The sequence below is a fragment of the Mixophyes fleayi genome, chromosome 3, assembly GCF_038048845.1.
Source record: "Mixophyes fleayi isolate aMixFle1 chromosome 3, aMixFle1.hap1, whole genome shotgun sequence".
NCBI lineage: Eukaryota > Metazoa > Chordata > Amphibia > Anura > Limnodynastidae > Mixophyes > Mixophyes fleayi.
The window spans coordinates 275,256,292-275,400,470 of NC_134404.1; the positions used below are offsets into that span (position 1 = coordinate 275,256,292).

Consider the following 144,179-nt stretch of genomic DNA (forward strand, 5'->3'; position numbering starts at 1 on the left):
TCATATATAATGTCTGTTCAGCAAATTTGAAATGATTAGAGGTTTCTCATTAAAGAAAAGAACAAATTGAATATATTTGCCCAAGCATTAAACGACTTCCAAGAGCAGTTAATCTATTTTTGACTGTCTACTATAACAATGGTTGCCATTAAGAGAAATACTGCCATCCAGCATTTTTTGCTATAGCACTTGTGCTGGTTACTTATTTTAGAGGCGAGGGGAGCATGTCTTTGTTTAGAATTTATTTAATCTATTTATTTATTGACATTTATTTATATAGCACCAGCAACTATTTGAAATTGGCAGTAAACACAGTAATAACAAGAGCTGGAGAGCGGTACAATAAAGAGTGTCTGCAGGCAACAGTGAAGCATGGTGGAGGTTCCTTGCAAGTTTGGGGCTGCATTTCAACCACTGGAGTTGGGGATTTGGTTAGGATTCCTCAATGCTGAGAAACACAGGCAGGTACTTATCCATCATGCAATACCGTCAGGTAGGCGTCTGATTGGCTCCAACTTTATTCTACAGCAGAACAACGACCCTAAACATACAGCCAATGCGATTACGAACTATCTTCATCATAAAGAAGAACAAGGAGTCCTGGCAGTGATGATATGGCCCCTACAGAGCCCTGATCTCAACATCATTAAGTCTGTCTGGGATTACATGAAGAGACAGAAGGATTTGAGCAAGCCTACATACACAGAAGATCTGTGGTTAGTTCTCCAAGATGAACTTTCCAGCCGAGTTTCTTCAAAAACTGTGTGCAAGTGTACCTAGAAGAATTGATGCATTGATGCTGTTTTGAAGGCTAAGAGTGGTCACACCAAATATTGATTTGAATTAACTTTTTCTTCTTTTCATTCACTTTGCATTTTGTCAATTAATAAAATTAAACTATTAGCACTTTTATTTTTGAAAGCATTCTTACTTTGCAGCATTTTTTCTACGCCTGCCTAAAACCTTTGCACAGTATTGTATGTCTGTGCATTTAACACCTAGATAGGAATGTAAACATTGTATATTAACCTATTTACTGATTATAACACTTGTGTTCCTGTCTTGCAATGAAGAACTCCCAAGACCAAATATGTATTTTATTAATATTTTGTAAGACATATAATACATATAAAAATAGGTTTGGAAATACATTTCCGTTTGTGAACGTATAGTCTGCAACAAAATAAATAATGCTGTACCAGGACATATAACGCATGTCGCACAGGACACCCATTGTTCAGAAAGTTAGTCCAAATTACATGAATGTTCATACACACCCTTATGATGGCCCTGTAGATGTATTACACAGTCCATTGGAGGAAGCAAAGTGCATTTTCCAAAAGAAGTCCACAGAAAATAGCGATCAGTGATAGGGCCCGGCTCACATTCAAGGTTACTAATGAAAATAAAAACAAAATCTATTTAAAATAACAAGGTTTTGATATTGTGTATGAATTCCAAAACAATAAGTGATACCTAGCTATGGAAAGAGAATTTGCTATCCATTATACCATTAAAATGAACAATAGAACCGTGAAGTGTGATATTATGTAGCAGAGGCAATATACTAATTTCCATTGTTAGAATTTGCAAGTTACAGGCTACATACCTAGTAACCAGAGCTGGTGGAAGGTCCATGAACACTTCTTACTTTGGCAGGCGGGAGGGAAAGACTGGGGTGGCATTATAGCCCAGAGCCACCCTCCCAGACCATCACAGTCAATGAAGAGCAGCCCCCACAGTAAGTGTTTTAAGTTTCCTCCTTAACCATGGCATCATAGGGGACGGATTAGATTTGCCTAATGGGTGTAACTGCTATAGATGAGAATACACTTTAATAAAAGATATTTCTATTTTTCAGGATAGAAGCTGTTTTGGAGAGCGCAATCATAGACCTTAAACCAATTCAGATTTTTTTTTTTTTTTAAAGCAACGATGAAAAATCAACTGAAATACAATTGTCCTGAAACACTTTCATTGTCTCACAATTGTTTAATCAGAAAAAGGTTGGGACATCCAGAGGAGTAATTTTTCCAGCTGACAAATCCCTTGGCACAGAGATCCACTGATCTCTATACCATGCCGTTGATGCTGTCCATGCAATCAGCAGTTATATTCGCAGCCAGGAGGAGTCTGACAAAAAATTATGCTGGCAACATATTCTCAAATTAACCTCCGATTTGCTGTACTATCTCCCTGGATTTTTTCAAGAAAGCTCTCATGTAGCTGTGGTCTAAGATGAACGTTACAATCTTTTTAAAGCTGACCTATTAGCACATAGGAAAACTCTGCACTCCTACAGATCTGCCCAATGAGATTAGCCATATTGTATCTCCTACCAACATCAATATTAAAGAGATTTTTATTGGCTTTAATTGAGAATACTATTCTCTTATTCTCTACGTAGACTCACAATGCCAGGCCAGGGACAAATTGATGACTGGCTTAGAGTCTACAAGTCATTTTATTATGGGATTGTGAAAATTCTAATTTTAGTCAGTTTGAATTAAATTATTGTTGTTTTTTGTGCTTTGTAAGGTCCACGTTAGGTGTAGATCACTGTAAAGTAATTCATTACCTCGGATTGCTTGGGTGTTTGAAGTAAGGACGAAAAGTGTGATGAGTTTGAAACACAGGGGCGTGTAATCATGTTCCCAAATGACGGCAGGAATCAGCAGGAGTTTCCCGTAACTGGACAGCAAAAGAGCTTTCAGAAGAAAGGAAAACTCGGACTTCAAAGTCTTGGGTCTTGCCAGAAATAGAACAATGAAGATTCCCATGAGGTATGTTGCTTGTTCTATGGAGAAAACAAATTTGAAGTCTGTCACACCTTGCTCATATGCACACATTGTGTTGTATATACACAATTTAGACTTTTCCTAACACTTCTTAGGTGAAGATCAGTAAAAGGTTGTAATGGTAAAGGGTCCAATGGAGCTGATGATATAATGAAGAGACTTGAGAGAGAAAATATATACATATTTCTTTAACAATGAAAGCTATGACAATCATCATTATCAACATCTTCACCGGGCCATTCAAACAGCTTGGCCTGTGGAAGAAGTCGATGATCAATCTTTCCTTCGGATGCAGCTACATGGCAGACATAAATTGATAATGATGACTGACGTATCTGAGATACTTGCTACTCAAAATACAGATTTAGAAGTATGCCGACACATTTATTCTAGTATGTTCTCAGACGATATTTACGTGCAACTATAATTGAGGCCCAAAGTCTTATCTATAGAGCCAGTAAAGGATGACAAGCACAGTAAAAGAAGCCTTTTTTGTGGATGACATGGTCACAAAAGACATGAAGAGCCTTGCAACAGCAATGATATATTTATTAAAACTTCATTAAAGTAATCCTATGGAAATATTTCATAAACATTGTATTAAAACACCATTAAAATAAGTTCGTTTCCACAGTGTTCTTTTCAAGTGATGTAACTTATCGAGAGATCTGACACATGATGGAGATAAGGCTCAAGGTTGCGTACATGTGAGTTGCAATGTATAGTTACCATACCAAGAGCAGCTATCCCAAACAGCCTGTAGAAATCCCATTCCTTTGCATATCTAATGATGTCCCCTGGGTCTGTGTTGTTGCCAGAACCTGGCAGCTGTAACCATCTGGTGTAGGCCTCGCAGAGTAGACAGAATATGCAGAGCTTGCCGTGAATCTAGTAAAACAAACAAAGACCTGATCTTAGGTTTGTGTATTGAACCACTCATTTCATCTTCTGATATGTATTGACATATGTTACGTATAGTATTGCAAAATGCCCATCAGGCCAGCTTTCTGAGACTGTATTATCACTCAAATGGGTGGTCAAGTTGGACAACATACAGCATGTGCGGAACACACTGTGGCCTATAAATAAGTCTCATTTTCCACCCATATTTACGGGTACAATAAAAGATCGAATACAAGAATCTCACTCGTTTGGAAGCCCCACATACTGTAAAATGTGGCCAATTATTCAATATCACAGCATGACGACACCTTTAGAGCACTTAATAATTATGCTCATATTGGAAATGTATCTTATCAACTAAAACTGCTCTTACTAACACAACTGCAATAAGTTATGTAGAGCTCTGTAAAGCTATTCACTAAACACATACCCTACAGTTATTGGATAACACTGTAAGACTGGCACTGATAAGTCAGCAAAAATATATTTTTCCTCTATAATCCATCCATCTTCCAATGACTGATGTTAATACTTGAATATACATCAAAAAGCCTAACCTCTCTCTACCATAACTATGCACACTCAAAGAGATAAATATATCACATGTTTTATTATGTAATTCTTTTATATGTACAAATGTAGATTCAGAGTAAGCATGAGACATTTAATACAAAAGAGAGAATACTTTAGTGATTTTGCAATAAAATATAAACTTTGCAACCTAACAAATAGATATCTTTGTTGTGTACTCAGTTTATCTGGATTATCTGTAATAAGAGCAGGAGATAGGTGTAATTTTTATATGCAACAGCCAGTATCATTGTCTAATGTACAAATGAATGTGCCATTCTTATCACTGCATGTGAAAGACCAACTCGTTCCTGTTTTTATGCAAAACCAGCCTCTTTGTCTGATGTACAAATGGATGTGTCTATCTATTATTGCATAGGAGGTACCAAGCGGTCCTTGTCGTACACAAAAAGGAGAATAAGGCAGAACATTTTCACAAAGTTATGTTTTAACACAACTTGATTTGGGAGTTATATGACACAGTTGGACGGATCTGTTTACTGATCTATATAAAATAACATGCACCCTTGGCAAAACACCTGTAAAATGAACAAGTTAATTTATATTTCATTTAGTGTAGATTTATAAAACGTAAAAAAAATATTAAACATTGTAAAAAATATTGAATATACTCTCAATCGTGTGTCCAGGTCTAGCTTGGAAGAAATGATGTTTGTAAAAATAAATTTTCAGACTTCGGAGAGACTGAAAGTATTACTTTCTGGCTACAGGAAATATGAGAGCAGGGATTTTACAAGATTAGGTCTTAACATACTCTAAACATGTTCCTTGTTTAATTGTGGCTAGAATGAGGGAATGTTATATTAAATATAGTTTCATGCTCTATCTCTGTATAGGCTACGATTAAAGATAAGGTTTTGTGAATCACTGTTTTGCCAGCTCTTTAAATTTGTTGGACCCTTTTGAAATGACCATGCCACCAATGGCACTCAAATAAAACATAGGGTTAGCATGTCAATAAAATATACAAGATTTTGAATGTATAAAGTTTTCTTTTACACAGTGTATAGGGCTGAGAAGCTATATACAACCTACACACAATAAAGACATGTGGCACAGAGGTTAGCATTGTTGCCACACAGCACTGGGATCATGACTTCAATTCCCATTAGGACCCCATCAATGTGGAGTTTGTATTTTTCCTCTCACAGACAATAGTGTGTGTGTGTGTTAGGGATTTATAGACTGTAAACCCCAATGACAAATATTATCTGTATTATATTATATTATTATTGCCACTAGTTGAACAAATGATAATAAACACTGTACATAGTCTTAATAGTATTAGAAGTGTAAAAATATTCACATTTAATTATAATCTGTGAAGTACGGTTAACTAAAAGGTCTGCAGGGATAGGAGGTGGCCCACAGCCCCATCTTCAATTAGAATGTAATCACAATTAAAATGTTGTTTAAATATATAGCTTATTTACCATCTGTGCAGAACATAAGGTTATATACAAACAAATTAATTATTTCAATGTAGGTAATCGTATCAGTAGTTATACTTAATTATTTTATTTTTACTTTCTCCTGCAATTCAGAGAGGTATTTAAAAAACCAAGACTCTGTTATTTAAATCACTTTTTGTCAGTGACCGTAAAGGTAGAGCAGTGATATATGAGGCTTCCATAAAAGGGATATGTCAAAATTTTGTAGAAAAAAAAGACCATATAGGGCATATCACAGAGAGTGTATGCTTGCGGACAGGGCCTTCTTACCTCTGTCTGTCTGTTCCCAATTGTAAAGCACTACGGAACTTGCTGGCACTATATAAATAGTTGATGATATCTTTTAAGCTGTAGCATTACTTGCTCCTCCCACCTTAAATTATCCGAAGCATGCAGTGTGCAAAACATTATTGATGTTAATGCAATAACAATAAATCAAGTACCATTCATAATATTTTTAATCCACATGTTTTTTGTTTACCACACATTATGTATTTTGTGTAATATTTGTTATTATTTTAGTAACAACTGTTTCTCATTAAGTTTGGCTTAGAAAAAAAATGTGTAATTATCAGTAAGATCATGAATTTTCAGTGCACAAAATGTTATAGATGGCACTCTATCTATAATACTTGCATTTGCCTCAATTGTTTTGCACGCTGGAGGCCCAAACCACCTTAATAAAAGCCCCTAAATAATATATACCCGGGATGGATATGTAACTAGTACACAAGTGCATGTAGTATTTTCTGTTGAAATAAAGTGGGCTGCACCTTTTAGTTTATTTCTATTGGGCTGTCTTTCAATGGGTCCAGAATGTACATGCTCTTTCCATAAAAAAGCTTTGCAACTCATACAAATCAATGGAGTAATTAGGCGTAAGTGTATAGTACACCATTCATCACCATTGCTTCAATGACGTGTTTATTTCATGCCTCAAAAACATAAAATAACACTCAGGGGTAAATGTATTAAGCTGAGAGTTTTTTGGCGGATAAGGAAAACCAATCAGATTCTAGCGATCATTTATTTAGTACATTCATCAAAATGATAGCTAGAATGTGATTGGTTGCTATAGGCAACATCTCCACTTTTCAAACCCGCCAGAAAACTCTCAGCTTGATACATTTACCCCTTACACTCTGTTGTAAATTACCCCAGCACATTCAGCCGTGACAGCATTAGCATTCATATCATTAAGTGCATTGGACCTTTTGGGATACTCAAAAACAGTTCAACATCCACCTGTGATGTGTTGCTCAAAGCAATGTTTAACGAGATGTGAAATCAGCTTCTAGACTAGTCAAAATAGAGATCAACTGATCACTATAATAAGCTTTTTCTTTGCTCACAGCAACCGCCATACAGATCGTAGATGCAACCAACTACATCTATTCATGTTAAGTTATCACATAGAGATTGTCTGAATAGAGATTGTGGTGATGCTCTCTTCTTCGCCAGGGAACTCTGAGACAATCAGGTGCTCTGACAATAGATGGAAGCTTCAAATATTAAGGGGGTGTAAAAAGAGGCTGTGTATTCCACCAGCTTGGAATGCTTACTCCACTAGATGGCCTCTACAAGATTTACAAACCTTTTTTTAAAAAAAACAAACAAAAAAAACCCACCAATCTCCCACCAGAAGCTCTAACTAAACTTACAAATACAGTATGAAATTATCAATAAGGAATTTAAAATTAGAAGTGGCATAAAAAGCATGGACATTCTCTTTAAGGCTTGCTAACACATGCTAAACATTCTGTTTTTTGATGAGAATTTGGCCAGTGTGTGGCACTGTTCTACAGCGGTCTATGTTGATATATCTTTTAAAGGACAATCATATGTTAAAATTTGAATGATAAAATACAGCAAGTCTGTGTGTGTCCCTCCTACACCACAAACAGCTGAAAAAAACATGCATTATGCAATGGCTAAATCAGGCTGATAAATGTCTGGAATCGGTCAAATGAAAGATACTTTTCAGAATTCTCAAAGTTTAGAATTATGTAAATACTGTTTATAGCAAAAACGGATTCCTATATTTTTCCATTTGTGATAATGACCAAATTCAAACACTTATTCTTCTGAAGAAAGGTATATTACAAGCATTAAATATTATTTTATTACTATCTGCAATTAAAACCCAAATGATTAGCAATATTTATGGTACATAAGCAATTACTTACATTGATTGCTGTATTAAACAGAATGTGTCTATATGCTTGTATTTTGCATAGAATTGCATTGATGAGAATAATGACTGGATCATACTCTATGTACTTGTCCACAGGTTTTTGGCAGGATTTCTGAAAGTAGAACATAACATGAATATATTAATATAACTAAAATATATTAGTAGCAAAAATGTAACAATATACCAAATAAACTAAAACAAGAAAACAAATACAGATAAACTAGTTTTTCAACCCTTCCGTCAAGAAGTTTCAGAACACAATTAAATAATAAGAGAAACAGGTAAAGTAAACTTACTAAGCAAATAATGATCCTATTTAAAAAAAAAAGCAATCTGTCAAGTTTAAGCTGTAAATGACACAGGAGATGAGGTTAAAGGTTGACATATATGGTTAAAAGTAAGGGTGCATTATAATAAAAAATTATTATAGGAGACATCTATATTCTCTATCGCTCCTCCACACATGTCCGAGAGATGCTTGGTTCAAAAGTTAATGCAGTTAAGCCATTTAAATATACTGGAAATTTGTCTGATAATTGGCCAGTAGAGGAGCGCTGTTCTACTGAATAATAATTTTACCTGAAACAAATGTCTTGTATTTAGAATAATGTAAGTGTATAATACATGTTCCGGTGCATTTGACAAGGATCTGAGCATTTCATGGTCTTCAGTTTTGAAGCAGAACAACAACAATAGTGACTATTGAAGGAGCCGAGTGTGCTGATCTTGTAAGAGGCACATACCAGAACAGTCATAGTGAGGATAGGACTGCATGAGACAGGAGCATCACCAGTTGTGATGATAGGAATGAAGAGCTACAGAGTTAGATAATGGAAAGAGCAGAGTCCCCCAACTGCAGTGAGTAGTGTTGTGTCATATCAAACTGATGCCAGAAGTTCATGCACGATTCAAACTGCTTTATTCAAGTCACACAAAAATGTTAAGGCAAATCTGACCTGCATGGCATGTCACTGAAAATGTGGGTGAGCTCCTAGTTTACAGAATTCACATGTATCTGGTGCTTTCTCTGAATGGTTTGTGTCTCTCCTCCGGGTAAGTTATAATGATGCTGAAGCACGTAGCTTGTGGTCTACAGACTAACGTTTTGCTGAAAAACTCTCAGTCATTGGGCACTGAATTTAGTATATGTGCGTTAAAGTCTTTCCAACTTAGTAAATTATCCCAGTAATAGGATACTATATTTTCGCTACCATTAAAATAACAAAGATAAAAAGTTATATGGGAAAATTACAGAATAAACTTTAGGACTGCTAAAAAATAAAAAGAAATTTTAGACAATAATACTGTTGAACTTGATAAAACTAAGAATTAACGTTTGATTAGTAAGCAAAAGAAATATGAAAAACAATACAGTTTATAACTGGTAAAGGAAAAAACACACCCCAACATCAATAAACAGTGCAAAACAAAAAAGATGTAATCAAATATGCAAGACACGGGTAATCCTGCAAATCAGTGTCACTATCAGCCAATGTTAGGCAGATAAAGACTTCTTTAAGGCTGTGTAAGCAGACCAGGATTTCAGTGAAAGATCATTAATATATAGCCTTACATACGTCAGAAGCCCCTGGCAAGCCATCACCTTACTCCTATCCAACCTGCGCAGTTGCTGGTGGCCGCCATTTTTACTCTACTGCACTGTTCTGCCACTCATGGAATGCAGTGTTGTTCTATGAGAATCCCCGTAAACCTCAGAACACCAATTGGCTGGTTTCAAGGCATCCCTCCCTTTCTGTTGTGGCCACAGGACTGAATACCCTGCGCCACAAGGAAATAGTGGCCTCCATTTTGCCCTCTCTGCCTGAAACACTGTGGTGTTCAGTACAGGACAGTCCCATCCGCATCACACATGGCCCTGAGCCAATTTGACTGCATTATATGTATGAAAAGTAAAATATTTCCATTGTACGGAGTCTTTTGCAAGTGTCATGGGCAGCATTAACACTAAACAAAGCTCTGTCCAAGCTATTAACTTTTAGTTCTTTTGGCACATGATGGATAGAAGTTATTAAAACTATGCTTGGACTATATATAACCCCACAACCACCTCCTTTCCATCACTATCAGATGGCTTGTTGTTTTGAAAACTATCTGGTTTGCTTGCCTCTTTTTTGATTACTAAAAACAATTTTTTTCTGCTATGTACAGATTACAACAAATTGGCTCATAATTGCATCTTATATTTAATGCAATATCACAAACATACCCAGACCCTTTATGGCATTTAAGGCAGAAGTGGGGAACAGGTTGTTCTCCTGGTCACAGTAACTTCCTGCTGTGGTCCTCTTCCTAGTGATAATGATATCACAGATTGAATACTGTACATTCACACAGTCTATGTAGTACATCTGGAAAAGGTCAAATGACTGCTTTAGCTGCGTGAAAACATTTCATGCTTGTTCTTTGATCTCATAATATAATGGGATGTTTTTACTCCAAGGTAAGGTACAGGCTGCTAGTGGAATTGTGGGAAACTTGAGTAGCCCTGGAAAACATCATGGTGCCCACCAATGATATAAACATAGCTACCAAGAGTCCATATTTTAGCAGGACTGCCTGATCATTGGAATCTTAAAGAGGCGCAGCTTGGTGACAATTTGGGCATGGTTTGGTCAAATCGGGTTTACGATTTGGGTGGATCATGGGAGGAGATTTTTGTGTCTTGATTCTGCTTTTTAAAATGCTGGGATGTATAATTTAAAGGTTAACTTAACCCTAAAGTTGAAATTCTGAGATGCCAATCATGGAAGTAAAATTATTATCCAGCGTAATCCGGAGGTTCCAATGCGGCGCTGTTAAAACTTAAAGTATTACCTCCCCATTTTGCTACAGACAGATGAAGGTCTTCCCACATCTTTAGGACATTTTGCTAATGAAATCTCACACAGGTCAAAAAGCTGACTCATCAGGTAGTTCAGCTAAGGTGACATCACTGGCCCTGCACCTATGTATGAATCTAAACACTGCATGTTTGCATATGAAGGGCTAGATTTACTAAACTGCGGGTTTGAAAAAGTAAGGATGTTGCCTATAGCAACCAATCAGATTCTAGCTGTCATTTTGTAGAATGTACTAAATAAATGAAAGCAAGAATCTGATTGGTTGCTATAGGCAACATCTCCACTTTTTCAAACCCGCAGCTTAGTAAATCTAGCCCGAAGTCTGCAAATTTGTCATTCAAATTCCCCTACTTAGTAAGTGAAGCTCCTCCCTAGAAACCTGCTGCAGCTGTGTAAGAGAGAGAATGATGGCCATAAATACTTAAGTATAAACATTCCAGTTATTTTGTGTATATTATTCAGCTCACAAACACACAGTCTTTGCTATATAATAATATCATAAGGTGGCTTTGATTGCTTTTTTTAGAGATATCTAAAATATTGCCTGCTTAGAGCCAAAAAGGATTTTTAGAACCATTGATTGTGGTGCTGCATAAAAAGGAGAATAATAAATAAATAAAATTTCCTTTACATCAATTATCACTTGTTCCAAAATTGTGTTCATTATTATAGCTGTCTTAATACACGCATTAACTACTCACACAGATGGTGATCTTCAACACGCCACGCCTGTAGTCTCTGTAAAGCTCCCTAGATTCCTCATTGCATTCAATGCACCTGTAGACGGGCATCTTATTTATTTCCATTCTTCACATACAAGATTGTGCTATACAATGAGAGAAATGCCAATAATCAGTTGAAAAACTTCAATTTGAAAAATCTACTTAATATAGATACATTCTTAAATAAGAACAAATAGATTAAATGCACGGAGAGGCATGATGATCCTTACGCAGGTTCACCTACGGAAACCTTGTTACGACTTTTACTTTCTCTAGATAGTCAAGTTTGATCGTCTTCTCAATGAGTCATTGTATCTCTAAAAAATATAAACTTAGGAAATCTACTGGTTGAACATGGATAGAGCAAGTGCCATCGAAGTGTAGTGATACTATGTGAATGGGCAATTCTAGACATGAAGACATTTTCAAGAACAGAAAAATAGGAATAAAACATTAAAACCTGGCACTGTGCCTGGAAATTATAAATAATTGGCAGCATGGGCTAGGGGGCAGGAGGGCATATGCCCCCCAGGCTGGTCCCATAGTGGCTTACCTTGGGCTGGGTCACTAGACCACCTGCATTTTTTTCCTTTACAATGTTCCTAACAGGCTGCTGAGTCAAGTCTTGCCCCTCCAAGCTAAAATTTGTCAGCTCTCTGCTTCTTGGCAGTTATGATTAACATATGTTTTTCTAATTAATCTGTAAACATTTTGACAGTTGAATCACTTAATAAAGTTGACAAATAAACAATATCTATAAGTTCTGTTCGTGCAGGATTTGGACCCTAGGTATTCTGACCTGAAATACTTGGTATACACTGGTCTCTGTGGATATTTCAGCATTTATTGGGCCACAGCTTACAAGTACACAAGCCCCGTGTACATGAGACATTGTTAAACAGTTGTCTGAAAGATGCTGTAGATCAATACAGACCTATGGTGCAATTCGCTTTTCCCAAAGATGAATCAGGCTTGTACTGATGTCTGATGGCTACTAGATTCTCCTTGGTCCTTTCAGTAGAACTTGATTTACTTACTTACATGTGAAAACTTATGAGTATTTCTACAGATTGATGAGTTGCACTGAAAAAAGTATTTGATTGGATTTAATTTACTGGTAATCTGTTTGCTTGTTATGTTAACAATATATTGTCGTCTAAGCTTTCACCGTGCCACAGTATGTCTCAATAAACTTGTTTAGTTAAAAAAATAAAATTATAACTTGTCATGAAATAATTCTGCTCAACAGTGAGTTATATCAAGGTAACAGCTATTTGATTATTTTTTTTTTTTTACCATGCATTCACTTGAACAAACATTTGGCTCTTATAAATGGAATAGGTGGCACAATAAACCTAGGAATAGAAAGAAACAATTCTTAAAAATAAATGCAGTTTAAATACAGAAAATGTTCTTTTTAAAATATATAGTAAAATAAAACACTCAGTCTTCTCCTATGTAAATTACCAACCATCTGTCCATCACAATAATTGCACAGATCGAATTACATTGATCAACTCGTATGTACATTACTGTGTATTATCCTTAAGAGCAGCAACGCCATTAAACATGAATATCCAGTAATATGATATTTATGTCCACACTCGATTTTAAAATGTGAAAGTAGTCTTCTAAAACAGTTTTACTAAAGATTATTGTGTCGGAGACAAGACGCACCCACCTCTATGGCCAACCTGACACAGGAGCAACAACCTCTCATGTTTTGACAGCAAGCATCCCGTCGTCCACTTCCTGCTTTGTGAATGAAGCGCAGAGACTCACGGGAATTGTAGTTTTCTCATGGCTCTGCTGAACGCTCTCAGGCCGGTTGAGGACTCCATCTCCCAGGAAAGCAGCGGGGCAGTAGAACAGTGGGTGTGACACGCAGGCTGTGTGTACACACATACACACATACACTTAGGGACGATGATGGCACCTGGCCTGGGCACACTGTGCGTCCTGGTGCTTCTAGCTGCCGTGGGAACCGGGAGAGGAGTAACTGGAAGCGGTGGAGGGAGCATTCACCCACCGCCGAGCCCTGAGATAGGTAGACATGCCGGAGCTGGGGGCTGCAGTCACAGGGACCCAGAGACTGACTCCGCCTGGGACCTGGAGGAGTGCGGTGAGTCCACCTACAGCTTGAGGACGGTGGGGAGATGTGCTATGGGACATCTCCACCGCTACACCTATACATGTTTAGAAAAATGCGTGAACATGTCATTGTCATTATATTACAGTGACTTTCTAATGAATGACACGTGTGTGTGTATATATTATATATATATATATATATATATATATATATACACACACACATTATACATATATATATATTATACATATACACACACACTTTTTATAGACAGCTTTCATGCTCTTTTACTTTGCAACATTAGTGAAGCTTAGAGCACATAGAATATTAGAACAATATTACTATGTACTACGTGGAACTTAATATTATTGTTTTATTAATAATAATAATCATCATTTAATTATATAGCGCCACTAATTCCGCAGCGCTGTACAGAGAACTCATTCACATCAGTCCATGCCCCATTGGAGCTTACAGTCTAAATTCCCTAATATAGACACACACTCACACACATAGATAGAGAGATTAGGGTCAATTTTGATGATAATAATACTATTATGTAATATACACTTGCTGAAATTGGGCAAATGTAGGGCATGTCACTAAAGTTATAGTAAAATAAACTTCTACATCACTGGTTCATATTTGTTGTGTATTAACAACAGCATAGTGTCACTTCTCTTCTGTTTTCTGGGATATATGATATATTTACAGTTCCTATTTTATATGTTAATGTAAAACTTTGAATATTTTCTACATACTCATTATGCTATCACCCTCAATTAGGCCATATTTAAACTATTTATTTGCAGATTTATTCTCACCATTGTGACTGGTATAGCTCTGGAATTTATTTTTAGGATTATACCACTAATATTCATTTTAATTTTTAGTGCATTTCTGCTAACAAGCTAAAGACTAATTACAACTTTTTACAGAACATTTTAAAACGTGGCACCCATTTCATAAATTATGGGAGCCCTTGCCCCTGTGGGATCTCATCCTCGGTACCGTTGCTGTCTGTGTTTAGATAGGGCCCTTAAAATGGAGGGCTGACATGCAAGAAGGCAGGATGCTGAATGTTAAATAAGCCTTGCCCTCATTCCGGTAAATTATTTTTGATGTCACAGAGTCTGATCCTTTGACTTTGCTCAATCAGAGTAGACAGTTCTGTGCAATTTAGCTACATACATGGAGACGAAAATGAACAGATGCAGACATTGATGCATCAAATTTAGTGGATATATCACAATCTAGTTCTGGCTGCTCTGCATCTCTAGCCACCCTCAAGTGACTTGTGATCTTGCATGCATGATGAAGTGGCACAATCGGCTACAAGAAGTCATTAGTAGCTGTAAGTGACCTGACAAAAAAAATATTTTTACTTGCTGTGGGCTGATTACAGCTAACAGATTGCTCCTCTGATGAAATTACCTAATGGTAATGAAACGCGTCAGTTTTGTATTCATTTTGATCACTTTGTCACTTACAGCACTTATGCCCCTCGGAGTGACACACAATCAGCTACAAGAATTCATATTTATTAATAAATGCATTTTGAACACAATCCATTTCAATCCTTATCACAAAGATAAGAGTTAAAATATTGTGAGTATTTATTAAAAATGTTCACTGGGAACAGCAGTCATGAAAAACTGCTGTTCCTGCGCAGACCTGTCGCCTATTTCCTCTATGGTGACTATGTCAAAGTAGTCACCTTTGCAATAGTGACCAGAGGGGATAGCAGTAAGAAGTGGTGAGGGATCCGAAGATCCCTCTACCGCAATGCTCTTCCCATAGGCTTCAGTGGCTAATGCCAGCTGAAGCTGGCATTAGTCATCAGGCACGAGTTGGAACTTGTTAATTAGTGCAAAATAGCAAATTAAGGGAATACTTTAATATGAGGTTATCCCCCAAAAACTGCTGTTTTTGGGACATTTCAAAGAAAAATGTCTTCGTTAAATATGCTTCCAAATTACGTTGGATCAGCGCGTCCTTTAAATACTGCACTTCATCTACCTATATACATGTGGGAAGTTTCACCTGTCCCATCTATAATTACCGGGGGGTATCTTATCGAAGCCTCTGTTCCCCTGCAGGGAGGTCTGTTTGTTGGGCATAGCTCTTGCTTGCAGCTGGCCAGGTGAGTGGTCTGCACTCAACACTTGAGATACCGTATTTCCCCATGTATAGGACGCTCCATTGTATAAGACGCACCTTCATTTTTTCTCCGAAATGTAAAAAAAAAATATATTTGCTCTTAAAAAATTTTGTTCCGTTCAACTGAAGTGTGCTGAGATTGTGCAGCAGCCTGCCAGCACACTCTCCCTGCAGGTCCATTCGGCAGAGAGACAGGGAGAGTGTGCTGGCCAGCTGCTCTGACTGCAATCAGTTGGCACAAGTTGCCGGAGGGAAGGGACAGAGGTTGTGTTGCTTGCTCTGCGCTATGGATCAGAGCAGCCGGCCAGTACACTCTCCCTGCCTGTGTCTGCCGGCCAGTACACTCTCACCTGCCTGTGTCTGCCGGCCAGTACACTCTCACCTGCCTGTGTCTGCCGGCCAGTACACTCTCACCTGCCTGTGTCTGCCGGCCAGTACACTCTCCCTGCCTGTGTCTGCTGCAAGCCCCTCAGCACACTATAGCGGAACAGACCTGCCAATCGCACCCCCCTTCCCCCTCTGGATCACCCGCTTCCGCTGTATAAGACGCACCCCGTTTTTAGACCCTACATTTTTTGAAAAAAGGTGCATCTTATACATGGGGAAATACGGTAGTTCTAGTGGACCCCTCTTTGTTGACCGCTTATTCAGTTTACCGTTTGGGAGAGTAGTTGAGGCAATTTACGGTCAAAGGTTTGAACGTATTCTTCCCGTATTATAATAGTGTTTATTGAAATCTGCATGTGCTCCTCGCATTAATCATACCCAACAGCTGGCCAGTGCAATAACATTTGCCTAAAAGGTTTTTGTCTCTACACAGTGACATTTTGTGTGACACACTAATAGACAATTTCCATCTATTCAAAGGGCTCGTTATTCCTATGCTTGTGCTTTCTATAAGTATGATGAGCTGTTTGTGACACAGTGTAAGTTTATTATATTCTTTACATTTGTTAATAGGGAATCATTCATTTCTATGCAATTTTCTTATGTTATTTGCAGCACAGCACTGATGTTAGATTTGTGTGTTTTTATTTTATGTATGAAATTATATATTTCTACATATTTTGCAACTGTCGGTGTTGGTGTTCTAATCAATCTTGGGGTCTAGATCGCTCCCGGTACTGTACTTTTTTTATTGTTTCCTTTGCCTCCAACCCTGTAGCATGCTTTTACAAAGGTGAAAATTTGCATCTTCTACCTGAATTATCTCCTAATTAAATGAGGCCCTAAGTCAAAGGTGCCCAAACCCTGTCCTCAAGAGCTACCAACAGTTCATGTTTTCAGAATTTCTTTAATCATGCACAGGTGAGTTAATCTTTTTGACTGGGTCTGTAATTATCCCAAGCGTTTCTATAGGCAGAAATTCAGAAAACATGAACTGTTGGTAGCTCTTAAGAACTGGGTTTGATCATCTCTGCCCTAAGTGTTTCACACAGAATAATTTTATCCCTGTGATGTCAGTTTTGCTCCCGATGGAAAGCGCAGAGTGGCATAGTGTTGAAACAAACCTTAACTGTGTTGTCATTATGTTAGTCTTTTTTGGTCTAGATAATCTTGTATTCCTAAACCATAAGAGCAGCAAAATTCCCCATTCAGACCTTTGTTCATAAATACCACTCCATTTTTTTTACTTTTTTGTTTTATTTTAGTTGTTGGTAAAAGCGTTAAAGATGTCACATCGGGAGAAATTCTCTGTAGTGTGTACTTAGCCTTAAGCTGGGTACACACTACACTGTTTTCATCCAATAATCGGCTCAAACAGCCGACATACGACCGCTCGTTTAAAAGTCGGGTCAGTGTGTGCAGTGACACAATGGTCGAAAGTCTGCCCAAATGGACGATTATCGCCTCATTTGGTTGGTCGACCATTTAATATTTTCGTTCCAATCTCGTTTCCGTTGTGTAGTGTGTATAAACTTCCGACCGATCCACAACAGTGAGTACGAAATTACAGTCATTGCTCACGACAACATGGCTGTAAAAAGTCGCTAAAGGGACGTCCGCTCTTCCCTTTATCATCCTAAACAAGGCTAGTGTGTATGCAGTCCATGGACCGAGCGATCGGATCATCGATCGCATGTAAAATCGCTCTGCATAAAAAGTTGGTCGAAATTTCTGTAGTGTGTACCCAGCTTTAGGCAGCAAGGTCTTGTAGCCTTAACAAGTAATCAAACATTCAGTGGCTTGTAAAATCAATGTGAATTCTGTCAGACAATGTAGGTGACTCACAGGCATTTCTCATATATATTCTCCTCCCTGCGGGTAAATAAAATCACAAAATCATTCATCAGCTTTAAGACACTCGTTAACAAATGTATCAAACTTTGGAATAATAAGCAATGTCCTCTATAGTTCAAAAACGATTACAAATTGCTATGTTCAAAGTCCACCTTCACAGAAATAAATGATTGTCATTTTGAACAGTGATACTGTAACTGATTAAAAGATAGCATTAAATAAACATGCCCAATTAATATCTGATGTGTGTAAGTACACATAAGTGAAATATCTGCATGGCTTATTTTATTGGCTATTATTTTGCATGTGTGCATATATATTTTACAGACCATCTGCTTGTGTGTGGGTCCTGGTAGAATCCACTACAATTTATCTATGTTTTAATCCTCTACAGACAACCAGTTTTGCAACTGCAATATTCTGCAGTGACAAGGGTCAATGGGAACCTGAATAGGCTTTTTCATTAGATCATGAGAAGAGGGGGAAGGGTGACTGTTTATATATAGTTTACTATGTGGTGTGTATTTATTGTAAAGTATTTCAAATGGGGAAGTAGGGCAGGTGTTGTAGAATTGCGGAACCATGGACTCCAAACTTGGTTGTATTTATGGGTGTTATTGTGTAGTTCGGTGGAAATGCCTGCCATTGTCACTATACGTCATAATGGGGACAGGGTTCACCTGAGTGTCTGAGTTTCCAAGATAAGGCTACTTCACAGCTAGCCCATACTTGCCAACTCTCCCGGAACGTCCGGGAGACCCCCGCATTTTGCTTGAGTCTCCCGGACTCCCGAGAGAGTGTGGCAATCTCCCTGATCTGCCCAGAAGTGGGCAGAATACGGTTCAAACGCCGCGATTCACCGGGAATCTGGCGATTTGCGTCATTACATCACGGGGGCGGGGCTAAAAAACCCCGTGAATTTCGGGGCCCCGCCCCCTACACGCCCACGTCCTACTGGCAGCGTCCGGAAAAAAAATATGAAATGTTGGCAAGTATGAGCTAGCCACATTCAAAATATGGCAGGCCAAACTTTCTTTTTAAGCCAGGTAGTGGATGCCCAAGTAGGAAGTTACAGGGACCTATTTCAAAAGTTTTAATTTTATGCCAACATTCACTAATTTTGAGGTACTTGCACCACCTGTATAAATAAGATACAATTACACCTGCAAACATGGGTGTAATTGGAGGAATATATTGTTTATCCTGGTGGGCACCGAATACTATCTAATATATTTTGTGGGAATTTTCCTTAATCCTGGAGGAAATGGAGCTTCTTTCATTTTTAGGGGTATATTTACTAAACTGCAGGTTTGAAAAAGTGGAGATGTTGCCTATAGCAACCAATCGGATTCTAGCTATCATTTTGTAGAATGTACTAAAGAAATAACTAGAATCTGATTGGTTGCTATAGGCAACATCTCCACTTTTTCAATCCCGCCATTTAGAAATATACCCCTTTAATGTCTGTACATGAGTCCCCCACGGGGGCATGGGCCAGTATCCTTTTTCCAGTCCGTTTCATTGTTTTAAATGAGATGAATTGACTAAATCCATCAAAATAGTATAAACAAATTGAAATTAGCCCTCCTCGTGTTGGAAAGTAGATACAGATTCTCTCCATGTGTGTGAGGGAAGTGTGTACTTAAAACGTTTTCTACAATCTCTACCTTCGACTTTAATTTGAGTTTGAAATCTCTGAATTACATCTGGGAGAGAACACCAAACCCTCGTGCTCTGTAAACCGCTGCAAAGTGAGTAGCCAATTTGCGGGATTTATGGGTCTTCAAAATAATTTTTCAGGAATATCTGGTATGTTGTTTAAGGAATATTTAGTAAGCATAATATCGTCTAGATTTAAAACTACTGGGGCATGATCCAACCATGCAGTTGGAAGCATATCACCCTTGTGACTGCATCACTCATAAATAGCTTATGGTATGAATTTATTTAAAGGAAATAGCGCAAGGCGCTCATTTATATAATTGTACAAGCACTTATGTTTGATATTGTGTATATGTTAAGATAGGAAATCGTTATTTCTGAGACCAGGGTAGAAAATTTGTTTATTCTGTTTAATCTTTCTAAAGCAAATGTCTCATTTCTGATGTATATATCTGTTACAATAAGCCTTTGTTTACAGTCTTTTGTGTATTGTGATGTGGGGAAATGACTAATTTGAGGGTTGTACTTTTTCTTTGGGAATGTGTATTCTGCGACTGTCTGAAGTATTCGTGACAGTTAGACTTTTTGACTTGCTAGTAGGTCTTCTGCATCTGAAATAAGATGCAGAATATCACAGCAAGGTTTTTAAGAATTTCATAGATAAGTGTAAATATGATTGGCTTTGCAATGCATGTAAATCTGTGTTTGTGTAATCAGGTTACATCCTGATTCTAAAAATAGCCTGTGTCTGAGCTGTATAAAATGCACTGGCTTGTATTGAAAACTTGTTATTCTGACCTGCTCACTGGTACCTTTAACCAGCGAAGAGCAAATAAACATCTTGCTTCAAAGACCTGCTTGAAAACATCTTCAATATTGCTGTATTCCTGTGACCTGCAGATTAGACCTTAAATCTAATCCGTTCTCCGGCTGTCTCTGAGGTTTGGACCCAAGCTTTTCCAGTACCACCACTCTGCCTGCTACCCATGCAGCCCTGGTCAGTGTGATAGGCTAGGGAGCTCCATCCATAGCTTCCCTGATCCATAGTAAGAGGTCAGGAGTACCAGCCCAGGTACACCAGTAACGGGGTACACTCGCAGTGTCAGTTACCTAGAAGAAACCCGGTACTGGATGCCGGTAAGGAGTCCAGTAGTGGCAGCACGTGTAAGCCTCTCCTACTGCAGCAAGAGGGCGCATTGGGAGAACGTAAGGGAACGGTGGCAAAGTGAGCCCAGACGGTTCCCAGCAGCAAGGTGCGACATGGTGGCATAGGCAGTCCATCCTGTCACAAACCTATTTGAACTTCTGGGTCAAATGATGGCTCTGTATGATCATATCAATCCAGGAATAGAACCCATGTGATGGGAAAAATAATCAAAATCTCTGTACATAGGTTCTTTGACTCTCAAGGAGTCGCATAGGAGGTGGGTTGGTAGAAGCTCCCCACCCCTCCAAACCCTCCCAGCACACTACCCCATACACATTCGGGGTATGATTAGAGGATGAGGAAGATCTGTCTGGTTTGGGGTAGGATGGCCATTAGAAATACTTTTGTGGTTCATACAAACTCAGCTGTGGCAATGCCATGTCATGGTCAAAGGGAGCAGCAGTTGTAGGGGACAGCAGCCTGATCAGGAGGCATAGCTGCATCTGCTGTCTTGTCCCACTCATTATTACCAGAATCAATGACATCGGTAGTAGTCCTATCTTTTAGTAAGGAGCTGATAGCTAAAAGAGATTTGTCTTTAGAGGAAATTTTGGTGTTGTCGTGGTCAATGATTGTTAACAGGTACAAAGCTAAGCTGGCAAACAAATCTGGGTTGGCCTAAAGCTTCCATACCATAATGGATTTAAGGAACCGTGGGAAGGAGAGGAGGAGATGGATAGCTTTTAATGAGGACAAATATATAAAATGTGTGAAACGGGTATATGAGGAGAAGGTTGGTTAGGATTGAGAAGCTGCTCCACATAATGTCTGAGTCTAATTGGTTTTGTGTAGGCAAGGGTAATAGGATCATAAGAAACCTATTGAGAAATATCTTTTACATAAACCAATATATCAAATATATTAAATCTTTCAGTAAGTTTGACATCCATTCAGATAGCCAACCAAAGTTCCTTCAAAATGCTTAACTTAGAGTAATAACTCTTATACCAAAATAAAAATGCCCTTTAAATAGACATAGGGACTCATGTAGAGTTTGACGCATTTGTGTATTGAACATATGCAGGAAAAGATGCATGCAAGAAAAAGCATACTTGTATCTCAAGATGCAAATGACTCAAAAGCAGTAGTATATGCGTAATGCGTACAAATATCTATACTTATGCCCCACTATAGCACAGAAGCTTGACCATGTTAGTAGTGTGGAAAAACTGTAGGTGCAGGAGGACTCTGTTTTTTTTCGGGTCTGGTTGGGGGGACGGACTTTTTATCTTGTAATCTGGGCTTAAGGGATCTCCGGGTATGGTCAACTAGTAGATGCCACATCCAGGACCAATTTCTGGAAGAGCATTATGAGTCTTTTGCTTTATGCTCTTTCAGATTTCGTTTAAGTGAGGATTATTTCTTCTAATCCTATTTTTTAAGTCTGATTTCTGTTCCCACATAATTGAGATATCATTCTGAACAGTGAGTGCATTCACACCTTAAAAAGCACTATTTTTAAAATCAAATGTATTTATATTTCAATGCATAAGAAAAAAAAGACAATTAATAGCAAAGCACTCCTGAGCTGAGTGACGTTTTCAAACGATGGAAAAAAGTTAGTATAGAGCACCAAGGCATTCTCCTGTTGAAGCGGCTCCTTTTTTGATAAAGTCGCACAATAGCATGTTGGAAACTTCAGAGCCAGAATATGGAATAGACACTGAACAGCATAGAAATAGTAACAGCGAGCAGGTGCAAATTGCACATACGCACTTTCAGTGGGCACTTTATTAGGTACACTATTCTAGCGCCAAGTACCTTTGCTCCTAGATCAGCCTGAATTCTTTGTGGCATGGATTCAACAAGTACAGGAAACATTATTTAGAGATTCTGGTCCATGTTAACATGATAGTATCATGCACTTGCTGTAAGTCTTCTTTCCACCACATCTCAAAGGTGCTATATTGGACTACGATCTGGTGATTGTGGAGGCCATTGGAGTACACTGAAATCATTGTCATGTTTGTGGAACTAGCTTGAGGTAACCTGTGCTTTGTGACATGTCCATGGTCAGCAACAATGCTCAGATAGGCTGTGGCATTTAAATGATACTCAATTTGTATAGAGGCCTAATGTGTGGCAAGAAAACATTCCTTACACCACCACCAGCCTGCACCATTGACACAAGGCAGGTTGGATCTTTGGATTTATGTTGTTTACGCTAAATTCTGACCCTACCATCTGCAGTAGAAATCGAGATTTTTCAGACCAGGGAACATATCTCCACTGTAGCCTCAGTTTCCTGTTATTAGCTGACAGAAATGGAAGCCGGTGTGGTCTTCAGCTGTTGTAGCCCATCTAACTTAAGCTTCTACGCGCTGTGTGTTCAGAGACGCTCTTCTACATACCACTGTTGTAACGCATGGTTGAAAAATCTCGATTTCTACAGCAAAAATGCATTGTTAATGAGAGCGGTCAGAGGAGAATGGTCAGACTAGTTACTGTCACCTTCCTGTCAGCTTAAACCAGTGTGACCATTCTCCTCTGACCTCTCTCATTAACAAAGCATTTTTGCCCTCAGAACTGTCTCACTGGATGTTTTATGTTTTGCGCACCATTCTCTGTATACCCTAGAGACTGTTGTGGGTGAAAATCCCAGGAGATCAGCAGTTTCTGAGATACTCAAACCAATCTGTCTGGCACCAACAGTCTTTCCACGGTCAAAGTCACTTGGATCATATTTCTCCCCCGTTCTGGTGTTTGGTCTGCATGCTTTTATGCAGTGAGTTGAAGCCATATGATTGTCTGATTTAGATATTTGCATTAACAGCACGTGTACCTAATAAAGTGGCCACAGAGTTTAGAATATTTTGTTCTAAATAAATAAATGTGCAGTAAGTGAAGCCATCTGCTCATATAAATACTTTTAAAGTGGAACTTAAATAATATACAGTAATTATGAAGTAGCTGTTAATAGATATGAAAAGGATGTTCTGTAGACTTACATCAGTTTTCTAATGCAGCCTTTGCTGACAGAGAGATTTCATAATAATCCACTTGAAAGTGGATAATTCTGTAATGTATGCAACGAGAGAAGACGTAGTAATGGATATTGTCCTGCTGTTACTGTAGTGTGGGGAATTTCGTTATATTTTTGTGTCTGCTGGAGTGGATATGTCATGTATGCAGTCTGCATTTACAACTTTGAAGAAATTGTACTTGATGTGTACAGAGGCGGAACTAGTGGGCTGTGGGCCCTGGTGCGGGGAGGAGGGAACCGGGGCCCCTGACCTTCTGCATCTGCCCTGCAGTGGGCCCCATTATCTCCATGGGCCCTGGCGCACCGCACCTGCCGTACCAATGGTAGTTCCGCCACTGGGTGTGTGTTTGTATAATTCTAGTGCAGAACTTGTCTAAAATAAAATCTATTTAATGCCAATTACCCTATAAATCACCAGTCTAGACGTTAGACTTCCTGGGCTGGTTTCCATACTAACAGGGAGAGCACAAGCTTGGTGTCCCCCTCTTACAGTGAAAACCAGCCCTACACTGCTCAATACATGGTAGGTGCTTCTGCTTAGCTGGAGCTGCATAGAACAGCATGCCTTCCGCCTCCCAGAGGCTACCAACTCAGGCTGTGATCTTTGAGTAATGGACAAGACTGGAATCCCTACAGTGGCAACCTCAGTGGGACCACTTAACAAAGTGGTGAACCTCAAAGTAGTGAACACTTTTTAAACATAAAAAAAATATTGTGACTGTATCTGATGCAGTTCAAATGGGAACTAAACAATTTTCTTTTTTCTTGACCCATCATAGTCTAAATGGGCGAAGAAAAAAAAACCAAAAAAACCCACTGACTGCTATTTAGTGCCGACTGTCACTCAGAAAAAGCCTGGAGTAACCCTTGCCCCCTCTCACCGCCAGTTAAGTTGCCAGTGTGGGTAGATGCATCCGATTTACTGCTAGTGGAAGGGAATCTCAAGGATTCTTGACTTAGGTCATTGAAAAGCGATCAGTGCTTGTGAGTACATGGGTCACTTTTTTTTTTGCTCAAACCCCCTAATGGCACTAGCCTTGTGCTCCAAATCTCCCTGTTATGGTGGAAACCAAATGGGGGAACAGGCACACCGCCCATTTTATTTAATATTCTAAATGCAGCCACCATAATGGTTTTCACATTCATTTCAATGGGTCCACTCATTTCAAAGGATACCTCAAGCGCATGCGATGGAAATATCTTTGAAATGTATATGCCATTGAACTGAATGAATAAATTGATCGAAATCATTACAAATTGCATGCATTTGTAAGAAATGTCACTGTTTAATAAATTAGAGTGGAGACAATTAATTCCCAGTTTTGGCGACATGTGATTTTTATCTATTTAAAAGAAAGGTTAGAAATCGAAATGTAGTAGATTTTCCTATATAAAAAAAACACCATAATCAGTCTTCTTCAGCTAATGTACGTCCAAAATGTTTCTGTTTCACTTCTGCTAATCTCTGCTGCTTGTCCCAATACTACTGGATGATACATACTGTTCATAATTGCTGCAATAATTGGACCCAAAACCCCACCCCTGTCTGCAAGTTATAGGATCACAGGGCAAGCAATTAAAAGAGGTGACATAGATGAAGGAAATCTGATCACATCTTATTTTTTATTATATTAAGCAGAAAGCAATATTGCAAAATTAGAACTGAAATCTTTTGGATTGCATTTGAGGTATTAAAGCATACACATGTAGTTATAGTTATACTGCAGATGAATGTAGGCAGTTTGTGCTTAAGGGTTAAACGTACCTGAAAGAGAAGGAAAGTGTTTTTTGGAAATCTTGTAGGATACAAGTAGTCTGTATTTTGTGAGTGAATATGTAATAATATCCTCTCTGTAAAACACTGCTTGTTCCCATACTTGTAACTATTACATATTGAGAGATGTTAGAACCCTTGCACCATGCAGTAACCCATAACAACCACCTGGCTGTAAGCCAGCGATGTACAACAGGCAGCCTTCTGAGCCTACACCTGCAGCCCTCAGCTCCTTCCTGCCTTATAGATTGTAACACTTATATAAATTGCCTGCTGATAAGAGAGATGTCCTTTCTTTGATTAAATATATTATTGTAAATTATTACTGAGATTAGGGGTGATGTGCGGCCCTTTTGAGAAGTTAGAGGACCATAGATGCATACCCTGAAGTGTATAGAAATGCCCATAACTAAGTAGAGTTAATAACCTTCATGGTGTTCACACCTGTACACTTTTTCAGGCTAACTCCTGAAATGTGCACTTAAAAAAACAGGAAATGATGTGTTTTTTTTTATCTTGTTCTCACCATAGTATTTAAAACTTTAGAACGCAGCTCAACATATTTCTCATGCATTAATGCACTACCAGTACTATAAGTTGCATTAATAAAAGCCCATATAAAATGCATTGCAAATGCGTAACTAAAACGCACTTGAAGCGCATGTTGGTTTTCTTGTGGTTTTTACTGGTTTCCCCCAGCGCTTATATGTGAGCGACCCTCATACTTTATTTAACATTATTATCAAGCCTTAAGAGTGCACCTGTTTTTATTGCACTAACCCTAGTACTGTAAGTTAATTTGTTTCTGCAGTGGACAGGCAGGTTGTTGCTGTATATAGCTTCGTTAATCAGGTTCGCTCTGTTTGCATGTAATAAGAGGGAGAAACAGAGGAGAGCAATATAAAAGTATTTAATTTATTTTAATAACCTTTTTTAAGTTTTTTTTGTTTTAATAACTAATGGATAAATTAATAAAAAAAGTTTTGGTTTTTTTTTTGGGGGGGGGGGGGGGGGGTTGTGACTTTGTAAAGATTTCTCTGTAGCTTTTAGATGTGACTCCTGCACATTATATAGTAGTGACTACACTACCGTATTTAGAAGAATCCTGCTACAGCAAACAAGGCCACTTAATATTTATTGTCTTTCTCCTGTAATTTATCTCGACACCGTTATAACATGCTCTGTTGATATGTTGGCTCTGTATTTTATCACAGGTATTACTGGCTAGCAGGAATAGTTTCTAATACTCCACAGTCCATTTCTGTGTGCTCAATTTAATTTGTAGTGGAATATTTTTATCCCTTTGACTATCTTGAATGAGAGTAAAGTTTTATTTTCCAGGATGAAATGCAAAAAAATTAAACCTAATAGAATTTTGTAGTATTAAAGGCTGAAAAAAAACCCATGAAATCCATTATATTTTTAAATTTTAGTATGCAGCGCAACCCATTTCTCATGTGTTAATACATGCTACCAGAACAAGAGATTGTATTGGTAAAAGTGCAACATTTTGAAAACGTGTAAAAACCGCATTTTAAGTGCACGTAAGATTGTATGCATTTTTACCCATTTTCCCAGTGCATATTTTGAATGTGCCCTCTGTGACAGGTGACTTCTATATATAGCAGTCCCACTGTTCTAGTGACAATCAGCCCCAGAGTAGATAGACTGTACCTGTTCCCACTGTAACAGGGCGACCCCTTATAATAGCAGATCTGGAGCACAAAAACAACAATAAAAAACAGTATCCCCCCTGATCACAGACACTGTACCATCTGGTGCTCTTCCTGGCCTTCCTGGGCAGTTTGCACCAGGGTAATGAGGAAAATGGAACCCCTGGAGAGGCATCTTTGTAGCTTTGTTGTAAAGATGGAGCAGACCTGACCACATCACCTTCAGAGGTAAGAGAGGGTTTAGTCCTATGGTGGAGGCCCTAGTTCTGCCCAACTCCTCCTCAGGGAATGCCCTAATTGGACCACCATGGTGGTTATCAAAGATGAGACAAGGCGCAGGTCAGAGGTATATCTAAGAGGCGGGAGGGAGAGTATTTTGATATGAGATTTAAGATGTATGCAGGGGTGTTGTTGTTGAGGGCTTTGTAGGTAAGGGTGAGTAATTTGATTCTGGAGGACACAGGGAGCCAGTTTAGGGATTTGCAAAGTGGTGCAACAGATTTGGAGCGGTGAGAGGAGGATCAGTCTTGCAGCAGCATTTAGGATGGATTAAAGTATGGATATATGGGTGTCAGGAATGCCAGATAGCAGGAGGTTGCAATAGTCAAGATGGGAGATGATGAGAGAATGGATAAGAGTTTTGGTAGCATGTTGTGTAAGAAAAGGGCGTATTCTAGCAATGTTTTTAAGGTGGAGTCGACATGACTGGGAGAGAGTCTGGATGTGAGGAATAAAGCAGAGGGCGGAGTCAAGTGTGACACCAAGGCAGCGTGCTTGGGGGACTGAGGAAATTGTGGTGTTATTGACAGTGAGGTAGATTTGAGAGCAGGTGGTGACTCTGGCAGGAGGGAAGATAATAAGTTCTGTTTTGGGCATGTTGAGCTTTAGGTAGCGTTGGGACATCCATGTGGAGATAGCAGAAAAACAGTTGTTTACACAAGATAGTATAGAAGGAGAGAGTTCAGTAGAAGATATATATATTTGGGTGTCATCAGCGTAGAGGTGGAATTGGAGGCCGAATGAGCGAATTATTGCCCCAAGAGAAAGAGGTGTACAATGAATATTGAAAGGGCCAAGTACAGAGCCTTGTGGGAACCCAACAGATAGTGGGAGTAGAAACACTAAAGGAGCTGTTCAATAGGTAGGAAGTGAACTTGGAAAGGACTGTGTCACGAAGGCCAATGGAGTGAAGTATGTGTAGGAGAATAGGGTGATCAACAATATCAAAAGCAGCAGAGAGGTCCAAGAGAATGAGTATGGAGAAATTACCATTAGATTTTGCAGTAAGTAGATCATTGGTCACTTTTGGTGGAGGACTATATGACCCATAAGCCCTAGCCACTCTCTCATATGCTCCCCCTACCATTCTCCCCTTGTCCTCTCTTATTGTCACATAAGGTAATGTGACACATGATCCATGGAGAGGTGTGTGCCTTAGGACTATGGAAATCTCTAATACATGCTAAATGTACGTTATGTGGAGCATTGCGCACTAGCTATGAGTTGTGTGCCACATAATGTATGTTTGACATGTAGTCGAGACTTGTTTCTGTGGTGGTGTCCATAGTGCATGTAGAACCCAGACCATAAATCATCTTAGTCCACACCTGTGTAGCCTATGTTATAATGAAGATGAAGGGTAAATGTATCAAATAAATAAAATAGCTGCAAATTTTTACACCAAATACACTGGCATAACACAAACTCATAAGATGGCATATAAATATATAAATGCATGCTTATAGTACAATATACTGTATGTTACAGATGGACCATGAATACTGGCTTTAGAGAGAGAACAGGGAAAACTAAAACATAATCCACTTTCAGTTTGGTTGTCCTGAAAAATGTTTTTGGGTCTGCTTACTATAAATCTTCTATAGGACCAAGAAGAATTTGTCTTTGTCTGTTTATGGGGTGGTCTCTTTCTCTTATGTAGGGTCAACAGAAAATATAAGTATATAGATCGCATCTTCTATTAAAATATTTACATTAGAGTCCTAGACCGTTTTAAAGAAAAAAATATTTATCAAGAACCGCTAGTGGAACAGTAAGGCAGAATAAACCAACATTTGCTGACTATGACGTTCCTCAAATAAGGCTTGCCATATAATTGTTGTTGTTTTCTTTTCTTCTCTCTTACTTTAACTGTATTATTCTTATAATACTAATGCACATAAATTATTTGCAGATTCAGCATTCTTTACCTTCCATGAAATGGACTGTGAACCAAGGGGATCTCCAGCATGTGAATCCATAATTTCACGCAATACAGAAAAAATTCTGGTACTATCTTTGTTTTTATGGAAAAACTATACCCTAAAAATATTTGTAATTTATAGTCGCAGATCTTACTTTTGCGGCATGGATTGTATTCCCCCTGCCCCACCTTTCACTCGTTTAAGTTTTTTGGTAGAAGCTTAGTGTTGCATACTGAATTTACTGGTTTATACTATGCTCTTTGCTTATACTGAATGAAGCTTATCCAGACCTCAGAATAGTGATCAAAATATCTGGATGACGAGCTGTGTTGATCACTGGTCGGAGGTCCGATCACTTGTTCACTTTCTAAGGAACATCCCTCAGGGCTACTTGCAGTAGCCAGCTGGGCAACTTCCAGGTGTATGTCCACTTACTGTTCCCTTTCTCCTCCTTTCTGCTTCTCTTTTATGTCATGTGTATTTGTTTCACCATAGTGGTTTCCTACTCTTCCCGATCCAGTTGGTGGATTGGGAAGAGACTCCCGAGTGTTGCACATCACTTGACATGACGTTGGAGAGAATGATCTTGTATAGTCATTAAAGCCTGTAGTAATACTGCCCCAATGATGCTGAGTTGCCACATCGATTGAGGGTCATGTGTGGTTTTCTAATTGGTCTCTGCAAGAGGCCAACCAGAAGACAGCACCATGCACCATATCATGCAATAGTTCTTCAAGAAAAACCTTCTCCATGGAAAATCACTTTGACCGCCCTAAATCATTGGAGGTAGAAATACAGTTACAATATGTGCATTTAAAAGGCAATTGTTTCTGCTGCTCGCACAATCTTAAACATCTCAAGCCCTGGGCTGCAGGTGGAGTAGAGAAGGGCCACCAGTTGGGCTCCAGGGATCTAGATTAATCTGTTAATATCTAATTCAGAGTGATAAATATTAGGGAGGTTGCATTATTTGTGTGTCTGTAGTAATGACTGTTCTCCTTTCAGAGCCAAGCAAAGTCTTTGGCTGAGCAGAAGAAATTGCCATTTGTCACAGAGAATGATGACACAAATGAAGAGCTGGGTAAGTTGGTAGAACATATAGAACTGTTAGACAAGTACAGCATGACTTTATGCACACATTTACTAATGAAACCTAGAAACAGGGATACGTATGAAAAAGCTAGTTTAATGCAGTCGATAATTTGAAGTTCCCCACATTTCATGACCTACCTAATGCCTGCACATGTAAATAATTAGAACAACAAAAATCCGAGATTGCAGGAGTTACAACTTTGAACGTAATGACATGCAGTTACATGTGCAACCAATATCTCTCATTTTGTATAATATTATACATACATCAGCAGCTTACTGCCCCAGTCTGTCTATACATTGAGACATTCAATTGTAACACATCTGTATAGTACTCCTTAATATTTGCAGCACCTGCAGTGCTGTGTCTTGGCATGACGGCAATCTCCATTGTATGCCATACTTATGTAGATCATACTTGCCTACTTTTAGTAGGCGACGTCCGGGAGATTGGCAGGAAGGGGCGGGGCGCCTCGAATTGTGTAATTTTGGCCCCGTCCCCACGAGTAAAATGACATTTTGTTGCGGGGCCAAAATAATGCGATTCTCTGTGAATTGCGTCATTTTGACAAGGGAGATCCGGGATGTGGGAGAAATGCCGGCTCTCGGGAGACTGACCAGAATTTCGGGAGTCTCCCGGACTTTCCGGGAGAGTTGGCAAGTATGGTGTAGATTGCATGAAAATAGCCACTTTAAGTTTTCCTTTAGTACATTTTGTCCCAACTATCTTTTTTTAAGTGGTTTGTAAAGTGTATTTTTATGTTCCTCATATGATGTAAAGTTGAAAAATAAAAATTCACAGATCAAAAACAGATTTATTTTTTTTAGCATCTGATATAACTGTCATAAGGAAAAATAAAGCGTCTGGAGAGTCACACTTTTTCCTCCAGTATTTATTAACTTTAAATTGCTCAAAATGCTGTTTCCAAACTAAGCCAACTAAGGGACTGAATTCACTATGTTTCACTATATCTGCTTACTTGCATTATTGAGGTTAATAACCTTGGTTTTATGAAATGTTTAAATGTGTTTAGACAGGCCAAGTTATTTATAATAATCTTAGCATTCCATCCAGAACTACATACTAATTAAAAGGATTGCAGGTACACAGCCATTTCCTAATTAACAGCTTATTGGTGGCAGATTTAGACTAACATTTGGTGCTAATTATGTGTTCTCTCTTTTTATATGCAAGCTATAGGATATGTGTTAATAGGCAGTGGCCTGCACGATGAAGCAGTAAAGCATTTCTCATCAATGCTTCAGGTAAGTTGAGTGTTTTTTTTTTTATTATTTTATTTCTCTTTTGTGCAAAATTATGTATTGTTACGATATTACCAATGACTTTTATCAAAGCAGGTTGTGCGTCGATACTACTTAATTACTATTCACTGATTTGGTATGGCTGCCATAGTTGCCTGTATTTTTACACCATTTCCAGGTACACTGTGCTGTTGGGCAGGTAAATCAATGCTTATTAGCCACTACAAGATCTAAAATATAAGTGGACAGAATTATCAAACAATTCTACTATTTCTCAAATAGTCACTCAATTAATGTTTGTTTGCACAGCATACATAACAAAAGAAGAGGTACTGAATTTGTCAGCATTGTAAACATGACACTTGGCTACCTATTCAGAAACTGAAACTATTTCTGCACAACATTCAGCTATGGTATGGAAACTCTTTGCTTTTAGAAAAGGCAAACTCCCTGCCCCACACACACCACTTTGGTAGCCTTGTAGTCACATCTACAGTTGGCTTACATCAGATAGCCATACCAATCCGGATTGTGTTGGGAACCTTGTAAAATAACGGTTAAAAAAAAACCAGAGAGCATTATTCCTCCCAGGACATTGGTAAGTAATGTACTTGTGTGAACACAGGGATTTATATAAAGCTCTCCTACTTGTTATGGTGTCTCACCTGCTGCAGACACCTTGTCAAGAGACCAGATACCAGTTTGAATGCTCATATTTTTATTTTTTCAACTTCATTAAATTGACAACCTCCTCATGTTGACTTTAATGGAAGTATAGTTGACAACTGTTGTTCATTGCCAGCGACAGTCCTAGGTTTCAGAAAAAAAAATGTCCTTAAATTTGTCCTAATTTAGTTTCGACATGCATATTTATTTATATAGCGCCAGCATACTCCGCTGTGCTTTACAATTGAGAACAAACACATTCTGGATATTCAAAGAGCTTACACATATATAGGAGTTTGATACATGAGGTTATGTGTCCCATATTGTATATTGGTCCAACCAGCTGCAAAGGGAAAAAGTGCTTTGTGGGGCTATATGATCCAGTCACACAGTGTTAGTCTGGGTGCCTGTAGGTGTACTGTGTAGAGGGGATGGTAGTCTTGTAGAGTAACCTAAGGAGTTTAAGAAGGTACTTCAGGAATTAAGTTTGCCTGAAGAGGTTTCAAGGAAGGTTGGCAGCTAGGGGAAAGTCTTGTTGTAAGAGGGAGGGAATTCTACAGAGTGGAAAGGGGTGCAGGTAATTGGTGTGGATGAGAGAAGCAGGTGTTGGGCAAAGCGGATAGGTAGAGTTGAGATTTTATTTTTTATTTTTTTGTACAAGTGAAGGGATGTACGTTGGCACATTTTATCAATCCCTTGTATATTAGTGAAAATATTTTATATTTGATTCAGTGACATACGGGCAACCAATGTACTGATTGATAGAGCAGCAGAAGAATGTTTTGCAAGGAAAATTAGTCTTGCTGCTGCATTCAAATAGATTGTAGGGGGGGAGGTCATGCAGCATAAGCTTCCTCATATTATGCATTTTGTATCATTTAGCCTTTCCAAGTTAATATTTATTGTGTGTTTTAAAAAGCTACATTACAACAATGCTCATTAAATATGTCTTGATGGAGAGAGTAGTGGATCAGTGTGCACCTAGACTTTGCCATATCTAACATCCTTCATAGCTGAAATTCCAAAGCCATATTTTATTTCTTTAATTAAACCCACACCCCTCTAATATAAATAAACTACAGGGGTAGTGGGGATGGCAAGTCATATTTAGAGCCATTGGGGTTGAATAAAAATTATTTTTGGTTGGTTTACTGGTCTTTTAAACAGACAGCCCTGTACTCCATGGGTGGGCTACATATATGTTAACAAAAAAACATACAAAAGATAAAATAAAGGGGTTGGAAACATATTTTTAAAATGAGGTTGAAAAACATACTTGCAGAGAAGTTTATAGCAGCAGCTTATAGTTTATCACCAGTGAACGCTATACAGAGACCAGTAATTACACTAGTGGAATCGAGCAAGCGTTTACTGGTGATACACTCTCTGCAATGCTGCTTTAAAATTATATTTATGGGAGTCTTTTATTTTACTGTTTTTTTTGTTTTGGGTTTTTTTCCAATACAAAGACAGCTCTGTCCTGTGCCCCCTCTTTTCTTTTGTATGTGTCTAGATCCTTAGGAGGTTGAGGCTATAAAGGGAGCTACAGACATTGTGATATTGACTGAGTTTTCTGCAAGAGAATATTGTATTAAAGAGGAGAAGGGTAGCACAGTGTAGATTTGTTTATCTTCAATATAAAAAAAACATCTATTTTTATTTGTTTTAATAGGAGGATGCAGCACTTGTAAGTGCTATTTACGGTAGAGGAATAGCGTATGGCAAAAAAGGATTACAGGTAAGTGTCAAAACATCAGTGTTGTTCCTGCATCTCAAATACTGAAACCTTTTCACTTCTCTTGGAGAAGTTAATGGAGTTAATTTTAGCATGCACTGATGTAGATTTTAATTAGAGATACTATGAACTGTTGCAGGTCAGGGGGTAAATGTATTAACCTCCGGTTTCTTCAACCCCCGCGAGTTCGGCGTCTTCGGCGCTTAAATTTAAAGCGGCGCTGCCTTGTAAAGGTAAGTTTCCCTTTACAAGGCAGCGCCGCTTTAAATTTAAGCGCCGAAGACGCGGGGGTTGAAGAAACCGGAGGTTAATACATTTACCTCCCAGGTCTACATAACTTGTGAAATTCCATCCAAATTGCCTTTCACAGTGTCTTCAACCATTTCTGCCTGGGCACTGATCAGTTAATATAACGCTATTTAAAAATAAAAAAAAATAAAGGGTTTTTTCACTTTAATTCATATTTTGCCATCATCCTACCCCCTTCCTTGCATTAATAATTTAGAAAAAACACAATTCACTGTATTCAGCAGCTTGCTGGTACCTGCTTAAGTCTCTTCTATTCCTCATCCTCTGAACCAGAAAAGCAGAGATCTCCTTCATGTGGGTTAGAGCACTATTAAATACTTTTTTTGAAATTCTAAATGCAACTATTTTAATTATATACACACTAATATAATCCTGCCCATCCTCTCTTCAATGGGCACAGGTGTTTTATGTAAAAATCTTCTTCTGAAAGAAGATGCTAATACATATACTAATACATATACTAATAGTGTCATGATAACTTCTGCTCTTTCTTTGTCCTCCCTGCTAAGCACTGCTGTTCTCCTCTGTGTACATATGGCAATGCCTGTTCTACATTGTACATAAGTGTTCCTATCTATAACTAGTCTCTGCCACTCTACACCTGTCACTGCTGGATCACCCCCTTATATCATTATACGATGTTCTACTATATCAACTAAATAGATTATAGTGGGGATAGGCTTCACTGTGACAGCATCTGGGGAAACCTTGTTACCCTGGGACAATTGTTTTATATGGACAATTCTACCTATTAAGAAGATGATGGCAGTTAGATGTCTTTAGCTTAGTATATATAATTAAAATATTAAAACAAAAGTGTTTGTCATTTAATGGGATTAACTCTTATGTGATGGTGTTATGTTCACCATACTACTTTTACTGTACTTTTCTTAAGGACCTAAAGAATGCAGAATTAGCATTATTTGAACTGAGTCGTGTTATTAGCTTGGAACCTGATCACCCAGAAGTATATGAACAGAGAGCAGAAGTAAGTACTGTTACAAACATTGTTTACAATGACATTCAGCGTTAAAGACTTTATTCCATATAGGCAAGAAGATTGTGTACCGGTTTTATTGTTCTCTCAGACTTTTGGGTTGGGAATACTCTTATGTAAGACTTTGGATGGCACAAATTCTGTGTGCAAGGATGCAGGATCTTGTGTTCAGTCTGGCTGCAAGCCACACAAAATAGATTTTATAAAAGGTCACAAGAGGATATCCATCGTATTCACTAAAGTAGCGGAAGGAAGGTTTTCCGTTAGAAAATATATTTATTTATTTTTTAGTTGGAATCCTCACTCATATACTCTAAAGTTTGAGATGTTTCTATTTTCGCCCTATAGATTCTGTCGCCCTTGGGCCGGATTAGTGAGGCACTCAGTGACCTGAGTAAAGCTATCCAATTACAGCCATCAGCAAGGCTATATCGGCATCGAGGGACCCTTCACTTTGTATCTGAGGTGAGTTGATGATGGTGTAAGTAATATTTTTTGTTTTGCTAGTACTATTCGTATTATGATTATCATCAGTACTAACATAAAGTTCATTTCTAAAAGGTTTCATATTTTGTAGATTATATGATATAGCTCTATTACACACCCTTCATATGTCCCCTTAAGGCTGGTATTGTGGTGTTACTGCTGAAAATATTCTGTGTTGACCCTTTTTTTTATTATTATTTTATTGATTAAACTAAAAAATTTGGGGGTATTGTGGATTTGGTTATTAATATACTGTAATAACGTTATATTTACCATCCACTATCACATTAATTTGCATTTTAACATATAACGTTGATACCTATTTTAGAGGTTTCTTGTTGCAAAAAACGAATGCTTGTCGATATTACAATACCAATGAAAAAACTATAATTACTTTAAATTCGATTTATACCATACCGAGATAGAGGCATATAAAGTTTCTTTTATGAACAGTATTCTTAGTTATTTGTAATACAGTAACTGGATTAAGTAGGCATTGTCTAACCATCTAAATTGTTGGGAGTATCCTATAACTATATGCAATGCTTTTATTCACTGTATAGGTGAATGCTTTTATTCACTGTAATTCAATTATAGGCAAATGTGTTTAAAGACAAATCTTGCCTTTAAACACATTGACATTTTAAAATTAGCTGTCAAATTCACAGAATATCGTCGAGTTCCAAAAAGCACTGTTTAATACGTTTACCCCTGGACTGTAAACTAGGGACATCAAGCTGTGCCCTCATTCCACTTAATGGGACACTGATATTAGCGAGACAGAGTGAGCTCTGTGTCATTATATTTGTGTTTGGAGTTAAAATTGTGTAACCTTGTGTTATCCCCTGAGGAATATGTATTGCAGTCTTGGGCATTGCCGTTTTCAGGACATATTGTTGGCTAGGCCCTCTTGGTTTGCAATTTGTTAAGTGATAGAATACATACTGTGGCAGGCTAATGATGGTGTGTAATTGCCATGGTAATCTTACTGGCCGACTCCTAACACCGGATAAGACTGACCCCGGGAGCTAGCTTTGTGTACAAATTAACATTTAGGTTATTCAGTTTAAGACTACATTCACCCAGGCGTTACAATTCTGCATCTAAGAGGCGTTTCTGACACAACCGCGATGTCCAAACAAAAATCCTTGTACCAAATATGACTGTACATAGTGTAGTTGCAGTTTTATGTGTGTTTTTACTTGCATTGCACTGAAAAGCCAGGTCCATTTTAGTCTGACGCGTGTCTGTACAATGTGAGCGTAATGAGATGTGGCTGAAAAGCATTTACATATTCATCCCCACCTGTTGTTGGCTTGAAAAGGATACCGTCCCAGTGTTCTCCCTAGAAAATTTTGCCAGCCTGGTGGCATTAAGTAGCTGCGTGGGGGCAGTTGTAATAATAATGAAAAATGTTGGCGGTTATGGCCCACACCTGCCAGGACTGATCGGATTGGTGGTCAGTGGTCTAACACACACTGCTGGCTGTAGTGTTCACATAGTGCCTGTTCTAATAGGAGAAACAGTGGTTTATTCTATTATAATAGGACTCTGTTGGGATCCAGGGCCCGGGTGGCAAGTAATAACAGCCGGGTGGAGCACCCTGGAAATAGGTGCTGGGGGTAATAACACTGATATCATATTTGATCACGGTTGCATGTTTGAAAATAATATGTAGATTGGACGAATTTGTATACGCGTATAAAATAAACATAAATATGCAACGCTATTTATATGCATTACGAAAGTATTAGGTAGTTGGCAAGAGATGGCATTACTAACTACTATTGAATCATGGTGGGGAGGCTGTAGATCTAGTCAAAAGTGGTTGATGTGTTTTAGTGCACTATCCACAGTATATAGTATAGTAACTATAATTGCAAGTAGACCGAGTTTCTTGAATGTCCATCTCATAGACTGATTCAGTATTTGATTAGAGCATGTAACTGCAATTGAAAGCAGGGAGAGATGAGGAGTTGCACAGCATTAAACTGATACTGTATCCATTGTAGGCATGTTTTGATACACATTTGCTATATTCATAATATACATATAATAAAGACTGACAAAGACAACCTTTCAAACTATCATTTTGCTTCACATTTCTTCTTTGATCTCCACAGTGTTTCATTTAAATAAGAAAATAAGTCACATTTTATTATCCTTTTGAATATTTTATTCAGAATCTATACCATTTTTATTTCATTTTAGGGTCCCTATTGGTTTGCATCTTTAAAGGAAAAGGATCGCACTTTCTTGTAGAAAAACTATTTGGTCATGTTAAGATATTAATTGATAAACATTGATTTATTTTTTTATATAGATTTTGTTTTTATTTGTATCTACCCATAACAATTTTTTTCTTTGATTAATTGTGCCTAGTACAGAATGTGTGTGCTACAAATAGCTTAAAACCCTATCACTATAAAGGTCATAAGCAGACCTAGGGGCCGATGTCCGCCTCCCTCCTCTGCCGCTAGGCCGCACCGCACCCTCAATGTGTTGTATTTTCAGAGGATTATTATCCACCAATTACATAAGGGTGTTTTGGGAAGAGACACAATGATTATAGTACAGAGATAAACAATGTTCTGCAAGCATGCTAGAATAGCCAACTTGGTAACACCTATGTAATAGCTAGGGAAGATCCTGAGACATGAATATTATTAAACACATTATTTATTTTTTGTGACAGGATTACGTAGCAGCACATGAGGATTTTCAGCGCTCCCTGGAACTGAACCAAAACCAGCCAATAGCTGTTTTATACAAAGGTTTGACTTTCTTCCACAGAGGGCTGCTCAAGGTATTCAGACCTTTTTTTTTTCATTTGTGAACATTGTGCCATTGCTTGATTTTATTTTTTTTACAGATTAAGGGGGGATTTCAATTAATCAGGGAGGTTCTCACTGCCGTTCTGGAGACACATGGCGGCGGCTGTTTTTACAGAAATATCCGCTCATTTTTCCTCACTCCCCAAACGGTAAAAGTGTGCAGCCGCCATGTTCTAAGGAACATCATGGCAAAATGAATCTACCCCTAAGTATTGTAAAGTTTGGATATTCTCATCTTCCCCACAACAATTCATGTGTAACCTGTGGAATCATGGACAGTTCACATTGGCAAAATGTTTAATACTGTATATGATGTATTTTCACACCTGCTTTAAAAAGTATCGAACTATAAATCCACCTAAGAAAGTTCAGTCGATTTTAGGAGTTGAAATTGTAAATAGGACTGTTGACTATTTATTTTCGCAATGACACGGGAAAGCCCCTGCACGTTACTTTTACTGCAGAAATGTTATATTTAGGCCGCACATACCACAATACAATCAGACAGGTGCTTCCTCCAAACTTTTACATCCGTAAAGCCTGAGTCACTGTGTAGATGTAGTTAATGCTCCAGTAATTTAAGCTGTGCAATCAGGGAAATTTCTGTTTAACAGTTTTTAAATAAAGTGTAAGATGAAGTCAACCAGACCTTGCAAATGTGTGCACCCGTAGCTGTGCAGGGTTTGTTATAGACACTTATATTTGACTTCATGTCCTCATCTTGCATCTTTTATAAAAAAAAACGCTTGCCGTCTTCATATCCTAGACTGTCAGTGACTGCTGGTGTTCTTGTTGAGCTACATCTTCTAGCCTTGAGCTACATCTTCTAGCGTATTCTGCCACAGCTGCCTCAATTGGCTTTATCAAGTTAGCACAGAAAGTCATATTTTTGTTTGTTTCTCCAAAACATACATTTTTTTTAATTGCTTTTGCAGGAAGCTATTGAATCTTTTAAAGAAGCCTTGAAGCAGAAGTCAAACTTTATTGAAGCATATAAGAGTCTTGGTCAGGCCTACAGGTATTTTTTTTTAACCCCTTCCTGCATTATCTGCTATATGTTGTTGTCCTTCTGTTCCCATTGTACATATGATGCAGTGAATCAACATTTTCTAATTCTATGATAACTAGCTACATGTCATGAAGTCATTTGTTTCAATAAGGCTTAGTTTACTTTTCTGCCTATCCACTTATCACTGACAATGTAGACAAATGAAAGGGCACAGGTCAGCGTACATTCCAGTGGCCTATAAATGGCCTCACCATTGTGACATCGGGATTAGTGGCTGATAAAAGACATAGATCTAGTTTAAAATTCACATGACATCTTCATTTTAGTGCCCAGCAATCACTCTAATAATCTCTTGAGTACGATGTGGACATGTGATTTGGAGAGGGATGTTTGTTCTTTTCTTCTTTTTTTTTTTTTTTTGTCTCTGAATTTGTAGCTGATGCTATTGCACAAACAACACCTTTCGTCTTTGTAACTCTGGTTCATGCTGCTCGTTCCCACATTCCCAGCAGCATTCCATTTTGTCTTTTTAATGTGTGTATTTGATTCTAGAGAACTTGGTAATTTTGAAGCTGCCATGGAGAACTTCCAGAAGGCATTGATGCTGAATCAGAATCATGTGCAGACACTTCAGCTAAGGGGAATAATGCTTTACCACCATGGCAGTCTGCGGGAAGCGCTAACAAACTTTAAGGTGTGTCTTCATGAGAGCGACTTGTGTTTCCTGTGGCATTACTTCCTTTTTATAGTGTCATTTAGATGTTTACAACATACTGAACAAGTTGGATACATGAACTCCATATGATTTAATATAGAAGTGTGTTGTGACTTCAAGGTTGTCTTCACCACTTTGATAGAAGTTTCACATTGCTGCAGTGTGCTGTTGGGGACCCTGCTACTTCCACTATCTAACTTTTTGACCTTCTACTTGTCATCCATTCCCCTTCTCACATAACAACACTCCTGTCACATAAAGGCTTGTCCTCACTACTGTATTCAAATGAGTAGAAAGGTCACTTCCTCGCACAAAATCAGTGCACTCATCTCCTGAAATACTCTATGCTGCTCGGAAACAAGCAATTATCTGATTGGTACCTGGGGTAAACGCTCAGAACCAGGTCAACAGTTACTAGAGTACCATTGTTTTGTCTCCACCGCAGATATTTGTGCTAATACTCGAATACAAGAGAGTACAAGACATTTCTTAGCAGCCTTGGTGCGTCTGATGTCACTGGCAGAAACCTGATGGTCCTAGGTTTGCTCATAGACTGTACAGATGGACAGCATTATTAAGGCATATATGCTTTTCACTGTAACAGGCATTATTCAGCATATATATTGTATATTGTTTTAATCTATAAAACTATTCAAATTAGCTAATATTATTGATACACACTTCATTATTTATTTACAATGCTCTAAATCCATCCCAATGTTTGTCCATGCTAAATTTGATGCCTGTATCTGAGAGGAATCACATAGCAAGAAGTGTTCATACAAAGTGAATAGTTATATAGTGTTATCTATAGACTTCATCTATTTATTTTTTTTTTTTTATTTGTAGCGATGTCTCCAACTGGAGCCATATAATGAAGTCTGTCAGTACATGAACGGGCTCAGCCATGTCTCTATGGGGCATTTTTATGAAGGGATTAAAGCTCAGACTAAAGTAATGTTAAATGACCCCCTGCCTGGCCAGAAAGCAAGTCAGGAATATTTAAAAGTGAAGTACTTAAGAGGTAAGTGTCTTCATTTACAGAAAAGTACACAGCATGTGCTAACATTTCACTCCATGCTTGCTGTAAATTTAAAGTGTTCAAAGCTGAAATCCCACAGACTTTTTTCAAACCCGCCTAAAACCCCTGATGTGCACCTCATGCATTTCCAGGTCTTCCGGTATCAAACAAAGTGCTGATTTTTGCTTGCACGTCTGAGGTGCCATCAAAAATCAGCGATGTTTTAGTACCCTACCGTCTCGTGGCATCTCATCACGCGAAGCTCTGACGGGGCTTCGCTCAGAATTGAATTCCCCCCATGTGCCTTCTTACAGGTAACCAATGGTTCATGTTGAATAAAAGCATACTTCTTTTGAGGGATTATAGCTTTACTCTCCATTTAAATGGTATGATCCTCTGAAGAACTTCTAGCTGTTTTTTTTTTCCTTTGTGTCGATCAACCAGCTTTCAGATAGCTCTTGTACAGCCAGGCTCACTGAAAGTGATTATGGGGTATAAATGCTTTACACAAACCATAAGCACTGGTGTTATAATCGGGAGGAATTGGGAGATGTTTAAAACTGCTGGGAGGAAAATATGTTCGAATAAAAAGCTTGGGATAAACCCCTTCCCAACTACATTGGGAGTTGGAACTCAATCTCTCCGTCTCACACCATCAGTGGGAATTTGTCTACACTACCTCGCATTGAATGTCTAAGTGTATTAACCACACTGAGATGCATGTTACACTATTTAATCGGCTTACCTTACCCCAGCCAGGCTCCATGTCATTGGAAGGCACTTGCCCCTCCTACCCTGTTTTGAATCACTTCTAAAATCCAGCACAGCTTCGAAATGGAGACGATGGATATACTTTACTCCACTTCTGCTTCAGCCCCCATCACGGAGTGGTTCAAGTGGCATGTGTACATCGCGGAGCAGGTGCAACTAGAGGATCCTCTCCCCCCACTCCCATTCATTCACCATTAGCTCTGCTTGACTCTCCCCGGGATGACTAGGGGTCCTCCCTACAATGTTTTTTTTTCTAAGGTCTACATTATTACATTGTGTATGGAAATGTACCCTTCTTATTTTCTGTTCCACATATACTTTGCAAAAATTCTCAATAAAATTTATTGATAGGGGGGGAGCTTTGGCATGGTATATGCCATTTGTGCAATAACATTTTAAATGAATAATTTTGAATTCTTGCTTACAGCCTGTATAATGTATTGCAGCAAATTATGTGGGTTCTATTAGGAGCTATAATGATTATAATGCATCAGTTTTATGAACTGCCATTAGAAGCACCCGATGAAGAATCTATGTTGAATGACGTTGTAAAAACACTTTTGGAAGGTGTATGGTCACACTGCATTTTTCTTTTTCACAGAATATTCTCGCTACTTACACTCACATCTTGACACGCCAGTCACAGAATATAATATTGATACCGACCTTCCTGGAAATTTCAAGGATCATTGGGCAAAAAACCTACCTTTTCTGATAGAAGATTATGAGGAGCAACCAGGACTGCAGCCGCATATAAAGTAAATATTACATATTATGTATCAAACTGGAAGATCTGTGCATTGTTTTGAAGATACATCTGTTAAGCAGTGAATATACTGTACTTATTAGAGTTGCACCAAACTGAGGATTTTGTGTAAGATTCAGCAGAATTGTTAGGGTTTTAGTAAGATTACAAATCCTGATTTCCCTGCGATCTGCTGTGTTCAGGAGCTAAAATTACATGCCAAGTTTTAATATGTAAACTAGGATTTATTTAGTTTTCTTTTGTGAAAGATTTTGCCACTTGTGCTATGATCACTGATTATTCAGTGTTTGTCATGTGACAAGCACCCAGGGGCAGACTTTTATTTATTTTTTGGGGGGAGGGATGATTTAGCATAGCCACGCCCTCTTTCATTCTGATTGGTTGGCCCCACCCATCCTCTGTTTTGATGGGCATCTTAGCCGCAATTTAAAGGTATCCTTGTGCTGCTTGGTGGGGCGATTGCCCCGATCGCCTTCCTACCTGGATCCACCACTGCACGCACCCATGGAAACAGTGAATTTTATACTTTTTTGCAATAGGTGGTAATTAGTGCGGCAGAAGAGGTGCATGTGATTATGTATCAAGCAGCAGAGGTCCTGGGTGTCAGACACCCTGGTCCTGATGCTTGATGGGAGAAGGGTTTCTAAGTAAATGTATAATATAGTGCCTGTTAAAGTACTTTAATTTCAATTTCAGTAGATTGCTAACCTTTATCACTGTCTCATTATCCCTTTAGCTCCTCCCAGAGCCTCCTGTCAATCTTTTCTATTTCTAAATATCCCCTCACAATGCAATAGATTCGTTGGCATGGGTGGGTATGTCCTAAATAAGGCTGGTGTGATGTCATTGCTGGCATGATTAGACTTATTTGCCTAAAATTCCAGCAAACACTTTTTTTTTAATACTTACATGTTTTTCCATTACAAATTACCTAGTGTTTTGTAATGTGAACTAGCAGACTAACAGACTAGCATTGTTTTGAGCAGTAACTTTGACAATGCCCATTGCGGTATTGAGCTAATTGGCCTTTATATATCAAAATTGATGAAATTATGATTGCACATTCCTGGATTTCTGGTCAGCAGATTACCACTGTTGACCTCTCTGATAGCATGAGCAAAGAATGTCCAGTTGTGTCCAATGTAATCACCCACTTAGGTGGTCAAATTGGAAGCTGGTCCAGGTGTTCGGTGCTTGTGTCTATTTTTACAGCGCACAGTAACGGAATTTAAAAAAAAAAAAAAAAAAATTGTCACTAACATTGTTTTAATTATCATTTGTACTATGCAAGAGCCAGTGAAGAAACAATTTCACAAGCATACTAGTTTGGTCATCCATTTTCATTATGGTTGTGACCAAATTGACCCTCTGTAGCTTCGTCTTGACAAATGAAAAGGTCATGAAATTGAGTTGGAATTTATCTATCCGATTTGTAATTCGAGACGACAGATTAAATCATGTCCAAAGTCATTGGTCAATCCTGAAATAAAAGGTAGATGTGCAGTGTCGAAACAGATATGGATGTTCACTTTGGCCACTAACAGTCTAAACATCCAGATTGCGCTGTGTACGACCAGCTTAAATCTATTCAGGATTCTGTCTCCTGGCTTCACTTTAGAGTGAAGATATAGGCACATTTACTTAGTATTGCAGTGCTCTTCATATTATTTCATTTGAAAGTTGTTTTTTTTTCCTTTCTCTAATTAATGCATTAAAAGCACATTTTGAGATGCCTTGCATTGCTTCAGTGACACTTTTTCACACCAATACCATTTTAAAATCTTATTGCTGTGTTTTAATACATATCCCAAACTTTACTTAATACACCAACAAGTGTTAAATTTGCAGTAGGAGTTATAGAAACTGCATTGAAAGTGCATTTAAATAAGTCAGTATGCATTATAATTTTGCATGCACTTAAGTTATCAAAAGATGCATGTAAAAATGTTCATATTATTAAGGTTTTGTTTTGAAATACAAGAAAGGGTCGCCAACAATTAAAAATGTGTTTTAAAATGCACAACTAATTCCAAATAAATTTTAACAAATTCTATTAAACATCATCTATATAATGTCTTGCATCACTCCATGATTGTAGAAAGCCAAGGTTGTTTGATTGGTTTTCAGTCTGTTAGATAACAGATGTTTGGTACAGACTGCAAATTGGTTGATTCACAGACAGGAGTAGTGATGTCATAACAAGCATAACTGACATGCTATGTTTTATCATTTTACCTTGTTTTGTGCAGTATTGGAACCACTTTAGACAATATAATAGTTTTATTGTTGCTATAGGTGTTGGAGGGGAGACAATGTAAATACACTTTCATTTTTAACAAAACTGCTGTAAAAAGTTACAGTAAGAATGAACAATGTATTTTACCTTCACATACGGAATCAGCATTGTCGTTCTGTAACTTTGAACACTGTCTTCCCAGGGATGTTTTGCCTCAGAATTTTGAAAACTACAAATTGGAAATACAGGAACTTACTTGTGTAGCTGATCGTTTGGGGGCTCTAATGCAGTATGAAACATCTGGATTTCTACCGAACAAGAGGATTCATAGAGGTACTGTGTGATAACCACTATCAGATTTATGATGAGCAACCTTGTTCTCTGTGTGTTCTACAAAAGAAGTGAGTTAAAATAACATTGGTAAAGAAATGTTGATCCTTTACCAAGCATGGTGTAGGAGTTTTCATAGAGACCACCCTTCTTATATTATGTTTTTTTAACAAGCTGCACTCTTCTCCACAAGTTGTAGATTACACTCAACAGTTTTCCAGGGTTAACAGCCCAGAAAATGTAAATTCTATTAAGCGGAAGGTTGTCGATGAAGTGATTGGACAACTGTCAACTGCAGTGACTGATTTCTATTGTTTACGGTCTACTTTTACCCTAAGCTTTTAGTCCTGGAAAAGCCTCTGGTACAGGCATCGTCTGGGCTTAGTATCTCCTTAACTGAGGGGTATCTTGGGCATTTGAGCCTCTTGCTTGTAATAAATTTTGTTAAGTTTGTCTACAATTGGTCTAACACATGATTTTATTATGAATAATATGTGAAGTCTTTTATACCATTATCATCAACAGCTATTTACTCTGCAACACTGTACAGAGAACTCTCTAACATCAGTCTGTCCCCTTTGAAGCTTACAGTCTAAATTCCCTAACATACACACAGACCTAGGTCAATTTAATAGCAGACAATGAACCTACTAGTTTTGTTTTTGGAGTGTGGGAGGAAACCAGAGCACCCGTAGGAAACACACGCAAACACGAGGAGAACATACAAACATGGTCGGTAATCTAACTCAAGACCCCATTGCTGTGAGACAGCTGGGCTAACCCCTAAGCCACTACGCTGCACCAAGCTAATATGTGCAGAATCTAGTCTTCTACAGGCAAAACAGTGTTACTTTGTTTTGTCAAGATTTTTTATTTTTTTTAATGGAAATATAATTACAAATATTTTACTAGTCATTTATAACAGCCACCATATTGGAATGCATACTCAGTTCAAGGATATTTTCACGGTACAAAAATGTATGGAATGTGGATTCCATTAGAAAAACATATTTTGCAAGTTAGACTGCAGAAGACTGTACCGGTTAAACATATTTTACTGACATTGATGACTGTAAAATCTTTCTGGCAGTCAGCAGACAGAAACATGATTATTTCCAGACATTGAAGAACTGCCACATTTATTAAATGAAATAGAACAGTCTCAGTAAGCATGAGAACGGTGACCTTCGCATTCTCTGTGTCTCTTGACCACAGCATCATTGTGTACATCTCTTGTACTGTCTTGCAGAGGATGTTAGGTTGTGGTTGGAATGAAAAGCTTAACCCACATGTCTGCGATATGTAAGTTCCATCTTTGTCGTCATTGGCAAGTCTTGAAACTGTCTGCTTGTCCTTGCCTTACAGCGATGGGGCTAGCCGCACTTGAAGTCATGCAAGCTGTGCAGAAGACTTGGGCAAACTCTAAAGTGCGAATTAATGGGAAAACCAGACTAATGCAATGGAGAGATATGTTTGACATTGCTGTTAAATGGAGAAGGTAACAACAGCCACATGAATCTTGACATGTACTATTAGCACTCTGTTCCTGAAAATGAATCCAAACAAGTGAAAACTAGTTTTATCATGTAAAAATATGATTTTATTGTATTGCAGAGCTTGAAATTTTGGGACATAAATCTTTCCATATTGAATGTAGTTTTACATTTGACCAACCACGTTCAGTAGGTTCATCTTGATTTCTTTTGAAATAAGAGACAGCTAGAAGATTTCTTTTTATAGTGTTAATTATGCACAAGTATCTGCAAGCATTTCCCATGTGAACTACAGGAGTATGAAACTATGGAAGTTCTGTGTGCAGTTATTTGGATTAATTTCTTTCTAAATTCTGTGGGATTTTTGCAGTATTGTGGTTAGTGCTGCAGACAGGGGAGGCGGAGAGTGACCCCAGCATTGGTCATGATTTCACTAAACCAATGCTCATTAAAGTGAAAAAGAAATCGGCAGCATGAGCAAACTCACTCCCGGCAGCCAGCTATCTCTGGTCACTGTTTACTTGTAAACAGGATTGTCTGACTCTGAAGTTGTTGTTGTTGAATATTCATCAAGTTTGTTATGTATCAGCAAATTCTGAAATTATTACGAGTTGGTTGAATCAATTCTTCCCTCTCTCTCCCTCTATGGATATCACTCGGCAATCTATTGAATGTGAGGAGAATGCAGAATATTTTCCATGTAAAATTATAACCTGCTGAAAGAGTGCCAGGCATCATTTCAAGCCATGAAGATATATTTGCTTTTATTTTAATGCAAATTTGTGGTGTCCAAAACAAAGTTTAATCATTTATTTTTATCAAAACAATTAGAATGAAACTTAAAGACCTCCTACCGTCCTACCTCCCAATAGCCCGAGTTAGGCAGGACTGTCTTTATTTCTGGACTCAAACGGATGTGGCATCATGAGAATGTGGGCATGGTTAGATGTTTTGGTGGATGATGGAAGGGCCTGCTTTTGTCCTAATTTTGCTATTTAAAGAGAGGTATGTACTAGTGATGAAAGGGAGCATAAAGTTATTGCAAGTTTAGTAAGGCCTTGCACCAGGCTGAGCTAAGTCTGTGTATTGCTGGTAGCACTATTCTGCTCTGTCATTTGTGAGTGGCCAATACAAATGATACAGTTCACATATTTCTTATAAATATGATGGTTAGTGTCAGGAGTGAAAATGGCCCTCACCCTTCATGTTGTCCATAATAGAAATTGAATTGTAAAGCACACCCATCCCCTCTGCACAATGACCAAGGCAGACAGCTATGCCCGGACTAAATAGAAGCGTCTACAGGCCCAAGCTTGAAATTGGGTGTTAACAAGCTTTGGGAGAGTGGCCACACTGAACTCCTAACAACAATCTTTCTACCCCTGCGAAAAGGGCAGCCTTATAGATAATCCAAGTGGCAGATTCAATTCACAGAGCTGCGTGTAAATTACAGTACTAACTGTAATAATGCACAGATATTACAGTGGTAACAGTAATGGTGCGCGGGCCACATTGTTCTAAAGAACAACTCAGGGAATTGAATCTGCCCCCAAGTGTCTGTTTCTGTCATAGGGATGACCATGTTTGTGATAAAAGTAAGGCAGAAAAGAGTTGAAGCAGCATTTGCATGAAAAAATGAAGTGTATGTGTTTTTTTGTTTAGAATTGTTTTATGAATACAATGGAGCACTGTGTTAGTGAAAGCCTGCGATAAGTATTCATATCAGCCAGAGATGATGCAAGGAAACGCATTGTAATAGGTTAATAAGTAGTAGTATTGATAAAAATATAGAGCAGAGGAAATTAATAAGATGACTTACTTGCCAATAATGGAATAGCAAATGAGTAATTGAACGGTCTCTTAATAATAATGTGAGAGCCTGCCACATTTGTGCAACAACCGAACATCATATGTGAGAACCCATTACATTTGTTTACATTAGAGGAATATGATATAATGGAATATAGTGCAACCGCTCTGACTCTTTTTGAAAAACTAAAAGTGCAGATTAAACAAGCTATATGATCCACTGGTAATAATGTAAGAATGAGTGAACAGTGAAATATGTGTACATGTGGGTATCTCTTTCAAAGAGAATCTGTGTTCTTGACATAATTGAGAGAGCCTATTGTATTTATATAAGTGGGCCATGTAGTATATAGACAATTACTTAATAGGCTGTACGGACAAATCAAAGAGTATATGGAGTGAATAGAAGGATCTGTCATTTAGTCCCCACAATAAATGAATGAATCACTCGGAGTAAGACATAAGAGTCTCTGCAAAGTACATTTATCAAAGACTACTGAACTACAGTATATTTACCTCTAATAACAAAATGCAGAATTTCTCTTCCCTGCCATTGGGGGACACTGCGAGACATTGGGGTATAGTAGTGGGCTCAGGAGTCTTGTCACTTTAACTGCTAAGTCTTTGGACTCCTCCCTTGCTATGTCCCTCCTCTCCAGAGAGATCCTCAGTTTTTTGGAAGTGCCTTGGAGCTAAGGTCACTAGAGTATAGGCTCCTGCCTATACTCTGTTAGTTTTATAGGTTTACATGTTTTTATTTTCTTCCCTATAGGTGCAGCACAGGGTTCGGTGCAAGAGCCAGTAAAACAGTGAGTAAGACCTAGCTCTGCTCTCTGGGGACCCCAGCGCAGGTATCAGAAGCCTGGTGCTCTGTTACCTTGTACCTACTGCCGGCATTTCCATAGATAGGAGGGGGGCTGTGTGAAAAGAAGCATGTTTTAGCGGAGCTATCCGCGGCCTATGGCAACGAGCAGTTGTAGAATGGGGACATAGCGGCACTCATACTCATTTGGAGGTGAGTTAGTCCGTTTGACGTGGGGCGCACTCCTGGGCACTTTTCATTAAGAGAGCGCGCACCCAGCTTTCCGTGGTGGCCATTTTACTTAATGGGGCCAGGATGCGGAGGCAAGCAGGGCGGGCAGATGCAGCAGGAAGGGGAGAAGATTTACAATATCTTCCTTCCTCCCAGGCAGTTCTTCCCGCGTGTAGGACCCAGTCTGCTCGTGGAGACACTGAAGTGAACAGCACTGTCAGCGCTGCCCATATCCTCTGCTGTGCCTCTCCTCTGCTGATAGACTCTTGATACCTGCTGTGTAACAGGCTTGTATTCTATAAGTCATTTGTGGAGGTTTATTATTGTTTTGTGAGATATTTCATGTGTACATTTTCAGACAGTACTTTACAGGTTTTTTTGCATTAGGAGGGGTGCTGATTGTTTAAGAGACTACAGAACTTAACAGTCTCCCTTTTGTCTGCATTTCTTTTAATAATTATTTTAAGAAGCAGGACAATGGCTGAGAAGGGGACAGCTAAAAGCAAGGGTCACTCTGAGCCTTCTGCAATGTATTATACCTGTGTAAAATGTAATACAAAACTTTCTGTTGGACACACAGACCAAAACGCCCTTTGCACTGCTTGTACTGCGGACGCTCAGAGGCGGGACAGCTCAGTCCAGGAGGTATCTTCAGCAGTGGTAGAACCGCCTTGGCTGCAATCCTTCTCTTCGGCTGTGGAAAAACTGATGACCGTTATGCTGCGGGTAACAGAGGTACGTGAAAACACTACCCCACTTACACTTGCAGGCAGTCAGTCTGACGAAAACGCTTCCACATCACAGGCGGGGTCTACCCACAGGGAAGATAGGTTATTAGTTATTTCCCAAAGGGGTTAGAGAGCCATTACTGATACAGGTTTGGGCCTAGATCAGTACTCTGATCTCTCCTCGGCAGAGGAAGGTGAGGTAGATATAGACCCGGAAGGGGAGGGCCGTTATGATTCTGACTCAGTTTCCACTAGTGTGGATAGTCTAATTCTAGGAATCGGGCATACCTTAGGGTTTGCTGATCCTGAGCCCTCAGCACCCACGGGTGTCTCTCTATTTAAAAGAGCTAAGGCAGTTAGCTACATTCCCTCATTCTCCAGAGATGTTGGAGATTATTTCAGAAGCTTGGCATAAGCCAAGTAAACAATTTATGATGCCGGGAAAATTTAAATCTCTTTATCCTCTGCCATCTGAGGACACAGTAAAATGGGAGTCATTACCTAGGGTTGACACCCCGGTAGCCCGTTTAGCTTCCTCTTCTGCTATTCTTGTTCAAGAACGGATAGCCCTTAAGGATTACACGTATAAAAAGTGTGATTTAGCTCTTTGCTCAGCATACACTGCTGTGGGAAGCTTGTTTAGACCAAATATGGCTGTGGCCTGGGCTAACAAGGCCGTACAATTATGGATGGAAGCTTTGATTACAGGTCTTAGAGATAATACTCCTCGTACAGAACTCTTAAATCTTGCAGAGCATGTGCTAGAGAACTCGGAGTATGTGGCTAACGCAGCCATGGATGCGGTGTCAGTGAATGCTAAGGCCTCCGCTCTTATTGTAGCGGCTCGTCGTAACCTGTGGTTACGGACATGGTCAGTTGATGCAGACTCTAAGAGAGCATTAGAGAATTTACCCTTTGACCGATTAACCCTATTCGGGGCGGAGCTCGAAAGGGTTATTCAGGAGACTACGGGGGGGGAAAAAGCAATTCTCTCCCTACTGTTTCCAGCAGGCCCCATCAGGGCAGGTTTCGTTCCTTTCTGAGTTTTGCCTGTGGGGGAGGCGCCCTTAATAGAGGCCAGTACTCAGCGTCGAGGGGATCTGCTAACAGAAGCAGAGGAGGTAGAGGAGCGGCGAGGAGAGGTTCTACTCGCCCAGCAGATAAGAGCTCCGTCTGACAGAGTTCATCGGGGGGAGCATCAGGTAGGGGCCTGTCTTCTTCAATTCAGGGATCAATGGTGGAAGTCCACAACAGATCTCTGGATTCGGGGGATTGTGTCCAGGGGCTATGTTATAGACCTAGCCCACTCCCCCCATCACAGATTTTTCATCACCCCTCTTGTCCTCTCGGGCGTATTGCGCTTCAGGAAGCTATTCAAAGACTCCTAGCAGCGCAGGTCATAGTTCATGTTCCTCCTCTAGAAAGGGGTCTAGGATTTTACTCAAACCTCTTCTTGGTACCAAAGCCAGATGCGTCCTTCCGGCCCATTCTGAATCTTCGCTCGCTAAACAAACAGCTGAGTATTCCGAAATTTCGCATGGAATCCATACGTTTGGTGATAGCAGGGATAGAGAAAGGGGAGTTCTTGGCGTCCATAGACATCAAGGATGCCTACTTGCATGTTCCGATATGGTAAGGATAACAGAGTCTCCTTCGGTTCGCAGTAGGAGAGGCGCAGTTCCAGTTCAGGGCTCTCCCTTTCGGCCTGGCTGCCGCTTCCAGAGTCTTTACCAAGATTATGGCCATTATGGCCGGTCTTCTGTGCCAGAAGGGTATAACAATTATCCCTTATCTAGACGACCTTCTGTTGAAGGCACCGTCTGCAGTTCTTCTATCCCAACATATTCAGATAGTTATGCATTTTCTTCAGAGTCACGGCTGGGTGTTGAATTTACCCAAGTCATCTCTTGTGCCAACTCAACAAATGCGTTTCTTGGGTCTGCTTTTCAATACTCAGTCCCTGAGAGTTTATCTTCCAAGAGAAAAAGTCCTAGCTCTGCTGAAAAGGACCAGAGCCATTCTAATGAAAAAGAGAGTCTCGGTCCTCAGTTTGTATGAAACGTCTGGGGACAATGGTCTCGGTATTCGAAGCAGTTCCTTTTGCGCAGTTTCATTCCCGTCCACTTCAGGCAGAGATCTTACGTAAGTGGTCAGGGTCTCAGAAGAACTTAGACAAGCAGATTATTCATCTGTCCACGCCCACAAGGCTGTCCCTTGTCTGGTGGATGTCCCAAACCAACTTGGAGAAGGGCCAATCCTTACAAACCTGGTCTTGGACTCTAGTCACAACAGACGCGAGTCTGTTGGGGTGGGGGGTGTAACAGGAACCCTGAGACTTCAGGGTCTCTGGTCCCCTCAGGAAGCCACTCTGCCTATAAATATTCTAGAGCTCAGAGCAGTGTACAATACTCTGATAGGAGCCCAGGAATTTCTAAGAGGAAAACCTCTTCAAATTCAGTCCGACAACGCCACCACGGTACGTACATAAATCACCATGGGGCACTCGCAGCGCTACTGCCATGAGAGAGACCAGACGCATATTATCTTGGGCAGAACATCAGGTTCCCAAGATTTCAGCCATTCACATCCCGGGGGTGAAGAATTGGAAAGCAGACTTCCTCAGCAGACATACCCTTCATCCTGGGGAATGGGCTCTAAACAGTCAGGTATTCTCCCTTCTGGTGGAGCGTTGGGACTGTCCGGACATAGACCTGATGGCGTCCAGACTGAACTATCAGGTTCCGCGCTAGGGCGCAAGAGCACGAGACCCAGGGGTGGAAATAGTAGATGCCATGTCGGCCCCTTGGCCATATCGGATGGTGTACATTTTCCCTCCCATACCAATGATTGCGCAGGTTCTAAAGAAGTTGAAGAGGGAGAGAGTTCCCGCTATTCTAATAGCTCCATTCTGGCCACGCAGAGCATGGTTCTCAGATATGCTATTGATAGCAGGGGCTCCTCCATTCCAGCTTCCAATGCAGGCAGATCTTCTGGTTCAGGGTCCATTCCTTTACCAAGGTTTAGATTAGCTGGCTTTGACGGTCTGGCTATTGAAACCCTAATACTTAAAGCCAGGGGTTTCTCTCAGGATGTTATAGCTACCATGATTAGCGCCAGAAAGCCTTCTTCGTCTTCCATATATTATAGAATGTGGAAGACATATATTTTATGGTGTGAGTCGAAGAGATTCCACTCTTCAAAATTGAAGCTTTCCCGCTTACTGGATTTTCTACAGGATGGGGTTCAGAAGGGTCTTCGTCTGGGTTCCCTAAAGGGCCAGATGTCAGCCCTTTCTGTCTACTTTCAGAAAAAGATTGCTGATTATTCAGACATCGACATTTTTGCAGGGGGTATTACGTATACAACCTCCTTTTTGCCATCCTGTCGAGCCCTGGGACCTCAATCTTGTTCTTTCTAGGCCTCCGTTGGAACCTTTAGAGTCCATTGACTTACGGTATCTTACGTGGAAGACGGTATTATTGTTGGCAATTCAATTCAATTCAGGGATCAATGGTGGAAGTCTACAGCGGATCTCTGGATTCGGGGGATTGTGTCCAGGGGCTATGTTATAGACCTAGCCCACTCCCCCCGTCACAGAGCTTCAGCTCGTAGAGTGTCTGAGCTCGGGGCTCTTCGTTGTGACCCTCCCTTTCTTATTTTTCATGCTGATAGGGCGGTCCTTCGTACCAAGCCATCTTTCGTTCCTAAGGTGGTTTCCAGGTTCCACCTAAATCAGGAAATTGTTGTCCCGGCATTCCGAGCAAAGAAAGACTCTTTAGAAGGGTCTATGCAGTACTTGGATGTGGTACGAGCTCTACAGGGTTATGTAGACCGTACGTCTCGGGTCAGGAAGACCAGAGATCTTTTTGTTTTATATGACGCCAATAAAAGAGGGTGGCCTGCTTCAAAGCAGTCAATTGCTCGGTGGATCACGTCCACGATTCGTGAGGCTTACATTTCAGCCTCTCTAGCCGTTCCGGAAAATTTAAGAGCACATTCTACTAGGGCAGTGGGTGCCTCCTGGGCGGCTAGACACGGGGCGTCGGTGGAACAGTTGTGTAGAGCGGCGACTTGGTTTTCCGTCCACACATTTACTAAATTTTATAGATATCAAGGCTTTGCATCAGCTGATGCAAGCTTTGGTCGCAGGATTATGCGTGCAGCTGGTCCAGAGCATTCCCACCCTTGAAGAAGCTTTGGTATATCCCCAATGTCTCACAGTGTCCCCCAATGGCAGGAAAGAGAAAATAAGATTTTTACTCACCATAAAATCCATTTCTCTGACTCCATTGGGGGACACTGCGGACCCTCCTTTGCTCTGTGTGTAGTTCTGTGTGTGAAAACTTTGGTTATGGTTCTTTATAGTTTAAGATCTTGCTAGGTTATATTACCTACTTTACGTTCACTCTTGGTTATTCAAAACTGAGGATCTCTCTGGAGAGGAGGGGCATAGCAGGGGAGGAGTCCAAAGACTTAGCAGTTAAAGTGACAAGACTCCTGAGCCCACTACTATACCCCAATGTCTCGCAATGTCCCCCAATGGAGTCAGAGAAATGGATTTTACGGTGAGTAAAAATCTTATTCTTCTGAGCGAAGAATAGTAAATTAGATGTTACAAGGAAGTACTACTAATTGGACCGATTTCATTTAATTTTGCGTTGATTCACATGTAATCGCAAAGCACATAAGCACAATTTGTTAACTATTTTGCATAGCTTTAGAACATAATGGTAGTATAATGCCGAAGGTGTTTTAATAAATGAAATAATAAAATTGGAACCCTGAACAGAATACATTTCCTTTTATATCTTGGCCCACACTGTTTGCAGGAGCTGGATTGTGCCGCCAGTTGCTAATTTCTCTGCAATGACCTGAAAGCTCAGTGCTACAATCTGTCTAGTGCTCATCAATGGAACTCTATGGACTTGCGAATGTCTAACTCTGCAGCTTTTATAAAACAGTACCCAATCAATCGTATATTGTGTTTTTAGGTGTTCTGAATTTGTTAAACAAATTTACCTCATATTGTTACCTTATATTTATCTAAAAATTAATTCTGCTTGTGTGGCAAATAAGAATTAAATCAAAGTTTTGTGTGTTCTTGTTTTGGCAGGATTGCTGACCCTGACCAGCCTGTCCTTTGGTTAGATCAAATGCCAACTCAGAGTCTTATTAGGGGATTCAACAATCACATCAATCTAATCCGGTAACTCCTAAATATCATAAAACCTGTTATGTTGACCACAGATGGACAGATCTTGTTCAGCATGATTAGCAAATGATAAGATCTGTGCACTTTTTAGTGCTTATGTTGTAAGTTAAATAAGATTGATCTGATATATTGTCAGTCATGCAAGATGACCAGGTCACAGGAGTGCTGCAATTTACAGCTGGCTAATAACTACATGTACCCGCTGATGTCATTAGAGGATCAGAATGACAGCGTTACAGTATAAAGACACAGTTGTTGCTACTGTATTTTTGATTTTGGATGATACCTGATTTTCAGATATTTTATAGACCATTTTTGGGGAAAAGAAAGTTTGTTTGTTTTTCATGTGTATTTTACAGAGGCCAGGTCATCAACATGAGATATCTGGAATATTTTGAGAAGATCCTGAGTTTTATAAAGGATCGGATTCTTATATATCACAGGTAATTATTATGCAAGACTTGATAATGCTGCTTCTTGATAATATGCAGTGTTGCATCCCCTTGCAGCTGAGGTTTTGGCACTGCTCTATGGCGATCTCCACCTTACATTGTTGTTTACAATTTGCTCCTTACATGTAAAAAAGATGATTTTTGCTACTATAAACAAACTACTGTCAGTTATTTTATTCCAAACAGCCATGTGACCAAACTTCTGAGGCCTGATTCATTAAGGATCTTAACTTAAGAAACTTCTTATTTCAGTCTCTTGGACAAAACAATGTTACAATGCAAGGGGTGCAAACTAGTTTTCTGTTTTGCACAGAAGTTAAATACTGACTGTTTTTTCATGTAGCACACAAATACTTGATAGCTTATTTGTACACTGAAATTTAAAGTTGATATTTGTGTGCTACATGAAAAAACAGTCAGTATTTGACTTATGTGCAAAACAGAATACTAATATGTACCCCTTGCATTATAACATGATTTTATCCAGGAGACTGAAATAAGATACCTCTTCATTTAAGATCCCTAATCAGGCCCCTGGTTATTTTCTTTTCCTGCTAATTACCAGTCACATGTTGCAGGGAGTCTTTCTGTCCAAAGTTCCCTGGCTCGGGGCTTGATTGTCTCCCCTTGGAATTAGGGGATCAGTATCAAGCTAGGTAAATTAACATTGGATGAAATTAATATTAAAACTTCAAGGTGACCCTTTCACTGCAATTTAAATAAATAAATACAAACCTATGACTGTATAAAATGCCACTAAACAGAAAATTGTATGCTGATAATTCTTGTGAGTGCCATTACTTGTAAATATACCACACGCACTATAGCTTCTCAGTATAGCAGCCGGTGCCCTAGCCCCGTTTTGCAGACTGGCAGACGTTTGTGGTTATTGCTTCCATGCTGCCCAACTCACCAGGAAGTATTTTTTCATTGATCTGATATTTCATTGATCTGATATTTGTCCAGCCCTGTTTATAATTGGCAACATAATTAAGTTTTACATAACCTTTGACATAGTCTGCTGTTTTGATACCACCTTACAAATTATCATGTTTCCTTCTAGTGCAAATAATCCCAGAGGTCTTTCAGAAGTTAAAGAAGCATTACAAAATGTTCACAAAGTAGAAGACCTTTTACCGATAATGAAGGTAAGACTTTACCTGTGCGTACAGCTAGCACATCACAAATACTCGCTGCGCATGTCAGAATACACTCTCAAGAAGGATCCCAGCCTTTGCCTTTTATACTTTTTGCTGGCTATAGTTCAGAGGAATGCAGTGTAGGGCTAACCAAAGAGTAACCTATGTACATTCAGAGTTATCCATGAAACCTGATTTATTAGGAGTTCTTGTAAACTGCGGATTCATCCTGTTGGTAAACAGGTTGTGTTTCATAAAACATGACTGTTAAGAATGTGTCAATAATGCAGAGTGACGTTATGTTAAACTCTTAATAATTAAACAGTCATATTACTTTGCAATCCAGGTATCCTATATTGGCCCAAACTATTTTAATTGTTTAATCAGTTAAGATGGCAGACTTTATTGTGCACATAATAAACTTAAAATGCCGGTTTTATTTATAGCTCAGTTGACTGTCTTCATTATTTCCTTTTTTTGTTTTTTTTTAAATCTATTTTCTAGTATTAAATGAAACTAGTCTTATACATCCTCTTGTCCTACAATACAGCAGCCTATACTGGGCAATCACCATTCTGAGGCCTGTGTTATGGCAAATAATGTAACTCCTTATTTTTTAAAGTGTTCTACACAGGGGATCTGTCAGAAAATCGCACACAACTGATTTTTAAAAGAATAAAATAAAAATCATTTTCCTGTTCATCCCATAAATTGATAATACTTATATCTTACTTTTTGAAAGCAGTTAAACAGCAAAACAAGAGATGGGTTCACAGTGAACACAAAAGTTCCCAGCCTCAAAGATCAAGGGAAAGAATATGATGGATTCACAATAACTATAACAGGAGATAAGTAAGAAACACATTTATGTATCTGAACCTCCTTTTTATTACCTTCTGCGAGGCATTCCTTTTATTTTTCAGTAAGCCACTTCAGTCTCCTACGTCTCTTCCGTAAAGATTAAGAAAATAGCTTTTAATGTTTTTGTAATCATGTGCTGTTTTAATAGTGCAGTGATAGGTTAAAGAGGAACCATCTTCAAAATGTATATGTATATGTATACGTGTGTATTGTATATTAGATTATCCAGTGACAATAGGTGCATGCATTTATCTCGTTTAAAAAAGATGATTTTTATTTATTTATCGTTGCCCCTCTTTGCTGAAGTTTAAAGCGCCACAACTGTTTCAAGCTAGAAAAGTGCTCGTGTTAATAGTACTCAATTGCTTGTATACTGAGAGGTTGAAGGGAATGGAGATTTCTTCTCCTTTATCTCACAGGAGCTATTGGCGCTGAAGAAGTTGTATGCAACATTTTCTGAGCTTTAATCCTTCTCAGCGTTCCTACTTTAGTCGCGTCACTGCAAGAGATATCCAGCGTTTATAAATGTTAGTGCTTTTCTAGCAGGTGAAAGTGCTAGCGCTCAAATATCCCGTGTGACACCACTCTTGGTGTATTGTTTAGTATAACCTCTTGGTGTTTATGAAGGGATCTAGTAAATAACCCAAGAACAGCAATAGGAACACTGATGCTTAAAGGCTACATATTCTGATAACCTGTTTACAGCTCTGTATATGACTATTGAATTTGTTTATTTCTTATCCACAAAAATATCGTTCACCTTTAATTTCTTAATATTTAAGTAACATGCTTATCTTGTTCTAATTATAAATTCTCCCTTGCACACAATGGGTTTGCTTTGTATGTGAAGGTTTTATAGTATAATTCTTGTATATTGTGGTTCCAAAGAAAGAGGTCTTAAAGCTACAATACAATTGAACCAGTTTTAATTGTCTAGAAATAGTTCAGCTTGATAATTAAATGTACAGTAAGTCTTGCAGTTTACAAGGAATATAAATTAAAGAGCACCAAGCTGCCTCTCTAAAGCTATTCTGCTTTAGAGAGGCAGCTTGGTGCTCTTTAATTTGGTGATCTTCCTTTATGCTTATGCATACAGGAAGATCGTTATGGTTGATGGTGCAATGTACAATTTGTAATGCTTGGCACTTATTACAGGATAGGCACTTCAAGTAGCTTTCTGAGGATACTGTAAACTAATATATTTTGCCTGGTTTATTTGATAAATCAGTTGTTCCTCTGGGGAAATCTTACATACATGTTTTATTAAAATATGTCTAGTGCTCTATGAAACCACAGAGCTCCACCAATCAGAATTTTGGCATTTATGCATTTTTAAAGTGCACCTGTTGCCTACACGGTGGCTCTCCTTTATAACTGGTGGAAAACCATGGTGATTTGCAGTGTGTATCCTATATAAACTTCCCAGTGCACTTCACTGTACGTCTATTAATGCTTCAGCAATCTAGAAATGTGCCTAAAAGTGTAACACTCATATCAAAGTCCAACTTCCTGCCGCTTTGGCACCACTCAATTCCTGAGATTTAACTTTTTCGTTTTTTTTCTAAATTGCTGCTTGGTTTAACCTCATTTATGGCTCTGATTAATCGTAAGAGTGAGAGGACATCAAGACTGCCTTTTATAGTATGTGGTATTTTTGCTTATTTTTTATTTATTTTTTTTGCCACTCCTACCGATATGCTCCAGACATTGCCGAACAAACTATTCTAATCTCTGCCCTCTGCATGGTCTTCTAACCCCAAGTACCTCTTTAATACCTGAAAATCTCATTTTCAACCGTGACAAACCCTCAGACGGTCATCACTGCCCAAAACATTGATACCTACTTCAAGAACAAGATTGACACCATACTATATGAAATGTTATCCTCTTAATGACAAAAACCTTCTGAATTTCTTTCCCACACTCTGATACTTTCTCGATTTCATTCCACAGATGAAGATGAAGTCTACCCTTATTTTCTCATTACACTCTCTGCTACCTGTCTACGCAACCCTAGCCCTGACAAATAAGTAATTTGATTTCTCCTGTGCTCATCCCAACTTAACATCTATTTGATATCTCTTCCTGATTGGTATCTTTTCAGCATCATGCAAACGTGATTAATACTCATATTCTGCAAAATGATAATTGTGACCCAAATTCTCTAGAATTACTGCCCAATCTCTCACACCCCATGCCTAGCTTTGCCATACAGTGCAAAATTGAGAATTAGTTTTGCGGGGCATAATTGTTTAAATGAGATAAAGAGATGGGGGTTTTTGGGTGGGGGGGGGGGGGTATTATTGCTGTGTTGAAGGGCACACAACTATTTCCTCTCTTCAAATGGACTTGATTTGTGCACCAGCTATGATTTGGTGAAGATCTGGTCTCGTCCTCTACTTTTAATAGGACACCTTAATTCTGACCCAATTCTCTTATTACTGTCCCATTTTTCAACTCCTTGCAGTTGCACTTTGGCAGAGAAGAGCATTTTTAAGCAAACTTTACCCAATGTTAATGAAGAGATTTGGAACACAAAAGTGCCTTTATAATTAGGACAGTCCCAAATGTTGTCTGATATTTAATGTAAGCCATAATGAAGCTAAACAGTATTTTAGGAGAAAGGTTGATTCTAATGAGGAGATTTTATTTGAGTAGGAGTGTGCAGAGTCACCCCATTCAGGCACATTCGTACAAAACTGAGGTGTTTTTATGGTGTGCGCCCATTGCGTTTTGTTAATGAGGTGTGAAGACTCCACTCAGATACATAGCAAATAGTTCATGTCCGTTCACATAATTTCATATGTTTCTTATTGGTGGCAATACAAATTACTCAGATACGTGGGAAATGCTAGCAACGGATTTCAACCATTTCCCATGTATCCGATTGGCTGGTCCAGCAGTCAGGGTGTACCCAGTCTTCTTTTTTTGTCCTACTCACTAGTGGTAAATGATTAAAACCAAAAGTCAATTTGGACCTGTGAACGTCTTTTCTTATAGAGGTTTCTTTGATTGCATTGTACGGCGCTGCGGAACTCTTGTGGCGCCTAACAAATAAAGGACGATAATAATAATAATAATAATACTCTGTTGGCATTAGTGTGACATGAACCATGTATCATTACTCTGGTTGGGAACCCTGTTCCTTCCACTGACTGACTTCCTGATTGCCTCAATTCCTTTCTTGACATCAAGGCACTGTGCCTGTGACATGTCACACAAGTGGTCACCGCTTCACACAAGATCAACAGATCTCTTCTACTGATGACCTGATTGGCTACAGGCTGTTCTTTTCCCACCGACTTAAAAGTGGGTACATAACAGATGAGTAAATCAAGTGTGTTAATAAATAGGTGCTGTGGCTCTAGAAAAACACACCGCATGGTGCAGCGCTCCATACCCCAATGTCCCCCTAAAAATAAAGTATTTTTACCATTCCTACCAGCTGTCTCGATTTTAAGCGAGAAGTAGGCGTGTACTGCAAGTGAGTTTTTAGGAGAGGGACCAGAGGTGGTGATCTAGCTTCATGAGAGTTTGGCACGTCCTCATTCACTGTGGTCACACCCCACATTGTGTCATGCCCCCTTTCATGTGCTTGCCGCTAGTGTCCTGACTTAACTGATCCAAAAGTTGGGAGGTATGATACTCCAGTAATTAATTAAATAATTACAATAGACATTTTAATTAGTAATACTTTTTTTTTATTATCAATATTCAACATGTTTTTAACACTGACAGGATTTTGTGCTTCAAATTGTTCCCTTCTCACCCCTGCAGGGATATATAATTACATAAAATAAGAAGTAAGGTAACAAACGACAAAATTAATTGCAAACTGTTGGAGGGAACTTTAAAAAAAAAACAATTGAGAAGTAAAAAAAAAAAAAACAACAAACCCTAATAAACCAAAGTGTAGTATGTCTAAAGCTGTGGGGTTTAATCCATGCCTTATTTACCAGTACCTTGGTCATCAGAGCTCATGGGTAGCCAGGAAGAGCCCCTGCGGGTTCACTGATAACCTGACTACAATCTATGCATAGATCAGCCTTGGAGCTAATTATAATCCATTATTTCAATTAAATATGGGCGTGGCCATGCTATTTATCTGTTGTAGAAGATGGTTATATTACCCCCCATCAGCCCCATCGGTCAGTAGGCACTTTGTAGTGCCCTGGGCAGATTATGACAGATGTGCTGTTTGGAATCCAATAACATATAAATAAAATCAGGTAAGTACTTTTCATAGGCTAGTGCATGGAATCTAAACATTATTTTATTTGCCCTGCATAATAGACTGTTTATTACCATTCTGGAAAAAATAGATTTTTCTTTCTCTTGCAGCCGTAAACATGTTTTAAAGACCTTACTAAATGAATTTCCCTTTTGAGCTGATGAAAATCACTAAGTCACATCATTGTAATGTGTCTGTGTAATTATTGAATTTTGAAAATATGACACAGATTTTAAATTTCACTTTGCAGTTTTTTTTTAATGTTCTGTCTCTTTCAGAATTGGCAACATACTGTTTTCAATAGAGACTCAAACAACAGAGGATAGAACACAACTGTACCATGCGGAGATCGAATCTCTTTATAAGGATCTTACAGCTAAAGGGAAAGTGTTGGCTCTTTCCACAGAGCTAGGAGTAAGTCTCCTTCCATCCTCCAAAATATGCTGACATATGAATTGTAACACCCCCCCTCCCCGCCAATGTTATCCCAAACCTGAGTTCGATTCCCGACCGTGGCCTTATCTGTGTGGAGTTTGTATGTTCTCTGTGTGTTTGTGTGGGTTTCCTTCGGGTGCTCCAGTTTCCTCCCACACTCCCAAAACATACTAGTAGTTTAATTGGCTGTCTTCAAAATTGAGACTGTAAGCTCCCGTGGGGCAGGGACTGATGTGAGTGAGTTCTCTGTACAGCGCTATATAGATTGATGATGATGATGAGAGTTCTGCACAAGAACTGTTCTCTGGAGCTTCTTGGATTGGGTTTCTCTGGTCGAGCAGCCATATGCAGCCCTCAGATCACCATGCACAATGCCAAACGTTAATTGGACTAGTGTACACTCCATTGGTCTCTGGAGAGGTAGGAATGCATTCTCTGGGGTGACTAATCTCGCTTCATAATCTGGCAGTCTGATGACCAGACTGGGTTTGGCAAAAAAAAATGCTTCCTAATATAATGCATACTGCCAACTGCAAAGTTTGGTGGAGGAGGAATGATGGTGTGGAGCTTGGTTCCAGTGAAAGGAAATCTTAATGCTACAGAATACAATAAAATTGTAGAGAATTGCGTGCTTCCAGTTTTGTGCACAAGGGTATAGTCATCCTAAAACAAGAAAGGATCTTCACTTTACTGTTTCCACAAAGTGAGGTCCATCAATAAATGGTCTGGTGGAAGTATTTGACTGGCCTGCAATGAGCCTTGACCTCAAACCCATTGAACACCTTTGGGATAAATTGGAGCACTGACTGTGAGCCAGGCCTTGTCGCCCAACATCAGTGCCCTAATTTACTAATGCTCTTGTGGCTGAATGGATTCGAATCCCTGCCGCCATGTTCCAGAATCTAGTCTTCCTGGAAGAGTGGAGGCTTGTGTATTTTTTTTTATATAATATATACAGTATATTCGCCTTATCCCATAGCAGCCACATGGTTTGCATCTGGTGGTAGTTTTGTCACTGGTTATATAGATAATCTTGTGATTTATGTTTTATAAAGAAATTTTAGTAATATGTTATAAATCTAGCAATATCCATTTTATACTGCTTCAACTTTTTTGTCTGATTTAGCTTTCCTTTAATAGCCTATTGACTGAGGATACTCTGTCAAATTTGAAAGCCTGGAAAGCACCTTCAGTGTCTCTGGGATATATTTAAAAAATTCTGCCAATGACATTTATTTCAGAAATGAGATCTGCTCTGTTCATTTTCAAGGTGACTGGAAAGAATTGAGGTTTAGTTCTGCACTCGCCTTAGCTTTGAACTTGTCTGAATTCATTGTGTACTTTAATGGATAAAACACCCTTTTAATGTAGGGTTGAAGCTATTATGTTCCATATTGTATAATTGAAAATAAAAATGAGGCAGATTTATTTACATAAAATATCACAGTAATAATCATGCCAATTTGCTGACCTGGTTGCCTTAACCAGGAAACAAACCTTGTGCTAAGGCCTATTTTTGTGTTGACACATCACACTGCAATTAATTCTTGTCTCTGAAGATTTTAACCTTGGCTCTTGGATAGCTAACATTGATGCTTGGAATCCTTCTCATCTTTGGTTTCTAGGAGCCAGATGTTGTGTGTGAACTGATTCTGTCATTGGTGTATTATTTCTACAATTTAATGCCGCTCTCCCGGGGATCCAGGTCAGTGCCATCGATCTTATTAAAATGTTTGGTAAGCACAAGATATTGATTTTATTGTTCTTGGTTCTTGCAGAGGCTGAATGATGCAATAAGATAGAGAAGTTTGTGCTTTTTGATTGATTTATTCACTTATGTGAAAGGTCAGTTACACTGAGACTATACATTTTGTTTTCTTTTATTATAGTTTATTTTATACACTGCACAGTATTACTTGTTAGGTTTAGAAGTTGCTACTCTTGCGCACAGCAGTCTTCAAGTAGCCAGATACAGTAAATTACTTGTATGTATCTAAAATATAACTGAAAGATGTTTATTTTACTGTTCTGGGAGTTTAGCTTAAATTGTTGTCACTGAATCTCTAAGCGTAAGGTTCACGCAATGTTTGCGAGTACGAACTTAAGTCTTTCATACATCTGCATATTTAAATACAAATTACTATTTATTTGCTGTATTTAACAGGTTGAAAAAATAAAACCCTGATTGTGGTGTTTGTGAAGGTTTGGGCACCTTTCCAGTTAATGTATTAATTCTTGATTTAAAAATAAAAAAGGCCTTAAAAATTTGATTGACTTTTTAGGTCTTTAAATTATTGCAGGTAAAGACAACTCCAGTGTTGAATAAATGTTCTGACCTTTTCTAACCTTGCCTGATGATGTCTGCCCTCATCTAAGCAGTTGACCCAAGTCTTCAAAATAAAAATGGTGGACTGTTACAAACCATGGGAAGGGCATATCTAAACGCTGCAATTTTCCTGTTGGAAACATCGTTAAGAAATGGAACTTAAGGGAAATATAGAAGACCCAGAAAGATCTCTGATAGAACTACTTGCCTAAACTGGTCACATACGCAAAGCAGAACCCACATACCTTTACAAAAGACTTGTAGAAACCTTCAGCTAACAGAGGTCCCCAGAGCAGTACTTTCTTAAAATGATCTGCTTGGAAGAGTTTTCGGAAGGATACCTTTCTTATGACCTCTCGCAAAAGTCAGTTTCTGAAGTATGCCAAACAATATTTAGATAACCATTCGTAGATAAGCCACAAACGTTTTGTAACAAAGTGTTGTGGATGGTGATATCAAAAATGTCACTTTTTGGTCATTACCACAAAGTTGGATTTGGAGAAAAGCAGGTGAAGTAGTTGATGAAAATTAATACCTTGCTAACCAGTAAGCATGAGGTTAGTTCTGTTATGCATTGGAGTTGTGTAGCAGCCAGTGGCACAGGAACTATTGTCTGGGTAGAAGGAAGAATGGATTTGACTAGATGGCAACAAATCCTAGAAGCCAATGTCCCAAAGTCGGTCAAGAAATTGAAGCCGAAAATAGTTTGAACATGTAATGGTTGAAAACATACCTCAAAATCAACCTTGAAGTATTCACAGGAACAAAAAAGTAAGTGTTTGGAATGGCTTTCACAGTCCTCAGAATATTTTTGAAAAAGCTTTCATACATGCAGCGCACGGAACAAGACCAAAGAATCTTTGAGCTAGAAGAATTCTGCAAGGAAGAGGGGGAGGGGGCTCTTAGGAATATGAAGACTCTTAGGAAGCACTGTTTTTTGTGAATGATGTACAAATAAAATTTTATGTGGCTAATATGTTAGTAATAATGTGTAAAATGAAAAGTTCCTTATAGACAGGATAAAAGATTCACAGTCCAAAAACATACTACTTTATGTTAATATTAGTGTACCTGCGTGGAAGAGAATTTAGACTGTAAGCTCCACTGAGGCAGGGACTGATGTGAACTGTTAAACATCATCTGTAGAACATTGTACAGTATGTTTGTGCTATATAAATGAAGGTCAACAATTTATCATTTTCTTTTAAATTCAGCAAATGAATGGTCATTGTAAACTCAAATGTGCAGAAACAGGTTATGTTCAAGTCTTTAACCTTCAGAGGTGGTGTTAGTTTCACTTCACTTGGTGATACGGTGAAACATGTAATTTGAACAGGGGTGCCAAAACATCTACATACATATATAAAACTTGGTGTTGGACTGAAACTAAAATCCAAGCGGAAGGAACATTGCAAATATCGATGTTCTCACAAAGTTTAAAAGTAAATGTAGTACATTCACCAGTTATCACATACATTTACAGACCATCATGGTCTCTTAATTCAACTTTAAGTTTGTTTTGCGTTTCCACAATGTTTAAATCCCTATGAGACGTTTTCATTTCTACTTATCTTAGTACATAACGCACGACCTACAAATAATTGCTGCTTACATTAAAATGATAAACTAAAAGCCACTGGTAGGGGAAATTTGGATGCTTAATCCAAAAAGCATTTCTTGCATACCAAATGTGAGTACTTCTCTGCAGTTAGCATTGGGAAATATAATAAACAGCTGGACACATCTGGATGAAACATGTATTGTTTATTACAGTCCAAGACAAATGCTTACTCTGTCCCGGATAATGGTACCAGAAATGGATTCTGTTTTGTGTATAGTTCATCATGAATTAAGGAATGTCTTCTAGCGTTAGGAATCCTTGGAAAGTGGGATGTATACCATCCCGTCATACTCCCAGTATATACCAGACTAAGTGGCAGAGACTTGTACCGACAACTGAAATCTAAAGCTTTGTAGTTTTCTGTTCAGCGATCTTGTATGATTTTCCGTCATGTGACCTTTTGACTTTTCCCCTCCTTGTTTGCAATGTCCAGTATAGTACATTTTTTTCAAGCTCATTATCAGAACTTCTTTCTGTCTGTATCTGCTACAAAATACGAGGAAAAACAAAATTCAGCCTATATATATATATATATATATATATATATATATATATATATATATATATATATATATATATATATTAACCATTTCATTGATGCCACTATAAAATGTACCAATTGGAAAGTAAACATTTTGCGAGTCGATACTAATCATTCAATATTTCATGTACGTTATTAGAGTAATCTAAAAATAGTCGAGTTCTGAAGCTTGGATCTGCCATTGTCAGAAATGTTACCATCACTTCTGTATTATCTCAAGGTCTGATCGCGTTAATAAGAGTTTATTCCCATGATATGTCCAGAAACTCTTTGAATTGGTTTCCAGAAGTTCCAGACCAACGTCTTGCTAGTAGAATGTGACATTTGTTCTATTGGCAAACTGAGCTCAAGAGGCTAATAAAATAGTACTTGTTTATTCCCATTACAGCCTGGGAAAAAATGAATGCTGTATCCAGCTTTCTGAGTACTCATGTCTGATATTAAATGCGACAACCACCCATAAGACAGCGCTGGACAAATAAACGTCTCCATGACAACTCATGGAGGCAAAGTGATGCACTGATGCTGGCACAAGCTGGAAGCCTCAAGGCTACTGCCAGCACTTAAGGACTGTTTGGTGTAGTAACGTCACCTGCTGATCATATACCAGTTGCTTAGCGCGCTGCACTCCATGTATGGCATGCTCAAGAATCCCTGGCTGTTATACCGATGGGGAAGAGTGGAAACCTGGCTGCTATGTGCTGAGGGAAGGGAGGTTGCAAGAGAAGCAAAGACTGCATGGCCTAGTATACTGTGGACAGGGGGCAGTGGATTACTGGGGGAAGATAGTGCTGTTCTATGGACAGTAGCTGGGTGTATTATGTATTTTGGCAGCACATAAAAAAAATGTTACCCTCTAGTCTTTGCAGTTGGTATTAGCTTTGTGCAACACATATTTTTCCTAACTTTTTGATCCTGGCACCTAGCTTTTAGAGGAATTTGCCCATGCCTGATATAAGGCACATGCCATATTGTGGCAAATATTATAGCACTGCCCCACACCACTGTATATTATATTATACACTTTCATTTCCTTTTGATATTTAAAAATGTTTCACCTGTTACAAAAAACTATTGCTTTATTGGCTCATTGAACTGGCTAGATTGCAAGCTTCAAAGCTAATTGCATTTTATCTCTGATTGGTTAATTAATAATGCATCACATCCCTGTTTTAGACAGGTGTTCTTAATGGCTAATACAATACAACCTTCTGCATCTGACATTTATACATTATACTAAATTAGGTTAAACCTGTTTTAGATTAGAGATGCAAGATTATGGTTTATATAAAGCAATGTTTACACAAGATCTGAAATACTAAAGAAGGCATCAGAATGGAAAACTAGTTATTCAGAGAGATTCTTCTCTTTCATTTAGCCTGTCTATGTTCTTGTGGTTTGTCCTTAGTGTGGTCGCTTATTCTGTAATTATGGGGACTCTGATGGCCAGCGGCAAAGAGGTCTCCGGGAAAATTCCTAAAGGAAAGGTATGTTCAATTTTTATTTTTTAAAGCAGTTTATCTTTAGAACTTCTTCTAAAGAGCTGTACAGTTGCGTTTTTGTAGTTACTGGAGGAAAGCCGGTATTCCACCACTGAATTTGTTTCAGTGGTGGAATACCTGGTGTTTCATTATAAAGTATTAAAAGATTTTTGCTGTGTATGTGTGCAGCCCCCCCCCCCCCCCCCCTACATAAATGTAAATTATGCTCTTGGTTTTAAGTGGCACAGACAGCCTTGATGGGTTTAGGTACCCATTTCTTAGTAAAGCTGTAGGCCTGCTTGGACTAAATTTGAATGGGGAGAGTGATGAGATGGGTATCAATAACACATTACTAGTGCCATAGACGGACACCTTCTCATGTTCTGCTCCCCATTAAGACTGTTTTGCTGGGAGTCCACTTGTATCTGTCATCAGCACTTGGTCGCCAAAAGTTGAATCGACTTAACCTTCCTCCAAAATTGTTTCAACGCCATTCATCATAAAAATGTCTTTGCGCTTCCTTCTTCCTCCCTGTTGTTCAAGTCTTTAGTGTTCAGCCTTGTTGGGTAACATTATTTTTGCTTCTGTCTCTTGGGCCTGGGCAGTGAAGCTTGTCAGTGTACGCTAGACTGACCAGATTGAAATGCTCACTCCTCTTCCAGTCTGACAAAATCTTATAGTATTTAGGCACAAAGAAATAGGGCCTCATGTTGAGTTGGAAGCAATTTCCATCTAAAATGCAGATGAAAATTTAACAAAAAATAAAATATACACGTTTTACACAGGTATGTTGAGCCGGGCACATTTAAGCTGATTGTCACCATTGTCCGTTTGTAACTTTGACTAATGATCTCACACCTGCAAGTCTCCGGTCTCCTGGCAGGCGCATATGCCTCGGAGTCTTAAGTCTACATAAGGCATTTGCTCCAACACACCCTTAGTCGTCCCCTCATTCTTCCGTTCCACCTCTTTAATCATAAGGGGCCAAAATGGCCATAATCGCAAGTTGCGTTTGTCTATGTACAGCCGTAGCCGTAACTTTTGTGTACATGCGCAGAAGTAAAATGTATTATATGCTGAAAACGCTATTTGCGTCCAACTCTACGTGAAGTGTTTGGTGTGCAGCTGTCCTAAAATGGTACAAAACTTTGTCGTAAGAGTTTTGCAATGTAGCAGTTGTTATCCCACCCATCCACCCTCTTCCTTCTTGTACATAGACTGGAAGGGGACGAGCACTCCAGCCTTCTTTCTTTCATTCACTAACTCTATAGTGTCCAACCCTCTCTGTGATCACTTCAGATGGTGTCTGTTTTCATGTCCAGCCAGTTGGATACATACCTATTGTATTTTTACTTTTACTAAATGTTTTAGCTGGTTGATTTTGAAGCTATGACAGCACTAGGATCAGAAGCATTCAGCAAAATTACCAAAGACTGGATGAATCTAAAATAGTAAGTTGAATAATTTATTCTTTTTTTAAGACCATTTCTTTTAGGAACAAACATAAAAAAATGGCAGTAGAACAAAGGGACTCTGCCCAATTTAAATGAAAATGCCTTGTGTACTTTCATAAAGAGATGGCAACGTTCTTCATATGAGCCTATACTAATACTGTATTTTTTTCAGTGATGGGCGTCCTATATGGATGGCAGACAGTGGTTTGTTTGTTTTTTTTTATTATTATTTCTCATAAACAGAAATGCCTGTGTGACCCAGCCATGAAGGTCCCTTCCAAAAGAAAATACCAAACCTGTACATAAACTGGTATATCCCAGCTGGTATTGGGCAATCTGCCCCATTATCTAGGTCTGTTCCCCTCAAATAACCCCAGTGCCTGATAATTATTCTATTGATAGGGTCTTTATCAGGCGTGGTAGAGTCCGTTAGAGGATGACCACAATGGGCCGGTTTCTGCAGTCATCTTCTCTCTATAGTGAAGCTGGAAGTGATCTTGCCGCTCACTCTGAGAGCCAAATTGGCAGTTTTCTGATTTGGCAACGCTTGTGTATGGCCATATTGAACAATCCCGTTGCTCAGCTCTCTGTCCCACCTGTGGCTACCATTTTCTTTTCATTAAAAGATCCAGATTGACAACTAAAGCAAAAGTGAAACTGTAGGCTGCAATAATGTTTTGATTTGGTATTTCTTTGATTATTTTAATTTCAATAAGTGTGAACTACTCTATACATGGTGTACCACCTTCAGTATTCTGATTCTTCTTATATTTCCTGATGACATATTGACAAATACTTTTTACAACAACAGATTTGCATTTATCACATTCTATTGTGTTCCCTAGCTTGCCTCCACCATATAAGAGCCTCCCCTCGGTGTCTGAATCGTTCCCTACACTGAGAGCAATGATTGAAGTTTTGAACACGGACTCTTCCCTTCGCTGTGTCAAGAAATCATGACTCGCTGTGTATTTGTACAAGCAACTGGCAGGGACCTCTTGCTTATTAAGTTATTTTTTTATTATTTTTTTTCTTCAAAAGGTGCCATTGTGAACGAACTGGGTTCTTTACCACTTTTGATATGACTTTTCTATTATTTTTATATAAATCTATTAATTGAAACTTGAACTGGTATTTTCTTCTATATGATGCACCATGCAGTCAGATCAAACCAAACTGTGTAAACTGTAATGCTCAAGAAAAAGCTGCTGGCCCCTGGAACAAGTTAATGGTCATTTTTAGTTTTGACATTGATGATGATAATGATTGCAGTTGTATGGTTTCTGTTTCTATGTATTTAACTCTGTCCAGGGTGCAACTGGTTTATGAATATTTCTTTTGTATAATTTTGTCTAATTTAACTAGAAATTTGGTTATGGGTGTTACTGCCCAAATTATCTCTGTGTGTACAATCAAAAACAGCGAGTGAATAACATTCTTTAAAAATTAATTTTGACATTTGATAAGACTTGATTAGGTAGTTAATACATTGGTTATTTGGTACATGATAAATGAGAACCATTGTCCAAATAATTTTGTATAAATCGTATTTAAATATTTTCATATATTTGTTTTACAAAAGGGTTTGCCCAGTTTGGGACAACTTTGCCTCATGAGTAAGCTATTCAGTGGTGGTCCCTTCCCTGATACACCATTTCCTTGTGTTCACCACTATTATCACTGAGCTTCCAGCATTGGAGGTTTCACTGCGTTATGGATGGGAAGATGCTTTAATGCATTGTATTGGCCGCAGTACTTGTTGAATCAGATGCCCCATTAAGTAAATACAGTTAGAGAGTAGGCAGGAGCCCTGAAACCAGATAGGGCACATCAAAACAAAAGATGGAATATCATCAGTACATTTGTTTTGCATTGTTCAATACGATTTAGTTTTATACATTTTTTTTAGGCTAGATTTACTAAGCTGCGGGTTTGAAAAAGTGGGGGTGTTGCCTATAGCAACCAATCAGATTCTAGCTTTCATTTATTTAGTACTTTATACAAAATGACAGCTAGAATCTGATTGGTTGCTATAGGCAACATCCCCACTTTTTCAAACCCGCAGCTTAGTAAACCTAGCCCTAAGACTTAAAGTCTGACTTCATTACTAGCCAGAAGTCACAGACATGCCCTTGTTTTTTTTTTTAGGTTTCTATTATTAATTGGGCAGTGTTTAATGATGATCGGACAGAGTTGCTAAAGGTGAGGTCCAACGTGAATTATGCGAAGGTACCAGGTTGGACTGGAGCAGCGTCCTATACTTCAAGTTACTCATTATGGCCATCTAAGCTATTAGCTTTTTTTTAAAAAAAAAACATAAAAGTAAAAATGCTTTTTTGCTTTTCTTAATACTTTTTTTCTTTACTCCTTATTTGTAATAGCAGGCAATAACAGTACAGGTCATGTAATCTGTTGAATGTAGTTAACAAAAGGACAAGTGAGAGCTTTGGAAGTCCAGAGCATTTATGACATGCCTGTTTCCAATATTGTTACAAAACGGTAGATTATAGAAAACTGAAATAGTAAGACCAGGTAGTGCTAGGAACGTATGAGAGCTGACAGGCTGCAGGGTCTTTTGGATTTTTTAATGGGGAAGAAGGGAAGTACTTTCTTTTTTAAAGGAAACTGTGTATACACTGATCAGCCACCGCATTCAATTCTATTCATATATTATTGTGTAGGTCCCCTTCGTGCCACCAAAACAGCTCTGACCCATTGAGGCTTGGACGCCACAAGACCTATGAAGGTGTCCTGTGGTATCTGGTACCAAAACGTTGGCAGCAGGTCCTGTAAGTTCCGAGGTGGGGCCTCCGTGGCTTGGACTTGTTTTTTCAATACATCCCACAGATGCTTGATCGGATTGAGATCTGGGAAATCTCTCATGTTCCTTGCATTATCCTGCTGAAAGAGGCCACTTCCTACAGAAAATACAGTTACCATGAAGGGGTGTACTTGGTCTGCAGAAATGTTTATGCGGGTAGTACATGCCAAAGTAACATCCACATGAATGCCAACACCCAAGGTTTCCCAGCAGAACATATTACATTTATGTTCTTGGAGACTTCTGAGGAAATCTGGGCTTAGAGCAAGGTTAATAAAAGTGCAACTGTTGACCAACTGTTAACTAGACTAGCCTAAATATTATTACATAGTGGTTTCATGATGTAGTATAATTGACATCCGTTCATAGTTTTCACAGTAAATTAGGTCTCTTTTCATTGTCTTGCTAATTACTTACAACAATGAAAAATAGGTAGACAAGCTTGTAAGTAATTACCATTCTGGAGTACATAACTTACTTAAAAGTCAGCTACAATTATTATTATTATAAAGTAAAAAAAATATATTTGATTTCTTAGACTCTAATCGAACAAAAGTAAAATATTTTGATTATGTTGGAAACAGAACAAATATTTATGTGAATAAAAAGGAAATGGAGCAACAGTGAATATACCTCACAAAAGCATGTGCAAAATATACTTGAATGTATTACAGGGAAGAGAACCAGACATAAGCTGTGTATAGAAAATTTGAAGCTCAATATTTGAAAGCACAATATTTTGATGGAAGTTTCAATTACTGCTTAGATAAAGTAATAAAGCTGAAATTGTACCTTTTAATAAATCTAATGTGTGTCACATTGTGTATTTCAGCAGCGAAAATGTATTTGGTTTGGGATTGGATATGTATCAAAACTACACTGAAAAATGAGATGTGTGTTTCTATACATAACACTTACAGATACAGTGGTTTGGGGTTGTACACGGTTACTGTCTATATCAATCTCTTGTACGACTGGTTGGCCTGCTTCCCTTTTAGACTTCATATTGTTCTGCTTGCCTGAACATTGCTGCTTATTGGCCATCCAAAGTTATCCCCCCAAAAACTACCATGCTAAAGTAGAATGGAGAGTTCACATTTGACAATTACAGCTTGTTCTAAAAAGGAACTGGAACCAACACATCAAGCCACTGAGTTATAGAACATCTTGTACCTCTCATTTGTGGAGAACATAACTTACCAATCATAACCATAAGCTTTTGCTCACTAATAGAGGGAGGGATATAAAGTTCTTTGAATGTTTGGGTATAAGAGATTCCTTTTGGAAGCACTTAATTGAAAGTGGTTCAGCAAGTGTTATAGGAAACAGACAGCCAATGTATTTTTAAAAATTATATAAAGTCTACTTTTGTGGCTTCCTTCTTAAGTCAGTTTTTTTTTTTTTAACAAATGTATATTATTTGTCAGCTACTAACAGAAAATGTATTGCTACAGAACAATGGTTTCATCAAGTCTACAGCATCCAGTTGTACCTTTTTCTTCTCCAGGACAATTATGATTTCTTAAAATAGTATGTGAATAGATTCACATAATTGTTTTAATGTTTTTCCAAAGAGTACTTGGAGTTGGAATGAATTTCATGGACTGAATTAAGCTGTACAGAAAATATGTTATCAGTCGCTGAAACTTACATTCTAAATTCCCTAACACACACAGAAACTTGGGCCAATTAACCTACCAGCAGGGCTCAAAGTGGGACAGTATGTCATACCGGCATTTCTTCACCCTACTTCCTTACAAGCAGGAAACACCATCAACAAGTAGATGCATGTGAGCAGAAGACCGCCCTTGTACCACCTGATGAGTACCCCATTCTCTGCTCATCAGCACCTGGAATTCTTCACAGCAACCGCCTATCTGCAGCTCCCCTGTTTGCACCTAACTACCTCATCGCCCACTCCCTGTCGAAGGCTGCCTCATTTCCACCACCTTATCTTACCTCTCTCCAACTAACATTTCCATTTCTCAGCTATTCATACCTTCTCTGCCTCTTTACCATCTGCACAGCATCTGTAGTCAGCTATTTCTCTTTTTAAGTTGCCTAACATTTGACTTTGTGTCAGCTAGAGTCATGTCCCTATATGTAGTCTTATGTCCTTTGTAATAAAAGGAAACAAACCCCTTTCCCCAAACCTAAAACATGTATCATATATTGCAGTTTCAGAATTCAGTAGTGAGAGGGAATAGGAGCAGGAACACCGATAAATAGAGGATCAGGGAGTAAGGGAGAAGTGAGAAAAGTAGGCTGTGAGGCACAGGAGAGCGCAGGTGCGACGGGATAGAGGGGGGAGAAGATAGGCCCATCGCAACAGAGGAAACCAATAAGGTAAACATGAAGGGTAACATGGTAGATATAAGGGAGAGGTGAAGAAGCTCAGAAGATATGAAAAGTTACATATATATTTCGATAATCTATAATATAAATGCTTAGTGGCGTGTGTTAGTCTGTGTGTGGAAAAAATAAAACCAAGCTGCAGCGCCACCTGCTGGGCAGAGTTATACACTGACCTACTAAATTCTTAGTGTGTGTGGAAAAAAAAAATTCAGAAAGGCCTGAAATTTGGTATACTAAGATGTTTTTAATTTGTTAATTGTTAAAAGCGTTTATAAAGATTTAAAAAAAATATATATATATTTCTTGAAGGAGAAGTGACAGTGGGGAGTGGTTGGTGGTTGCCGGGGGTGACAGAGTGAGAGGAGTGTGATACTCAGGACCGCTGAGAGAGATCCCTGTGGCTGGATAGACATCTGGATAGATGTGGCGATGAAAATGAAGGATGAGGTGATGGATAAGAATGATGAGGTGGTGACATGTGGACAAAACCACGTTAAAAAAGGGCGCTTGCGTCGGGAAGTAACGCTCTTCCCCTGAGGAGGCCTGGGCTATGGCCCAAATGCATGACAAGAACCTTTTTAACACCTTAAGTAGCTTGATTTGACTAGAATGCATGAGTATCATGCACGGGTTAACTTGTGTAGTATAAGTACACAAAGGAGACACGAGGGGGAGGGACACAGAAGAGAGGTAATTAGACACAGGAGGCTTGACTGATTAAGAAAAGTAAGGCATAAAAAGGAGTAAATTTGATCCAGGATAAACCATGTTACAATGCAAGGGGTGCAGATTAGTTTATTATTTTGCACATAAGTTAAATACAGACTGTTTTTTCATGTAGCACACAAATACTTGCTAGCTTTATTTTTACACTGAAATTTAAAGTTAACCTAAAACACGCCCTACCCCAACTATAAATCTGACCCCACATTTTATTTTTTTTTGCTTTAGTTTCCTTAATAAATCAGGCCCAGGGTGGATAGCCTTACAATATTTGATATGTTTTATATTATACTATATAGTGTTAAAATGCATCTAACATTTAATTTCACACTATCAAAACTCCTATAGCTTCTGGGGGACCCGGCAGTCCCTTGACCCCAGGACATTCATGTAGAAGTGCTGGTATGGAACCTTCACTTCCTACTTTGACCATTGCCTATTAGTATGTATTTAGACTGTGAGAGGAAACCAGAACGCCTCCATGAAAACACAGGGAGAGCATACAAACTCCACACAGGCCTTGTTGGATTCAAACTCTTGACCCCAGCGATGCTAGGCAGCAATGCCAACTAATGTGTCGTGTAGGTTCTGTTTACAACTTGCAAAAAACAAAGTATAAAACAAAGTATACAGTTGAGATAACAAATAATTCTGTAATTGATTAGTTGCTGTGATACTTAGACAAACATAATTCGACCTATTAAAGTTTTAATCAAATGACAATTCCTTTGAATTTTCAGTATTGGTTGGAATTTTAGAGGTTAAATATTAGTCTAAAATATTACCTAAGACTCGGCATTCCAATTCAAGCCAATGGTTCACCTAGTGTTTGATCTGGTCTGGCAATACTGCTCTCTCTTGTTCCTAGGCAAACTTTTCCATACAGGCAGCATGTTGGCTATCAACAACACACTGCCGAAAATATTCTTACTATGCAATTGACTGGATGATGATATCAAGAGGAAGACAATTCAGGTGTACATAGAGAAGATATTTAAAAAGTCACCCCAGACCCAATAAATGGGTGTAGCTTATTAAGTGAGAAATTATCTCATAATAAAATACTGACCAACAGGAAGAAGAACCTCTTCTCCAGAGCATCTTCACAGATAACTCACCGATCCTCCAATTCTCCACCTCTGGATTAAATTGTATCCTGAAATAGGATGCTGGAGAAGCTCACACTTTTTCTGATCAGTGGGAACGTAGCATTTCTAAATAAGAGAAGCATTCCTAGAGGCTCTCTTCACTAATATCTACTCTAAACCACAGATCACATATTGATCTAGGACCATCTATATTATTCAATAAAGATCTGATGGCTAAGATATAGGATTTGTAAGTAGTTTCTCACTGTATTGTACTGAGGTTGCCTCCCGGTGCTAGCTGAGTCTCTTATCTTCAGGTCCTCAGAGCTGTCTTAATGCATGGGCACGCTGGGCAGTTGTCCAGGGGCCCCACAAACATAGGGGCCCCATAGGCTTGCCAACTTTCAGTATATAATTCTGAGAGATTTATTCATAACCTTCAAACCCCTTTATTAAAACGTTTAGGTGGACCAGTCACCTCAGTTTCAGCTGTTACCTGTACATGTGATCTTGCTGTTTCAAAAACATCTTGACCTTGACGAAAGCAACATACATTTGCTAATTGTACATAAGAGACAAAATCAACACACATTATTTTTTTATGCAATTTCTGAAGCAATTCTCTGCAAAGAAATTTTGCAAATGTTTGTGTTGAACACTTGATTAATAATAAATAATTCATAGTAATTTCAACAAGGGTAGTGTTGTACAAGTTCAAGTTGGCACTATAATGGGTGCCAGACCGGCTGTCTCTTTGATGTGACAAATGTGTTTTATTTACATAACTAGTGCTCCACTCCAACGCAGTTCTTAGTTATGTCTCTTTATTATGTTTCACTTTAAAATACTATTGTTTCTTGGCACAGTAGCTGACATTGTAGCATTTTGGGTGTGCCATCCTCTCATACACCTCTGCCTCTAAATTGGTTGTGGTCACTACAGCTTTTCTTTCTTTCGCTGGGCACTAGTACCCTTTTTTTCTTTCTCTGGCCGCACTACATGACTCATAAGTACAGTCATACTAACTGATGTCTCGCACAGTGGTCTACACTGAGCTCACCTCCCTAACTGATGAAAACTTTCCCATATATATAAGGAGCATATATTTTTCCAATACAGACTGATATATATGTGGTGATTTATACTTGTCTCTTAATATGGATTTCGATGCAATCCTCAATCTTCAAGAAATCCAACAATACATTCACAGTCACTTAATAATCACACAAAACGATATCCAGAAGCGAATGTAGATATCCTCAAAAATAAAAGAAACCGATCATGGTGTAGTATATCCAAGATTTCACATTCATACACCCTGTGTCAACAACACCACCACACTGTTAATCCCAGAAATGGTGTACATTGGCCAAGTTTCCAAACTGACAAAAATTCAAAAAGGTGGAACAGCCAATATAGCGGAAGTGCACACAACAAATATAATGAGGGAATCTCCTTCACCTGTTGTTCGGAGCCCCTCTTGTGGATACACTTACACATATAAACCTTTAACAGGCTTCAAATATAAATGTGGTACCGAAATTCCTCGTTTACTTCCTTTTGAACCTCTCTCCTTACTTACATCTGAATATGCATATGCTCCATTCATGGATATAGAGAGCAGAGGGATGGAGGGAACAAACAAAATAACATAGTGTATTATCCTTTATTAAAATGGACTAAAAAACAGCAATAAAATCAAATGCCAATCTGATATTGCAGCACATATATATATAGTGGTGGAAAGGCCGCCTACCAGAGTCCCAAGGTTAAACAGCATGTAGCATGCAAATCCACGCTGTCTACCTCTCGCACTGATGGTAACTTGTGCCGGAGCTCCGGTATTCGCACAATGTCACAGGATAACTACCAACACTTTTTAACTCTTCAATGCGTGGGTTATCTCAAGGCTTACACTTAATACATGCTGGTATACAATCTTTTATATTTGTGTCGCCGATAAAAATCAAACATTTCCCTCACTGCCATTTCTGGAGTGTAAGCCTCAACATCAGAATGAGGCCTGGCTTGCGTTGTTATTACTAACACTTCCGAGATCCAGGGTTCGGTATTCATACAAGACATAACGTACAATACAAATAAAATAAGAATTCTCCAAATAAAGGCTTAGGGCAATAATTCTGCGATCTCCGCAATGGTCCAACAATATTAACAAATGATGTCAATAGTAATTTTGGCTTCCTTGAAACAGGTAGAATGCATGACCCCCACATATAGAGTCTTACAAATACTTTTGCATTTTTAATTTTTTTCAAAAAAATATAGAAATATAATAAAATATTTATGGATATGTGTATATTATTGAAGACTGAGCATTGCATTGAAAGCCATATTAACAGATGGGTATAAATCACCACCTATGTATCAGTGTGTATTAGAAAAATATATGCTCCTTATATCCATTAGGAAACTTTTCATTGGTGTTGCATATATCTGTACAAGAGATTAGTGCTGTATTGCTATATCTGCTGTTAGTGTATTTAATTTCATCTTGGGGGGATTTGGGTGGAACCCTCATTGATATAGGCATTGGCTGTAGATCTATTGCGCGCAGCTAGTAACTACCAATTTATTTATTTTTGTTCACCTCCCTAACTCTCTGCGACATCTTCTTACACAGCAAGTTCTGTAGCCCACCACTTGTGTTCAGTTTCCTTTTTGAGGACGAAACGCGTTGAGACTGAGCTTTTCTGGTATGCGCACTGTAAGGTATTTATTCTCTATCTGGATCCTGAGTTGAATCCCATTGGAAACTTCTGTGTGGAGGCTATTGGCAGCTATCTAATGGACGCTTTAGAGACTGAACATTTCTTATCATATACCTAACATGTATGAACCTAAGATGAGCGTGTAATACTCCATATATTGTGTGTGTGCATTTTTATTATATGCTGAATACATTTTATGTTTAAATTACTATACTATATGGTGTTTCTACCTTTACTATATACCTGCTAGCTGATACCATACTGGGATTGCTGTGTGTGACCAAGAATTACCAAGTATAATGCAAGCTGTCTTCACATCCATGACCAACCACCAGGGGAGGGCTGGCAGATTCCAGCCCGGGGGGCAAGCACACAGCAGCGGCCCATCCTTAAAGGGTGGTTTTTGGTACAATATATATTTATCTATATAAAAAGAGGCTATTGTAGTGTTGCTTAATCCATATATATATTGTTATGCCCCCAAAGATGGATTAAGGCTCTGGGGGGCCTGGGCACTTTAGACTGGGTAGCCCCCTATGATTTAGCATGGTTATCATTTTAGACAAATAAACAGGCAATACTGTGTGCACTACTGTTCAGTGCACACAGTTCTGCCTTCACGAGCAGTACACGGTGAAGCGGGACATACCTCCCAACTGTCCTAAGCGAAACAGTCACCCAAGTTTGGGACTGTCTCACCAGATTCAGGACAGTTGGCAGACTGTTCTGCTCTCTCCTACCTGTCTTGTCACTGTCACCACTTGTGGCTGCTGGTTACTTTAGCTCATTTGCTGGTTGTCTGGATCCTGAAATGTTGGAGGCCCTATATGGTAAAAAAAATGGGTACATGAAATTTAGAAAACTCCAACCAGTCCCGATGTTAAATCAATATCACACACTTTTTATAATTAGGCCTCCCTCCAGCCACAACATTAAAATAATATTCACATTTTATAAATATATCTCTTTCTCTCCAACCAACCCTGCCATTAGATAGCAAACACATTTAATATATTAACCTATTTCCTTCCCTCCAAACAGCCCCAATAATAATTTAAATAGCATTTATATTTAACAAATATTACCATTTCACACAACAATCACAGGCATTAAACAATTCATAATCACATTTAATAAATAGACCCCATTTTCCACAACCAGCCCACAATTAATAAATAGATCCCAAACCATCCCAGCATTAAATTAAAGGTCTAATAACCCCATTATAAATTCACAGGCCCCACTATTAAATTAAATTGCCCCACCATCACCCCACAAATAAAATAGCACCCAATAATTAGCCCCCACCTGCACTTCACAATTAAATTAATAGCCTACCTCCCACATTATATTAAGACCCCCCCCCCCCTCCCTTCCACACTACATTCATTTACTGCCCCCCCCCCCCCCACACACACACACACACACACACACACAGCATTCAGTTACTGCCTCCCACACACTTTGCATTCATTTACTGGCTCTTCACACACACACACACACACACACACACACACACACACACACACACACACATATATATAGACACAATATACTGACACACACACACATACAATATGCTGCAACACACATACAATATACTGGCCCCATACTCATATATACACAGCGGCGCACGGAGGATTGTCGGGGGGGGGGTTCCCCCCGCGACCCCAAAAAAAATCCCCCAAAAAAAACGAGAGTTTCGCCAGCGATGTCCTATACAGCAGCCGCGGCGCTGTCTAAGAAGCGTCTGCGGCAGTGCTGTATACAATACATCACCGCCGCGGACGCTTCTTTGACAGCGCCGCGGCTGCTGTATAGGTCAGTGGCCACTTAGTTAGCGCAGGGGGGGTTTCTAGAGACTCAGAAACCCCCCCTGCGTGCGCCACTGATACATATAACATACTGGCCCCATGCTCATATATACATACAATATGCTGCAACACACATACAATATACTGGCCCCATATTCATATATACATACAAAATTCTGCCACACACATACAATATACTGTCACCATACTCATATATATATATATATATATATATATATATATATATATATATATATATATATATATACATACAATATGCTGCCACACACACACATACACTATGCTGCTGACACTGACACACATACATACACGATGCTGCTGACACTGACATACATACATATACGATGCTGCCGACAACCCCCCCGCCGCACTTACCTTGTTCTATATGCGCCGCGCGCTCTGCTCTGCAGTCTTCTGACATGGGACGGCACCTATCACGTGGTGCACGTCCCATGTCAGAGCCGGCCTATTGGGAGGGAGGATGGCTTTCAACAGCAGCCAATGAGAAGGTGGTTGGTCCCGGAGAAGGGGCCAGCTACTGAGTAAGTGAAGTTAGGGCCGGCCCAAAATAGTGTTTTTGGGTCCGGCCCGGGGGACATCTGCCCCCCTGCCCCCCATCCCAGCCCGCCCCTGCCAACATACCAGGATGACCTGAGGCGGTTGTCTTGGAACTAAGACACAGATAAGCTGTTTTTCATACTATCTTTGGTACTTGGCCACTTGGTGCTTCTACTCTGTCTTTATGTTTGATTCCATGTAGAAGGAAATATCTATGGTCAAAACTATTATAACATCTTTGTCTGATACGCCTATATCTGGGTGGCTGAGTTATAATGCTTTTCACTACATGTAGCATCTGACCGATAATACTTGTGAAATATAATGGGTGAGTTTTGTGTAAAAGATGACAGTAAGCCATACCATGCCTTTGAAGGTGCTTATTAAAGCATGAAACCCATGTTTTAATGATAGTTTCATCATAAATAAGGTGTATTTTCATTGTCTTGATAATCACTGAGAACAGTGAAAAATGGGCAGACAAGCTTTGAAATAATTTCAAGTGTAATTACCATTCTGAAGTACATGACTTCATTAAAAGGCAGCTACAACTATAATAAGGTAAAAATAAATTATTAGTGATTCTTAGATTCCAATCAAACAAAAGACACATATTTTCATTATGGCAGTTTTTGGGCTAAATTACCAACTCTTATTGTGATTTAGTGTGGATATTTTTGGATAACCTAAATATAAACTTGCTGTGAGGAAAAACATCTGGAGTTTGTGTCCCTGAAACTATCCTTTCATTCCTTTAGTCTATGCCAAATAAGATGCCAGTTCCTTTTTTCTTTTTTTTTGTTATAATTATTGTATTTTGGAACAGTTGTAAGTAGTGGCTTTATTTTCATAACAATTTTTAATCTTAAAGCAATCTTATCATAATTGTTCCCTAATAAATACATTCAGTTTGGGTTTTGGCATTTGATTTTGATCAGATTGGCTATTGATGCCTAGTTTGGCCACACACTTCTGGCCCAACTTTGGCCTCCTGTTAACGTGGTCATAAGATGCACAGAACCGAAAGTGGTCACCTTCCGACTGCATTTACCAAGATGCCTGGTAATGATCCTCTCTATTTGGATCAGATGATTATTAGGCACTGAGGTAATTTTTGACCCATGGGTTGCAATAACAGGTGTCAAAGAAATCTTGTAACAAGTAACCAGGTATCGATCAAGCAGGTTTCATTACACTACAAATTATAATCATACAGAAATATATTCTACAAATGCAATATCAGTCGGTTTATAAATGCTCAGTTTTCATAGTGCACAAGGATGTTGGCATACTGTATATATAAACTCTTCAATGTGTCACTTCTGATACCACCTCTGGTACCTGCCCATGTGCCATCACATTATGCCTCTCATGCCCACATGCTCCATGTTTGGTCAGTTCTGGGTCTCAGAAAGAATGTAGTTAGACATTATCAGGTTAATGCAGTCCAGGATAACATTAAGCCCATGAAACCTGGATTATTATAGTTCAAAGAAACCAAGTTCAGGCCAATCTTAAACTGGTTCTAGCTGCCGGACAAGGGGAAATGCCTTGTGCAACACATATCCTGCTTCTTAATATGCATTTAAACATTCCACAAAGTGAACATTTGACTAGCCCTATAACAGGCCAATGATCTGCAGTGATAGTGGGGTGTGTATGGCCAACATGAACCCCTCTTACCAGACATGACTTGTTTGTGATAAGCCTATCCACATGTTATGTGGTTAAGTCCTGTCAACTAGAAATATCACTTATGTCAATAGATATCTTTTAGCAGTTTGCATAGTGCATGAAGAAGTGAGTGCCAGCCATTTAAATACTTTGGGCCATCATCTGTACATAAACACACATTGTCTCTGTTGGTTCTGGCCCAGGTGGCCACTTCATTAATTGTCACCCAAATGTTAATTGACACAGGTAAAGGTGACAGCCATAAGTTTTACATGTTCAGAAGTTAAAATGTTGACATGTAAAATGTCTACAGGGTTGTAAAGTCAACAGTCAAAATGTATAAAGCACTAGTTTTAAAAAATAAAAGCGGTGTACCCCCTTAACCCCCTACAAACAGCTTAATCAACCCTAGTGCTGCCAGCTTAGGCTGGTACTAGTAAAATCAGGGGGGGGGGGGAAGCTTGGGGTCCCCCTAATTTTACTATTACCAGCACTAGGCTTTGCCAGCCTGGACTGGTTGCTCTATAGCAGGGAAACACGTAGCATGTGGTCTCTCTGCCAGGCTGGTCAGCACGGGGATGGATTCCATAGGGAGATCAGAAAAAGAAATGCCGACCCCCACCCTAGGTTAACTTAGCCCCATGCTGATAGCACTAGAGCTTCTAACACACCCTTTGGTGGTGAGTGTGGGGTAATAATAATTATTTTATAATAACAAAGCATTTTGTCCCTGATGCACTACAGGTCACAGCATGCACAAGTTGCCATTAAGTGTTTGGGCATGCTGGCACTTGTTGTATTATAAGCACCAGCATACCCATGGTCTGGCACATGGGGAACCCCAAGCCTGGGGCTGGTTTGGCATTATTGCAGGGGGATACCACACTTTGGGTCTCCCTGCTATAGTGCTAAACCATTGGCTGATTGCACTATTCTTTGGGGAATGATTTAAATGAGGTGATGGAAAAAAATCTGTGGAGATTCAGGTCCATATTGTCCCACAACATCCCAAAGGTGCTTCATTGAATTGAGATCTGGAGTCAGTGGAAGCCATTGAAGTACACTGAACTCATTGTCATGTTCATACAACCAGCTTAAGATGATGTGTGCTTTGTGACATGGGGTGTTATCCTGCTGGAAGAGGCCATGAGAAGATGGGTAGACTGTGGCCATAAAGAGATGCACATGGTCAGCAACAATATCCAGGTAGGCTGTGGCATTTAAACAATGCTCAATTGGTATTAAGGGGCCAAGAATACATTCCTCACACGTTTACACCACCAACACAACCAACAAACTACATTGTTGACACATGGCTTGATGGATCCATGGATTTATGTTGATTTCGACAAATTCTGACCCTACAATCTGCATATTGCAGCAGAATTTTATATGTGTCAGATCAGGCAACGTTTTTGCACTCTTCCACTGACCAGTTTTGGTGAACCTGTACCCACTGTAGTGTCAGTTTCCTGTTCTTAGCTGACAGGCATGAAACCCAGTGTGTTCTTATGTATCTGTAGCTCATCCACTTCAAGATTCGATTTGTTGTGTGTTAAGAGAATCTTTTCTGCATACCACTGCTGTAATGCATGATTAGATGAGTTACAATGAGCCTTCTTGTCAGCTTGAACCATTCTGCCCCTTCCCCTCTGACCTTTCGCATTAATAAAGCAGCTTCGCCCACAGAACTGCTGCTCACTGGATGTTCTTTGTTTTGTGCACTATATATACATATATTTTTTATTTATTTTTTTACAGTGTTGTCTCATTGGCACACACTGCTTGTATCTGTAACACACGGAATAGGAGTGATACTCCTAAAAGTTCTGCAGATTGGAATGTCAGCGTCTTCTCTAGTTCTTGGGTTGATCATCGGCATTCTGTTAAGTGGGGCATTTGTTTTCACTCAGATGAATTTTGTGATATGTGTTTAAAATTAAGTAAAGAGCATGTTTGTTATGGTGATAACAAGCATTTGAAAAAGGTAATTCGTATTACTAATGTTACAGTGGTTGAACTGTTTAAAAGCAGGCATGTCACATCACTGTATATCTATTGTTATGGATCATAAGTTTGCCTAAAATGTTACCGAGTTACGTGTGTAGGGTCTGGGGCCAAGCTGGTGCCCAAGTCACTTTTGTGTCGTTATGTGCTCATGGTAGAGGCTCTGCTAACTGAGAATTTTGTGAGGGCGGGATTGTTAAATGGGAGGCCTCTGGTTTAGTTTTACATATCTTCAAAATGGGCAAATTATAATGTAAAGTTGAATGGCAAAGAGAGTGGTTTTGTGTAAAAGGATAAAAAGTCATCTGCAAAACTAATAATTTTACTTTGCTAAGTCTTCTATCTTACAGTAACAGCACAGTAATTGGCACCACACTACCTGAAAGTAACTAAGAGAGAATTTTAAGTACCCTTTGGGTGTGCATTTTTGGCTGTTACATTACCTTTACTCAGCTGTAAAATTTAAAAGTGCAAACGTAATCACTTTCTAACAATTAAGCTGCTTATTATATTCTGTTTACATTTTATACACTATACACATGGACAAAAGTATTCGGATGTTTGACCATTACACCAGCAAGGAATGTAATGACATTGTATTCAAATACATATATTTTTTAAAATCTATTTATTTTCACACTTTGTTCAAGAGACAACAATGTAGAACTTTTTGAATGAGTAAAACAGTATAACATAAAATTGGTTCCTTGTTACATCTTGCCAAAGGAGTTAAAAAACGAAATACATATACTTTAATATGGAGTTGGTCCCCTTATGCAGCGATAACAGCTTTCACTCTTCTTGGAAGGCTTTCCACAAGATGTTGGAGTGTTTCTGTGGGAATTTGTGCTCATTCATTTCTGTAGAGCATTTATGAGGTCAGGCACTGATGTTGGATGAGAAGGCCTGGCTCACAATCTCCGTTCCAGTTCATCTCAAAGGTGTTCTATGGGGTTGCGGTCAGGGCTCTGTGCTGGCCAGTCAAGCTCTTCCACACTGAACTCATCAAACCATGTCTTTGTAGGCCTTGCTTTGTGCACTGGGGCACAGTCATGTTGGAGTAGAAAAGTGCCTTCCCCAAACTGTTTCCACAAGGTTGGAAACATAGCATTGTCCAAAATGACTTGTCATGCTGAAGCATTAAGATTGACATTCACTGGAGATAAGGGGCCTAGCTTAAGCCCTGAAAAACAGCTCCATACAATTATCCCTCCTCCACCAAACTTCACAGTTGGCATAATGCAGTCAGGCAGATAACGTTCTCCCGGCATCCGCCAAACCCACACTCGCCCATCTGACTGCCAGAGAAGCGTGATTCGTCACTCCACAGAACACGTTTACACTGCTCCACAGTCCAGTGTCGGAGTGCTTTACACCACTCCATCCGACACCTGGCATTGGTCTTGGTGATGTGAGGCTTGCATGCAGCTGCTCAGCCATGGAGACCCATTCCAATAAGCTCCCGCCGGACAATTTTTGTGCTTACATTAATGCCAGTGGAAGTTCAAAATCCTTTAGCTATGGAATCAGCAGAACGTTGGCGACTTTTACGCATCATGTGCCTTAGCATTCGTTGACCCTGCTCTGTGAATTTACATGGTCTTCCGCTTTGTGGCTGAGTTGCTGTTGTTCCTAAACGCTTCCACTTTCTAATTTCACTTACAGTTGACCATGGAATATCCAGCAGGGATGAAATTTCATGAACAGTCTTATTGCTAATGTGGCATCCTATCATAGTACCACGCTTGAAGTCACTGAGCTCTTCAGAACAACCCATTTTGTATCACAGATGTTTGCAAATGGAGACTGCATGGCTAGGTGCTTGATTTTATACACCTCTGGCAACGGGTCTCATTGGAACCCCTCAATTCAATAATTAACAGGCGTGGCCAAATACTTTTGTCCATATAGTGTATTTTTATCTCCCCTTTACCTTTAGTGCCAATATCAATAGTCATCAAATCCAATGCTAGTTGGCTCTAGACCATACTTGCCAACTCTCCCGGAATGTCATGGAGACTCCCGCATTTTGGGAGAGTCTCATGGTCTCCCAGCAGAGTGTGGCAATCTCTCAAATTTCACTAGGAAGTGGGCAGAATTTGGTCCAAAATGCCGCGATTCTCCGTGAATCGTGGCATTTAGCGTCACGACGTCACAGGGGACGGGTCCAAAATGACGAGATTTTTGGCGCCCCACCCCCCTCACGCCCACCTCCCCCGGCAGGCTCCCGGAAGACAACTTAATAAAGTTGGTAAGTATGCTCTAGACAGGACAAATTTTAAGAGTTCACACATTTTTTCTTCATACACCCTAACTCATTACCAAGGTTTCTGATGCAATCTGGATTAAAATAGTCATATACTCATTTTTTATTTTTGCAACACATAACTTGTGAGTAAGAGATTTAAACTGACAGGTATCAATTTAATTTGAAACTATACTACAGTAATAATCTGAACTCATATCCCTCTCTTTCCTGTACAACAGAGTATCTGTTTGACTATGATTTACAATGTTCTGTGAAAGTTTTCCTTAGTGCTGATGAGAAGCTGTTTTTCAACCGTAAGACATTAGTGATATTAATACAAATATTTGCAGATAACAGTTGTCAAATACAGAACGTATTTAATAAAACATATTTGGACTATTTCTGAAAATACATTTCCTGTTTATATTACAGGCAGGTAAATCCTGTGAAAGTCCTTAAAACAACAGATGTTGTTGACAGCAGAATGTTTTGGTTCTCAATCTGCTGTTTATAGCTACATTTTATTTGTGTAGAATAATAGAGGCTATGCCAGGTCACCTATCTACTGCTGTTGATATAGATCCACTTGACTAGAATTAATAAAGAAACGAGCAATGTAAAAGAGGAAACAAGTGCATATTTTGTTGTGTTTTTTAATTTTGTTTCCATCCCATATAAATGGTGAAGACTGTGTGTGGGGGAAAATATAAAGGAAAAAGTGTGTATTACAGAGAGAGGCGGATCATGCAGGATATAGCATACAGTAATAGAAGGATGGATAAGAGGTGTGTCTCTAACAGATAGGGAGTTACATAAAAGGAGATATTAGAGGCATGTGCTTGGAGGAAGGAGGGGGCTAGAAAGAAGCAGAAAGGAAGTGGCTGTACTTCCAGAATGTACAGAAGCTGGTGAAGAGGAGGGTGAGGACTGGAAGGGAGGAGGAATGTGGAAGGCTGGTTCCTTCGTGTCGCTCTGTGCCAGTGTAGCTTGAGGCTGTCAGGGACACGCTCATTAGGGACCTCAGATCGCACACAAAGGATCATCTTTACAGCAGAAGAGATGGCTTCTATGGCGGCAGCAATTGCCGCAGCTCGCACCGCTACGTCTGGTGTCAACCGACCCCTGGACGAGAGAGAGAGGAATCGTTTTGCTTATTTCTCTTCCCTCAACTCCATGGCCAAAAAGATCATGCAGGATAAGGAGCGGATCCGGGAGCGCTATGGTGCCCAGTGGGAGAAGATGCAGCCCAAAGAGCAGGATGAAGCCATAGATAAGAGTTTTGTGGACCCGGAGCTTCAAAAGCGATATGCCCTACACAGGGGACCTAGTGAGCCCCAGCCGGTGTCCTGCTACCCGGTGCTGAAGACACAGACTGGCCAGAAGGTGGTGCACTTCCGGGAGGAGGTATGTGCTGTGCTGGGGACGTGGGCACATCAGACACAATGGTTATCATGGTGCACAATGCAGGAACATGTGTCATGAAATCACCTAACTTAATGTTAACAGTCTCTTGGATAGGAGAAAATGAACAATATAATTTAAAAATAAATATTCTAGACACTGACCTGATGATCTACAATATACCTACCTATAAACATGAAATACTTATTTCAAACATAATTCTTGCAGCTCATTGTGGAAAAAAAAATGAATATTTCATTGCACATGGGGACGTATCTGCAAGCTCTTGGAGGTTGCCAATGCAAGTGGCAAGTTATGCTGTCAAGTCTCCTGTTAAACGACCTGTCTATTGTAGTGTTCATGTAATTGTAAGCAGTTATAGTTATAAATATGTTTGCATGTATATTCAGTGTGGAGATACCAGTGTGTATAAAAGCTCAAACTTAAAATTACACCTTTTAATCTCACCTGATTTAGCATAGCAGCATGATAGGTGTCTCTAATCTAATGACATTTGTTTTACCTTCTCTGTGGTATGACTGAATGTGACACATTTCACATGCTGTAGACCCTGGCAGTGATACAAGGCTGGGACCTATCTGCTGGAACAGAACCTGATGTCACATAAGTGGCGAGGGACTGAGGAATGTCATATGGTAGGAGAAGGGCTGGCGGTTGTCTCCACGGTCATGTTAATAATACAAACCTTGTTTTTCAACCACGTTACTGTAATCGTTTTAATTATTTATAGGCAGCAAACGTATTCTGCAGCACTGATAATAAAGCAAGGAATGGGTGGTAGCCATGTGATCTTGTTATCCCTTTTTTTTCCTTTTTAATTGCAAATAAATCATTTCTGTGTTTTTCTATTTAGTCTAAATTAAAACTGGTATTGAGATTGCATTCTCACATTGTCATTGTATGCTAAAATCTGATTAGGATTATTGATTATATCAATAGAAAGTGGTTCACAGAATAATGTATCTTTATGCTCTGGTTTCTAACATACAAATTGTATGCAATAAAGTGAACACTTAAACTTTACAAAAAATATATATTTCTCCTCCCTCAGGGAAGTGAGAACCAGGCCAGCAGTATGTACGGAGTTAATAAATAAGTATTATTGTATGTATTACATATTAAGTAAACTAAGGAAAGGGTCAGGTGATATTCTCCTAGTACAGCCTGGACATTTTCTTGTTTGGGGGTTATAAGACCCATTTTGTCATTCAGGACTGTTTTCAACATATAGAGAAGCTAGGCATATACTTAGAGCTGCACTATCCATGAGACAATGTAGAATTTTTTTTAAGTGCATTCATTTATTTGTTATTTGGCCCTTAATATTTTTTCCAGTGAAAATAATGAAGGAGACTGTTTAACAGAGGGGTGGGTGCTTGCAGGGCGCACAATCACTAATTAGGACTTGTTCATTCGCAATGCCTAGGGCAGTGTCAACTGTAAACAACACCATGAGGTAAATGTATCAAGCTGAGAGTTTTCCGGCGTAATTGAAAAACCAATCAGATTCTAGCTATCATTTATTTAGTACATTCTACAAAATGACAGCTAGAATCTGATTGGTTGCTATTGGCATCATCTCCACTTTTTAAACCCGCCGGAAAACTCTCAGCTTGATACATTTACCCCCATGTCTTTATCAGCATCATGTGAAGTGTTCTAGATTAGTAGAAGTATAGATGGTACTAACCAGCTCAGGTGAAGGTGGAAGAGATCTGGCTGCCTGTCCTGTGCTCCTGACATCCAATTCAGCCACCGATTCCTGCAACAAAATTTGACGCTAATTCTGAAACATATCTTATAACTACATCCTTACAGACCAGATGATACTAAAAAAAGATGTTGTATAATGGTCTATTAATATTATCAAGAATCTTGGTGTCATACCAAGCCGACAGGCTTAGATTTGGTGAGCACTGAAGTTTTTGGTACAAAAGTTTTAACGTTACCCAGTGAGCCATCCCCCATGATGTCTGGTCTTCTAGTGATGAAGATCCTAGTAACCTTGTACTTTACAGTGAATGTATTTAGCCTAAATGTTTCATTCCAAGTCCAGAGATCCCAGACTATGTAATGAATAAATCACTCATGATTAGTCAGATTTGTTACACCGATACATTGTGGTTTTTGTCACAGTTGTTTATTCTCTTGTTTATACAATGTACTGCCTTCTGTTGTCAGTTTCAAATACACCATGAATTCACTTTTTCTGATATATAGGGGCATATGCAGTTAGGTGCGGAGATCGCAGTTGCGCAGCAGCTGCACATTACATAAGGTAATACGGTACCACAACAACCAAGGGAAGGCAATTTTCTTTTAGCCCAGTGGGCAAGATTAAACTCAGCAACCTATTAGGAACATTTTAAAGGAAAACAACTGCATGCGGCCCAGTGACCCAGCCCAAGGTAGCCCACTATGGGACTGGCCCGGGGGGGCAGATGCCCCCCTGTTCCCCCGCCCAGCCTGCCCCTGACAACAACGCAGATTTCTCTTTGCAATCCTATGGGGGATGGGAATCAACATTGTTGCAGTACCGTGTACATAGGCAAACTGAGGGGGGGGGGTTTTCTAGTGCCTGGAAACCTCCCTCCATGCCTGGAGCACTGTATAATTGAGGTGGCTGGACTCTGCCCCCGCTTCGCACAGCTCTGCTTGAAAAGGGAGAGCTGCGTGCACCTAACAGTAGTGCACGCAGCATTGCCCATGTATAATATGGGAATAGGAAGAGTTGGAGAACTGCCAAGCACTGTCTAATATTATAGCCACGCCCCCATGCATGCATGTCATGCCCACTGGCAGCATAGTGTGGAAACCCCCCTCTACAAATCCTGCATTTGCCCCTGGCGTAGTACCTTCACCAGCCGTTCCCAAGCGTAACCACAATCTCCGGACCTAATTGAATATGCCCCATGTTTATAACCAGATACCTGTATCTCTTGCTTACAGTTTATACAAAAAAATATTTAAAATGCAGTCGACACTTTTTGCTCCAACTATATCTCCTAATGCTTGTCCTTCCTACAGTCCTACTGACTGAATTCATTCTGATCATTCTTTGTCATCACACTCATACTAACTCCTCATACATGGCAATATTGGGGCACTATGCCAATAGGGCATCAAGTGTGGTCATCATTAGGACTCGTAAGTCATATGCGGATAGATATTTCCCTATATCTAGGACAAGTATTTCCCACAGAGCAGAAGCAGTGACTTTGAGAGATGGAGAAGATTGCAGGGATCACATCCTTTAACACAGTTGCGCAGAGAAAATGTGAAACTACAATAGGATAATAAACCAGAAATATTCACCAATAGATGATGTTTGCTGGAGCTCAAAGAAGGTTGTTCTGTGGCACAAACAGAACATTATAATGGTGTTGCTGCTGTAAAAAGTTGTGGTGTTAAAGCAGCAGCTAATAATGTGTGGCCTGGCTGCTATTATACAGGGCTATTCAAAAAGAATGAACCAATTTCATTATGCAATATTTTATTAAGGAAAAGTAAAACAAAACTCCAGCCAAGTCACAAATATTCTACTCATAATCAAGTTTTATTTCCTGTATTACAAGTGTTCAATGTGATTTCAGTTCTCAAGCATCGTCATGAAATAAGTCACTGACAATTTGAAAGAGGAGGTTTCTAAGTTATTTCATGACGACCTTGATGATGCTTGAGAACTGAAATCACATTGAACGCTTGTAATACAGGAAATAAAACTTTATTATGAGTAGAATATTTGTGACTTGGCTGGAGTTTTGTTTTACTTTTCCTTAATAAAATATTGCATAATGAAATTGGTTCATTCTTTTTGAATAGCCCTGTATTACTAAAGCAGAATCTCAGTTCTTCTGCTACCTGATTTGAAGTCATTTATACTATAAATTGTGCAAGTGTGCAGTCAAAAATGGGGCCATGGCAAGCAGGGTTTCTCAAGCTCTGCACAGCCAAGACAGCAAGGACAGGGTGTAGATAAACAGATTGTACTGTTATATTCATTCGTCCTTTTATGGAGACATCAACCAAATGTGTAGACAGAACACAAACAGCATTGGTAACATAGCTTTGACCTTACTGTCAATTTGGAAAAATTGATCTGAAAGTGGGCATGTCTGAAGTTAAATTTGAGAATATAATGTTATCAGCAAATAAATCCACTATTGGGCAGTAACATGTCAAAGTAGAAGCAAAGCTTCCACAATTCCATGTTCTGCAAGAGGAAAATACCACATTATTAATAAAATACTCTCCCTTATATTTCTTATCAATTACTTCAAATTTTGTACACTCATATGTTAATATGAAGCCCCTATATTAATGTACAACTTGGTATTAAGTTGCCAAATTAATATAAACTTTGGAAAGTGTATATTTGGGATATACTGGTTGAGAAAGAGGACAATTCTATTTTGTAATTCTGAGGTTGCCTTCTCTGGGGCCTTATTCCTTTGCCTATCATAATGATCAAGTTATGATGAGCACAGATTGCCCCCTGACTGCGTCATGCAGCCATGTCACTCAGCCGATGTAATGATTTCCGAAAATCACAGCAAGTAACCATTAGCTCTGGGACTTTTTAATGTTATTACATTGTGACGGAAGCCATTATATAACACTCTCCTGCTGTAAGTTCTGAGCATCATTGATGTGGAGCTCTGTTTTTATCAGGGCTCAAGTGAAACATAAGTAAATTATTTGTAGGCATTTTTTAAATTTAATTGTCCTTTATATTTTAATTAAAGTCCCTTAAACTTTAAGTCACTTAAATTATTTCACTAAACTGGCATCATGAGTTAGAGATGTACCTATCACCTCTGTTTGTCCATGTTACTGGCCTCACGCAGTGCTGGTTTTGGGTTCAGAAAAGTGCTTTTAGTGCTGGTGTACCTCTCTTAGCATCCCTTACACCGCTGCTACTGCACATCACACAATCTCACCTGCAAATGGTGGCTGTTATTGTCTGTGGGCTATTGTGTCTAGAGAGGCAAGTATCATCATCATCATCATTTATTTATATAGCGCCACTAATTCTGCAGCGCTGTACAGAGAACTCACCCACATCAGTCCCTGCCACATTGGAGATTACAGTCTAAATTCCCTAACACACACACACACACTAGGGTCATTTTTTGATAGCAGCCAATTAACCTACTAGTATGTTTTTGGAATGTGGGAGGAAACCGGAGCACCCGGAGGAAACCCAAGCAAACATGGGGAGAACATACAAACTCCACACAGATAAGGTAATGGTCGGGAATCAAACTCATGACCCTAGTGCTGTGACGCAGAAGTGCTAACCACTAAGCCACCATACTGCATACAATAGAACCCAGAATAATCTCAGTCATTGCCATCCATGACCATTTGGATCTATACTGAAATAACAAATACATCACTTCCCAGTGCTTTAATTACACATTTAATAAAAATGAATAGGAACGCTATGCTTCTCCAGTTTGCATCACTCTGAGACAGAACTGAAGACAGAATGTTAGTGACTGCTTTCTGTCTCCCTTTGCAACTGAACTGCACTATGCAGGCTACAGTATGGAGCAGTGAGATGGTTTGGCATTGCAGCGTTTAGACACTGTGCCAGGATTTGGACTGTTTATCAGTGAGACTGATGGAGCCGCGAGCAAACATCTGCGTTGAAATTAGCGTAGTAATAGTAATAGTGCACAGCTATTATATGTACATAAATGCTTCAGATGTGAATGTGTAACTTTTTGGGGTCATTTGTCTTTTTACGTAAATAGATCTAAGCACTTCTAGCAGTTCTATTAAATTTGGTGTAACTAATACTAAATTTACAACGATTGAAATTATTTCTGACTATAGATATTTCTGATGTTTGTAATGCTGTGTTTGTGAACAAAACCTGTCATGTTACAATTTTAGCATTTAATCCAGTTGTTGTGTTTTTTAGAAAATTGTTAAAATAGTCTTTTTAAGGCATCAAACTAGGGATGTGCACCGGCCACTTTTGGTGTCTCGTGTTTTGTGTTTTGGATTCGGATTTGCTTGAGGTTTTGGGTTCGGATTTGTTTCGCAAAACACCAGACGAAAGGTTTTGGTTCGGATTTAAGGTTTTGGATTCTGATTTATTTTGAAAAAAAACATAAAAATTGCTAAAAACCAGTTTTGTGGTTTTTTGTTTTCATTCCTACGCTATTATTAACCTCAATAACATTCAATAACAATCATTTCCACTAATTTCCAGTCTATTCTGAACACCTCACAATATTGTTTTTAGGCCAAAAGGTTGCACCGAGGTAGCTTGAGCACATAATGCCAAAAAAAGAGGTACAAGATGGAATTGGTCTGGGCCCTCCCTCCCACCGCTCGCGAGATTTGACGCGAGACTTGGACCACAGAGCCTCGTTTTCAATTTTTTTGCCCGCCGGAAATATCCGAACAGTGCTCGGATCCCGTTCGGATTCGCACTGTTCGGGTGGGCTCGGATTAGCGGAATCCGAGCCCGTTCATCTCTACATCAAACATTCTGGATTAATATGTTGTTTTTTTTTTAATAATGGGGCTTTATGTTGTTTTGTGGTTTATATTTGGATTTCCCTGAAAACATTGTTAATTTTCAGAAAGCAATGTGACTTACTGTTAGCAGCATTTGAGGGGTGGATTGTTGTCCAAGGTCAATGTGCCCTGGTAATTTGAAGAGCCTTTTAGAACATCTAGCCACTATATAACTTATGGATCATATTACAAAGATACCTATATTTCTAGTAATGATTATAATACTACCCATATAGTATGTAATTTATGGATCCTAAGTAAGGTAAAAGGAATATCAAAAACAAAACATCTAGAACAGTGATAGGCAACTTAATACACCTCAAGGGTCGCAGGTGTGGCCCTCTAGCCTTCCAAAGGGCCACACATTACCCTTAATATCAGTAATAAGTTTAAACAAATCATTTAATGAAAGATAGCTATCAGCAGGCATTTTAAGGTGAGACAAAAATTGTTACAGTTTTTCAATAAAAGAGAAACAAGAGTTACTGGTTACAGTAAATACAACTGTTTTGTTTAGAGGATAGTTTGACACAACAGTGCTCACTCACTAGCCTCATCTTCCTTCTATGTGCTATTGGTAATATTTATACTTCATTCTGCTTTCTGTTGCTCTAGACTCTCCTATTTCAAACTCTCTTACGTTTGAATACACAGAACTTCTCTGAGCTGACATAATCTGTGCTGCTGTTAACATTTTAATGCTCTGATTGGCTACATGTTGTTCAAGGCCTCTCCAGTTCTTCTTCTGTTTGTAAGCAGCTTGAAGAATGAATAGATTTTCTTAAGTTAAGAAAAACAAACCATTTTTATGTCTTATTTGATTTCTGTCCAGTGGTTGGCGTTAAAGGGCAACTTCATCTAAAATAAAAGTTGGCTTATATAAAAATTATTATTAATGTACCATGTGCATTATTATTATTATTATTATTATTATTATTATTATTATCATTATTATTATTATTATTAATGTACCATGTGCATTATTATTATTATCATTATTATTATTATTATTAATGTACCATGTGCATTATTTATTATTATCATTATTATTATTATCATCATTATTATTATTATTATTATTAATGTACCATGTGCATTATTTATTATTATTATTATTATTATTATTATTATTATTATTATTATTATTATTATTATTATCTTGTATATAAGGCACCTTGTATTTTAACTGGTGATGATCATGGTGTAGGTACATGCAGAAAGTCAAGGTGAAAAAAGTATAATGCTCATTATGTTATCTCACACACTACCCTTCGTTCTGGGTGGCAGCAGAGCACACAGAGGCCTGGCATCTGCCCTCAGTGAGGCCTAAGAGTACCCCAGGTTTCTTAAGCACTTAACTTAGCATAGCTAGGTGTATTAAATCCTAGAATGGCTTTATTGCTCTTAGTACCCAAAATAAAATCAACACTGTTAACTATAAACTGCAAGATGTTTATGGGTATCCAAATTTTCTGTCCAAAATGATGAGAGTATAAACATATATTTATGTGTGTGTATATTTAAATATGCTTTCTCAGCCTCTATATCCAGTCAAGATAGCCTTGAAATAATTTGAGTTAAAAGCACACTGACCCATTTTCAATATTTCACATATGATGTAAATAATGACATTGTAAATAAATAAATACATTTTTATAAAATGTGTAAGGTGTTGTGCCCTCGACAAATGACTGCTCTGTGTGGTGACAGCGATTAATATTTGGGAATTGAAGAAATTCCAGATCTAGAAATCCGTAGGTTCTGTCAGTTAAGTGTAGGTATGTACGTCTGGGATTTTTTAATTTAGTTCATCAGCTGATGGTCACCTTCAGTCCCTAAAATAACAGTTATCTCTTCTAATAAAAAATTGTTGCTAACCACAGGTGGGAGATCTACATAATGTTTGTTAATAATTACATTCTAAATCCATTTTGTCAGTAGCAAGCATTAACGGACTGTATCAGCGATCCACAGCAGGACGTCTTGTTTCCATTTTTTTTAATGAATTCTCAATCTATCTCCTGTGAAGAAAACTAGCAGAGGAAATAATTGAGCATGGATTCATTCACTAGAATTAATCCCCAGTAAATGACAAGTATGGTCGTTAGAAATAGAATCTTGTATAAATATAGACCTTGGCTTCGGTAACTAAATCCCAGTAAACCATGATATAATCTGTTCCTGACAAAAAAAAAAATGACTACCAGTTCTTCAACCATAAATTGAAGTTGCAATTGAACAAATGGCATTGCATGTGTTGAATAAGAACATCAGAACATAATGTTAATGCGTATCACATACATTGGCGGTGATTTAGCTAGAGGCAATGTGCCTTGCAAATTATTTTACCTTGTGGAATGTGCAGAGGGTAGTTCAACTACAAGCCTTATGGTGTTCATAACAGATCTTAATTTGCTAATTTTTGCTTGGTCCGCCAAGTCCAGACTCCCAACCTCCAATCTTTTAAGTGTTCCCTTAAAACTGACTCTTGTCTCCAGTCCTCATGAAAAGGTTTCTTTACTTTCTGCTCTGTTTTCTGATGTAATTGCTATTTTTCATGCCTCATACTGATGCAGCTGTTTTTTCTCTTGCTCTTGTATGTATTTGCATGATGTATGTGGTACGCTGTTTTCAGTAGCGCTGACGAATCACAGCGATGATGATTTGCTGCCAGAGAGCAATCATCATCATCATTTATTTATATAGCGCCACTAATTCCGCAGCGCTGTACAGATAATTCACTCATATCAGTCCCTGCCCCATTGAGGCTTACAGTCTAAATTCCCTAACACACACACAGACACACACATACACACACAGACTAGGGTCAATTTGTTAGCAGCCAATTAACTTACCAGTATGTTTTCGGAGTGTGGGAGGAAACCGAAGCACCCGGAGGAAACCCACGCAAACACGGGGATAGCATACAAACTCCACACAGATAAGGCCATGGTTGGGAATTGAACTCATGACCCCAGTGCTGTAAGGCAAAAGTGCTAAGCACTAAGCCACCGTGCTGCCCAGTACTTTACATTTATACCGTCCACCTGGTAAGGGAAGATCCAACCACACTGGATAAAATACCCAAATTCATAAATTAGCTTGTTTCTATACTAAGGAGTGTGCTGAGTTGCTGGCTTCTCCTAACACCCAATAACATTTGCAATACACCAAATAGATAAAGGGTGTAAATTCGTAGAGTGCTCACTGGTTTAATAATTAACACTTCAATTCTCTATTAGTAAATGATTCAAAAATATTTCTGTGCAATTCTATAAAACCCTGGTGAATCAGTAAAAAACAGTCACATTAAAATTAAAGATAAGAATTCATGTTCAAGGAAATGTGAATTATCTATAATATAAATGGCTAGTGGCGTGTGTTAGTCTGTCTGTGTGTGGAAAAAAAAAAACAAGCTGCAGCTCCACCTGCTGGGCGGAGTTATACACTGACCTACTAAATTCTTAGGGGCATATTCAATTCCGATCCCGATTCGCGGGATCGCGCCGGAATGACCGCAAACCTAATCCGCGGTACTGCAATAACGTGGATTTTCGTTCGCAGCCCATAGGGCTGCGTACAAAAATCTGCGTTATTGCGATACCGTATTACCGGCAGTAGTGCGCATTTTCCGCGGTAACGCGCGTTACCCCGGATCGGAATTGAATATGCCCCTTAGTGTGTGTGGAAAAAGAAATTCAGAAAGGGCTGAAATTTGGTATACTAAGATGTTTTTAATTTGTTAATTTAATTTGTTAATTGTTAAAAGTGTTTATAAAGATTTTAAAAAAATATATATATATTTCTTGAAGTAGAAGTGACAGTTGGGAGTGGTTGGTGGTTGCCGGGGGTGACAGCTGGGAGTGGTTGGTGGTTGCCAGGGGTGACAGTGGTTGGTGGTTGCCGGGGGTGACAGAGCGAGAGGAGTGTGATACTCAGGACCGCTGAGAGAGATCCCTGTGTCTGGATAGACATCTGGATAGATGTGGCGATGAAAATGAAGGATGAGGTGATGGAGAAGAATGATGAGGTGGTGACATGTGGACAAAACCACGTTAAAAAAGGGCGCTTGCGTCGGGAAGTAACGCTCTTCCCCTGAGGAGGCCTGGGCTATGGCCCAAATGCATGACAAGAACCTTTTTAACACCTTAAGTAGCTTGATTTGACTAGAATGCATGAGTATCATGCACGGGTTAACTTGTAGTATACAAGTTACGAGTTACAGTATAATTGAATGTAGAGATTCTGTATCAATCATAAAATGACTCACAGTGAATTACTTTGTAATTATTTGCGAAATAATATAGAGTCACAGCATCATTTTCTAGTCCTGGTTATAACCCTGATCTGGTGAATATATACTATACGATAGTTACTGCTGATTGATCTATGTATTTGTGTCTTTTTGTTGGGAAAAAAATGATGGAAGTCATTTGTATTTATTACAGATATATGAATAAAATTAAGCTTAAGAATAAATTACCTTACCTTACTGCACAAAATCAGTCTAATTAATCAAGTACGGATCTAGCTAAAATCTTCACAAAAGTATTTTAATAATCTAATGTAGTTTTTAGAATATAACGGTTATGAATATATATGATTATAATACGTGAATGGAAAACAATCAGAAATAGACATTATGAATATTTAGTCATACAATTTCTTCTCTAATGCTTTGGACATTTTTCGAGATTTAAAAACGAAATTTGTAGAAATTTATATTGATGATATATTGATATTTTCCTTCTCCATAGAGGACCATCGAAACCATGTCCGTTTAGTGACTGGAATCAGGGAAAAATATATGTAGGATACACTTGAGAAATTTATTTTTTAAATTACTGAATTTCAATTTCTTGAAAATGTAATTACCATTTCAGGGTTACACATGGATCCAGGCCGAGTAATTAAGAATTTCTCTTAGCTAATTGAAAAAAATTACTGCTTTGACTTAAAAGAGCCTTAGTGGGAAACAGAAATGACCTCCAATAAACGAATAAAAAGTGCTTATTTCAGCTCAGTGTGGTGTCACCGTGTGTCACGGCTAGAAAAAAACTGAGGCCTACTTACTGGTATTTGCACTGCTAAACAAGGAGGCACGGAGTCTAAACGGGCCTCTGGTCTTCGCCAGGGACCCCCGCAAGGGAGTTAGCTGCAGAATACACGTAGTTAGCCACCAGTGAAGTAATAGGTGAATAAGCGTGGTCAAGCAATCCGAGGTCAGGCTGTGCGAGCAGAAGGTACAACAGGGTCAGACATGAGCGTATTCAGGAAGCCGGAGGTCAAGCCAGGAAATCTATCAATGCCAGAAGGAGATCCAAAAGGGAGGTCAGGGAAAGCCAAGTCTGGAGCCGAGGAGTCAGTTAGAATGCTTGGGAGCAAACAGGAACGCTGGAGCATAAGGGGACCTTGATACTCTGGCACCAGAATGACGCCAGAGCCTCCCTTAAATAGACAATAATGCTCTCTCATTGGTGGCAGTGAATAGGGCGGCAGAACAGCTGACTGCCGAACAGCCAGTCTAGTAACAAGGACGCGCACCTACTGCGCATGCTCCCGCCAGCCGTGACCAGGAAGATGAGATGGGCCGCAACAGAGGAAGGCGTCCGTCCCTGGCACTTAGTAAATGTGTGGGGACTGCGTCTGACACCGTGATATTTTGCAAACCTTCATTGTGGAGGATGATGCCTCTAAAGTTCTGGCTGGTGCTGTTCTCTCTCAGTACTCTGGAACTACCGAGTTTTTGCATGAACACCAAGATTTGTCTGAAATTCTTTCCATCCTCCCTACTGACAAAATAATTGCAGCTTTGAGTCCTCATTTATGCAATTAAGTTTAACAAGCCCAGACTTCATCTGACACATCTCGTAAATGGCTTTTTGTCAAGGTGGAGCACTGTGCTCGGTACCTTCATGTCCTGTAGGCTGGTGTCTGTCATGATGTCTCTAATGGTGTCACACCACACTGCGAGTTTGTATGGTTGTTGTCAAGGAGGAAGAATGGAGTTGTTAGGAGACACAAGAATAGATTGCTAGAGGAAAAACTTATATTAGTCAATATAATAAAATATTAAGCTCCATAGGAGACGTGTGATTGAAAGACCAATAATATGACATGGAATGAGACTACAAAAAGTGCTGAAATAAAAAATACACATTTAGAATTGTGATTAAAAATTAAAATAATTGAATCAATAATGAATATGAATATAATTAAAATAGGAAAAGTAAAAATAAAAAATAAATACAAATATTATTATAATAAAATGAAATGGATATAGAGAATAAATAGAGTAGAGAAGGAGAAAGGGAATTTGGGGGAAGGAGAAGAGAGGGGAATGTAAATAGTTACAAGTATGGGTGAAAATGTTATGCATAGATGGTTGGCTTCAAGGAAACAAACAATGCAGTAAAGTATGTTGGAAGATATGCATGAAATGCGACGTGCAGGAGTGATCCAAGCAATCTCCTTCAACTGAAAAAAAATTCTTAACTCACAAATGGAATATCCAGGTTTCCATTACTTTGTTTTGTTAATTTGAAGAATATTTGGTGGCTTATTCTTAGGTTTATGTGCACTGCAAACAAATGTTCTCACTCTGCTCCATTTGGGCTGCTGTTGCACATTCCTAAAAAAGCACGGACATGTATATCCATGGATTTCATTTTAGTTTTTATTTTCTCCAAAGATTTAGTTATTTGGGTGGTCAAAGGCACTTCAGTAAAATGTCACACGTAATTCCTTTATCCCACCTACATTCTACCAAACCACAAACTTGCACATAGACGGAGGAGTGCATGCCAATTAATACAAACACATATATAAATCCTAGCCTGGCATCTTTCAGACGTCTGGTATGGGGTTTTACCTTCTAACTTGATACAGTTGTCTGTTGGATTACTGTTGCCTTTTTGCTGACCATCATTCTTAGCTGTCTGCTCTGACCTTTTCACCTTGATATTGTGTCTGTTTTTGTACCACTTCTGTCCTTTTATGTATAAGTCAGTATACCTGTACTCTCATGCTCTTTTACTGGTCACTAGGAGCCATACTAGTCACTTATGTGCACAAGACTTAGGGGCAACCATGTATCTGGGAATATAATACGTTTAATGGGGAAGAGGCCTACTAAAGGTGCAGCCTGGCTATAGTAGGTGTACTGGGTGTAGCCTCTACAGCAATATCATATTCACCGTGACACCAGTAGGTGTTCCATTACATTGCTATGGGGACCAATTAGTGTGGTTGTCCAGTTGTAAAAAGTCACTTGCCAACTCCATTTTAAGCCAGGAATTTTTAATATCCAAACTGATTTTAGTCACTCTGCCATTGCCAGTGGTCCATAGAAGCAATTTTATTGAAATTTTACCTCAGGTGATTGACAAAATAGCATGTGTGTGGCCAGCTTTAGAATATTATTATAATGCAATAGTGCTGGTAATACTCTGCTTGGAGCTGAAGAATCTCTGTGGAAATGAAGCAGAGGAGAGCGGGACACTGCATTGTCAGGCCCCATTTCAAAATTTGGGTAGTGGCCCAGCAAATCCGCTCTTGTCTTCTGGGCCCTCTGCTGTGCTGTGAAAAGAGCAGAGCGGGAGTCTCTTCTGAGGATGTGTGTCTATCATATGCCCCACTGTTCATGCACCACTTGGAAGAGGGCCCCATAGCGGCTACACCCTCTGCACCCCTGTAGTTCTGCCATTGGTGCTTTGTATATGCATTGAAATAAATTCAGATGAAGCAAAAAAAATAAAATACAGTTAAATTAAAGTCCACATAGTTGACATTTCTTAACCACCATCATCGACATTAGCTTCTGAACAAGTATCTTAAACCCATTTAAGAAAAGGCCGGTAATGTTGTTGGCTGTGAGTATGCCAGGGAGTATTGTACCATTCTTGCCTCTGGTATGCTTCCATATTATTGTACCTAATTTATGTTAAATCTATCATAATTCACCAGTGGAATCTACAGGGTATTTTGACTGTTGTACTTATGGTTGAGTTTCTTCCTTAACATTGTTTTGCTGTGTTAATCAGTTATAGCATAATCCTTCCTGTATGTACAGCATGTCCCAGCGACCGCAACATTTTACTTTGTTTTGTCAAATGAATCTGTAAAGTTACGTAACTTATTCAATCTAATATTGCAAAGCTTAGAAACAATAGCACATCATTGATGACTACACCATTTTTTATGTGCATTCATTCAGTTGCATAATATAAAAAAAATGTAAAGTCTTTTAACACTGTGAACTTCTATGTCTTCTGCACTGGTTAACCATTGGATTTAACACATTCTCTAACTTAGGGGTATATTTACTAAATGGCGGGTTTGAAGAAGTGGAGATGTTACCTATAGCAACCAATCAGAATCTGATTGGTTGCTATAGGCAACATCTCCACTTCTTCAAACCTGTAGTTTAGTAAATCTAGCCCTTAGACTTACTTTGTACAGCATGGCTGTATTCTGACCTGTCATATCTTATTTTCTAGGATATAACCTGGCAAGATGAACATTCTGCCCCTTTTTCCTGGGAAACTAAAGTAAGTTATGGGGTCTTTGGGTCATGGTGAATAGAGATTACATTTTTACTAGTGGATGTATCAAAGCAAAAATAGGCTATATAATCTTTGTCATGTATATTAAAAAATGTTCCATAGAAGCCAATGGATAATCCTTGATAGAAATAGTGTGAGCCTAGTTACTTAAATGGTTACATTTTCATCCATAAAAAACACTCAAACACAATAAATGTTCCCATCCTATGATAAAATGTAAAGTATGTGTGCTTGTTATGTAACATTGGTGAATAGCATTGTTTTCTGTGAATAGCCATATGAAATATTGCAATTGTACTTCAGTGAATTCTTCTTCCTCAATCCTAAAATTTTTGCTGTCAGAGCTAAATACATTTCAGATAAGTGTTTGGCTATATGCAGAGAGGAGGATTTTTTCCCTGTTCACACCAGACCTGTCTGTAAACTTATTTTATTTATTTTGGGACTAAAATGCCTAGCGTGCTAGTAGCTTACACTCTGCTACATAGCAAGTGCACATTCAAGGTCAGATATCCTAAATACTGTATTAATATGGATTCTTTCTTATGCTGCTAATGTAAACAGTGTTATAGATGGCAATATTGGCAAATTGCCCAAATATCATCCGGCAATTATCCAACCCAAATCAGTTATCTGGCCTGAATAGCACCAGTGTTAGAATGCAAGTATGTCCAATTTAATCATTGATATGGCCAAGTGCATGGATAAAACAGAAACAAAACTTGTTGCTTGCCCCAGTTACAGAAGTGGCAGTTGTGTGTTCAGGTTTACATATACACTACAAAGCCAAAAGTATGTGGACACCCGAGCATCACATCCATAAAAGGTTGTTGAACATCTCAGTCCAAAACCATGGGCATTAATATGGAGTTACTCTCCCCTTTTGCTTCTGTAACAGCCTCCATTCTTCTGGGAAGGTTGTCCACTAGATTTTGGAACAGGGCTTCGGAGGTTTACATCCATTCAGCCACAAGAGAATTAGTGAGGTCAGGTACTGAAGCTGTGCGATAAGACCTGGCTCGTAGTTGGCATTCCAATTCATCCCAAAGGTGTTCAATGTGGTTGGGGTCAGATCTTTATTCCTCCTCCACTAAATTTTACAGTTGGTCCTACACATCTAGGTAGGAACTATTCTCCTGGAATCCGCCAAATCCAGATTAGTCCGTCAGAGTGCTAGATGGTGAAGTGGTATTTGTCACTCCAGAGAATGCATTTCTGCTGCTCCAGAGTCTATTGGCGGTGTCTTTACACTACTCCAGTCGACGTTTGGCATTGGTGATCTGAGGCTTGTGTGCGGCGGCTCAGCTATTAAAACACCATCCATGAAATGGTCTTGTGCTGATGTTGCTTCCTGAGACTAATTGGAATTTGGTAGCTATCAAGGGCAGACGATTTTTCAGGGCTTCAGCTCTGTGAGCTTGTGTGACCTACTGCTTCACGGCTGAGCTATTGTTGCTCCTAGACATTTCCTCTTCACAATAACAGCACTTACAGTTGACTGGGCCAGCTCTAGCTGGGCATACATTTGATGAACTGACTTGTGGGAAAGGTGGCATCCTATGACAGTGCCAAGTTGAAAGTCATTGAGCTCTTTAGTATGACCCATTCTACTGCTAGTGTTTGACTATGGCGATTGCGTGCTGTATGCTTGATTTTATGTTCCTGGTATGGTTGAAATGGGCAAACACACTAATTAGAAGAGGTGTCCGCATACTTTTGGCCATGTAGTGTACATTTGAGAGTGAAATAAGATGCTTTTGTGGATCACCTAGTATTTTCGGTTTAGTGGCCCTTTAACATTTTCTTGTGGAGAGTTTGTGCAGATTTTTGGCAAAGATCCAAACACCTCTGCTTAATGTACATGTAGAAAGTATGTGTGAACAAAGTCATCCCAATCATTAACAAGTCTGCTTTGTAACATAGTAGAAAATAAACTAAATAAATAAACTGTGAAATCCCTGTCCAGCATAGCTGACTAAAATGCTTCATTTAAACCAGGGGTGTCCAACCTTTTAGCTTCCCTGGGCCACATTGGAAGACGAGGAGTTGGTTTGGGCCGCACATAAAATACACTAACCCTAACGATAGCTGTTCATCCAAAAAACCATAGAAAACATAGTTAACATATTAAACTTACTTGGAAATTAAGTTAGTAAGAGTTAGGAAACCTGTTGCAGAATCATGATTAAAGCAGTAGTCCCATTACCAGCTACAATTTAACTTACCTGCATCTGCCCCTTAGTGGGGTTCGGGGAATTAAATGCCAAAAACTTTTTATTCTCTCTTTCTGCACCCATGAATAATTTTTTTTATTGACCAGTTTGAAATGGTCACCGATATAGGTAGCATCAGGAGGACTAATAGAAATCTACAGAGATTCAAAGATAGGATGGCAGCAAAAATGGCTCATGGAGTAGTCTCCGATGAGGGTAACAGTGGGTGATATTTTCACCCTACTCAGTACTGCACATTTAAAATGGTTTAAAATATTAAAAATACAATTATCTCTTAATATTTATATTAGATACATACAGAGAACACAGCTAGTTCATAATTACATGGTGCAGAAAGTCCAAATTCAGAGTAACAACAATAAGATACTGGATAATCTTTCACTGCTGCTGATAGTTCGCGCGGGTGACTCCTCTGTGCTGCGCTACGCAATGGATGTCAGGTGTGATGACGTCACCCCCGACATTCACTGCGAGCGCCACACGGAGGAGGAGACCAGGGAGGGAGCAAGGTAAGTATTTTCTTTTTTCTTTTTTTTTTTTTGCAGAATTTTTTTTTCAGCACTGCCCCCTTGCCACAACCAAAACTCCTGCTGGGCCACATTTACAGGCATGCTGGGCCGCGTAAACAATAACAATGTGCTTTATCGTTTCATTGCCTGGATCTAAATTGATTATTCTTCAAGGGCACATAGCAAACACAGCACCCCTTATTTATCATGCATTATCGCATACTACTAGTACAATAGATTGCATTGGTAAAATTGCCATGCATGAAAATTACATGGAAAAAAATATTAATTAAAACACAGTTAGTTTTCATACGTTTTTTTATCCAATTCCCAGCACATATGTGTGAATGAGCACTTAAGTTTCAGCCTGGGTATCTGGTTCATGTCTCAGTTATTGTTCAGGTATAAGAGACAGAAGCAAATTCCTTTCTCTCTGCTATTTTAAAATTCTCCAGGCTGCCAAGCTAAACAGCTTCCTCTGGTCAGAGGGCCTTGCATGCTTGTGAAATAGTATACATTCCTACCAACTGAATAATATGTAAAAATAGACTCCTGCAGTCTATGCCCTCTAAAATGAAAAATTTGCTTTTCAGGGCAGTCTTAATTCGGTAAAATGTCTTCCTTGTCACCTATTCAGATGTGCAAACCTCTGCCAAAAAGAGGTAATGTGCTATGTTACTTTTATTCTATTTATATATAGTGAGCTAAGATATTCCATAAAACTGTATAGACTGACTATAACACATGACATACTGTGACACAGGCACCCTCAGGTGATTCATACACGGACAGCTTCTTACTTGAAATCAAACGGTACTTTATTGTTCACATCACAATAACAGCATACATTCGTCAGGAAGACTCTAGGCAACCTAACTCTGACTAGTTCCAGTTTACCTCTCTGGTCACCGGTCACTAGCTGACATCGGTCGCAATGCACAATAGCACAAGACAGGTTTTTATACTTGAGACTCCTTCAAGAGCCTTAGCTTGACGAACAGGTGACACTTCCACCATGCCTTCACAAAAGAGTTCCCTGCAGATGCTCTGTAATTACTTCTTCTTGCAGACACACCCTGTCAGTTTTCTGCAGCTGTGAAAAGGACACAAATCACTTTTCATACTTTTACTTTGTCACATATGTCTCAGACCTGTATATCGCTGAACCTAGGTGCACTGCTATAACTGTGTGTACCTTGGTCTGCAGTCTGTCAACTGAATATCTGATTCCTATCCTGGAGGCCTGTGGAAAAGCACTCCCTTTGTTACAATACATCATAAGAAACAGCTTAACAGCTTAGAACTGTAGGTATTGGGGACCCTACCCTGCAGAGGACTTATAAGCTAATGCAGTGGATCCCAAACTTCAAGACACCTTTAGGGTCTCCATCATTTTTTCAAGGCACCCCTAAGCGAAAATAATTACCAAGTAGTCCCCCACCTTGCTTACCACTGGCCCTGGCCCAAGCACCCCTGTGAGATCGCTGAGGCACCCCAGGGAGCCTCGGCGCACAGTTTGGGAACTACTGAGCTAATGTGTTTCTTAATATAGGTTGTAGATAGCTGTGCATATTATTTACTATATGTCCTGATTGGAGTGTCAAATTTATATGATGGGGAGCGTTCACTCAAAATAGCAAGAAATGTATTTCAGGCAGTGCTTCAAAATCCATAAAATATACATAGAATAAATCACAGTAATGCCACAATTTCTATTTTTTTTTTTTTTAGTGCATATGTCTTAGACAGACACACATAAATGATACCTTTATTTACTGAGAATTACACCCATCGCATGCAAAAACAGAAGTGGTACTGGGACTGCCATGGATACACAATAAGAACAGAAACTCAGTATGCAGGACAGGGGACGTAGTACTGTACAGGTGCTCATAAATAAAAGTAAGACCATGGTGAGAATTACTTTCAGTATACAGAGCAACACTATAATACTGTGTATGTAAAGCTAAAATGTGCAGTATTTTAGTAGTAAAATATAAATGATGAAATCAATGAAGGAGATCCTTGTAATATGGAAATAAGTTGTATTTTGTAGTCTTCCCACCATGCACATTTTCCAGAGTATCAGCAAACCTACAAAAGTAGGTGCACCCCCCTTTTATAGTGGCGTTTCCAAAGACCAGGAAATGGGTGTGGACCTTAAAATTGGTTTAGAGGTAAATTAGGTGCGGTTGCAAAAGTAGAACAAAGCAGTTCAGGCCCATCTTTTTTTAGTGGCTCATAGTCAGACGCGGGCTGGGAGAGGCGTGGCCGGGGAGCACACAGGCGGCCGCATCTCATGAAAAGGGATGCGGGCGCGTCATTGATGACGCGGCCGCATCCCCTGTCATGTGATGCGGCCGCCTGTGCGCTGACGCGGCCGCATCTGATGTCATCAGATGTGGGCGCAGGGGAAACAATTGTATTTTGCAGCCGGGGGGCGGCCGGTCGGCCTACCCCCCGGCCCTAATAGTGGCCTGACCGAGCGGCCCGGGGGCCTATGCCCCCCTGCCCCCCGGGCCAGCCCGCCACTGCTCATAGTTGAACATTAGCTACTTTTAAAAAGGGAATATTTATTTTCCGGGTATGTTCCATATGCCTGATCTGACAGGGTTTCCAATGCTTGCTCACATTCCCGAAATGGCCGGTAGACTGGGAGAGTCCTCCTGGATCCCGCATCACTACTTTCAGAAGTGGGAGTGGCCATGATGAAGAGATTCACATAGGTCATGGTCCCTCTCCTGCTGTGCGATCATATGAATGGTGTCACTTCTCCATTGGACCTGTCATCTGGGATCTCCCGGAGCCGAGGTCCAAAAAGTAGGCAAGTATGCTTTAAAGCTGCACTTTCACTTCACATCTGGAACCAGAGAATAGCGCATAGCCTAGTACAGTGCATCTTCATTTTCTCTTTCTTTAACTCTCCGAACTCCACGCTCTTTAAGAATCACATTAAACCAATTCTAGTTGTGTAATGTTAACTCCTAATAATTTCAGAAATCCCATCCATGCAAAACAAGTGTGGAAGATACTTGTCCCTCCCTAAACAAAATTGTTTTGTACATATTTTGCTAAGTTTCTAATTTCTACCAGGTGCCTGTCATGCAGAACCCCAAGTAAAAGTCGATGGTGAAAAATGAGTTAAGGCTTTTAGGCTTGTTCTTTAGATTGGTCTTAGTGACACAACTTAGCTGTGTTTTACTCTTATGTTTCTTACTAATGCAGTTTTCCAAAGGGTTTATCAGTAAATTTTAGCTTTAACCATGTGACTCTTTGTTCTGTAGCCACAGGAGGCTGCATGAGGTGCTCCTGGGGTTCACTCTACAGACTTTATAATCAAGATTAATTCTTATCCCAACCCCCTACACTCGTTAAAGGGACAGCAGAACTCACTTCTTAGTATCTAGAATGAAAATATCATATGCAGTTTCCAAGTAATATTATCAGGACCTAAACTGCAGTTCCTCCCAGTAAACTATTACAAACTATTACAATAAAGTAATGATCATCTTCTGTGGAGTTTTCCAGTAACAAGCTGTCATCCAGTGCCAGAGATACAGAGATAACATGTAGCTGTCATGAGGAAGCTAATATTAAAAATTGCACTACCTAAAGTTAAAGATATAGTATTACACTACTATCCTACAGTAAATGGGTTGTGATTAAACTGATACTGTGTGAAAATTATGCCTGACCGGCTTTGCTTAAAATACATAATGGTGGGATTTCTTAAGATTGAATAGTTAATTAAACAGACATAATGGGGGGAATTCAATCCCCCCTATTACTGTTAGTGCTGTAAATTTAACGTGGATTTTTGCACACGGCTCTCAGAGCTGCGAGCAAAAATCAGTGTTGAAATTACTGTACTAATGGTAATAATGCGCACTATTATCGCAGTAACAATATGCACTATTACCGCGGTAATAGTGCGTGGGCCGCGTTTAATTGAATTCTATCAGTGAGTGTGGACTTCTCATCAGGAGTAAGAAAATAGTAGAGTTCCCCTGTGTTCACTTAGTTAAGCTCATGTATAACTAGTTATCTATGCAGAGTGACAGGGGTCACATATGAAAAAGAAAAAAGAAAAAAACATGCTGCATCTACAGTTAGAGCATTCTTTTTTGGAATATTTGTAATCACACCTTTTCGGTTGAGTTGGCGGTAGCTGTGATGTCTGTACTTTGGTGCAGCTCAGAATGTAAAGTTAAATCTTCTCCCATCTAAATGGTGCTTTATCAAATTGTTTTCTGCAAAAAGACAACAGCTTAACACTTGGTCATGAGGACATGGAAGGTAGAGCTTTAACAAGACAAACAGGATATTTATAACAGTTCTTGACTGAGGTCAGAGAGAGGCAGCTCAGTAGGATCAGCTGAGGGATAGGCCAAAGAAGCAGTTGATTTGGGTACAACCAGGGGATGGAAGTCCAACAATGAATATAATCATTTTTTCTCCTTTATCGCATTGACTTGTGAAAAGTCCACTAGGGCTGAAATGTGCAAAATAGATACAAATGGGATATCCTGTGTATGGTAGTGTACTAGATAAAATTGGGGGGCAAAAAGCTAGTACACTATGGGGCATATTCAATTGTTGGCGAAAACGCCAAATAACTCGCGGCGCGCACTATTACCGTCAGTAGTGCGCGTAAATACCGTTATTACGTTAGTTTTCTCGCTGGATTTCAGCTCACGGCTCAGGGAGCTACGAGCTGAAATATGAGTAGAATTACCGTAATAACCTGTTTACTTTTTCCGCTGCGGAAAAAGTAAACAATTGAATATGCCCCTATGTGTCTAGGCCTAGAGGGATCAACATCATCTATTTATTTATATAGTGCCACTAATTCCGCAGCGCTGTACAGAGAACTCATTCTCAGCAGTCCCTGCCCCACTGGAGCTTACAATCTAAATCCTCTAACACACACACACACACAGACTGAGAGAGATTAAGGGCAATTTAATAGCAGCCAATTAACCTCCCAGTATGTTTTTGGAGTGTGGGAGGAAACCGGAGCACATGGAGGAAATCTATGCAAACACGTGAAGAACATACAAACTCCACACAGATAAGGCCATGATCGGAAATCGAACTCATGACCCCAGTGCTGTGAGGCAGAAGTGCTAACCAGTTGGTGCAATTCATCATCTTTTTCTTGGATGTCAAAACACTCTTATCCTACCACTGCAGATCAATGTTACACCAAGATATATTCTATGTAATTGCAAACATTTCATATTTCGTATACTTTTATATCCTGAGTGTATAATGGAAATACTGTATAACTCCTGGACTCTTGAGATGTTGGTATGTGAAGGTTTATACATTCACATTCCATTCTCGTGTCTGTCGCATGTTAGGAAAATTTTTCTATTTCCAGCAGTTCATACGGATATTGGCTCAATTTCACCATCATAATACACACTTCTGAATATATTTGTCCATCTATAACAAGAAAAAGTTACTGTACATCAGTAAATTTCATGACCGGCAATAAAAAATACGTAATATTTTTCAGATAAAATATACAATTTTTGTTCAATACAAAATATAAGATGCACCTCACAAAACTGTACTACACACAAAAGTACCACAACTATGGTTTTTTGAAACCTCTTAATCCCTGATTTCCTTTCTCTGACTCTACTTTAGATTTGGATAAATTATTTTATACCAATGTGTCAGTAAAAATGCTATATATCAGTACATCTGTTTTGCACTTCTTTTTGTTTAAAAAAAATAGTAAAGACATAACAATACATAATTATATTCCAAATGTTAAGTACTTTTAACACTATGGGATAAAGGTGGGTACACACCTATGCAATTATCACACAACCGTTTGGTCCGATATTGCAATAGTGTGTACGTTCCCACGATCACATATTTTATCATGCCGAAACACATTGCATCGTTTGATTTGGTTTTATAAACATCCTAAAAATCTCGATCAACGATGTTTGCCTTATTTAGAAATGTGTACGCACTCACGACCGTCTGTCCAACACTTCTGACAGTAGTTCCTCTGTATGGGCCTGATTCATTAAGGAAAGTTAAGCAAAAGTAAGTAAGTAAGGCAAAACCATGTTGCATTGGATGGGGAGGTATATTTAAAATGTGATGGCAGATTAATATTTGGGGTGCGGCATGTCCTAGATCAACTTTAAATTTCAGTGTACAGATAAGCTATCAAGTATTTGTGTGCTATATGAAAAAACAGCCAGTAATTTGCACCCCTTGCATTGCAACATGGTTTTGTCCAGAAAACCTGAGTAAGAAAACTTACTCAATTGTTTTCTTAAATTTCCTTAATGAATCAGGCCCTATATCTGTAGAGTATGTACTGAGTCACAATCTTTGAAGCAGATGGTTATGAGAGACGCAGATCCAGATCTGATGGTAAATTGTGTAGGTGTGTAGCATGAATCGGCATGCTCATCAGGACTTTCAGTCGTTGGTAAAAATGATTACAGAAATCGCATATAAAGTAAGATTCCATAGGTGTCTACCCAGATTAAGGTATAGGGAAATTAGTGTGTTAGTTGCAAATTTGCTAAAAGCCCAAGCATTTGGAATTTTTTACATTTTCAGTATAAACATGTTGCATTTATGAAATGCTATAGTACAGTATGAAAGTATGTCATTCTATAATATATACTTATAATGCCTGCTTGTAGTGTACACATCACACTGCAAGAAAATAACTGATAAAATGTTGATTCACCATTTTCTCTTGCTTATACATTGTGTTGATTTTTTTTTAAATGATCTTAATGCAGACTTTGTTGACTTTCTATTTGCATTTTCTAGAAATTGCTTCAATGTTTAATGAGTCCCATATGTTTTGTAACAGGCAGACAAAGCTTCACTTTCTCTCTTGTTGTGAACTCTGATTGGTTGCCACTCCTCTGCTAATGTATGCTTTGGTGTACTATAGTATCCTCTTCTACTAGTGTATAGGATGGAGCAGGATATTACATAGACACTAGCTAGGTACAATCTTTACGGATGGTGGGGACTGGGACTCCTACAGGTATTTCCCAATCCCTGTACCGGACACCCCTGTCTTTTCCTCTACATAACACAGCTTATGACACGGTGCAAGTAAACAGAGTACAGCCATAGAGCAGTTCTCTCCCTTTTGTGTTTGTGCCGGTAAGTTCTGAACTTACCCGGTGCAATGATTGGGTTAATTTGTTTAAGTTTTTGTGCTTATAGTTCTCACACACTCTATTGTTGTATCAGGGTGTATAATGTACAGGCAAAGAAGATGTTATTTTTTTCTGTCTTGAGGAGTTACACCTGTTTCAAAGGAGCTAAATCAGTGTCAGCAGTGCTTCATTGCTTCATTGCTGGCAGTTAAATACATTGTCTCACTGTTGGCAGTTGCTAAGGATTATCCATCCCTATATGTGTCCCTGGTAAATCACTTATTTAGTGCCGGTGGAGAAACCCAGAAAAAAAAAAAGAACTTAAGGTTGTGTGAAAACTTGATTTCTTCAAATACTTTAAAGACACTGCTATATGTATTTAGGTAGCATTTTAGTTGTTTAGAGTAGCAGAGCGTCAACCCCCAGTCCTGTTCATCATTCCTCCACCATCCTTCTTCATCACCCCCCAGTCCTGTTCATCATTCTTCCACCATCCTTCTTCATCACCCCCCCAGTCCTGTTCATCATTCCTCCACCATCCTTCACACCTCTTATTCATTACTCTCTTTCATTATCTCCATTTTTAAACCTCCACCCTGATATCTGTCACCCCTTTCATCACCCCACATTCCTGTTATTCATGACCCCACCTCCTTTAACATTTTCATACCCATACACCTGTTATTTATCACCCCCCTTCATAAGCCTCTACCCTTGTTATACATCATCTCACCAGCCCTGTTATTCATTAACCACCCTGGTTATTCAGGAACCCCACCTGGTCAATCATCACCCCCCTGAATATTCAGTACTCCCCGCCCCACTCCTGATTGTCTACTTGACAAAGTAGAAGCGGCAGGTAGAGGAGTCCTTAACTACATATGATGCTGCAGCTCCCAGGCCCTGGGGCAGCTGTGATGTTGTGACTGGAAGCTGCATCATGTGATCACATGTAGGGAGTGACTCCTCTACCTATCCTCAGCTAGGGAGAATGGGGAATGTAACTAGAATATGCTGGCAGCAATCAGTGTAGAGATAAAGCACTATCAGACTCACAGCTGAATGGGAGAATAGATTGGTGCCCACTGACAACACAATGGTGAGGCTGGGCTTCGGACTGCAAGCTCTGGCTGATCTGCCTGGTCTATGCCCCTGGTTATGATTGATTGATTTATTTATTTTTTGCCCTTTAGTCAGACAACAATTAGAACAATTATATCCAATGAGCAGACCTGATCTTGCCTGTGCCGTATGAACTGGCAACAAAAATATATAAATCTGCCTGGACCAACACTATGGCTTAGGGGTTAGCACTTCTGCCTCACAGCACTGGGGTCATGAGTTCAATTCCCAACCATGGCCTTATATGTGTGGAGTTTATATGTTGGTGTTTGCGTGGGTTTCTTCCGGGTGCTCCGGTTTCCTCCCACACTCCAAAAACATACTGGAAGGTTAATTAGCTGCTATTAAATTGCCTTTAGTCTCTCTCGGTCTGTATGTGTGTGTGTGTTAGGGGATTTATATTGTAAGCTCCAATGGGACAGGGACTGATGTCTATGAGGTCTTTGTGCCGCCCTGCGGAATTAGTGGTGCAATACAAATAAATAGATGATTAAATTATTTGAATGTGAACATCCCCTTTAGCTTCTTATATGTGGAACTTAAACACAATGCTGTACTCCTTCAACACATTGCTTTATAAAACCATTGTGTTTAACTGTTCTTATGTCAATGTCCTGAGCGCCTTTTGTCATGTTAACCCTTTAAATTCCCCCTGTGGTCTGACACTTGGACAGGTTTACACATCAGATTGTGTTCCAGATTCTTGTGTGTATATGTTAGTACTTATTGATATTCATTTGGTATTACACATACAAACATTTACTGTGGATCTCTGGAGGTTCCGTCTTAAACATATCTATTTTTGCAGCTGTTCTGGCAGGGATTAATTTCCTTATTTATAGGAGCATGAAAGGAACAAATTTTCCATAGAAACCGAATGTAGAAAAGTTTAAAATACAACTTTTCTTAAACATACAGGAGTTGTTTTAAAGTTGTGCTTTGTTTCGCTGCGTTGTAACAAATTAATTAATGAAAAGTACTGGTGCTGATTACACTCTTGGGAAGAGGGAAATCTTTTTTTTTTCATTATTTATTCTTTTACTTAAACGGCACTCATCACCACGTTGATGATGGTAACTGGCATGTCTTTACAATCAGTATTTTGTTTTGCTCATGTCTTGAGATACTTATAACGCAAAATACACAAGTTAAGCAGCAGCTTTTCAGCCATACTTATGTACATTTGGGCCACAAAATTGCCACCTACACGAACTCACTCCCACAGTTCACTATTATTTACTATTACTTATTTGGTTTTAAAGTGAGTTTTTACTAAAAAAAAGATTAAGGGCTAGATTTACTAAGCTGCGGGTTTGAAAAGTGGGGATGTTGCCTATAGCAACCAATCAGATTCTAGCTGTCATTTTGTAGAAAGTAGTTTGCAGTGAAAATTTAAAGCGGCAATTGCTTTAAAGGCATTGTTTTGCCTTTAAAGCCATTGTTGCTTTAAATTTTCACTGAAAACTTGCCGAATAGCGGCGACTTGCAAAAATCGGAAGTTAATACATTTACCCCCTGGAGTTGGAAGGCTGTGTCACTTACACCAAAATAACAATAGCACTTTTTGTCTTTTTAATCTCTATTATAGCTCATCTACAGAACAAAGAATTCTAGATTGCTTAGTTTTATGTATTAGTTTTATATGTTTACATTTTACTAGCTATTTGTTTGCAGAAATTATTAGTACTGTGTTTTATACAACAACATTAATGTTTATTTAATTTGTTTTGACCTGTCTTGAACAATTCTTTAACAAGGTATCTAACACAGTGGTTCTCAATCTTGTCCTCGATTAACCCCAGTAAAGCTGGGTACACACTGAAGAATTGTTCAGACCGACGTGCTATCTCAAACGATTATACCTACGCCTGAAGGTCAGATCAGTCTGGCGATTCATGTATACACACTGACACGATTTACCTTCAGATCCGTGCTCTTCATCTGGTCCTTTATCTGGTCCTCTAGTCCGAAGAATGACAGCACAATATTCATTCATTCACTACTGTCACATTGTCACACTAATTAAAACCGCTTTGTTATAGCTATCCACACGTCCTAACAAATTTCGTTAGCTTCTGTGGCTCTGAAACGAAATATTCTGTCTCAGGATGAACAAATGAATTATTCCTTCTACTGCACTCTCTACATTTATTCACTTTGACATTCAGTGCTAACATCGGCTAAAAGGAGCCCGACTCTGTAAACTCTATGGAGATCGTCAGCGTGAGTGCATACACACTACATGATCGTTAGGTGATTGAGCGGAAAATATTAAACGGTACGACCAACCAAATGAGGCGACAATCGTCCATTTGGGCAGACATTCGACCATCGTGTCACTACACACACTGACCCGACTTTGGAACAAGCGGTCTTATGTCCTGCTGTGTCACAGGCACTAGGAGTCTTTACCCAGGGATCACCAGGTGATGGACTTACCAAAGCAGTATAGATGGTAATATGGTACTCTGGTAGCGGGGTGATCACGGAACAGGAGACAGCAGATGGTAGAGAATGCTCGTGGAAAGTCTATGACTAGCAGCACTGGTAATATAGGTAGTAGTACACGAGGAACTGAATGGACAAAGGAAACGTGAGGGTAGTCAGTGGTCTGCGGTAGCAAGTTGTACCACTGCTATAGTGAGGAGGAATGTCCAGAAGCAACGAGGAGGTGATGAGAGTCAGCGGTCTGCGTTTAGCAAGTTGTACCGCTGTCTAGGTGAAAGAATGGAATCCAGGTGGAGGTATCCGGGAAGTCAGTGGTCTGCGTTAGCAAGTTGTACCACTGCTATGTGAAAGGATACTGGAACAGGTGACTCAGGAAACAGGGAACAGTGGTCTGCCGCTAGCAAGTTGTACCACTGAATATATATGTGAGGAGGAGCACGGGGAGAGAAATGCAATGCAGAGTATACACGGGCACACTGAACTTGATCCCACGATGATATGCACAATATAGTAATGACTGAACACCACTGCACAATAATACAAAGTCACAGGAACTATCCGGGCAAAAGGTAACACAGTCAAATGATGGCAATAGTCTCAGCGGATAGTAAACTCCAGAGGAGAACAACTCAGTCCAGCAAGATATGCAATACACCAACACAGTCAATGAGAAGTATGCATACCGTGGTTCAGGAGCAGGCTGTCAGACAGGAGTGCAGAGATACCTGAACGGCTGGAGGCCGGCAGGATGCGAAGTCCCAGGAGGGTAGAAGCGGTAATCAAGTAGGTGCAGCGCACAGGTAGGTAGACCAGCAGAGATAGAAACAAATACTCAGGAAGCAGTAGTATATAGAACTGGACACCTGGAGAACACTGAAGAGTAGAGATGGTCTAGACGAGATGAAAGCAGCGAGGCGTTGATCCGATGCAGACTGACGAGTTGACACAGGCAGGAACACTGTAGAAGCACGGAGAGCGGATCAGCTGGCTGCAGACACGAGTAGAACTGAAGGGTAGCGGCAAGCAGGACACTGCAGGTACACGGAGGTAGCGGATAGGAATCAGCAGGTGCAGTCATGATGAAACACGGGAGAGTTGAAGTGAGTTGATAACTGTAGTGCACGGAGGCAGGCGGATAGGAATCAGCTAATACAGTCACGATGAAACACAGGAGAGTTGAAGTGAGTTGATAACTGTAGTGCACGGAGGCAGCGGATAGGAATCAGCTAATACAGTCACGATGAAACACAGGAGAGTTGAAGTAGTCTGGAAACCACAGGAGAGTTGAAGTGGTCTGGAAACCACAGGAGAGTTGAAGTGGTCTGGAAACCACAGGAGAGTTGAAGTGGTCTGGAAACCACAGGAGAGTTGAAGTGGTCTGGAAACCACAGGAGAGTTGAAGTGGTCTGGAAACCACAGGAATCAGCAGAGCTGAATACACGAGGAAACACAGGAACACCTTCAGAGGCTCATGGGGAATGAGACTCCAAGATCAGGCAACGAGGATAGACAACAGGTGCTTTAAATAGGGAGTGTTGCCTGATCAGCCAATTAACTAAAAGGAACATGTACTGAAGGTTTAAAAGGGCTGCGCATGCGCAGATCCTCAGGATGGTGGACGGCCACGGTTCCTAAACACACGGGAAGAAGCACTCACAGTCTGGTGAGTGACATGCTGTTTGAGCCGATTATTGGACAAAAACCCTGTAGTGTGTACCCAGCTTAAGCCTTGTTTTGTGCATATGTTTTTGAGAGGATATTAGGAATAATTACTTAGCCAGCGAATTACACTCTCTATTATAACAAAATCAATAAAACCTGGGATGTTGGAGAGTGCTTGAGGACAAGCTTGAGAACTACCGGTCACTGGAGCAATCGGAGCGTGGTAGACCTATTATTTTATCAACCCATTTTTATATGACTTTCAAATATGTCTCCTTGAACATAATTCAACAGAATTTACTAAATGGAGTTCTATTTTGTACCCTTTGAAATTAATAATGGAAGCGAGTTAGGTGTGCTGCATCAATCACACTGTAAGGATGAAAATAAAAATATATAATGTGTTGCACACACATTTTATACTGAAAACACATAATAATTTAAAATATGAATGAATTTGTGTATTAGAGGTAAATAAAGCCAGTTTTCTTTCTTTATCCTTGTATTAGACATGCTATATGGGTCAACTAATTTAGCACACCCAGAGTGTCTACTGGTTTAGTTGGCCCGGCTGAGCCTGCAAGTATTAAAACATAGTCATATTTCCTGCATTTCATTTTAATTTGCATTTGTATTGACATACTTGGAATTGTTTTGCCTATTTGACGTTTTGTAGATATCAGAGATCTATTAGTTAACTCATATTATTCTATCTGAAGTATAATACATTGTTTATTGTTTTATTTTAATGTAACAGAGTCAGATGGAATTCAGTATTGCTTCTTTGTCTGCTCAAGAATCTACAAGTGGTCCTGCACAGAGTGAGCCGAAGCAAACCCCTAAAAATGGCAATCAAAGCAACCAAGTTAAGACCCCCCATGGAAATGTCCCAGCCAAGCCTACACAAGGAACAAGGGCACCCAACTGTGAGGGATCAACACCAGTCAGAAAAGAGGAGGAGTCGACCTTTTGGAAAATAAGCATGGAGAGATCTAGGGTTGAAGGCTCCCAATCAGAATTTCAGTCACTAACGCCCAGCCAGATAAAGTCTTTAGAAAAGGGTGAAAAGCCACTTCCTGTCTATTGTAGACAAGACTCCTTCCAGAAGGAAAAGGAAGTAGTAGCAAAGGTAGAGAAACCTGAGATGTCTGCTGTAGTGACCGAAAAGCCAGCTGTGGTTACCAAACAGCCAAAGACCACCAATCCGAGCATTGTCTCTCTACCTTTGAAGAATCCTAAACCAAGCCAGTCTTCTGTCAGCACTTTAGATGATGTCTTTCTCCCAGAACCACCAGCACCAATACAACCAATGCAACCAATACAATCAGTGACCAAAACCAGCATAGAACGTGACAATGATGAAGCTTTGTCAACAGGGCCTCAGCTGTTCTCACAGGTTGGTGCTTGTTTTTTCCCCCACAACTTTTGTACTCTCTGACCAAATACACTAAAGGCCTGAGTCATTAAGAAGAGCAAGGCAAAATGAAGAGTACATTTTCTCCTGGACAAACCATGTTACAAAGCAAAGGGTGCAAATTACTTTTTTTATTTTGCACATAAGTTAAATACTGGCTGCTTTTTCATGTAACACACAAATACTTGATAGCTTTATTTTTTTCACTGAAATTTAAAATTGATCTAGGACATGCCTATCCCAATTATAAATCTGCCCAAACATTTTATATTTACCTCACCCTCCAATGCAACATGGTTTTTCCCAGGTGCAAAGTTACTTAATGACTCAGGCCCTAGATGTCAATCTTTTGTCCTTTATTTTGATAAACTTTTTAAGTTGTAGCTATCAAAGCATTTTGGGGTATATTTACTAAACTGCAGGTTTGAAAAAGTGGAGATGTTGCCTTTAGCAACCAATCATATTCTAGTTATCATTTATTTAGTACATTCTACAAAATGACAGCTAGAATCTGATTGGTAGCTATAGGCAACATCTCCACTTTTTCAAACCCGCAGTTTATTAAATATACCCCTTTGAGTGTTGCTATACTTTAAAGTGCCTCAAATGGTACCTTAGTCAGTATTATCATGTATGCATAATTCACTATATTGATTGGTAAATGTCAAATACAGTTTGGTAAAAATGGTGGTGAGTTTTTTTTATTATACAGACATGGCTTATACAGACAGCTAGGTGTCATTACATAATATCTCTTGCTTCTTTCACTCAGGTAGTGGGACCTACACTACCTAGGCTCTAGACAATACTATTAGTTGTCTACCTGTTAAGTACCATTTGTTTGCAGCATAGATTAAAGTAACAGGCCATTGTGACTGAGGGAAAGAAGCAACAATGTTAAAAAAAAAAATGCCTCTACAACAATATAACACAACCAGCTTTATTAATTTTGCCACATTGACACAACCCTACCAGTGGTATTATTCATCAGAGTCTATGGGGATGCTTCATGCATTCATCTTTCCCAAAGCTCAGTGTTTGTTCTCACCTTCAGCTGAAAACTGGGGCTGAGTAACTTTGCAGAGGGGGCTTGTGGGGGATGAGGCGTGTTCTGAGGGACCAATTAGAAGCCGCAGTCACAGAGATTGTGACTTGTGACTGGTCCTCCCGTAATCACACCAGCTCTGCAGCCATTTTAAAATGGCATCTGTACATGGTCTGCCACTGAGGTTATTGTGCAGCTTTACATGCAAATACATGTAATGTCCTATTATAATACAGAACAACTAGATTATCCATAATCTACCATCTGTTCATTTTGGCTATGAGATATTGAGTCTTTAGTACACTGCCCCAGCATTCATGGTCCTTGAAATCTAATTTACTTGAGGTTTGTTGTCTGTAAAATAAATAAATACATGACTAATTACAATTGTCTAGGCTAATTGGCAGACATGCCTTTTTGGAAGGAAATGACAATAGATAATTGGCAGATAACATAATGAGTTTAATCCCCAGCCAGTGCTCACAAGCAATTGAGTCTTTTTAACTACACAGTAATGTAAAATCTACTACAGTGCTGCGGAATTAGTGGCGCTATATAAATAAATGGTGATGATGATGATGTTCAGATTTTCTAAAGAGCTTGTTTATGTTACCTGTGAGTGTATGTAGAATGAGACTTCTGGACCGGTCATTAAGTTAATTGGAGAATACATACAAAGTTCACAGTTAAGCTAGGTACACACTACAGAATTTCCCACCAACTTTTTATGCCGAGCGATTTTACATGCGATCGATGTTCCGATCGCTCGGTCCATGGAATGCATACACACTAGCCTTGTTTAGGACGATAAAGGGAAGAGCGGACGTCCCTTTAGCGACTTTTTACAGCCATGTTGTAGTGAGCAATGACTGTAATTTCGTACTCACTGTTGTGGATCGGTCGGAAGTTTATACACACTACACAACGGAAACGAGATTGGAACAAAAATATTAAACAGTACGACCAACCAAATGAGGCGACAATCGTCCATTTGGGCAGACTTTCGACCATTGTGTCACTGCACATACTGACCCGACTTTTGAACGAGCGGTCGTATGTCGGCTGTTTGAGCCGATTATTGGATGAAAACTGTGTAGTGTGTACCTAGCTTTAGAAAGCACACATGCAGCCACTTAACCCTAAGATAATAATGTCATCTAATGATGGCTTACTGCAGTATGGGGCCATTGTCAGTGTTGATAATATTATTAGCAAATAATACAGCCCCCCAGATCTCACAGTGCATACAACACAAAAATAAATAATAAAAGTAATAATAATATTAGTCGCCTTCTCTTGAAACACAACATCACTGTGAGGAGCACAGATGAGAACAGGGCGGTAATATGACATTTTACCTTTCACAATAATTTTTCTGTGAAGTGTTGTGAAACATATCTTGGTAGTAATATGCAAATATATTTTTAATGAAAAAAATACAGTTATATAAAGTTTTCTGTAATAAATTGTGCTGGGTAATAATAAGTAACCTCACATACTCATCCGTGTGAAATGAATGTACAAAAAGGTAATAAAGGGACACTGGTAATACTTATTATTTGGTTAGTCAATTCTACTTGCCAATAAATCTCACAACCAACCCGTCTTGTCTGAAATGTCGGGAGCTGCATCCTCCAACAAAGTTGATTAGTCAGTCTAATGTTATGTACACTTTGGCGTTCGCAATGTTTTTTTTTTATTGTATGTGAATGAGCAAGGAAAACTGCGACAAAACACAAAGTTGTTATCTCATCCAAGGAAAATATATGTGAAAGAATGTAACCACATCTTAAATGCAGAATTTTAGCAACAATACCTTTGTAACTTAAAACACCTTAGGGGTACTACAGGTAAATGTATAAAATTAGGTCTTGTCCATAGTAACCAATCAGATTCTAGTTGTCATTTTTCTGGTTTACAAAAGCTGGTGATGTTGCTATGGCAACATCACATTTTCTACACAGTTACCTATAGAACAGTTTTCATACATGCCACTCAATGTTCTGTATACTTGTTCACAATTCTAACATTGGATTTTCTCTGCCTTCCTTTACAGATAAACACTAGCAGTATGCTCTTGAAGACAGGATTTGATTTTCTTGACAACTGGTAACAAAGATATAAGCTGGCGTTCAAATCTATTGGAGATGTGCAAATTGTGTTCCTTATGAGCTGGTTTTGTTGTAACCTGCAAACTCCCGCCTTCTTAGACAGCTTTTTGTAAAAGTATATGCATCATTTTGTATACTTTAGTAATGTATTTGATAGGTAAACCCTTGTGTATTGTTGACGTTTCGCTAGTGGGGTGTTTTTTTTGTTTTTTAAAGGTGCCTTAACTATTTACATGCTGAAATGTCCGTTTTCCAACAAGGTTCAAGAAAATTATTTTGAACTTTTTGGCATTTTACTAATAGTCTTGAAGGGACACTAAAACCAAAACCAAAATGCCTATTTACTTACAGCAAATGCATGGTACCTGTCATTATCACATTTGGACTTGTTTTTTGTGTGGCTTAATCCATCTTACATCACCATTTCTTTCACAAACTCAAAAATGATTGTTCTGCATTATAAAAATATGATTGACAGCTGCCAATCTGTTCAATCTGGTCGTCCAAATGTATGTGATGTGAAAGGTTGCATTCAGACAACCAGATTGAACGGTGTAAGGCCACCTTCAAAGGCATATGTTACTTACTGTCGATAAACCAAACTCATGTGTCTAAATATGACAATTGATATGACATTGAAAGTGTAGGTTTTCTTTGAAGTTCACAGGGAGTTTAATTGGATATTAACAACAAAAGTTATATAAAGTTTGATACTTTAAAAGTTAATATTGGTAATAATATACTAGTACAACCTCTCCCCCCCACTTGAAATTTATATATTTTTTAGTATATATGCTTTTATTACAAGTCAGGGCAAAGAAAACTTTAGTATTCATTCAGGGCAGGGAATTTTTTGTCTACCTATCTGATATGTACAGATCAGAGACAAACTGGGGAAAATATTTAGACCTGCCAATGTTTGTAGATCCACCTTATGTTTATTTTTAACGTAATAGAATTGTATAAAGAAAAGTAAAAGTTTACACTATCCAGTGAGATGATTAAACCCACGTGGTTAATGTAAGATAAAATGTTACAGTAAAGTCTTAACTACACAAGCGATTTTTCAATCGCTTCATTGGCATTGATCGCTTATTAGCGAGCGCTCATTGTGTAGCATCTTGTCACCTATGGGGTTATGTACACAAGCGATTCTTAGCCTTTATCTAGCACGACTATCATTGTGCAGAGACACAACTCAATTGTGTTGTGAAACTTCAAGAGGTTTATCGCATCCAGTGACTATAATGGGGTGAGTGAATAGTCACTTGTTCTTGCAATTTGATTTAAGTAATTCTACTTTGACCAAATCAGATTTTTTCAGGTGATTAAGCGTGCAAAGTAGCACAAAGTAGTACAGTGATTAGTCTCATGAGATTCAATTGCAGAGACTAAATATTGTCCATGTAGTTTTGTCCTAAGCATATATGGAAAATTGTTACCTGGGACAGAAGGTCAATCTTGTTTGGGCTTTTATACAATTCGTAAGTAAGCTTAGCACGCTGTGGTATATTTTACACTTATACTGTGGGAGAATTTTTTTATTTATTATTTATTTTTTATCTTTTTAAACCCACAGTGTATATTGGCTGAACGTTATATCTTCTTTCATTAATGTAAAGCACGCTGAACATTAAAATGAAATTTCATTCTGTTACATCTCCTTCATTGCCATCTCCCATGATAAAGAGGAATGTGAAGGTTACATTATCAAATTTCCCTAATTTGCAAGAAGAGTCCAATGTTTTAGGGATTTGTCCCTAATAATTATTTCCCTGCAAATGTCTCTATTTTTCACTTCTGGTCAACTGCTCAGTACAACTTCTCTTATTGAGTTTTCATTATTATGTGCTGGGTTTTATAAGTTAATATTTGAAGATGATCATTTAAGTTGCAAGTTTACATTGTAGCCCAGTTTAGATAACAAGTTACAATTCTCCAAGTCATAAGAGTGCATAACATGCTTTAATATACTTCTTATGCAACAAAATGTCTCTGAAAATCTCTCTCTCTCTCTCTCTCTCTCTCTTGTCGGTATAGAGTTACATGGCCTTACACCTATGTAAAAATATGATACATGACACAATATTCTCTGTTTCATTCTGTTAAAGGATATTTTAGATGGAAAAAAAAAATAGAAGTATTTTGACCTATTATTCTGCCCTTGAACAGGATTCCTGCTGTCAGTGGATTGCATGCAAAGTTACGGCAGTGTAAAACGGGTATGGCATGGATTTAAATGTGATCCTGAGCTCCCACCTCTATACATAGAAAGTCTTTAGGGTTTTTTATATGCAATGTGTTGGTAGCTGGCATATGAATATATACTGGTGCATGTACATTAGTTGCTACTGGAAGAAAGCCGATGGATACCCAGCTTTCATGTCCTGCAAAATAAACAAGGAATCAGATGACCAATCACAGGACCTGCATTGTATATGAGACTTGGATTAATATTATAATAGTTGTCCATGCCAGAGACCATGTGCACACATTCCAGAGATCACTGGCATCAGGGTTGCCAGCCAGTGCCAAACTCAGGTATGCCGAGCCCAGCAGTCCAATGAAAAGGGCCCACTGTAAAGTTAAAAATAATATTCTTTATGATGCATGCTTATTTTATATTTCTAATACACAATAATCTATAATTTAGTCATAACATTTGGTAAATAAAGTAGTTTACGTCATATTTTCCATATTTCAGACATGCTATTGGGATTGGCTTAGTCTGTAGCAAATATAATTAACAGTTGTTGCATTTATGCATTTTGCTTAATGATCACACATTACCAACACTACTTAAAATATAGAAATATTTACTGTACTAGAATGCTTATCATCATAAACATCGCTGCTGTAGAGACTTAATGTTGGTATAATATATGTATATTTTATCTGACAAAAGAAAACATGATAATTGGCAGAAGTAATGTGTATATGTACTGCCTGTTTATGTGTATATCTTATCTTTATCATAAAATATTGTAACTGTCTTTTTATGCCCAAAGCCATAATCCAGGATCCAGCTTTACAGTTTTGTATTGGTTCAGACCCAAAAGTTTTGGCGGATAGTTTTACTTAATTCACTATTTAAGTAGTTTCTATATTGCACACTGGTTTTGAGTCTATCAGTAGATGGGCCACGGATATTTTATTTTTTAAGATTTATTAGAGTGGCCTCTAAAAATGTTTCTAAGCTTTTCTCTGTAATGTTTTTATAACATTTTCTTTACTGGTTTTACACTGCCTGTGCACATTTTTCTGATTCAAGCCAACAATCTTTTATCAATTAGGTTACATTAAACCTAACCTCAATTAGTAAAATAAGTTTTTGTATTATGAAAAGCGATTTTATCTGAAGCACTCAGGTTTTCAGCAGTTCACCTGATTAACATTAGTAAGTGGGCATAAAATACATAGAGCTGTTTATGAACATAGTCATTATTTTCTAGACAGTCCTGACAGTTTATAGGCATTTCTTACAAAAAAGTATAATGCTAGTTTGCTCTGTATATATACATATGTAATTGCCTTAAATCATGACAAGATGGTGTTTACCAATACTCCATTTTGTATTGGTTGGAATTATTACATTTATTTGTAAGAGAACCCAAACCATTACTGATGGAATATTAAAAATGATATATGCATGCATTGTATCAATACAATTAAAATGTAAGCTGTATTTAAGTGTTCCAGAAGTACTGCTTGGTGGCTATAGTAGTAAGGGTGTGTGTTTAATAAGGTGAGTCTGTAACCCATCCATTTCTGGTTTAAAGCATCTGTAAATCATCCATCTAGTTTAAAATGGCCAACCTAGTAAAAAAAGTATGCAAAGGTTATTTTTCAGTCAAATACGATAGTACTGACCTATACATTGTGCTACCAAATAGACAGTGTAAAATGATAGTATAACATGTGGACGCACTTGTACAGACTCTATCTGGATGCTTATTAATTAAAGTAACAACAGTTCATACATTAAGGTGTTATTTTTCAGTCATGACTTTTACTGGCTCTCAGTTTAAAAGCTGCCCATGGTAGATACACAAAATTCAGCTATCCTGACTTATTGTTGGATGACAAATTAAATTTTATTATTCAAACTAAAGTGTTTTAAAAACATTCCTGTTGGTATGGATTAAAGGGAGGCTATGACAATAAAATATAAATGTTTTTAATGGCCTACAGTAATTTGTATAATTTTTGTATAGAAATGTTTTATCAAATGATTTCTGTTGCCATCTATTGATATGTGGTCAATCAATGTGTGATTGCGTTGCCAGTGTAAAGCATTGCAGACCTCCGGAAGTGAAAAGAATAGTATTTCAGGATTAACTAGCCAGAGCTCCTCTTCTGCCTGTGTTTCTGTTACTATGAGCTAGAGACAGACACAATGCTGTCTGTGTGCTCCTGTCTCCATATGTTGTTTTGACTTTTATGGAGTTTTTGTCATATTTTATATTGTAAACAATAACATTTTATTAAAGTCTGGAGTATTCCGAATTTTGTTTCTCTCAATTTTTTTTGTCTTGTATCACCTGCATATTATGATTTTAACAGGTATGTCCTATGTATAGCCTCTGTAAAGCTAGGTACACACTACAGAAACTTGGACCAACTTTTTATGCCGAGCGATTTTACATGCGATCGATGGTCCAATCGCTCAGTCCATGGACTGCATACACACTAGCCTTGTTTAGGACGATAAAGGGAAGAGCGGACGTCCCTTTAGCGACTTTTTACAGCCATGTTGTCGTGAGCAATTACTGTAATTTCGTACTCACTGTTGTAGATCGGTCGGAAACTTATACACACTACACAGCGGAAACGAGATTGGAACGAAAATATTAAATGGTACGGCCAACCAAATGAGGCGACAATCGTCCATTTGGGCAGACTTTCGACCATCGTGTCACTGTACACACTGACCTGACTTTTGAACGAGTGGTCGTATGTCGGCTGATTCAGCCGATTATTGGACGAAAACCGTGTAGTGTGTACCCAGCTTAAGTCTGTCTTTACATTAGACTGGTCATGATTGGGCACCGAAAAGGGTGTATTTTGTACAGTTAAAGATAAAATTGCCATCAAATAGGTTGCTTAATTGTTAATCAAATCCCTCTGTTGACTTTTCTGTCTTTCATTGCATCATTTCCAAGGTGACATTAGAGGAACAGCACAAAGGCAAACACTTCAGTATAATAGAAAGATTGATCCTAAATGCCAATGTAGCCTGAAGGACAAACAAAAATAACTACTTTGAAGGCTATTTAAAAAATAAACTGTTATAACAAATATTAAGGAGATAAAGACCCTTGGGGTGGAAAAAATATTTTGGTGGGTAACACTTTGTTTTACAAACGGTCTTACAAATGTAGATTAAATTGTTCTGAAACTTCCCCACTGCCACCACCAAAAGAGGTAAATAAAAGATCTGTATGATTGTGTCTCATGCTGTTGCGGCTCCCTTATCTTCACACCCTGTAATGTAGAAGTGCTCAAACCTAGTCCTCAAACTACCAACATGTCACATTTTCAGGATTTCTGTCTGTAGTATCAAGTACCACTGCAGTGGTAGTCAGAATATCGATACTGAGTACCCCGACAACACTTACCCCGATATCTTCACAGTGAACTTCTTCCTGACGCACTATCAATGACGACTGTTGTCAAATGCGACTTCAACCAATCGCGATGTAGGAAGAAGCAGACGGCACTTAATGACGTCACTGAGAAACGTGATGGTATTATCGCTGCTGTTAAGGGGGTAATGTAAGTATGCTGCGATGTACAATGTACTTTACAAAGGCTTCTACATTGTACATCGCCTCATACTTATATTACTCCCTTAACAGCAGTGATAATACCGTCGCGTTTCTCAGTGACGTCATTAAATGCCGCCGGGTTCCTCCTACATGGCGATTGGTTGAAGTCGCATTTAACAACAGTCGTCATTGATGCGTCGGGATGGAGACGTTTGCTGTGAAGATGTTGGGGTAGTCAGCATCGATATGCTGTACCCAACCCAATTACTGAACCAGTGAAATCGATTAACTCACCTGTGCATGATTAAAGAAATCCTGAAAACGTGAACTGTTAGTAGCTCTTGAGGATCGAGTTTGGGCACCTCAGCTGTGATGCATTTAGATCGGAGGTCAGAAAACTTCAATTGTTTAACTGTAGAAAGCTAGTTTGTATAGTAATATTTTCAGCATGAAACTGAATCCATAACAAAAGATACACATGCGTGCACCCATTGCCTGATTCATGTGGTTGCAGGGTACCATGGTTTCTGCAGGCACCAAGCTAAGATCCATTCACTATCTGAGTCATTCCAGGAAAAAAAATTGTCGATGATGTGGATTTTCACAGAGTCCTGAGTGAAGGCCATACATTTATGCAAACTATAAATGTCACCTGATTTGTAGCTTGCATTTGTTTTACAAAAGTACTTAATTGTCATAAGAAAATTACCTAAATAACACTTCTTACCGTAAATATTGTGCCTGGGAATCTTTGCCCCTGGTCCCAGGTTGTAACATCACAGATACTTGCCATCTGGATGTTAAAAATTAAACATTTTGAGAACTGTTTTATAAATGGTGAATTGGTAATTGGAAATATTTAATTTCTGCAACCACCATTCTCTTACAGATTCTGTGATTACCACTCCCAAGATAAAGCACATTTTCTGCAGTTGCTTATAGTACAGGCTGGCATGGGGCGACTCTCTTATCCAAGGAGAAAAAATGAATTAATGTATTATAAAAACAAATCGAATATGTGAATCAACAAGTGCCCTGAAGGAAATGTGAAGCTATAAATCCCGAGGTTATCTAGAGAAAACCTGAAAATACAGATGTGACAGGACTAAAAAATTTATACTAAAAAAACATGTTGGTCATTCACATGAAAAAGGTCTAATTAGCCTCAATGAGGATTTCCTCTCGAAGTAACACAACAGATTTCCTCAAACAAATACCTATTGCACTAGAAATCAATACCTAAGAAATCAGTACATTTCTGAGGTATTTTGAGTACATTTCTGAGGCATTTCTGAGTACACAGTATCAAAAATCAGTACATTTGCAATGATATAAATTGGCACTTGCGCCACTAGTTGAAATACATTTCTACAATAAATTATTTCGGGTTGGGTACGTATAATAATACTCATTATTCCAACACTACTTACCCCAACGTGGAGAGACCGAAGGGCTCCTTTCCCGAACAGCGTGCAGGACGACTTCTGTGTAATGCGACTGGAAGTGATGGCGATCCCTGAAGAAGGTGGCGCCAGCTGATGACATCACCGATTGCCGCGACGCGGTCATCAGTGCTGTGAAGAGGGTAATGTAAGGAGCCCCTCGGGGTAGGTAGTGTCGGGGTAGTCAGCATCGAAATACATTACCAGTCATATTGTCTACCTACTATGCGCTGAATTCTTTCATTATTTTGTATACAGTTTATTTTTCAGCAGCAGGTTATTTGTACATGAGAAGCGCCGATATATATATTTTTTCCTTTTTAAGCATCGAAATGCTAACTATTATTATTTCTACGTCATCCAGCCATAACAGGCTATACATATTTGGAGAAAATCCACAGTGCAAACCGTTCTAAATAACTAAATAATATATACAGCAATACCAATTAGAATATTCTCAATTAAAGCGATAGTGCTTATGATTACAATAGTGTATTATATTAGTCAGTGCGCAGAAATGCTTTAGATGCCACTTTAGCGTAAATTATAACCACGGTTAAAAATTACAGAATGTATCTGAAAATAAAGTATTAAATAAAAAGTTTCATTAAAAACAGTCTGCAGTCTCATTCACCAGAGCCATGAAATAAAGGGGAGCAGCAGTACAATAAGGAGTTTCTGGTTACCTAATCTCCTGAAGGTGCATGTACAAGACAGATACCACCTGATGTCAGCAATTACTGTCTCTCACAGATATTCTAGTATAATAAGGCATATGTTGTTACCGCTGGGAGGGGTACACTAAGTCTGCAATGGTGTTGATAACTACCTGAGAATGAGCACACTCTTAAACATAATCAGATTCACTCCATTATTTATTTAGCCTGTATTAAGGCAAAGGCCACAAAGGGCTGTGGTGGCAGGACTGGTGGTGCAGCATACGGGGACAATAGCGACTGATCGCCTGCAGAGTACAGCTGCTAAAGAAATGTGTAGTGTATCAGAGCACCCTGCTGTTACATCCGGAAATGATCAGCCTCTCAAATCTTTTTTAGTGGTTCAAGCAAAATGAGATTTCAATGGGTTTTTACCCTTAATATAACATTCTCCTTATGTAGCAAACTTCCCATGTCCTTCAGAGCAGTGAGCACAATCTGGCTTCAGGTAACAGTGGATGCCCCCCCCCCTTTTTACTACTTGGGGTGGTAGGTTGTGTTAAGGGGCATAAAAAGTCATATGTAAGATACTTTTGTTCAGTTTGTTATTTTATTTCACCCAGGGCCACAGTACAATGCAGGGACTGGTACTATGCCCCACCTCACACACAACATCAAATGTGTATGTGTATGTGTCTATTATCTCTTTAATTTATTTTTTTTACACTACAAAAGCCTGTGCTGTGTATGATCAGCACTGATCTTTGCATCAGGGGTCGAGCACCTGCAAAAGATATACCTGTTGACCAGCATATCTGCAAAGGTGTTTACATCTAATTTAATTATGTGAATATTATTATACGCCTTTACTGTACTCGGCCTACACTTGCCTGTGCACTCTGACTCCAATACGCCACGCTAAGAATAAGGAGTGTTAAGTATAAGATGCGGCTGGATATGTACATGGTCATATGCAAACACGGAAATGCGTAGTTTATGAAAAAAAGGACTTACATCCAACCCTATAGGGGCCCTAAGTGAATAAACTATTGGGAAGAATCAAGGACTTAAAAAAAATAATGTTTTTAACTACTAGCTGTAGTACATGTTTAAATCTTCAAGTTATTAAGCTATCAATGAGTTGGATGTAACTGTCAACATTTTAAAAATAATTAGCAGCTAAGATGTCATCCAAATCCATCCAGTGGAAGGCCCACAGCAGGCTCTCTGGGTCAAAGTTCTGCCCAGCTTACACCATCGGGAGGTCCAATCGGGACCCCAACCACACCATTAAGTATCCCAGACCAATTGCCACCCCTCTGTGAAGTTTTCATCCACATCCATGCAGTGGAAGGCCCAGAACAGGCTCCCTGGGTCAAAGCTCTGCCCAGTATACAACAATGGGTGGTCCAACTGGGACCCCAACCACTCCCTTAAGCATTCCAGACCAGTTGCCACCCCTCTGTGAAGTTATCTTCCAAATCCATTCAGTGGAAGGCCCAGAACAGGCTCCCCGGATCAAAGTTCTATCCAACATGCAGCAACGGAGGTCCAACCGGGACCCTAGCTCCCTAAAACCTGTTAAGAATTTAACTGGATCACCTCGTGTTGGTTTCATCCCAATCATTGCAGGTGTGTCCAAATACAGGCCCAGATCAGGCTGCCCGAGTCAAAGTTCTATCCAACATGTAGAAACGGGCTGGACGACCGGGACCCTAGCCTCCCTAAAACCTGGACATTATCCAACTGGAACACCTTGCATTGGTTTCATCCCAATTGATGCAGGGGTGTCCAAATGCAGGCTCAGAACAGGCTCAAAGTTGTCAAGCAGAGTCACCTGGTGTTGCACAGGTCCGATCTATAATGTGTAGCAGTTTTTATATCTTAGAAAATTATTTGGTAAAAAGACCAAAAATGCTATTAGAAAATAAGATTTGTTGCTTTGTCGTTATGCCGTGTTGTGGCGAGGTTTCCTTCCAGCAGCCAAACAATTGTCTACAACCAAAAAATTATGTTTTCAATATTTGGCACGTTGTCGCTATGTGGTCTAATAGCTTAATTTTTCAATACTCAATAACAATGTAAGATTTGGCATCTCTGCCGTGAGAGCTGTGGAAGATATTCGCCAACAACAAAATAACAAACAAACTTCTTCTTTTATATATATATATAGAAGATGCTACCAAAACAAATTCATATGTATTCAGAAAGATCAATACAGAAATTGCCAAAATAAAGTTATTTCTACTGAAACTGAGGCATTGTGAAGAGATAACAACTGGTATGAATATTGAAGCTTTCCTACAGTCAAGCTGTAAACACACACATTTTTTTTATGGATATATTAACTGTAATTCGAATACTGCATTTTTTTCCTGGCACTCTCTGTTTTTTCCATTAGGCTAAAGCCATTTAAAGCTACATCTGGACCACAGGTTTCCAGATGCATAGTTACTTTATAAAGCTATTCATCAGTTGTTATTGTATGTAGGGCAAACCTCAAGGTTTGGCAGCATCAGGGACAGTTGAGCTAACCATTAAGTATCAGCAAATAGTTATTCATTGCCTAACTTTATCTTGGAAAGATGCTTAATTCTTGCCTTCCATAAACATGGAATTTTTTCCAAAACAAATGAATGGAATCTGGATTGTAAACTCCCACTGTGCTAAAAGCTGATAGCTGGTTCAGTGATCATACAGGAGACAGTTGCATGGAGAGAGGCATTTAATGCTGCAAAAGGTGATATTTTATTGGTTGGGTAACATATAACCAATCAAATGCCTCCCTCTGCGGCACTGAACACTTCTCTTTCGAACTTCTTGCAGCCATTCTGCAGGCAAAACTAGTGGACTTCATTTACTTAAGGACAGTATATAACCCTTCTTATGGAAAAATCCCAAAACAAACAAAACATTAAGAAATGGGAGAAAATAAAACACTTTCAGGGAAATGTAATATGGATGTGTAAAGAAATTTAATTAGGCTCTGTTGGTGAATTTATAATAGAGCTAAAATCTCTTAAAGATTAAAAAATAGAGTATGTGAATATACTTTCTGCAAAAAATGACTAAATAGTTGCAACCATCTTGCAATTAGTGATGTAATTAGACTATAGAAAGTTCAAAAAGTAGCAGTGAAAAGAGTCACAGCGAAGACCCCATGTTATTCACAAAAAGGATGTAAGTGCTAAGCATATATTGAAAATTTATGCAGTTGTTGCCAAATTCTGCTGAATAGCTACAAACAACTTGCAAAGTATCTAATAAGCCAGTTTTGAAATTAAGATTGAAATATATTAATATTTGTCAATTCCAGCACTCATCTGAAGGGAAAATCACAATAAAACGACCTGGTCTGTCTAAAAAAATGTTATGAACCCCTTTTAATTATACATTACATTCCAAGATTTGATTTGAGTTATTATAAATTTAAACAAGCCCCTGTATTTCAATTATGTAGCATTATAATAACAAAGCTATCTAGCAACTGAATCATTTAAGAACACAAGACTCTGGAGAGGATTCAAACCTATATAAAGCTAATTTTGCTCCCCTCCTACACAAACTGAGCTTAGCATTTAAGGGATGGTTGGTCCACAAATTCTCATGGATTATATTATAAAGATGAATACCTTCCCCAAAACTATTCACATTCAAATCCCAAATCACTTCTTTTCAGAACTAGAATGAACAGTCAGGGACTTTTCCTGGGTGACAAGAGCTTGTTTTAAACACAACTTCCTCCATAGATGCAAATTTCATGGTGGCATGCAATGTCCGGTGTTCTTGGGATACTATAATACAGGAATACTACATAGAATCTTGGAATGGACAATATCCATAGGGGAAAAACAAGGGATAGATATTGAAAACGTAACCATGCCCATTTCACTAGAAATAGACCACTGGATTCAATATATTCTACTTTAAACCCAGTGATTGGACCAACCCTATGGACATGGAAGCTTGGGACATGCAAATTTATTTAATCCTATATAGCCCTGATCACCTCAATCATATGCAATTCCAGGTTCACTCAATGATCACACACACATGCCATCAGAGCTTGGTGCAATGAAGGAACTCTTAAGCATCAGCCAGCTGATTGTCACAATTGAGATTTCCAGATATAAAGGAATCCCTCTCCCTCCTTGCTAGAGAACAGTGGTCATACATACAAATAAAATTTTTTCTGCAGAAGCTAGGATAGGAACTAACCCCCAAGGGCACACACTGCATCTATTCAATTAAATAAGTAAGCAACATAGTAGAAAGCACTTACACTTCAGATTTTTAACAGTCATTGATTCAGCCTTCACCTTCCACTAAAATACTAATATTCATTTCCTATAAATACACTACACTAGGATCTACAGTATGCATAGCAAACATACATATCCTGAACTGGAAAAGTCTACAAATCCCACTACTTTTTAGACAAACTTTTCGTACCTTCCAGGAGATGCAGAGAGTAGGTAAAAAGTGGTGGGCATGCCAAATGCTTCATCAAGTGGAAGAGGCCAGGTGTATGATAATGATTATTACATCACGCCACTGCCTACTTAGGGCCTGATACTGATTTGGATGCATGCTGGATGTAATTTAAACATTTAACCCGACTATTGCCTTTTCTAGGTCTATATGGTTATTTTACGACCAGGTCCCTCCCCCACTTTGTACCCATTCTTGGAGGAAAGATTGTGAGATTTGTTTATGACTTACTGGATGGATTTCAGTGGAGATATGTTTACTCCCTCTCAGAGAGATATGGCTTGCTCCGACCTAGTTTGTTTGAATATTCACAACTACATTCCTATTTATGTCTAAATATCTGGTGCTTAAGGACCTAACCCAGTTTGACAGAATCTTTTACTACACTCCGAATAAAAATCATATACCACTGTATGATTTCTGTCTTACACTCGCTTCTTATTTCTACCACTGCACACTCCTCTCTGAAGCATGATCTTGACTGGGATTGGGATCTGGTGTCCCCAATCGATGAGAACCTATTTATTTCTTCTACACTACTCAATGCCATTCTTAGGATCCATGTCATGGCACAGCTAGATTTGGCCATGCAGTAAACATTTTGCTACTTTAGTGATAAAGCCAGATCTCTGGTCCCTGCGTCAGGGACATCTTAGCAACATTATTGGCCCCGCGCAAAGCAGTACACTGGGGCCCCTGCCTACATACATTATATATATATATATATATATATATATATACACACCGTATTTTTCGCTCCATAAGACGCACTTTTTCCCCCCAAAAAAGTGGGGGAAAAAGTGTGTGCATCTTATGGAGCGAATACTACATTGCACACCACCTGAGTATTCTCCGTTTACCGGATCAATGCGCAGCTGCGTGTCTTAGCAGTCTAAATCGGAAGTTTGGCTATTGACACGCATGCCTGCGTTCCAAAATAGAGGAAGTGAGGAGTCCATCGTGTCCACATATCCTGATGAAGCCCGTCTGAGCGCGGGGTAAACGAGTTGGAAAATCTGACCTACACCATATCCACGATCCATCTATTGTTTGGACCAGCTTGCCTGCACATCGTAGCTGATTCATTTGAACATGCAACTCCGATTCCGTGCCACTGCAGCGCTGTAGTGTATTGTCAACTTCCCTAACTACAAGTAAGGAGAAAAGTATCAGCTGGGATACCAGCGTGATTCCGCGCAGGCGCACATCAAAGGAACGGGGAAATCACAACTTCCACTGACCACCTGGACACTGAAGTGGATTTTGTGCTAAAGAAAACTATCGGAAGGGGATCGTCCCTCCCTAACTGTAAATCTAAAGACTGTCTATTACCGATATCCATCTATAACTGTGTATGAGATTTGGTTCAGAATATTTTTTTTCCTGTTTTCCTCCTCTAAAAACTAGTTGCGTCTTATGGTCAGGTGCGTCTTATGGAGCGGAAAAATACAGTATTTATATATATATATAAATATATATATATCACTTTTTTGCACCCCCTTCTTCTCTTCATTTTTCTTATTCTACGTCTTCTGCTTCTTTGAATCCTCGCTGTCATTTGCTTCTCCTTTTTTTCTTTCGTCATGGCTACTCCATGCTAATCTTCTCAATGAAAATGTTAGGCGTGATGACGTCACACCCGACATTCAGTGCAAGCGCAGCACGGAGGAGGGGAACAGGAAGGGAGCCGGATCTCCACCTGATCTGTTTTGGCCTTTTTTGCAGGATTTTTTTTTTGCAGGATTTCCAGGCACCTGCCCATCGTGCCCAGTGGAAAAGACGGCCCTGGTGTATGTGTATGTTTGTGTGTGTCCCATTATGTGTGTGTGCAGGACCGCCAAGAGGAATTTGGGGCCACGGTACAACCATTTTTTGAGGCCTCTTCCATAAATGAGCAAGATCAAAAATGGGGCATGGCCACATAGTGTTGGGGATGTGACCAACATGGGACGTGGCTGCGCTTCTTTGGACATAACATATTATGTATTAAATTGGTGCTGCTCGGTCCTACCTGTTATTGCAGCTTTCACAACCTGGTACTGGATTCTTGTCTGGATCCTGGAATGTTTGGACCTGTTTGGAAAATGTAAAGGTACATGAAATATGGAACGCCGAGCAATAAGTGAACACAGTACATAACACTGATCACGCAGTATATAATACATACTTTTTGATTTAACATTATATTTATCACACCACCCAGCCACATCATGCCCTCGCCAGCCAGCTCACCAGCCACATTACGTCCCCCAGACATATCACGCCACCCCCCCAGACACGTTACGCTGTCATTCCAGACACATTATAACACATCAGGGCACCCCCACAGACACATCATGCCACCCCCAGACACATCACGCCACCCCACTGACACATCACGCCACCCCCCAGACACATTATGACACCTCCCAGATACATCATGACACCCCCCAGACACAGCACACCACTCTCCACACACATTACGCCACCCCACTGACACATCATGCCAACCGCCAAGCACATCATGCCACCCCACGGACACATCATGCCACCCCAGACACATCATGCCACCCCTAGACACATTATGACACCTCCTAGATACATCATGACACCCCCCAGACACAGCACACCACTCGCCACACACATTACGCCACCCCACGGACACATCATGCCACCCCCAGGCACATTATGACACATCATAACACCCCCAGACACATTAGGCCTGATTCATTATGGAAAGTAAAGCAAAAAAATTGAGTAACTTTGCACTTTGGCAAAACCATGTTGCATTGGAGGGTGAGGTTAGTTTAAAATATGATGGCAGATTTATAGTTGGGGTAAGGCATGTTCTAGATCAAGTTTAAATTTCAGTGTACAAATAAAGCTATCAAGTATTTTTGTTCTACATGAAAATACAGCCAGTATTTAACTTTTGTGCAAAATAATAAACTAACTTGCATTGTAACATTGTTTTGTCCAGCAGAAATCTTACTCCTTTTTTTGGCTTACTTTCCTTAATGAATCAGGCCCATTATGACCAATCATGACACCCCCAAGCACATCATAACACCTCCCAGACACATGATGACACCCCCAGCCCTCTGTCTGTACTTATGCTGTGCTGGAGTTGCTGACATCTATGGTGGAAACATCCTGCAGCGTGAGCAGGGAAGCTCTCAGTCGCAGGAGATTCCCTAATTTACCTAATTTTGTGAGACTTACAGCTCCTTGGCTCGCTCTGTAGCCTGTAGGAAATAGCTAGACAGTGTGCCATCACACATTGTTTAGCACTGGGAGCAGCAAGCAGCCCCATTCCCACCCACCTTTTTTTCTTTTTTTTTTTTCCAGTGGAGGCTCGAGCCCTACTGACAGTCCCGGCCCCGGTACTTTGTGTGTGTGTGTTTATGAAACATTGGAGAGGTGGGGGACACAGAGTGGATAGCTTTACATCACTATATCTTTGTATTTTGCTAAATAATATGAAAATTCGGGCTAAAGTTAATTTAAGCCTATCGAATTCCATGAAGCTTCAGGAGCCATTCAGTTACATTTTCCATACCGCCACTTCTAATTTTTAAACTTAATATAATACAACATATTTAACGTGCCTTCTCCTATACGAATGAATGTAGCAAAAAACATTTTTTAGAATATGCCCAGAAAATCCTATAAAAAAGATAAACGAAGAAAATGACAATTAGTTTCAGAAGTGAAATCACAATAAGTCAATCAGAAATGGCTAGCCAGTGCCAGACTGGCTCACTGGGGTACTAGGGAATTCCCCGATGGGCTCCACTGCCTGGCTGCTCTGGATCCAATTAGTAGGGGCAGGGCCCACTCTCCACTACAATGGAGGACAGTCGACAGTGACCCCTGTTGTGATGCTGGGCAGTGATGTCACAACGCTTACCAGTAGCATTGCAACTGAGATGAGCCATTAGGAGCTGAGAGGTGGACAAGGAGCCCCTGTTGCGACACTGGGCAGTGACTAGTGACATTGCAACAAAGAGGATCAGAGAGGAGTCGCCTGCAGCCAGGCAAGCAAGAAAGAGAAGCCGGCGCATAGGTGAAAGCATTATAGATTTTTAACTGGGAAAAATACCACCCTGGCTAGCAGAAAAGGTGTTCAATATCCATGAGACCTATTGCATAGTTTTATTGTGTTTGCACAAAATTTTATTTCAATTTGTACATGTTTTATAACTGTACTGTTAAAAAAATCTTTTAAATATTAAATATATTAAATATGCAGCTTCCACTATCATGTCCAGGTTTTATAATTATTCCTCATGAGTTTATGTAATTTTTTGCAAAAACATTATTTCTTAGTATGTTTCATTGACTAAAAGGAGTGAAGCTGCTATTTTGCTTTCATGGCTATAGATTCAAAGGAATCCGTGCCCTGAGTCGGTAGATTATAGTAGCATATGGTATATAAATTTTCCGAGCAATATTTTTGAACAAAGCATTTCTTAGACTTTGGACAGACCTTGTCTAAAATATTATTATTACTAGAGATCAATACAGCGCCAGCATGTCCTGAATCACTGTATAAAGTAAACAGTACCCACAGGGAACTATTATTTATATGTTTATAAGATTTACACTACATGGAGGACAAATAGGAGTGAGAATTCTTCTCCAAACAACTAATAATTTAAAGAGTTATTCTAACAACCTATATGAGAAGGGTATTGAATATTAAGGTGATGAAACCAGTTAGTTGGAGCACATTTGGGCCAATTTACCAATATCGCTTTTAGGTGCAAAGTTTTTACTCAACTACAGTAACCAGACACTTATTTTATTCTCTTTATCTCACAATGCTGACTCATGGCTTTTGTCACAGTACGTCCCATCTGTTGAGGAAACTAATTTGCTCATTCGGCCTCCAATTCCACTTCTACACTGACAGCTATATCTACCTCTCCTCTAACGAAATTCCTATCTACTGTCTAATGCAGGGGCCCTTAAACTTTTTAAACAGGGGGCCAGTTCACTGTCCCTCAGACCGTTGGAGGGCCGGACTATTCAATTAATAGCCCAAAACCACCCCAGCATTAAATGAAAGGTCTTGTCACCTCACCTTAAATTAAATTAATAGAGCCCACTATTAAACAGTTTCACCATCAACCAACAAATAAATTAATAGCACCGACCATTAAATAATTAGCTCCGACCCACAGTCCATCTTTAAATTAATAGCCTACCTCCCACCCAAATTACAGTAGAGACCCCCCCAGCAATAAATTCATAGCATTTATGTTAAATATACCTATTTCCTGCAACCATCACTGCCATTAAATAATTCATATTCATATTTACATTCACCCCAAAAAATCCCCACATTCAAATTATACCATACCCCCATACCACCCAAGGATTAAGTTAAAGGTCCCATCACCCCATCCTAAATTAACATCCCCACTATTAAATTAAATTGCCCCACCATCACCCACAAAAATAAAATAACACTTACTAAATAATTAGCCCCAACCTACACTCCATCATTATAATAATTGTCTACCTCACACCCACATTATATTAAGACCCCCCCCACTCACTTCCCTCACACATTATAGTAAAATAGCAGCCCCCCCTTTCTGTCACATAGTATAATAGTATATAAGCCCCTTCTCTCACATAGTATAATAGTAGAGAAGCCTCCCCATAGTATAAGAGCACCCCACATAGTAAAATAGCATCGCAGCCCCCCACATAGTAAAATAGTATAACAGCCTCCCACATAGCAAAATAATAGTATAACAGCCCCTCACATAGCAAAAGAATAGTATAACAGCCCCCACATAACAAAATAATAGTGTAACAGACCTCACATAACAAAATAATAGTGTAACAGCCCCCACATAGCAAAATAATAGTGTAACAGCCCCCACATAGCAAAATAATAGTGTAACAGCCTCCCACATAGCAAAATAATAGTCTAACATCCCCCACATAGCAAAATAATAGTATAACAGCCCCCCACATAGCAAAAAATTAGTATAACAGCCCCCCACATAGCAAAATAATAGTATAACAGCCCCCCACATAGCAAAATAATAGTATAACAGCCCCCCACATAGTAAAATAATAGTATAACAGCCCCCCACATAGTAAAATAATAGTGTAACAGTCCTCACATAACAAAATAATAGTGTAACAGCCCCCACACAGCAAAAGAATAGTGTAACAGCCCCACATAACAAAATAATAGTATAACAGCCCCCACATAACAAAATAATAGTGTAACAGCCCCCACATAGCAAAATAATAGTATAACAGCCCCCCACATAGCAAAATAATAGTATAACAGCCCCCCACATAGTAAAATAATAGTATAACAGTCCTCCACATAGTAAAATAATAGTGTAACAGTCCTCACATAACAAAATAATAGTGTAACAGCCCCCACACAGCAAAATAATAGTGTAACAGCCCCCCCCTCACACTTACACTTACCTTGTTGGAGTCATGCTCTATTAAAGTCTTCTCTGCTGCATCGCCGCGCACACATGGGACAGCACCTGTCACGTGGTGCTTGTCCCATGTGGCATTCTGCTTGAACGGGACTGGAGGAGGCCAAGTATGGGAGGAGGGGAGCCCTCTGATTCTTATTTTTACAAGTTTTTTTTTTTACTCCTCGCCGCGGCGCCGGCCTCGTTCTGTCCCCCCCCCTCGTTGGAAAATTCCGGTCAGCGCAATGACCAATCCGCCCCTGCCCGGCGGGCCACATAAATGGCCTCCGCGGGCCGTAGTTTGAGGACCCCTGGTCTAATGTGACTGATTATCTCTGCTATTTCATGGATGTCCTAAATAATACTGAACATGTCAAAAACAGAGATTATCATCTTCCCTCATCCCAGTATCACAAACTCCCGTCAAATCCCCTTCAGCAGCAACAGCAAAACTTCTTCATTCTCCCCAGTCTGCTGTCATGATGTTACCTGTGACTCCAACATCACATTTACTCCTTACATCCAGTCTCTCTCACAGTCCTGTCAACATTATTGAAATATTGCCAGAG

The 144,179-nt window shown here is 39.1% G+C and overlaps 3 protein-coding genes across 7 annotated transcripts; 2 read left to right on the forward strand and 1 right to left on the reverse strand.

The window, feature by feature from the left end:
• Positions 1 to 1,082: 1,082 nt before the first annotated feature.
• Positions 1,083 to 13,303, reverse strand: ARV1 (ARV1 fatty acid homeostasis modulator). Of its 2 annotated transcripts, none has more exons than XM_075203640.1 (6): positions 13,202 to 13,303; positions 11,500 to 11,624; positions 7,930 to 8,049; positions 3,533 to 3,686; positions 2,579 to 2,797; positions 1,083 to 1,396 (listed from the first exon to the last, which is right to left on the reverse strand). In XM_075203640.1, exons 2-6 carry the CDS (start codon positions 11,602 to 11,604, stop codon positions 1,302 to 1,304), a joined length of 693 nt encoding a protein of 230 aa, XP_075059741.1. In that variant the 5' UTR covers positions 11,605 to 11,624; positions 13,202 to 13,303; the 3' UTR covers positions 1,083 to 1,301. The 2 variants fall into 2 exon arrangements, with proteins under 2 accessions (XP_075059741.1, XP_075059742.1); XM_075203641.1 differs by lacking the exon at positions 13,202 to 13,303 and adding an exon at positions 12,455 to 12,681.
• A 74-nt stretch (positions 13,304 to 13,377) lies between these two features.
• On the forward strand, positions 13,378 to 72,009 carry TTC13 (tetratricopeptide repeat domain 13). Of its 3 annotated transcripts, none has more exons than XR_012689742.1 (23): positions 13,378 to 13,642; positions 29,504 to 29,598; positions 30,519 to 30,594; positions 31,801 to 31,871; positions 34,207 to 34,272; positions 35,474 to 35,566; positions 35,924 to 36,040; positions 38,757 to 38,867; positions 39,831 to 39,913; positions 40,457 to 40,598; positions 41,469 to 41,643; positions 43,013 to 43,169; positions 45,616 to 45,746; positions 47,109 to 47,241; positions 55,920 to 56,012; positions 56,378 to 56,461; positions 57,534 to 57,618; positions 58,352 to 58,461; positions 62,980 to 63,115; positions 64,762 to 64,872; positions 69,033 to 69,111; positions 70,477 to 70,556; positions 71,405 to 71,423. XR_012689742.1 is itself a non-coding variant. In XM_075203637.1 (23 exons), exons 1-23 carry the CDS (start codon positions 13,447 to 13,449, stop codon positions 71,517 to 71,519), a joined length of 2,508 nt encoding a protein of 835 aa, XP_075059738.1. In that variant the 5' UTR covers positions 13,380 to 13,446; the 3' UTR covers positions 71,520 to 72,009. The 3 variants fall into 3 exon arrangements, 2 of the variants coding, with proteins under 2 accessions (XP_075059738.1, XP_075059740.1); XM_075203637.1 differs by having other exon boundaries at positions 13,380 to 13,642; positions 64,762 to 64,841; positions 71,405 to 72,009; XM_075203639.1 differs by having other exon boundaries at positions 13,380 to 13,642; positions 58,355 to 58,461; positions 64,762 to 64,841; positions 71,405 to 72,009.
• A 17,433-nt stretch (positions 72,010 to 89,442) lies between these two features.
• Positions 89,443 to 129,322, forward strand: C3H1orf198 (chromosome 3 C1orf198 homolog). Of its 2 annotated transcripts, XM_075203642.1 has the most exons (5): positions 89,443 to 90,001; positions 105,052 to 105,102; positions 108,454 to 108,522; positions 121,004 to 121,642; positions 124,762 to 129,322. In XM_075203642.1, exons 1-5 carry the CDS (start codon positions 89,657 to 89,659, stop codon positions 124,816 to 124,818), a joined length of 1,161 nt encoding a protein of 386 aa, XP_075059743.1. In that variant the 5' UTR covers positions 89,443 to 89,656; the 3' UTR covers positions 124,819 to 129,322. The 2 variants fall into 2 exon arrangements, with proteins under 2 accessions (XP_075059743.1, XP_075059744.1); XM_075203643.1 differs by lacking the exon at positions 108,454 to 108,522 and having other exon boundaries at positions 89,445 to 90,001.
• The last annotated feature ends 14,857 nt before the right edge of the window (positions 129,323 to 144,179 follow it).

Excerpts from the sequence above, each read along its gene's own strand:
- ARV1 (XM_075203640.1), bottom strand. The coding sequence starts at position 11,604 with ATGGAAATAAATAAGATGCCCGTCTACAGGTGCATTGAATGCAATGAG. Across the intron at positions 8,050-11,499 it reads TGTTGAAGATCACCATCTGT|AAATCCTGCCAAAAACCTGT; the intron begins GTGAGTAGTTAA and ends TTCTACTTTCAG. Across the intron at positions 2,798-3,532 it reads GTTTGGGATAGCTGCTCTTG|AACAAGCAACATACCTCATG; the intron begins GTATGGTAACTA and ends TTTTCTCCATAG.
- TTC13 (XM_075203637.1), top strand. The coding sequence starts at position 13,447 with ATGATGGCACCTGGCCTGGGCACACTGTGCGTCCTGGTGCTTCTAGCT. Across the intron at positions 13,643-29,503 it reads CTGGGACCTGGAGGAGTGCG|ATTCAGCATTCTTTACCTTC; the intron begins GTGAGTCCACCT and ends AATTATTTGCAG. Across the intron at positions 31,872-34,206 it reads ATTTCTCATCAATGCTTCAG|GAGGATGCAGCACTTGTAAG; the intron begins GTAAGTTGAGTG and ends TTGTTTTAATAG.
- C3H1orf198 (XM_075203642.1), top strand. The coding sequence starts at position 89,657 with ATGGCTTCTATGGCGGCAGCAATTGCCGCAGCTCGCACCGCTACGTCT. Across the intron at positions 105,103-108,453 it reads CTTTTTCCTGGGAAACTAAA|GGCAGTCTTAATTCGGTAAA; the intron begins GTAAGTTATGGG and ends TTTGCTTTTCAG. Across the intron at positions 121,643-124,761 it reads GGCCTCAGCTGTTCTCACAG|ATAAACACTAGCAGTATGCT; the intron begins GTTGGTGCTTGT and ends CTTCCTTTACAG.